This window comes from Diabrotica virgifera, chromosome 2 (genome assembly GCF_917563875.1).
Source record: "Diabrotica virgifera virgifera chromosome 2, PGI_DIABVI_V3a".
NCBI lineage: Eukaryota > Metazoa > Arthropoda > Insecta > Coleoptera > Chrysomelidae > Diabrotica > Diabrotica virgifera.
Genome location: NC_065444.1, coordinates 88836843 through 88977090, shown reverse-complemented (window position 1 = coordinate 88977090; position 140248 = coordinate 88836843). Strand labels below are relative to the sequence as shown.

Genomic DNA, 140248 nt, shown 5'->3' with positions numbered 1-140248 from the left:
TCCAGTGGGACCAAAACCTTCAACTCTAGATCGAATTATTACTTCCAATAAAAAATACTCTCGAATATTATTAGTCCTGTCGCCAGGGGGGGTACAACGGCCTCGTTAATTCAGATGGACTTACTCAAGTTTTTTTTATGTATTTTGACCTGTAGAACACGAATTTTTTGGGTAACAGTTGATCCGGATGTCGATAAGATTGTTATAGACCAAGAACTTGAGGAATCAAATAACAGCGATTTTTGGCAAAACAAAACAATATTTTGTATTTTTTGGGCCATTTTAAGTAAAAAATATTTCTACAAGTTTTTTCGTAGGATGCACAGTTTTCGAGATAAACGCGGTTGAACTTTAAAAAAATCGAAAAATTGCAATTTTTGAACCCGAATAACTTTTGATTAAAAAATAAAATAGCAAGTCTGCTTACCGCATTTGAAAGTTTAAGTCAAATTATATCGGTTTTGATTATTTGCATTGGTAAAAATTTATTTTTTTATTGTTTAACAAAGCTATAAACACGTAGGGTTTCCCGTGCTTTTACATGCGTTTTAACGCATGTAACGTAGAAATAGTCTTGATTGCACTAGTACCTATTCTACCTACTCGTTCGATTTTAAATGAGAAATCATAGAAACATCACTCACGCACTAGTTGTTTGTAGCTTTGTTTAACAATAACACAATAAATTTTTAGCAATGCAAATAATCAAAACCGACATAATTTGACTTGAACTTTCAAAGGCGCTAAGCAGAATTGCTATTTTATTTTTTAATCAAAAGTTATTCGGGTTTAAAAATTGCAGTTTTTCGATTTTTTGAAAGTTCAACCGCGTTTATCTCGAAAACTGTGCATCCTACTAAAAAACTTGTAGAAATATTTTTTGCTTAAAATGACCCAAAAAATACAAAATATTGTTTTGTTTTACCAAAAATCGCTGTTATTTGATTCCTCAAGTTCTTGGTCTATAACAATCTTATCGACATCCGGATCAACTGTTACCCAAAAAATTCGTGTTCTACAGGTCAAAATACATAAAAAAAACTTGGGTAAGTCCATCTGAATTAACGAGGCCGTTGTACCCCCCCTGGCGACAGGTTTATATATAATCATCATCCACAGGAAAATCTTATCATCCGACGTTAAAATTGGGAAAATAATTTTATATATCTATATACAAACAATATGAGACAGGGATGTGTGTTGTCTCCAATCCTTTTTAATGCGTACTCGGAAGAGATCTTGAAAAAATCTCTTGAGAGTGAGACCGCTGGAATAAAGATAAATGGATGTCCCACTAACATGTTGACGGACAGTGCGTCAAATGTATAAGCAAGTGTTTTGACACTATATGTATTTTGCAACGTAGAATAGGGAAAAATGCAACGTCTATAGTAGTCGAGGAAATGAAACTGAAAAAATGGCAAAACCTCGCATTTTTTAGTCCAGCATCGATTTGTACAAAAATTTGGGATTAAGCTCATTTCACCCTTTAGTTCATTTTCTATATTGAGCCGTTCTACGCTTTTGTTTTTTTAAGGGTGAAAACTATCCTTAAAAAACTACTTGCAAAAAGTTATAAAACAACATTTTAAACTTTAATACTGTCAATATTTGGTTCTTATTAGTTACATAATGGTTGTTTTATGCTTTAAGATATATTTTCATAATATTTCAAGCCTTAAAACCACCCTTGTTGGAGCTATATATAAAAAATTACTTATCCGGAAAGAATAATATCGGCTAGCATCGATTTACATAAAAATTTGGGATTATGATCATCTCACCCTGTACTTCATATTCTATATCATGATTAAGGGCGTCGATTATTTTTAGGGGTGTAAACTACCCCTTATAGTCAAAAATTATACAAAAACATTTTAAACTTTAATATGGGTAAAATTTGGTTTTGATTGGCTAAAAATAATGATTGCTTTATACTTTAGGATATACATATTATCATAATATTTCAACGCTTAAAAAGCACCCTTAAGAACATTACAATTTTTATAAGTCGATAATACAATAGATCTATAGAAAAAAAAAGTAGAATTCAAGAATTACAAAAACATTTATTTACACAAAAATACGAATTTACAAAAAATATGAAGAAGTACAAATACAAATAGTTTTTAAGTCATCTTCCAGTTCTGTGGTATTATACATGCATTGAAAATGTTCCATAAGCGGACTATTTGAATATTTCGAAAAAAAAAATCGTTTTATAAACATAGCTCCTTCATTTTTGGCAATAAAAAGTTTTTTTAAAAACGATTTTGTAGGATTTTTGAAGAGCTATAAGACTCTGTAAATTAAATTATTCCGTAAGATCCCTTAGTTTTTAATTGGGGTGGGTTTAAAGGGCTTGAATAAGGGGTCTTAGCTCGTAAATAGAAGTTTTAAACAGCTATATCTCGCTAACTGTTTACTATAGTGAAAATCTTTAAACAACATAATTTTACTTATTAAAAAAGCTACATTTTAGTAATGTATAATTTTTTTTTGTATCTCCAGTATTTTCGGAGATATTTTGAAGTAAAAGGTGAAAAATACGAAATTGCAAAAAATCAGTTTTTCTTTAAACTCCAATTATTCTAAATTTAGGCTTTTAAATAAGTCAAACTTCTTGAGTTTATGGACAATATAAATATAAAAGGAATTACAGAAAGGTGAAGACCAATTTTTAGTTAGGAGGTTATTTTCACTGATTTTTCGTAGAGAAAAGCAGGTACCGACATTTTTTTGATCACAAGCCTCTCTATTTTCATGCTAGAAATTTTTTATTATTATTCTTTGAAATTTTGTATACTTGAAAAAAGATAATTTAAGTTTTCCTCGAAAAATGCAAAGTTTTCCCGTTATTTGGCTTTGAGAATTTCAAATTATGTATTTGACGAGAAAAGCTAACCTTTAACATGCCGTATCTCGGTTTGTATTGGTCTTAAAGATATTATAGAAAAATAATTTGGTTTGTGTTACTAAAAGATACAATTTTTTTTATTTACATAAAATACCTCGACAACTATGGCCATTGGTACAAGAACACTAACATTAAATACATAATTAAATAACGAAAATATATAATAACTATATAACTTTAACTAATGACTATGGTATTAAATCTTCTTGTATAGCTGAGTAGTTTTTAAAAACGATATAGTTTTTATGATCTCTGTAGGGCTGTTGAGCATTTCTTTAACAGTAGGTTTCATATCAAGTGATGTATACAGGTTGGTGAAAGAGTTACATTCGGTGAGGACGTGTTTCACAGTCAGGAAAACATTGCAATGGAGGCAAGTTGGACGAGTTTCTGAGGACATCAAGAAACCATGGGTTAGTTTGGTGTGGTTAATTCGGACTCTTCTAATAATCGATGCTTCTTTTCTAGTTAGAAAGTCCAAGGAAAAATGACCAATATATGGTTGGAGTTCTTGTAGGGTTGTTTTAATCTGTTGCCATAAGTTTTGCCAGGCATCATTTACTGACCTTTTGAAAACGAGTTTGAGATCGCTAGCTAGTTGAATTGTAGTTATTCCGGTATTGAGGTTGGTAGCTTCTTTGGCAAAATGATCTGCTGTTTCATTACCAGTAATTCCAGTATGAGAAGGTAGCCATATGAGAGAGACTGTTACATCTTGAGCAGAGAGATTTTGGAAGATGTCATGAATGTTTTGAACCAATGGATGGTCAGTAAAAATTGTATTGATTGAATGGATAGATGAAAGGGAATCCGTACAAATGGCAACGTGTCTGTTTTGATGGGAGATGCATTGAAATGCCAACAGAATACTATATAGTTCAGCTGTGTAAACGCTACATATTGAAGGTAGCTGAGAAGATCTTACAAGTTCATGTTTAGTGGTGACAGCACAGCCAACACCAGTGGTAGTTTTAGAAGCATCGGTAAACAGAATTAAATCATATGATTTTTTTTGTATGATTTCTAACGATGCTTTCCTTACAAGACTGTTGGGTGATTCATGTTTCTTAAAGATGGTGAGGGAGATGTCTATTGAAGGAAGATGTTTAGTCCAGGGGGGAAGAGAAGGAATAGGAAATGAACTAGTCAACCGGAGGTCAATACTTTTAAGTAGTGGAGTAATTAATTGAGGTATAGGTTTTATGGTAACATGTTGAACATTGTTAGTAGAAGAAGAGGTATTGGATGTGGTAATTAGAGAATAGACGGGATTAAAGGGATTTGCAGATGTTGATGCAGTATATGAAAGAAGAAGAGATTGCCGCCTTAGGGTGAGAGGAGGTTCATTGGATTCACGGTATATACTGTCGATAGGACTGGAGCGAAGATACAATTTTGATAGGTGCAGTTTTTTGATTTAATGCACATCTTTCGAGGTATTTTCAAAAAACCCTCTAAAAAAGTCGATTTTTTCGTCGAAAACTGTTACTTTCAAGCGCGAATAACTCGAAAAATATTATTTTTACGAAGAAAATGTAAAAAATATTTTTTTCTTAGAATTACTTTTTACATCGATTTACATGGATAAAATGTAATAAAAAATTCCCACCCCCGAGATGGGGTGGCAACCACCCCCAAGGATTTAGCGTACAGCGGCATGATATCGAAAATGATCCTTGGACTATTCCCTACCTTCTGTGGAAATTTCAAGTAAATCCATGCTGGACGAAAAAATTGCGAGCCAAAATGCTTCATTTCCTCGACTATAGACGTTGTGTCACATTACATTAATAAAAATTAGACGTTCTGTCCGTCAACGTGTTAACAACATTAGATATACGGATGAAATTGTCATCTTAGCCGAAACTATTGGGGATCTTCAAAGGTCTGGCGAAGTTTGGACAAGAATATGATCTAACAATGAACGCCAAGAATACAAAGTTTATGTATGAGAATTTCGAAAACTTCGAAAAAGAAATAACGAGAATCTCTTCATAAACCGTATAAACGGATCCAATGTGGAACGAGTCGACCAATATTCATACCTGGGAACAATGATCAACTCCACAGGTGATTACTTACAGAAAATCAAAATCAGAATAAAAAAGGCTAGAGAAAATGTTAACAAAATGAGAAAAGTGCTCTACACAAGAGATTCTAAATTTCGAGCTAAGAGTTAGGTTGGCTAAGTGCTAAGTTTTCTAGACTTTGTTTGATGAAAGCTTGGACGTTGAATGCTGTATCAATAAAAAAAAACTAGAATGATTCGAGCTGTGTGCATACAGAACAAGTTGAAAATGCGAGCATTATCATAACGAAAACTTTGTATATTTACGTATTTTAATTCATAATATGGAAAATTGCTATTATGAAAAGTAGGTTAGAATTAATAATTATGTTTTAATGTGCAATTATATCATTATAATTTAAATGTTATGAACTATAAAGGTAGTTTACCCTTGATCGAATTTCATATTTTTTATATACCTCGTATAAAATTAATAAAATTTTATATATGATGGTTGCATCATAAATCTTAGAACATGAAGAGCTTTTTATGAAGAATAACTTTTCTTCGTCAAATTAAAAATAAAAGAGTTATAAATGAAAATGTTGTTAGTATCCGTAATTTGAGAAAAATCTTCAAATATTTTTTTCCATTAGAAGGATGTAATTGCAAATATCAGACCATATTTTTTTATACCAAACAATATTATTTCATATACTGTCGGCTCGCTAAACTCAGACACAATTGGCTAGTGATTTTAGTCAATAATTTTGCCAATTCGACAAAAAAATAATTTCTAAATAGTTAATAATTACTAAATATTTAGTAATTTTGCCACTTTCGGCAAAATTCTCAAAAAAACAAAAAAATTACCTACTAAAATCACTAACCAGTTGTGTCGAGTTTAGCGAACCGACTAGGTATATTTTAATTTCATATTTCGTAGCAAATGGAACAGTCCATTTATCATAAAGGGGAGGGCGTACGGGTATAAACCTTTTTAGAGCTGTTAATAACTTATTGCTTTTAAAATATTATACTCAAATTGTATTTTTGAACATCTTATTTATTTTATATAATAATTAAATTCACTATCAAATGTCATTGATGTTTTATTAATACTTAATTTAAAATTTAGTTTGACATTCACGAAGTGTCAAACTCAAATGTAAATAACAAATAACCTATGTTATGTTTAACAAATCGAGATTTAAAAAAGTAGCCTACTTCCTAATCAACCATTTGAGCTGACGTTTAGTGCGTCGGTAGGAGATAACCGGATTGTGACGTCACATTTTAGAGTTTGAGGTCGATTGTCTCGAAGACGGTTAGAGGTATCGAAATGCCGTTTTCAGATTTGGATTCAGAAGGCAAAACTACATAAGAATCCATCGATACACTTGCTCTAAGTATTGCAGGAGCGGCGACGCAATAACACACAGACTTTTGCAAATTTATAAACGAAAAGTTTTCGTTGAAAATTCTGAAAATATCGTGGACAGAACACGTCACACACAAATACGTTCTGAGAAAGATGAATTAAAAAAATTGGAAATCTTAAATACCATCACCGGAAGGAAATTTAAATATCTCGGACATATTACACGTGCAGAGAGATACAACTTGCTCCAATTGATTATGCAGGGAAAGATTGAAGGAAAAAGAAGCATAGGAAGACTCAGAATATCGTGGCTGCGCAACCTGAGAGAATGGTAGGGATGTACATCAAATGAACTTTTCAGAACAGCCTTCTCTAAAATCCGAATAGTTATGATGATTGACGACCTCCGTCGCAGAGATGGAATTTAAAGAAGAAGAAGAAGATACAAACAACGGAAAAACAGATGCAGAAGATTAATAAATAACATAATAGAGATGACGAGGAAGACGCATCTAACTATCTATATAGAACTGATAGATAATAGTAAAGCAACCAAAATAAACAAATCTTCATAGCCAGATTCAATATAATATCGAATGCAGTAGGTGTCTCCTAGTGGCGAGCTACAAACAACAATACATTGGCTTATAAGGAAGTCCTAACAGTAGGGATCCTGGCATATCCAGGAAAATACAGTGGGATGTGGGGCAATACTGCACTTTGGTTTGATTGTTCGTGGATTGACTAAATCGTATAGGATATGATGCTGATAGAAATGAAATTCAGGTATTAAAGGTCCTAAAATCTATTCATCCATAATAGTGAAAAGACCTGTTACAATTCAATAAAAATTGTACTGAAATTATGGCATTTCCAGAGATGAAATATTGAGGAAAAAAACAGGAGCTAAGAAATTGCGGAATAAACCTCGAAATTGGAAATATTGCTGGTGTTGTAAATGTATTGCAGTAATTTGTGCTGGACATAGAAGTAAAAAAGCTAAACCAGCGTATCGGAGAATACTGTGAAAGATCATGTGGTGGCTGCTAAAAGATGAGAAATAAGGTATATTCAGAGCAAAAATAGTACAAACAATATGATACAATGTGAAAGTAAGTTCTACTACAATTTAGAGGAATATGGCCAGTGTCATTAGAGATACTACTATTGAAATACATTTAAAAACGTTAAGAAAAACTTTAAAAATGAAGAGACCAGGAGGTGACCGAACGAAGTACAAGAAATGATAAAATACAAGAGAAAATGATGTGGATAGTGGCAGGACAATAGGTCAGGTACAGATTTTTAAAACTATTGGGTAGCCAGATATGGATAGTGGCAGGAAAATAGGTCAGGTACAGATTTTTAAAACTATTGGGTAGCCAAAAAAGCGAAAGTAGCAACAGAAATAGATATTTTCCTAAGCAAGGGCAGAAAGTCATTCTTTTCTGCACGCGACTGTAGTTTGCCGAACGACGCGAAGAGGGAGTTCGGCAAGCAGTCGAGTGCGGAAAAGAGACTTTCTGCAAGACTTAGGAACAATATTTTTCCTAAGTGTCTTTAAAAAATTACCAAATCATAATCAATTAATTTAATTAATATGAAAATACATACACAAATTAATTCTTTGACAAGGTTGTCAAAACCAAACTTTCAATATAATTAGTTAGCATGACGACGATCTTGGTTTCCATGACCATGATTCAAAACGACTGTTATTGTCTACCGATTTGACTTTCGAATATTATGTCAAAATAATTTTATTTCATCGAATGTCGCGTTAATTTCATTAAAACAGGAACACAATAAGATATATTTGAAATAAATTAGTAAATAATATTTAAATATTAGTTTATTGCATGTATTATAATTACTTTAAGGCCATATTAACATAAATATCTAAATTAACACGCGTGCGGAAAAGTAAAAACCGCGTGCGGAAAAGTAACACGCGTGCGGAAAAGTGAAACTTTCTAAACTAAAATGCTTGCGCGAATATAAGAGTTTATACTAGTCGTTTAGTAGTATACTTGATAGAAGGGAAGGCGACCCAAAGATATACAGAGAGCACATAAAGTTTGGAATAAATTCATTTTTTCGTGAATAGGCGATTTTAGACAGAAATCCCGAAATAGGTGGATTTTTATTTTTAACGTATGACTTTTTGGCATAATAATATATCAAATTAGTGACGTGATCCATCTGAGCCTTATGACGTAATCGACGATTTTTTTTTAATGAGAATAGGGGTCGTGTGATAGCTCATTTGAAAGGTTATTTAAATCTCTATTTAGTAATGTAAACAATGACATACTTATTTATACAGAGTGTCAAAAAATATTTTTTTATTAAATTAATTGACATAAAAAGAAGAATGTATGCAATTTATTTAATTCAAAATACATTTTATTGCTATCAGAAAACAGGCATAAATGCTTATTTTGACAAATAAATATTATTTTTCGCTTAAATTCAATATTAAAACTACCATCCAACTGCCTCTTGGCAGTTTGATTATTTAATTTAAGCCAAAAGCAATATTTATTTTTAAAATCATTTTTTCTATTTTCTGAGAGCAGTACAATGTATTTTAAACTAAATCAATTACATACATTCTTCTTTTTGTGTCAATTAATTTCCTTAAAAATTTATTTTTGTACACGCTCTATAAATAATTATGTTAATGTTTATATGACTGAATCGATAATTAAGTAACCTTTCAAATGAGCTATCACATGACCCTTATTTATACTCATTTAAACAAAAATCATCGATTACGTCATCACGCTCAGATGGATGACGTCACTAGTATGATATATATGCCAAAAAGTCATAATTTAAAAATATAAATCGACCTATTTTGGAATTTGTTTTCAAAATCACCCATTCAAGAGAAAATCAATTTATTCCAACCTTTACGTGCTCAGTGTATATTATAAACTACCCGAATATAGAGCAAAGAAAGCAAAAGATTCTAATCAGGTTAGAATAAACGAATCCGAGACGAAAATGATAAAATTATACTAGATCACGAAAAGAATGTCAAAAAGAGATGGGAAATGTATTGGAACAGTTTCATTGGAACATGAAGATTTTAACAGAATAGTTATTGAAGACAGAAGGGCAATAATTGTCTTAAAAAATACAGAAAGGAAAGGCAGTTGGATCAGATGATATTTCTTGGGAAGTGGAAGTGTGTGTATAGAGGATTTGGAGAGACTGGAACAAGTTGTCTAACAAGTTTATTCAATTGAATGATGAAAGTTGGAGAAATGCGAAACTAATGGACAATCAGTATATTAGTAACTGTTTGCAGAAACAAGGGAGATACTTATACAACAATGTACAAACTACGGGGTTATAAAACCATTCAGTCAGATCATGAAAAGACGGGAAAGAGTAATTGATAGACGGTTACGTGAAATCTGAAATAGTCGATAATCAATCTGGCTTTATGCAAGGCAGATCAACAATAAGTGCAATTTTTATTATAAGACAGTTGATGGTAAATGCAAAAATATAGACATAAACGCCCATGCGGTATCCATTGATATTGACAAAGCATTGCAATGATAGAGTTCCTCGAGAGATTCTGTATTGAGTACTCAATAATAAAGCAGTCCCTAATAAATATGTAAAGATTATGAGAGGCATGTCGTGTGAATGAGTAAAACTAGTGTTAGAACAGTGGGGGTGATAAATTTTATTTAAAGTAGTATTCAATTCGATGTTCAAGAAGGATTGCACCAAGGGTAGGTGTTTAGTCCTTATTTATTCTAATTAGTTTTGTGCAACTAATAACAGAGTAACATTCTTTGGTGCTTAATATATGCTGATCATGTGCTCATCATATTATGCTGATCATGCTTAATATACGCTGTGCTAGTGAACGCCACGTAGCACAAAATCGGGAAAAGTGGATACAAATTCTTCAGAAAATAGTTTTAAAATTTAGTAGTAAGAAAACAGACTATTTGAAAGATCCTTTAAAATTTGGATTTACTACAAATAAAACAATATCGCTGGTAGGGATGGGAAAAACCTACCGGTTTTAACCTAAAACCGGTTTATTTACTCCGCAATAACCGGTTTTACCGGTTGTTTTTTTGTCCCGGTTATAACCGGTTTTTTCCTTTTAAAGTAAAAACCGATTATTAGGTTTTTACGGTGATTAGGATTAGGTTAGGTATTATTTTGGATCCCAATCATAATTATTATTCTCAAGTAATTATTCCAAACAAAACCATATTGCAAATTTTATTTTATTAATACAGAAGCAAACTGAAAGTGCAAACTCACATCAGCCAGAAACAATTTCAATTAAAATTTCATACTTCAAGTTTAATTATAATATTTCGTTGAGAAGGTATTTGTAATCATAATACTTATATAAGAAGTGATCTGCTTGAAGTAGACGCAAACATCATCTATTTTTCACACTTGACTCTTGACATTGAAAGTGGGTGAATTACTTTTTCTGATTACCAAAAATAATGTTCTGACCATGAATATCTAATTACCGATTACGAATACGAATCTCCAAGGATTTCCCTACGTTTTCAAAACGATACACCCATACAGAAAGTATTAAATGAGTTAAAATGTACCTATTATAAAAATATACAAACGTATTAAAAGAAATACATGATAATTTTTTTTGATGGTAGTAAAAATAAAAGATAAATTGCATTATCCAATTCATTTTTAAGTAAAATATTTATGTTGATATTATTTTTTTAAATCCCATTTGAAAGAGTCTGGGAAATTTTTTATAAGCTGAAATGGTTGGGTTAAATTGTATATTATTGCAATATGTATATATTAATCTATATATATATATATATATATATATATATATATATATATATATATATTATATTTAATAATAATTAGTAAATATATAATAATAATAATAATTAATAGAATAAAATGGTTTTATTAAAAATTTTGTTTTATTTATATTGATATTGATGTTCTTTCCATAGTACTAATTTTGGTCATATTGATATCGAGTGTCGAGTCGAGTGGAGTATCTCAAACTAAAGTGCATTGTAAATGTAACGTTGTAACCTATTTGATTAAAAAAACCTAAAACCGGTTTTTGGAAAAACCGGTTTTTTGGCCGGTTATAACCGCCTGGTTAAACCATAAGCAAAAAAACCGGTATAACCGAAAACCGGTGTTTTGTCAAAAACCGCAATCTCTACTCGTTGGATGTTAAAGTGATTGTGAAAAGTAGTAGATTTAAGTACCTAAGGTTATATTACAGAGCAATGGAAAAATAGATGGAGATGAATGCAGTAGAATTGTAGTTCGATAGATGAAGTGGAAGGAAAAGAGTGCGGTAGTGTGTGATAAAAAAATTCCAATGAAACTGAAGGGAATATTCTGTAAATAAATCAGCAATTATATACGGAACTGATTATTTAGTAGTTAACACAACGAAAGAGTAACAACAATTGCATGTGGCGTAAATGAGAATGCTTAGATGGATGAGTGTAGTAACAATAAAGGATAAAATCAAAAATAAATATATTAGAGGAAGTCTAGAGGAGGCAACAATTAATTCCAAACTGAGAGAACATAGATTAAGAGAGTTTGGTAATATTCAACGTCTAGACGTTAATCGCCTAATACGAAGAATTTCTGTTTTGTAGGTTCTTGGAAAAAGTATGAAAGGAAAAGCATAGACAGGACGTGGCTTGCCAGGTAAAGGTATTTGGTTATATTAAAATGACCAAAGATAGAAATAGAGTGTCTTTCGTCGTTGTACAATACCCGATTTCTATTCTAGTATGTTTCTCCATTAGTCTTCTCTAAATTCTCTTGAGCTCATTGTTTATGTAGGTACGTTTTCTGTCTATAATTTCTTGTCTACCTCTCTTCTATCTTACTGTACGAGTACTTTTTTTGGGAAGTCTACTGTTCTCAATTCGCTGTACATATCCATCACGTCTGAGCTACTCTTGTAATATGTCATCCATATTTGTACATTGTTATCTTCTTCTTCATGTACCATGTCCTTTCAGAATGTTGGTTACCATCATAGCTATCTTAATTTTATTCACTACCACCCTAAATAGCATGCTTGTATCAACAGCATACCAATCTCGCAAGTTCTTCAACCATGAGGTTCTTCTTCGTCCTGGACTGCGTTTGCCTGCTATTTTTCCTTGCATGATATTTTGTAGCAACCTATATTTGGGACCTCTCATTACATGTCCGAAATACTCCAGCTTTCTCTGCTTGATGCTTTTTATGATCTCAGTAGTCTTGCTGAGACGTTCTAGTATTGTGGAGTTTCGAATATTCTCCATCCAGGAAACTTTTAAAATTTTTCTATAGCACCACATCTCGAAAACGTCAAGGCAATTAAGATAGATTTTATTTACAGTCCAGGACTCGACACCATAAAGTAAGACCGAGAACACGTAGGAGCGAAGTAGGCGGATCCTCAATGCCAATTTTAGGTCTCTGTTACATAACACCTTGGACATCCTTCTAAAAGCGGCTCTAGCCTGCTCTATTCTAGATCTAATTTCGCCGTGACTTTCTGCGTTACAATTTAATTGCTGTCCAATGTAAACGATTTTATCAACTTGCTCAAGTTTGGTATTATTTATTTATATAGACGGTTTTATATGCTGTTGTTTACTAATTACGAGTATTTTGATTTTCCGTATGTTCAGATCCAGACCTGCCTCCCTACAACTCTCAACGACACTATCAAGTAGTGTTTGCAGATCTTCTTGACTAGAAGCTAGGAGTACTGTATCGTCCGTATATCGCAAATTATTGATGACTTCACCGTTCACAAGTATTCCTTCTTGCTTTTTAGAACACGCTTTTCTGAAAATTCTTTCGGAGTAAACGTTGAAAAGCAGGGGTGACAAGAGGCATCCCTGCCGTACTCCTCTTTTAATATTAAGATCCTGTGATTCCACATCATCCACTAAAACTGATGTTGTTTGATTCCAATATAAATTTGCAATTATTCCAACATCTCTGTCGTCTAAGCCAATGTATTTTAGAGCTTCGATCAATTAGAGTGCTTAACACGATCAAATACCTTTCGGAAGTCAATAAAACAATGTATGTCTACAGATATATCTCGACATCTTTGAGCAAGTATGTACGTTCATTCCAAACGGTGCCTCTCTCGTTCCAAACCTGTTACAGAAACCAAACTGTGTGTCATCCAGATATTCCTCGCATTTATTGTAGGTATGACCATGTATTACCTTCAGAAAAATTTTCAATAAGTAGTTTAACAAACTGATGGTTCTATAATCAGTACAGGTGTTTGCTGTTGTCTTCTTAGGTAGAGCTATAAACAGTGAATTAGACCAACCATCAGGTAGTTGTCCGCTGGTATAAATGGTATTGAAATATTGTAGGGCTTTTATAACCTCAGAGCGTGTTATTAGGGGTTCGTCGCAGATAGTAATATCGGGAGGTGAACTACTCCTATCGTCATCGAATAGGTTCGTGAGGTAATTTTCCCATTCTTCAAGCTTGTCCTCTACTTCAAATATTACTTTACCATATTCATCCTTTATCAATGCAGTTTGTTTCTTATTGAAGATACCAGCCGCCTCTTTCACTTTTTTATACATGTTAAAACTGTCGTATCTGTTTTCAAGTTCTTCAATGTCATGACACTGTTTGGCTAGATGTTGACTCTTTGCTTCTCGTATTTTACGTCGAATTTCTTTTTGTATGCTGCTATAAAGTGTTTCGTTGTTTTTCGCTAGTCTCTGTTGTTCATTCAAATCCAATATGTCATCTGTCATCCAAGCCGGCTTTTTAGCTTTGACCTGCCTTGTAAATTTCTCACACAGATTTCTTTTACTGTTGTTTCGATTTTATTTAAGCCCTCATCGACATTTTCACCAATATTTTCCCAAATTAAATTTTCGTTCAGTTGTCTTTGGACTGATTCCTTAACTTTCTTGTCTTGTAATTGGGCTGTATCAATATTTTTGCGAGACTTTTTTGTGATCACCTCTTTTAATTTTAATTGGGTTACAGCTACTATGGGATTATGATCAAACCCAATGTCAGCAACTGAATAAGTTTTAACTGATTTGATGTATTTTCTAAATCGATTTTTTTTTAGAATGAAGTCGATTTGGTTCGTAACACTGTTATATTTACTCCAGGCTGTGGGTGAGAAATAGGTCGATTTCAGGATATAATTCAGGAATTTTTGAAACCTATCAGGTGTTGTAAAGGACGATGCCAGGAATAACTTATACTAAAATGTGACCAAGAATATTGTGAGCTTTTTTTTATTGCGATTTTCATTTGTTAAATTTGCAATTTTTAAAGATTTTTAATTTTGCAGCTTAGGATATTGATTCTAGAGAATAACTTTTTAATAGAAAGTTGTAGTAAATTAAAAGGCCTACAATTTGAGCTATGGTGAATTTAATTTTGTTTATTGGTTATTGCAAAACAGCCTGCGAAAAGTCCAAAATGGCCGTTTTTTACAATTGCGTTATTTATTGTACAAATAATTTTTTTTATTTTTTAAAGCTTTAAAATGAAGATCTTTCAATTCCAAACACAAAAAAAAATTGTAAGGACGGATTAACGAATTTGATGCTTAGATATTATAAATTGTTTATCCCAAGAGGTCAAATGTCGAAGATTATAACTTTTAGAAAAAAAATCGTAGAGAGTTGGTGAGACATCCAATCTCCTTCTAAAGAGTTATATTTTCATATTCTGATATAAATAAATGCGTAAAACATTTTTAAACCTCTAATTTTTGGGTTTGAAAATAAGGGGGCCAATTTCGTTAAAATCATTTAGAGCTGAAGCGGCCCTGTACATCCTATGAGTTTTTAACTTACAGATTATTGTTGCTGAAGACGAAACGAAGATTTATAAAAAAATAAAAAAATTTTACGACCAACTGAAGCCGAGCTAAATGTCGGGTTTGAAAATAAGGGGGCAAATTTCGTTAAAATCATTTAGAGCTTAAGCGGCCCTGTACATCCTATGAGTTTCTTACTTACAGATTATTGTTGCTGAAGACGAAACAAGGATTTATAAAAAAATAAAAATTTTCTACAACCAACTAAAGCCGAGATAATTGTTTCTTCTTTCTTAAATCGTAGTGCCTTTATTTATAACAATTAAGAAATTATTTTACAATCATTGACTAAAGAAAGACTTATTTTATCTTAAAATAAAAATTATTATAAAATATATTTACATTTAATTATTAAAAATTATTTTTCAAATCGGTGCTTTTGCGAGCGCCTGAATTTTGCAAATCGCCCGGCTCGCTTCAAATCCGCGCGCTCGGAAAATTTTTACTTAACTTGTATTAAATTTTAACTGAAAACAATTTATTAATATTTCTATTATAATATACAGTCTATTTACCACTGTATTTGATTTTCTTGATAAACTTTTATATGTGAAATCTCATTTCTGAAGAAATAATATTACAAAAATGATACATACATATATATGAAATATATAACTATATTTTTAATTTTTTCATTGTTATATAAATATAATAATAATAATGTTACTTCTTATTATACAATATAAAACTTTTTTTTCTAGGAGTGACTATCCGTTTTGGATGTTGGCGACCATCATGGCAATCTGTACTTGCACACTAAATCGGTACTGCTGCTCTAAAAATATTTGTAGTTGTTGTGTTGAACGACGTACGTAAATTTTCTAGCAAGGTAATCCTTCGCCTTCCTGGTTCTCAATTTCCAAATGGGGTTTGCCAAATTGCCATGATCCAACGCCAACATCCAAAACGGATAGACACTACAAGAAGAAAAAGTTTTATATTGTATAATAAGAAGTAACATTATTATTATTATATTTATATAAAAATGAAAAAATTAAAAATATAGTTATATATTTCATATAATATATGTATCATTTTTGTAATATTATTTCTTCAGAAATGAGATTTTACATATAAAAGTTTATCAAGAAAAACAAATACAGTGGTAAATAGATTGTATATTATAATGGTAATAATATTAAATGGTTTTCGGACAAAATTTATTACAAGTTACGTAAAAATTTTCCGAGCGCGCGGATTTGAACCGAGCCGGGCGATTTGCAAAATTCGGCTGCTCGCAAAAGCACCGATTTTAAAAATAATTTTTAATAATTAAATGTAACTATATTTTATAGTAATTTTTATTTTAAGATAATATAAGTCTTTCTTTAGTTAATGACTGTAAAATAATTTCTTAATTATTATAAATAAAGGCACTACGATTTAAGAAAAAAGAAACAATTATCTCGGCTTCGGTTCGTTGTAGAAAATTTTAATTTTTTTATAAATCTTCGCTTCATCTTTAGTAACAATAATCTGTAAGTTAGAAACTCATAGGATGTACAAGGCCGCTTCAGCTCTAAATGTTTATAACGAAATTTGCCCCCTTATTTTCAAACCCAACATTTAGCTCGGCTTCAGTTGGTCGTAAAATTTTTTAATTTTTTTCGTTTTGTCTTCAGCAACAATAATCTGTAAGATAAAAAAGGGTTCAAGGCAGGTTTTGTTTATATTCGATTCAGAGTTGGACTACCATCTCCATATAGCAACTATTTCAGCATCCTTATGCATCATTAGTGAAGTTTATGCAGTCACAACTCTGAAGGGAATATAAACATTCTGCCTCTTTTAAGGCAAACCATCGCGATGCAATGAACCCACCTTTTGAGACGCAATCTAGCGACATCTCTCGTATTACGAGGAAAACAACGAAAAGCCCCATATACAAAGTTTACTACTTTTTAAACAATTAGAATAATTGAAATAAAAATATAATAAACAATATTTTAAATCTAAGACTTTTCGTTAATAAACTGCTTTCTGGCTGCATCCCATATCTCCGGATTTTACAATATATAATCACGTAGAGACGACGAAAATAGGAGAAAGCAAATAGAGGACACTTAGGCCATGCATTTACCTTCTCTTCGTCTAGGAAAAGGACCGAAAGACAGTTTCTAAATATTCAAAAACTGAGTAAAATGAAAAAGATAAAAAAGGGTTCAAGGCAGGTTTTGTTTATATTCGATTCAGAGTTGGACTATCATCTCCACATAGCAACTATTTCAGCATCCTTATGCATCATCAGTAAAGTTTATGCAGTCACAACTCTGAAGGGAATATAAACATTCTGCCTCTTTTAAGGCAAACCATCGCGATGCAATGAACCCACCTTTTGAGACGCAATCTAGCGACATCTCTCGTATTACGAGGAAAACAACGAAAAGCCCCAGATACAAAGTTTACTACTTTTTAAACAATTAGAATAATTGAAATAAAAATATAATAAACAATATTTTAAATCTAATACAATAATCTGTAAGTTAAAAACTCATAGGATGTGCAGGGCCGCTTCAGCTCTAAATGTTTTTAACGAAAATTTCCCCCTTATTTTCAAACCCAAAAATTATCTCGGCTTCAGTTCGTTGTAGAAAATTTTAGTTTTTTTATAAATCTTCGTTTCGTCTTTAGTAACAATAATCTGTAAGTTAGAAACTCATAGGATGTACAAGGCCGCTTCAGCTCTAAATGTTTATAACGAAATTTGTCCCCTTATTTTCAAACCCAACATTTAGCTCGGCTTCAGTTGGTCGTAAAATTTTTTAATTTTTTTATGAATCTTCGTTTTGTCTTCAGCAACAATAATCTGTAAGATAAAAAAGGGTTCAAGTGCAGTCACAACTCTGAAGGGAATATAAAAATTCTGCCTCTTTTAAGGCAAACCATCGCGATGCAATGAACATCTCTCGTATTACGAGGAAAACAACGAAAAGCCCCAGATACAAAGTTTACTACTTTTTAAACAATTAGAATAATTGAAATAAAAATATAATAAACAATATTTTAAATCTAATACAATAATTTGTTAAAAGTTAAAAACTCATAGGATGTGCAGGGCCGCTTCAGCTCTAAATATTTTTAACGAAAATTTCCCCCTTATTTTCAAACCCAAAAATTAGAGGTTTAAAAATGTTTTACGCATTTATTTACATCAGAATATGAAAATATAACTCTTTAGAAGAAGATTTGATGTATCACCAACTTTTTACGATTTTTTTTTTCAAAAAGTTATAGCCTTCGACATTTGACCTCTTGGGATAAACAATTTATAATATCTAAGCAACAAATTCGTTAATCCGGCCTTACAATTTTTTTTATGTTTGGAATTGCAAGATCTTCATTTTAAAGCTTTAAAAAATAAAAAAAATTATTTGTACAATAAATACTGCAATTGTAAAAAAGGCCATTTTGGACGTTTCGCAGGCTGTTTTGCAATAACTACTAAACGAAATTAAACTTACCGTAGCTCAAATTGTAGGTTTTTTAATTTACTACAACTTTCTATTAAAAAGTTTTTCTCTACAATCAATATCCTAAGCTGCAAAATTAAAAATCTTTAAAAATTGCAAATTTAACAAATGAAAATCGCAATAAAAAAAAAGCTCACAATATTTTTGGTCAAATTTTAGTAGAAGCTATTCCTGGCATCCTCCTTTACAACACTTAATAGGTTTCAAAAATTCCTGAATTATATCACGTTTTTTCACCCACAGCCTGGGGTAATTCTACAAAATTAAATACCAAGATGGTCAGATAATGGAACAAGTGATGGAGTTTAAATATCTAGACATCATAGGTAGTATCTAGCTACGGAGAGCTCTAAACTGACGAAGTAGAAGATTAAGCGAATAGAACAAAAGCAGGTTGCCTGAATGAAACAATATGGATAAATAAAAATATCGGAAAAGAGATGAAAAGCTGAATTTACAAAACAGTCATTAGACCAATAATGACATACACGCAGAAACACGACCTAATACAGTCAGAACAGAAAGAATGCCAGAAAAAGCGGAGATGAAATCCTTTCGAATATCTGTGGTAAGACACTATGGGACAGAGCTAGAAATACGGATATAGGGCAAAAGTGCATGGTGAATATTGCGAACAACATTAATAACTGGGTAAGAAATAGAGCACTAAAATACAACGATTACATAAGCCGGATGAGAAGAAATAAACTAGTAAGAACTGCGGGAGGCGTTTCCCCAATAGGAAGAAGATCAGTGGGAAAACCACGAAAACGATGGAACTAAAACTTACGGGACGTACCGGGTGGTCCAATAAACCGATCTCTCGGCTATATATCAGAAACTATTCATGTTATAACTTTAGGAGAAAAAATTCCTTAGTAAAAGTGGCCAAGAGAAATCGCTGGAAATAACTTTCAAGTTTCTGGGTTAACCGCTAGGGGGCGTAACCTGTGAAGAAAAATTTGAAAACCAGTTTTTTGTGAAATATGCCCAATTATACAAAGTGTTAAATAAGTAAACTAGAAAGAGGCCTAAATTCTGCACAAAGTTGTTCAAGTACTTTTTTTTATTTTTTCAAATATAGGGTGGGGGAGAGTGGGAAAGTATTTATGGATAAATAACTATAACTTTGGTTTGGATCAACCGATTTTAACGAAATTAGTGTCATTGGAAAGAGTGTGGATAATTTAATTTACATCTACTATAAATCAATTGCATTTAGTTTTAATTGTCATGGGTAGAGGGTACTTTCGAATAGAAAAAATTAAAATTTGTTTTTCTTCAAAATGTTTAATGGAAACATCTATTTATTGTAAATTATAATGGAACTGGATTAAATTAGTAACAAAATGACGCAAACCGCATGTTGATAGCTTTTGTCGAACTCGAGATATGAATCAAAACGCATAAACATAAGTAAGTATAGTATTGACTCACCCTTTATTATAACTTAAAATTAAATATGTGAAAGAAAGATCATACAAATATCTCGATCATTAAAATCTAATGTCAAATTAAATGTTCAAATTGTTTTCCATCGTTATCCACACAAAGATGTAATCTTTCGCGCGTAGACATAACAGCTGCTTCAATCTCAGCTGTTGATATACTATTTATTGCGTTTATAATGCGCTGTTTCATATCGTCTCGCGTGGTTGGTCGAGTTTGGTACACTAAGTCCTTCAATCTTCCCCACAGATAAAAGTCCAGACATGTTAAGTCTGGAGATCTAGCTGGCCATGAAAATATACTTCCCCTTCCAATCCATTTATTTGGATAATTTGCATACAAATAATCTCGAACTCGCCTGGAAAAGTGCGCAGGACACCCGTCATGTTGTAATATCATATCTCTTCTTGTTTGTAAGGAAATATCTTCCAATAAAACAGGCAACTGATTTTCCAGAAAATCCAAATATGTTTCTCCATTTAAAGTTCTATCAAAGAAATATGGACGTACGATCTTTCCATCAACTATACCACACCAAACATTAAGACTCCATCTACCTTGAAGCTGCACCTCCTGTATCGAGTGCGGATTTTCTTCAGCCCAATAATGCATATTATGCAGATTAACACCACCCGCGCTATTAAACGTAGCCTCGTATGTCCACAAAATCTTTGACATGATATGCGGTTCTTCTTCTAGCAGACCTAACATCCAATTGCAGTAGTCCAGCCTTGCATCAAAATCTCTCTCATGTAAAGCTTGGTGGAGAACTACATGAAAAGGATGCAGTCTAAAAAACAGAACAATAAATATTGGTGAAAAAGAAACCACTATATTTACTAAAACTCAAAAAATCTTGAAAAATCCACAATTGTTTCACAAGATAAATCGTACATAAATATTTTTAAGAAACGGATAATAAAAGAATAAAAGCGCCGTGTTGCCGTTTTTATCGGAATATTAAAATAACAGTTAAATCTAAAGTTTAAAAGCAATTCCAAGTTTTTGACCTAAACGTTCACTTTATAATATAAAAAACCAACCTGTGATGTTTTAAAATCCTTAAAATAGTAGTTTTGGGTATGTTTAATTCTATAGAGATTTGCCGACTGCTTATATGTGGATTCTGTTGAATTAAAGCAAGAACATTGATTGAATTATCTTCGGTCATACCTCTACTATGTCGTTTAAAACAAGGACGATGAAAACTACCAGTTTATCTTAATCTTCTTGCCTTTCTTTCAAATACTTGTTTGCCATAATGCCTCCTGTCAGGATATCTTACAGAATATATACGTGAGGCAATAGCGGCATTTTGGTGACATTCGAAATAAACTGCAATCATATCATACAATTCTGCATTTGATATACTCATCACGAATTATTAGTACTGATAATTAATTACTAATATTACCAATGTTAATATCTATTGAAAAAGTGCAATCTTCAATTCGAGTTATAATATAACACTTCTTAACAATGTTTTGACTGCTGTCAATAAATAAACAATATGAACTTCCCGTCAAATTCATTGTCATAGCCTACTTAGTTTCGAAAAAACTATTTTTAATCGTATGAAATAACAATGGTCAAAATAGGTATCAACATTGAGATTCTTCTGCTATAAAAAAATTTGAAAGTACCTACTGACTTATTTTTTAATTTAATTTATAAAACAGGGTGAGTCAATACTATACTTACTTATGTTTATGCGTTTTTATTCATATCTCTAGTTTGACAAAAGCTATCAACATGCGGTTTGCGCCATTTTGTTACGAATTTAAACCAGTTCCATTATAATTTACAATAAATAGGTGTTTCCGTTAAACATTTTGAACAAAAACAAATTTTAATTTTTTCTATACGAAAGTACCCTCTACCTATGACAATTAAAACTAAATGCAATTATTTTATAATAAATGTAAACTAATTTATCCACGCTATTTCTAATGACACTAATTTCGTTAAAATCGGTTGATCCAAACCAAAGTTATAGGTATTTATCCACAAATACTTTCCCACTCTCCCCCACCCTATATTTGAAAAAAATAAAAAAAAGTACTTGAACAACTCTGTGCAGAATTTAGGCCTCTTTCTAGTTTACTTATTTAACACTTTGTATAATTGGGCATATTTCACAAAAAACTGGTTTTCAAATTTTTCTTCACAGGTTACGCCCCCTAGCGGTTAACCCAGAAACTTGAAAGTTATTTCCAGCGATTTCTCTTGGCCACTTTTACTAAGGAATTTTTTCTCCTAAAGTTATAACATGAATAGTTTCTGATATATAGCCGAGAGATCGGCTTATTGGACCACCCGGTACATTGAAAAACAGACAAATATACAGGGTGTAACGAAAATACAGGTCATAAATTTAATCACATATTCTGGGACCAAAAATAGTTTGATTGAACCTAACTTACCTTAGTACAAATGTGCATATAAAAAAGGTTACAACCCTTTGAAGTTACAAAATGAAAATCGATTTTTTCCAGTATATCGAAAACTAATAAAGAATTTTTATTGAAAATGGACATATGGCATTCTTATGACAGTAGCATCTTAAGAAAAAATTATAGTGAAATTTGGACACCCTATAAAAATTTTATGGGGGTTTAGTTGCTTTAGACCCCCCCAAACTTTTGTGTACGTTCCAATTAAATTATTATTGTAGTACCATTACTTAAACACAATATTTTTAAAACTTTTTTGGCTCTTAGTTCTTTTTCCAAAAGTCAGTTTTTATCGAGATATTTTGAATATTTGTCAAATACACCACATATTTGTATATTATGGTTAACTACGATTGTGGAGATTTGGTAATAATATGAAAATTTATGTATGATTTACATTTTTAGGTATATTTTGAACCGTATTAAAAAAGAAGCCATATCTCGATAAAAGTTGCCTTCTCGAAAAAATACAAGAGGCAAAAAAGTTTTAAAAACATTTTGTTTAACTAATGGTATCGCAGTAATAGTTTAATTGGAGCGTACACAAACATTTGGGGGGTTTAAAGGAACAAAGCCCCGATAAAATTTTTATATAAACATCTTAAAAAAGAAGCCGCAACTCGATAAAAACTGCTTTATCGAAAAAATACTAAGAACCAAAAAAGTTTTAAAAATATTGAATTTAACTAATGGTATCACAATAATAATTTAATTGGAACGTACAGAAAAGTTTGGGCGGGTTTAAGGGAACAAAACCCCCATAAAATTTTTATTGGGAGCTCAAATTTCACTATAATTTTTCTTTAAGATGCTCCTGCCATAAGAATGCCACATATTTATTTTCAATGAAAAATCTGTAATAGTTTTCGATATATTCGAAAAACTCGATTTTCATTTTGTAACTTCAAAGGGCTATAACTTTTTTTATGTGCATATTTGTACTAAGGTAAGTTAGGTTCATTCGAACTATTTTTGGTCCCAGAATATGTGATTTAATTTATGACCTGTATTTTTGTTACACCCTGTATATAGGTACACAAAAAAAGAACAAGATTATCATCTTCCTTCTCGATAGCCTACGCCTACGCCTTATTAAACATATTTATATTTCTGTAGCTTCTGTCATTCTCCACATTTTATTGAATTTTTTATTCTGTGAAAAGTGTACGTAAAATTTAATTTGGATCTAGTATCCTTATATCTATTTCTACGCCAGTCAATGGGAGCAAGAATAGGATATTACCTCCGAATTCTATCCTACTGCATGGATTTTAATGAAATTTTGGGAATAGCTTCTACTTATCTCCTAGTTTAAAGTCTACCCTATGCCGATGTGTGCTTTTATCTTGGGGGTGGTTCCCTTCCCACCCCTTCTTAGGGGTGGAAAATTTTTTGGTAAGATAAACACGGAATTCGTTAGAGAACCTAATTCTAAGCAAAAACTCTTCTATAATTTTTTTTTGAAAACTCAATATTTTTGAGTTATTCGTGGTTGAAAATTGGCCATTTTCATAGAAACATAACACCTTTTAGAACGGTTTTTTATCAATACCTTAAAAAATATGCATCTAACCCAAAAAACTGTATAAAACATTTTTGTAGGTTATAAAAAAATAAAGACACACTTGCCTTCATAAATCTTCTAGTTATAATACAAAAAGAGATATGGTAGGTGAAATAGTTTGTTTTTTTTTTGCTACATGCTCAAATTGGTGTAATCAACTTGAAATAACAATGAGACGGTCCATTTTATGTGTGTAATGCTAACAATATTTTTTGTAGTGCTTGAAAATACGTTTAAAATGAGTAATATTAAAGGTAAATTACATTCAAACTAAGCGAGATATCTTGTAAACAAAATTGATGACTAATATATTTTAAGAAAAAATGAGAAGTAATTTTAACCCCCATCCACCAGAATGTAAATGCATCATTTTTCGTCTACAATACCTTTTATTATAGTATTATTTCTACGTTCAAAAAGTTAGACGAATTTAAAATGAATGGTTTTTGAAAAAAAATAAGATCAAATTATAGAGCGCATTTTTAAATTTTCTTAAAAATCTTCTTTTTCTCCATGTAACTTGAAAATGATAAGAGATACGGTAATGAAAAATAAAAAGAAAATTTTTACCTAAAAAAGCCCTACATTTTTGTGTGGTATCTTTTTCGTATCTCTTATCTTTTTTGAGTTACATTAAGGAAAAAGAAGATTTTTAAGAAAATTTAAAAATGCGCTCTATAATTTGATTTTACTTTTTTCAAAAATCCTTCATTTGAAATCACTCCAACTTTTTGAACATAGAAATAATACTATAATAAAAAGTATTTTAGAAGGAAAACGATGTATTTAAATTCTGATGGATGTGGGGTTAAATCATATACTACTTCTCATTTCTTCTTGAAATATATTAGTCATCAATTTTTTGCAGAATATCTCGCTTAGTTTAAATGTGATCGACATTTTATAGTGCTCATTTTAAAGGCATTTTTAAGCACTACCAAAGTTATTGGTACCACTATACACCTAAACAATTTTTCTGTTATTTCAAGTTGAATACACCGATTTGAGCATACACCAAAAAACAAATTTTTCTCACCTACCGTACCCCTTTGTGTATTATAACTAGAAGATTCATGAAGGAATTAATCTCTTTGTTTTTTTATAAGCTATAAAAATATTTGATACAGTTTTTTTGTTAGATGCATAGTTTTTAAGTTATTCGCAAAAATCCGGCCGAAAGGGTATCGTTTTTCAATGAAAATGGCCAATTTTCAACAACGAATAACTCAAAAAGTATTGAGTTTTCAAAAAATAATTATGGAACAGTTTTTGCTTAGAATTAAATTCTTTAGCCCCTTCCGTGGCTATTTTATCCAAAAATATTTTCACCCCCGAAAAGGGAGGAGAACCACCCCCAAGAAAAAAGGGCACATCGGCTTAGGGTAGACTTTGTTTCTTGATCTATTCCCTACTTACTGTGAAAATATCAAGTAAATCGATGTAGTAGGATGGTATTCGGAGCCAAATACCCTCACTGACTGCCCTATTCTCTATAGTCTAAAAATCATTATATTTTTTTAGGTTTATGAAGCTCTGATACGTTATGTATAATAATTGACTATGCTCATTATAATATGTATCAGTATATCATTAATGCATTATTACTTTTAATAATAATAAGCTTAATTATTATACGTCTGCGTATTTCTATAAATGGGAATGTTTTAAATAATTTTCTAGTTTATAATTTATAGAAGTCAGCAATTTTGTATCAAACTTTATTAAAATTATATAACTTTTGGAAAAATAATTGTTTCAGATATTCAAATTTTTCTAGGTATACTTTGATTTTTAGATATGAAGCATGTTATAGCTACAATTTTGCTTTGTTTGCCTTGGTTAAGTTACGGAATGATAAACCGAAAGGTAGGTCGAGACAAATTTATTTATTTTTTTTATTTAAATAAAAATGACCCTGCATCAACTACTATAAGAATTATTAGTTAAAGTTATTCAATTTCTTGCAATGAAATTTCTCTTTACATAGATCAAAACACTGTTTTTAGGATTTTAGTGAAAATCAATTGGAGAGAATTGACTCAATACATCAGATATGCAAACACACAACCGGTGTCTCTGAGACGTTAATAAATCAAATGATTAAGGGTGGATTTCCAGAGGATCTAAAAGCAAAGGTAATCATATTGAATTATAAGAAACTAAATAAATTAAATAAACACTATTCAAAATAAAATTGAAACAAAGTAAGTATCTTTTTCGTCCTTTTTCGGTACATATCAGTCACAAAGGCAAAGGCCTTACAGCCTTCTACCTTATAACAGGTTGTTCCGTGTTTTGTATTTTGGTCCAATCTATAAGGTTTTTCAGCCAAAAAGGTTGCTGTCTCTTTCAATCCTTTTTTTACAAATAGATAAATAACCAATAAAAAATTATCCAATTTTAAATATCTAGGTTGTTATATTAACGAAAAATTAGATCCAGATGAGAAGATAAAATGGAGAATTAATATAGCTCGTGCAACTTTTTTAAAACGAGGTCACTCTTTTGTAACGATTACAAAACTTCAAAACTCATGATTAAGTATTACATACTTAGTGTCTGTCTATCTACCATTAACCTTCTAGGATTTTTGAGATGTAATTGTATGTTCTTTTCCTCATGATCATTTTTCAGTGCGTCACAGTTTTTCGATTTCTTTCTAATAAAAATAATAGTCTCCCGTTTTATACCGCACGCGGCTTTGGGAGTATAGCAGGGTAGTCTGCTGTATCTAGGGCCTACGGTATACAAGGAAGGTAACAGGGCCAGTGCTACGCTTCAACCGCCTATTATTACCCCTGGTTTTACCCAAGGTACTCATTTTATTCAGGCTGAGTCGACCTGGGGCCTATAGACATTTAAGAATATCTGGTTGTTCTTGCCGGCGGTAGGATTTGAACTCCGGACCACCGCACATACATAGATTTTAGATATTTAGGCGGCCAAAAGTCATTTTTAAAAAGTCGAAATAACGGTAAGCTATTAACCGTTCCGGTGAGCCAACAGTTCCAGCTACGATATATCATCCCCTCCACCCACGACCGAAGCGCAGGAGTTGGCCTGCGGTCATTCGAATTCGACAGTGAACGAGTGTGTATGTGTTAGTTTTCGACGCTCTCCTAAACTTATAACTTTCTTAAGTGCATTATTCATTTCAAGCTAATTGTTTCGTTTTAATTGTGATGGATTGCGATAATACAGGTAAGAACTATTGTTTTTGAAAGCACAATAACTCAGTTCACATTATCTGTCATTAATTTTGAACACGACAAACATCACCCTGTTCATAATGTATTTTTTTACATCAATTTATATTCAATAACTGTTTTAAAGTACTTCTTAGTCCGTCCCTGTCATAATTTTTATTATAATATATACTTGACATATGTAACTGTAATTCTATAAAAAACAGCCGCGCAAATTTGCGCTTTTTTGAGTTAAGCCCTTTTGAAATGCTCTATGTCGAATATTTCAAAATATTGAATTTGCGTTATTTTGTATCAAACTAGTTTTTCATTTGTTTCAGGTCTACCTACTGCATCGGGTACTAAAGTAGTGACTCGTCAATATATATTTGACCAACTACAAAGTCAAAATTTACCAACATTAAATGAAAAATTTGAGTATTATGATAATTTTCTCCTAATACGTTATGGGCACAACCAGGAGGCTAAAGATGTCTTCAAACAAAGATATTCTAATATAAAATCACAAATTAAGCAACGATGGGCAAAATCAAATAAACACCTAGATGTTTTCCTGAAAAAAACCAATCGTGGTTAGAGGGAACATTCGAGATTCCCATTGAAACAGCCTTCACTCAAGGTCGACCACCCAAGTCTTTTGGGGAATTAAGTGAGCGTAGTAAACGAAGGAAAACTGAAGAAATAAGAGCCTCTGTAGGTAATGAAGTTATTGTCCACGCTGCTAAATCTGTGTTGCAGACAACAGGACGTAGGGCCGCCTCACAATTGCTTAAAAATATTACGAACTCACCAACACGGGCCAGTAAATATAGAAAAGCCTACAGTAAAGTTTACGACAAGGATGAGCTACCTCCATTGACGCCTTTGCAAGCACTCAAGATGTTAGTTGAAGCTCATCTATTAAGACGGCAGTATGAGATAGTAAGAGCAACAAATCCAAAACATATCCCTTGCTATGACCTTGTTTTGAAATCTAAACAATAGTGCTATCCACCGAAAGAATCCCTAAAAATTACGTCTACCTGCGCAGAGAGTAACCTACAGTGTCTAATGGATCTAACCGTAACACGATTATCAAAATACCTAGAAGATGTGCTAATTCGACTTAACGAGCAAGAGAGGAAGTCTTTAATGATAATTTGCAAATGGGGTTGTGACGGTGCCCAACAATCCAAATTTAAACAAAGTTTCAATAATGATACTGATTCAGATGCAAACATTTTTATGAGTTCCTTTGTACCTTTGCGCATTGTTTGTGGAAAAAACGGTAGTAAAATTATATGGCAAAATCCAACCCCTTCTTCGTCAAAGTTTTGCCGGAAAATTCGATTTAGATTTGTGAAAGAAACAACGGATGTAACTAAAGAAGAAATAAAGTATGTGCAGGAGTCTATTAAACAACTGAACTATACAGTTGTTACGTTAAACGAAGAAGAGTTTTCGTTCGTGCACCAACTCAAAATGAGTATGATTGACGGTAAAGTGTGCAACGCAGCCACAGACACAAAGTCAACATCCAAGTGCTACATTTGTGGAGCTACATCGAAGAACTTTAATGATTTGTCAATGAAAAATACTGTAAACCCTGAAGCTTTGGAATTCGGTTTGTCAATATTACACGCGTGGATCCGTATTTTTGAAAGTATTATACACCTTGCATATAAACTACCTGTAAAAAAATACAGGGAAAGAAAAAGTGAAGAAGAAAAGGCATTAGAAGCCCAAAAGAAGTCGGAAATTCAGGAGAGGTTTCGGAATGAAACCGGACTACTCGTTGACATGCCAAAGGCCAACTTTGGCAACACCATTGATGGCAACACAAGCCGCAGATTTTTTGAAAACCCTGAATTGGCTTCAGACATTACAGGTATTAGCTTTGATCTGATTTACAGAGTCAAGATTATTTTAGAAACTATTTCAAGTGGCCACAAAATAGATGCTGAAAAATATGATACGTATGCGTACGAACCAGCAAAATTGTACGTGGAACTGTATGGTTGTCACCCAATGACGCCAACCATGCACAAGATATTGATACATGGAAGTCAAATCATAAAAAGTTCGCTACTTCCAATAGGACAGCTATCAGAAGAAGCTGCAGAAGCCCGGAACAAGCATTTCCGATCATACCGGTTAAATTTTGCAAGAAAGTTTTCTAGGGAAGAGTGTAACTTAGATGTATATTATAGACTTTTGTTAAGTTCAGATCCCTTCATTAGTTGCTCGAGACAAATAAAAAAACCTTCACGCAAGGCATTTCTATCTGAAACGATTGAAATTTCATTACCTGCTGACCCAAACACAGAGTCAGTGGAGTCGTCTGAACTGGAAGATAATGATTATTAATATATTTTTTTTTATTGGTAATTCGAGTTTTCATTCATTTGTGTTTTGTAACTATACTGTTTTTATACCATGATAAAATATGTTTGTTGTAAAAAATATATACTTTTCCTTTAATTTAATTGAACGTAGAACCAAAATTACCCCAAAAATAATTTTGGCCGCCTAAATCTTTGAAATCTATGTATGTGCACCGGCATGCGAGGCAAGCACACTACCACCTGCGCTTCACCGGCCCTCTCGATTTCTTTCTAACGCATTAAATTGTATGTGACAGAATAAAAGGCACGTCGGTGATTACATTTCTTCGGTGACATTTATAATATTTATTCTAGTTATTCTAGTTGTCGATAGATGGCGCCATAATAAAAAAATAATTTTTTTTAATTAGATAATAATATTAAAAATATAATCTGTATAATTTATAAGACTATACAAATCAAAGAAAATACCATTTTATAAATGCAAGAAACCCATTTGATTTGTTTTTATTCCAAATTGAAAATAAAATGTGACAACTGTCAGATTTAACTAAAATGTCATGTTAGAATAAATGTCATAAATGTGTATTATCACGGACTTACCCTCTTTTCTATCATTTGTTACGCACTGAAAAATGATCATGAAAAGGACAATAGATGCTAAACATTTTAATAGAACAATTAGAATACTAAAGATACTGTCAAAGGCTAAGATGGCAAATGATGCATTTCTCAACAAAGCAGAAGGTACTAGTCAGCTGATTGATGGCGGGAAAGTAGCATATCTTGGACGGGTTTACCCCAAAAACCCCGACAGCCTAAATCCCAGCAGCCAAAATCCCGATAGCCAAAATACCGACGGCCAAAATGCCGACACACCAGAATCCCGACACGCCAAAATCCCGACCGTCAGAATCCCGACACGTCAAAATCCAGACAGCCAGAATATCGACGGCCAAAATCAGATTTTCAAAACTATAATACATAGCATCTATCTATTTTTGTTACGTGGCAGTATTATTTCAAACATGAAATTTATTTATATTTATATTTGTATTTAACTATACAGGGTGTTTCATTAATAATTGTCCATATAGTAACTGGAAAACCTTTAGCACAGAATACGAAGATTTAACCTAAAACACTTAAATAAAATGTGGTTCCTTACTGACTTACAGGGTGTTTTGTCTAAAAATTTAAAAAATATTTTTGCTCAGCATTTTAAAACTGTTCGACGTATCCTTTTCATATTTGGCAGGAAGTATAGATACTGTACAAACTACCAAATTATGTTAAATAAAAGTTTCTGGCTATTACCAGAGGCGTACGACGGGGGAAAGTGAATGGTTGACCCTTTCCAAATTCTACACCACTGGCGGAATTGCTATTTTAGTTCAATTTTTGGATTCTCCAATACTTTCTATTAAAATAATATACTCTCCATTTGTAACGATAAAGTCATTAGTTTTCGAAATCTTTGAAGTTAAAAATGAAACGACACGGTTATTTTGATTAATGTATTGTGTCGCTTCATTTTTAATTTCAAATATCTCGAAAACTAATCATTTTATCGTTACGAATCAACAGTAAATTATTTATATAAAAAGTATTGGAAAATCAAAAAATTACACCAAAATGTCAATTTCGTCAGTGGCGTAGAATTTGGGAAGGGTCAACCAGTCACTATCCCCTATTGTACGCCTCTGGTAGTAGCTAGAAACGTTTATTTATCTTAACTTAGTAGGGTGTACAGTACCTACACTTTCTGTCAAGTATGATAAGGATACGCCAATTAGTTTTAAAGTACTGGGTACAAATAATTTTTAAAGTTTAATCATATGAATCATATCATAAATTAATCAAAATAACTGTGCCGTTTCATATTTAACTTCAATTATCTCGAAAACTAATGACTTTATCGTTACCAATGAAGAGTATATTATTTACGTAGAAAGTATTAGAGAATCTAAAAATGGCACTAATATAGTAATTTCTCCAGTGGCGTAGAATTTGAGAAGGGTCAACCATTCACTATCCTCTGTCGTACGCCTCTGGTAGTAGCTAGAAACGTTTGTTTATCATAATATAGTAGGGTGTATAGCGGACGCACTTTCTGCTAAGTATGAAAACGATACATCGAATAGTTTTAAAATGCTGAGCAAAAATAATTTTTAAATTTTCAGATAAAACACCCTGTAACTCAGTAAGGAACCACATTTTATTTAAGTGTTTTAGGTTAAATCCTCGTATTTTGTGCTAAGGTTTCTCCAGTTACTATATGGACAATTATTAATGAAACACCCTGTATAATATTCATCACTACTTGGAAGAAAATTTAAACCGATTTCCAAAAAAATATTTACCTTTTAATATGAATTAATTTTCTAAATAAAATTTCTAACATAGGTACATAAATGAAATTTTTTTTGCCAATATGTAGTTAAATATAATAATCAAATCGTCAATTCAACTTTACATTCATATTATAGATATTATTATCAAGTCACTTAAAAACGTCCATTTGAATAAGTATAGCTTTTACATTATAAAATGAAGTGTTTAATAATTTCTCTTTTAAAATACAAAATAATTAGTACCCGTACTTATTAGTAAGTAAGTAATTAATCATACAGAACAAGTAAAAACTTCGTTTGTATAATGGTATAAAAAGTTTATTGAAAAACTATTAAAAAGTCATCCAAAAGGTTTCGCAAAACGTTTTCAATCTAGATCAGATTATCTTCAGTGCCTAGAACGAAATATTTCCACGTTAGAATGAATACAAAAGGTTAAAATTATTATTATAGTTAAAGAAAAAATGTGGAATATACTTACGTTCTGCTTAGTACATGAAACTAGCAATCTTGTAGAATAGGTGACATCGAGAAATATGATTTACATTTTTAAAAGATGATGTTGGTGGCGACTCTAAGTCGATGTTAAGCGACAAAATTTTAGGTGTGCTCAAAGGGCAACATGATTCACTGCTCGATGGTAACGTGTGGTACCTGCCAGTTAGATGGACACAGACCAACAAGAATATAGGAGATGACAATCTATGTACTCTATTAAATTTAGTTCAATTATAAGAATCTAACTTGTCATGCAGATCTGTCAAAAAATTATTAATGTTAATGAGGCCAAAGATTTCGAGCAAAGAATCATACATTACCTTAAGCTTACAGTTGATGTATTTCCGCTTGCTATAATGCAAGCGAGCAATTTCGAGCAATTCTTTGCTCGAAATCTTTGGCTTCATTAACATTAATAATTTTTTGACAGATCGGCATGACAAGGTAGATTCTTATAATTGAACTAAATTTAATAGAGTACATAGATTGTCATCTCCTATATTCTTGTTGGTCTGTGTCCATCTAACTGGCGAGTACCACACGTTACCATCGAGCAATGAATCATGTTGCCCTTTGAGCAATCCTAAAATTTTATCGCTTAACATCGACTTAGAGTCGCCACTAACATCATCTTTTAAAAATGTAAATCATATTTCTCGATGTCACCTATTCTACAAGATTGCTAGTTTCATGTAGTAAGCAGAACGTAAGTATATTCAACATTTTTTCTTTAACTAGTCATAATTTTAACCTTTTGTATTCATTCTAACGTGGAAATATTTCGTTCTAGGCACTGAAAATAATCTGATCTAAATTGAAAACGTTTTTCGAATCCTTTTGGATGACTTTTTAATAGTTTTTCAATAAACATTTTATACCATTATACAAAAGAAGTTTTACTTGTTCTGTATGATTTTTAATTATGGTATACAGCCAGCTACTGGGACTTTCCCATTGATTTTAAGTAATTAATATTTCAATTTTAATACTCTATGTAAGATCTGGTACTGCAATTGAAAAGGAAACAATGAGCATTCAAAATGTAGTGGTCGGGATTTTTCCTTATGCGAGGATTGTGGCATGTCGGGATTTTGGAATGTCGAGATTCTGGTGTGTCGGGATTTTGGCCGTCTAGATTTTGGCTATCGGGATTTTGGGTGCTGCCTATCTTGGATATATAATGCGTGGGAAATAGTGTAATATCCTTCAACAAATTGTGATGCACAAAATCAAGAGACGCAGAGGAAATCTAGAACACAAGCGTCGTGTTTTAAGAATGTGAAATAATGGACCGGGATACAGAGAACCGAACAACAGTTCAGACTAGCTTAAGACAAAATAGTCTCGAAGTGTTAATCACCAACGCCAAGGGGACTTAATAAGGCAGTTAAGAAGAAGACTTCTTGTAATATATGAGGCGATTTCTTTCGATACATTACTTCGTAATATGTATTACTTAGTAATAGATACAGTCGAACCCGCTTATTAGAATACCTGTTAAACGAATATCCCGCTTTAAGGAATAGAAATTTGAGGTCCCGAAACTTTTCTACTAGCCACCAATGATCGGTTATTAGAATATCCCGGTTATAGGAATACTTTTGCATGGCACGAGGGCTATTCCAATAAGCGGGTTCGACTGTATATCGAAGATATTTTGTCTAAAATCCAATAGTTTCATTTCTTTAAATCTGCCGTGCTAAGCCCAAAGGCGGTAACTGATTTTTTATCGAAAATGAGATTGTTGTATTTCTACGTAGATTATAGGTATTTAGAATATTTTTACCAAGTCCTTGGAGTTGTAGAACTATTATAATGGGTATCTAGAATATATTTACAAAGTCTTTGGGGTTGTAGAAGCATTATAATATAATGAAACCTACCTAGAAATACAAAAATGTCATTTTCGATAAAAAATCAGTTAAGGCCTTTGGGCTTAGCACGGCAGAAATGGTCTCTTCCATCGACCCATACTATTTATTTTTGTATACTTATATTTATTAAAATTAATTTTTTTCTTTTCTTCGTGTATTAATCAACTATATTATATTTCAGATGTCATGAACCTTTCTGATTTTTCTATATTTTCAATAGAATAATATGAAAGAATTATTTCTTTGTGGCATTTATGTAATTTACTATTCTAACGGGGAGATAAGTCACAATTTAACTTGATATATGATATTATTGGTATTATTGACGTTTCGACTTCCACCTCGGACGTCGTTATCAAAATACAAAATATTACTAAACTAAACAAAAATGTTGTTGCTTAGTTAAAAGATTCTTTCAATACTTTAATTTAATCTGACTCATTCATATCGGCAATTCAGACGTATATTATACATTTTAAAGTAGAAGACTTTAAAATGATATTGACAATATTTATGAGTTGCGTTCCTGGGACGACTTTACTAAAAGATAGTTTATTCGAATACATGTTTGTGAGAGAAAAAATGGCTTGGATGCGGGTCCGTTAGCCACTATTTGATTACATGAAATCAACTTTAACTCGATAAATTCAATAAAATCATTTTTTAAGTTAAATATTTCGCAGTTAGAATAGTACATTAGAATAATAGGGCTTTTCATCGATTGTCATTTGTTTCGAGCTTCTGTCATATGTTGTATAATATGTGTATAATATTAATATACACGGATTATACGACATATGATGGAAGCTTGAAACAAATGACTGTGAATGAAAAGCCCTATACTAATAATTTCCTCCATTAATTTGACAGTTCACATGGACAATTTGAAGTTTGACGTTGACATTTGACATTGAAATTGACGTTGATCGAATTATTTTTTACTTGTGATATTCAATTTTAACTGTTTGTTTTAGAGATATTCGTATTGTCTTTGGATGGTCTATATGGAAGTGAGTATAAACTAAAAATTTGAACATGTGTTTATTATAATTTTATTTTTGACAACTAAGTAGTTATTGTGGTTAAGTAAAATGGCTTTGTTGTGATTATTGTTTTGTCTTCTAAAATGGCACTGAATTAAGACAGACAAGAAGAAATAAAGGATAAATAATCTTTTTCTCAACTTGCATTTTTTAGACTTTCTTCTTTCCAGTAAGCCTAACGAACATTACCAAAAACCGATAAGATCGACAAATTGATTGTATAAAATATAAATATACTACTTACTTAAAAGACTAAGTTTTCAATCTAATGGCATATAAAACAACATCCCACCAGACTGAAAACAATGGGAACCTTCTCTGGTTACAACTCCGAATCGTCTACAATTTGCAAGCCATAACGGATGCTGAGACTTAAGAAGATAAGGGAATTTTACAATTTATAATTCACGTCCCATCTGCTGAGCGCGGTAAAGTTCCAATGAGAATGGTTCCCTTTTCCACTTTCAATTTCGTTGCAAAACGAAAATACAGCCGCACCATATTCTAGTCCAATCAGAGAGTGCAGCAAGCACGTCTACCGGTTTTGAAACTTATTAGTCTCTCATCAGGAGGCACATATGTTGCTCTCTCTGATCCAACCAAAACAAACCCCGGCGTGCAGTCACGGATTTTCTAGGTAACGGCAAAAGACTAAGTTTTCATTCTAATGGCATATAAAACAACATAATGTTACTCCACATCCCACTAGACTGAAAACAATGGGAACCTTCTGTTCCGTCTCCTTATGGTTTAGTTAATTTTTGTTTCGATTTTATTTTACATGTAGATGCATATCAGAACATTCCTAAAGCTTGGGTAAATTATTTTCCAGAAATATCTTAATAGATTAAAATACATTTATTCTTACCCATAGTTCTGGGTAATATTTGTCAATTGTATTCCTGATTCTCTTTATAAAGTTAGGTATTTGGAAAGTTTGTGCGAGACCAGCTATGTTGCTGCTTCTTAGAAGGACAGTGATGACGATTTGTTAATTACGTTTTTTTTCCAAAGTGAAATTTTGTAGAAGAGATAAAGACATTTTTGCTTTCCCCACCACATGGGATTTCTGGTAGAGCGCTTTTTGTAATTTCAGTAAGTAGTAGCGAACAAAACTTTGATCTGTAAACACCTCTAGCAATCAATAAAGAGTTCTATCGAAAAGTGTCGCCGAATATTATTTAATTGCTAAAGTAATATTTAATAGCATCGTATATTCACGGTAAACTAATCGTGAAACAAACACCTTCTCTGGTTACACCTCCGAGGCTTCTACAATTTGCAAGCCATAACCGATGCTGAGACTAAGGAAGATGAGGGAGTTTTACAATTTATAATTAACGTCCCTTCTGCTCAGCGCGGCAAAGTTCCAACGAGAATGCTTCCCTTCGTACTCCAATCAGAGTAAACATGTAAATCAAAAATGTATAACCATTTTCAATTTCGTTGCAAAACGAAAATACAGCCGCACCATATTCTAGTCCAATCAGAGAGTTTAGCAAACACCTCTACCGGTTTCGAAATTATTAGTCTCTCATCAGGAGGCACATATGCTGCTCTCTCTGATCCAACCAAAACAAACCCCGGCGTGCAGTCACGGATTGCAACGAGCGAAATGGCATAGATGCCCTAACGGCAACCAGACCAGACCAGGCTTTTCAGTCTGGTGGGATGTAGAGTAACATTATATTGTTTTATATGCCATTAGATTGAAAACTTAGTCTTTTCATAGCAGTTGGGAACCATTCTCGTTGGAACTTTACCGCGCTGAGCAGATGGGACGTGAATTATAAATTGTAAAATTCCCTTATCTTCCTTAGTCTCAGCAACCGTTATGGCTTGAAAATTGTAGAAGCCTCGGAGGTGTAACCAGAGAAGGTTTCCATTGTTTTCAGTCTGGTGGGATGTAGAATAACATTATGTTGTTTTATATGCCATTAGATTGAATACTTAGTCTTTTGATAGCAGTTGCCGCTAGGGCATATATGCCATTTCGTTCGTTGCAATTTGTGACTGAACGCCGGGTTTTGTTTTGGTTGGATCAGAGAGAGCAGCATATGTGCCTCCTGATGAGAGACTAATAAGTTTCGAAACCGGTAGAGGTGCTTGCTGCACTCTCTGATTGGACTAGAATATGGTGCGGCTGTATTTTAGTTTTGCAACGAAATTGAAAATGGTTATTCATTTTTGACTCCTTACTTACTCCGTAGAGTTACAACCCTTCGTGTGTTTTAGTCGACTCGACAACATGTCTCCACTCTTCTCGGTCTTGTTTGAGCAATCTCTATCCAGTTCTCCATGCGCGCGCCCATAGCTTTCAGGTCTCCTGCTATATTATCACGCCACCGGACTCGAGGGTTGATTTATGTTAGGACGAGGACGTGGACGACACGGCTGTCTTATGGGACACGTTGAAGAATCATCTGGTGTGAAAAGCTTTGGTTAGTTTATCATTCACCGGAACGGGGCTACATCGGGGACGTCCATGGACGTACGATTTCTATTGTTCTACGCACGTATCGCGCACGCCCCATCCTAACATAAATCCGGCTTTATCTGTTTTTTCCGTACCAGCCTTACTGTTATTTGGACAAAAATATATAGGGTTACTAAAAAATATTGATATAAAGATCAAAAACAAACGGTGATATAAAATACAATATGATAATCTAAAAATGGTTGCATTTTAGGGTTGCATTTCTTAGAGGAGTCAATTTTATTTTTTAAATATTGAAAGGGTTGCATGTGAGTCCATATTAAATGTAGTAATTAAACACAGACTTACTCACAATCATTTAATTATACTTTGACGACCGGTTTTGATCTCTACACTATTCAGATCATCATCAGGTCGGCGTTACAAGTAGTTAAATGCTACAATTAAAGAAAACCAGAATTAGAACATTATCTGGTTGCACAAATATTAACAGAAAGCCAAATTCGAAAAAGTTTTTGAAATAAATGTTTGCAACTGTTGACATTTCAGAATATTGATACATACAAATGCACACCTATGAGTTAAAATGCTCATAAGCATATATGAGCAAATGGGTGCATGCAGTTTGTGAATATTTGTTGAAATTTAAATTTTTTAACTATTAAAAAACAAATTAAAACATTAAGCTACCTTAAATATGCATCCCAATTCAAAATAATAATAATAAATAGATAGTAATATTGTTCAAACCTACTCACATGCCGTTACAAGGGATGCGTTGCCACTTAGTTGTTATCATATTAATTCGTCCAACTTATGCCAATTAGTTTGCTGGGAAGTAAAATTTTTTTTCAAAAAAAAAAAAATTACTTTGTTTTGACCTGCGTAACATGTCTGTTTACCGTATAACTCTCCCAGCAAACTAATTGGCATAAGTTGGACGAATTAATATGATAACAACTAAGTGGCAACGCATCCCTTGTAACGGCATGTGAGTAGGTTTGAATAATATTACTATCTATTTATTATTATTATTTTGAGTTGGGATGCATATTTAAGGTTGCTTAATGTTTTAATTTGTTTTTTAATAGTTAAAAAATTTAAATTTCAACAAATATTCACAAACTGCATGCACCCATTTGCTCATATATGCTTATGAGCATTTTAACTCATAGGTGTGCATTTGTATGTATCAATATTCTGAAATGTCAACAGTTGCAAACCTTTATTTCAAAATTTTTTTCGAATTTGGCTTTCTATTAATATTTGTGCAACCAGATAATGTTCTAATTCTGGTTTTCTTTAATTGTAGCATTTAACTACTTGTAACGCCGACCTGAAGATGATCTGTATAATGTAGAGATCGAAACCGGTCGTCAAAGTATAATTAAATTATTGTGAGTAAGTCTGTGTTTCATTACTACATTTATTTTTTAAATGTGTAGAGGGGTTTAGTAGAAGCTTAAGTTCAAGTTCTTGGAGTCGCCACACTTGTCCCCCGGCCGTCTTCTTGGAAAAAGTGGTGCAAAGGGCTTTCGTGCTGTATCTCCTAAACTAGCAACCTTATAGAAAGTTCAATTACACATAAAATGTAGCACATTAAATTTTGTACAATTTTATATTATGTATTAATTTTTATCGTCAAGAGACCAACAAAAAAGTTATAAAAAAAATAAGAGTAAATTTTGTAAGAAGTTTCCTTTTGGAGGTAATAACTTTTTTCCGTTCATTTCGCAATAAAATAATATCATAGCGGAAGAAGAATGACGTAACTGAAAATGTTGCCAATTCCTGTTTAATGCGCAATTAACTTCTAAAATACTATGTTACAGATGATACAAAAACAACCGAACTGTAAAAATGGGCTGAGCCACTATAGGGTAGTTGTGTCGTTACTGAAATAGGCGCTATGTAAGATCTTTGTTTCAGATGCATAACGACGCAACTATAGATAGGGTTGAAAAGGGCGATTAAATTAAGATAATGAAATTCGAACCAATATCGATGAAAATAAAAAGCCATCGTTGTTAAAACAAACGCCATATCGATGCTCCTGGACGATTACTCTTCATTGAATCCGTATTTTAAATATCTAAATATCGTTCTTTTGCTCTTCTGAAGAATTTTGGATTTTGCGGTTGCGTCATTATTCTTCTGGACCGGCGAATTTGTCCTCAAACAACTTCTTGGGTCTATTCTATACGAGTATATGCTTAGCGCTCTAAGTTTTATAGTGGAAAGAAAGGTCAAAAATAAATTAATTATAGCATAGGAAAGTTATAATCATAATAAATAGTATGAATAAAAGAATATATAGGTAGAAAAGTAAGCCTAACGTTTTGTTTTTATTGTATCCTTATGAGCATTCGAGAATCTGATCAAGTTTGAAGCGCCGTTAAACCTAGATAAATAAATAGAATGAAACAACTTTATAGTGGAAATTGTTCGCTGGAAAATCCTCCACAATATTTCTATAATGTTATTTTATTATAAAATGAACTGAAAAAATGTTTACTTATTTTTGTTTATATCTTCTTTGTTGGTCACTTGACGATAAAAAGTAATACAAACAAAATTATAGAAAATTATTTAATTTGCTACATTTTTTGGTTTACTATATTATTTTCTGTACGGTTGGTAGTTTACTACATATAGCGCGAAGCCACTTTGCGCCCATTTTCCGAGATCGCGGCTGGGGGACAAGGTGACGACCCCAAAAACTTGAACTTAAGCTTCTACTGATCCCACCTACACATTAAAAAAAATGACTCCTCTAACAAATGAAAGCTATGGCCTAAAAATGTAACATTTCAATGGAATAGCGGCAAATATTGAATTTGTGTTTTGAATTACTCGATCTTTAAAGAGTATTAGAAAATTCAGCCATTTTTATGAATTTGAACAATTATTTTTAAAACTATGGCTAAAACAAATTCTGGCTTTGGTACCCCCATTTAATGATACAGGACGTTAAAACAGAACTGGAAAGTAAAAATAAAAGTAAAACAGGTATTATACAGAATTTGTTAAAATTTTCACTGTTCTTGAATTATAATTGTTTAAATACCCTGTACAACACAAAACAACTAGATGTTTTTGTACACAGGAAGAAAAGCGAATTTAAAATTTAAATAAAATACAGAGAGTTTCATTCAAAAAAAAAAATGATGGGGTAGTGTTAAAAAATATCTTTGATGAGTTAGTGTTAAAAAATGCTCTAGATATTCGTAATAATTTTTTATGATATAAGTGTTAAAAGTACACGTTTAAGGCACGCATGTGAAAGTTTTAAGAATGAGCCAAAGCGAGTTATGCAATTCACATGAGTGCCTTAAAAATGTACTTTTTAACACGCATATCATACAATATTTTTTCTACAAACGTAATTACAGGACAATATCTACAAAAACTTTTACTTGAACTTGACTGACATTCCAATTTTATATTTTTTGACATTACATCAAAATTGCGTATACGGTCAATACGAACTGCAGTGCCTTAAAATTTTTTTATAGCACTAGTGCCTTAAAGTAGCATTTTTAACGCTGCTATGGAGTGCTAAAAATTGCATTTTTAACACGGTTGTAGAAAAATAATTTTAAAGTTGATTGGTCTGTATATTATTATATTTAAATTTGTCTATCTCTGTTTTTAGATGGACGACAATTTAGATTTGGACGTCAAACATATGTGGAACTTTTTACCTCACATTCACAAGCGTGACGTGCACATCTATATGCAATGTAATGATGAAATAAAAAAACTACGTACGTACAATTATAATAACTGATATTATATTTGTCCACACTCCAGTAAATTATAGAATTCACTATATCCTTTTAGACCAGCCTGTATCGTCGCCTCCGCTAGAGAAATTATTCCGATTCGATTTTTTTGCGCAAACTTACTCAAAAAGAGGTCCTTATAACATATCCACAGGGTGCCGGGCGGTGCCGTGGTCGAAAAATTGTTCAAAAATTTTTTTTAGACAAATTCACAAAAACAATTTTTCATTTCGAACAATATTTTTTAAATAACTTGGGTCATTCTGAGCAAAAAAGGTCTCTTGTCATTTTTCTCTAAAATTGATTGTTATCGAGTTATATGCGATTAAAAATTTGAAAAATGCGAAAATGGCCATTTTTAAGTCTTAATAACTCGATTAAAAAATATTATCATGAAATTCAACAAGTGACCAAATCAAGTTTTAAACCCCTTCTTCTTCTGAAGAGATTTTATTTTTTAGTCATTATTTTATTACAAAGCTGCTATTTTTAATTATTAACAATTAGCGCTTTGGTCCAACTGTATCGTCACAGTCAACAGTATCGTCACTCTTATTTGCTTCGTCACATCTACCAGAAGCCTCGTTCTCAGTAGTCTTAATTTTTAGATTTCCAAGGTTTTTGACTTTCTGCATTAAGTACTACGATAAGAAATATCCAAAATAATAGGTAAATATTTAATGGAAGTTAACGAGAATTTTATTTAAAATTACTTTTATTTTGTAGTTTTGCTCTCATATTTGCGTTCTTCCTTCCAATGTAGCAGCTCCTAAGGCCTGTTTATCTTTTGACATTAGTCTCCTGCACTGTATCATTAGCATTCTCAGGTCATGTATTCCTTGCTCGTTCAACAGGTGTTCAAACATTTAGTGATTTGTCTCATATTATTTTTACTATCTTCTGCCATTCTGCTGATGTAATTGTTCCATTCCTGTTCCGTTTTGTTACTCATGAATTTATGTTTTCTATCTTACCCACTCTTCTTACGTTCTCGTTTCACTCTATCCAGTAGGCTTTTCTTCAATATTCTTCGAAGTGTTCTCATCTTTGTCGTTTGTGTACCAGACGGTTCGTGTTGGATATGCCGGGTCTCATTAACGCCTTGTATGTCAATATATAAATATATGGTTTCTTCTTTTTTAGGTGCCGTTCTAATAAAGGTTGTCGATGACCTTACAAATTCGTCTCTGACCTTATAAAAGGATACGCGTCGTAATGGGGTAGTTACTCCGAGAAGAGGGTTGGTTGTTAGGAATACACTATTTGTTCATACTTTATTTATTGAACACTACTACTTATTATCAGTAACAAGTTGGTGGACGAAAGTCTATATTATAACTACCTTGATGGTTGAATAATGAATGCTGAATAATGAATGATCTCTTTCTTTACTTGTTACGTATCTATAATCAATCCCAATTGTTTATTATGATTGTTGACACGATTCGACCTAATGAAATAATTATATCAAAATAGCTGACTAAGGTGATCTTGAAACAAGTGCATTATATTGGGAAATTTGTGTCACCTAGTTATTTACAACAACAGGCAATGTTTGTTTTAAGATATTTAAAAATTAAATGAATATGAGTTGCTTTTATTTTGGAATGATAATATAAGTCCTGTACATCCCCTACCCTTACAAGAAAAATTTTCTCAGAGATGTATCTTATTTTCTCTGCCTTTCCGACAAAGAAGAAAATTTTTCTAAACAACGTCACCAGCTCATTACTGTGTTAAAGATTTATCCAAATATATACAAATATAAAATACAAATATGATATATATAAATATACAACTTATTACCCTATAAAAAAATTAGTCCTCAAACATCGTCTATTCTTACTTATTACTTCCTTATATCTCGCGACATTCTACACTCAGAAATTGTAATGTATATTTTACCTTTTCCCTACTTAAAATAAAATTATAACTTTAAGGGCCGGTTGTTCGAACGCTAATCAAAACTGATCATTATCAAATATTTAATTACAATTATATTTGATTAAGCGTACTTCTGACAGATGTCGCATTTTGAGGTTATGTTGACTGATTTATTTTATTATTTTGGTTTTAATTTAAAATAAAACATAATTAAACTCTTTTTGATGTTAATTTCTTGTTTTTACTTACAAATCAATAATAATAATAAGCAATTTTTAATAATTTAAGAGCTGCGGCTATATTTTAATTACTGTTTTACATACAATCAATAACTGATTAGTGTTTTACATGTATTTTTCATGTCGCGATTTGATTCCCATCAAGAAAATTGATTACAATAAATGATTGATTATAATCAACTTCTTGATTAGCGTTCGAACAACCGGCCCTTATTCTTACATTTGAACTTACTTCTTAATTATACTTCTTTCACTTTTAAAATAATTATTTGATTTTCTGACCTTCTACATATTCTTCAATTAAAAAAATTTCTCCGATTTCTTCCTCTTCTTCTTGACTGGTACTTTACTAATACATATTTTCATTTTCTTTATACTTAGTACTTTCTTCGTCGTGTAATAATAAACAAAAATCTTCTTCTTCATATTTCTTCATGATTTCTTTATCACTTACTTTATATTTCATGTGTCTTCCTTCCTATATTCGTATTATTTCATAATTCTTCATTTTCTAACCCCTACCTACTTGATGGGTAGTTTTTCGCAACTTTATACCCTTGAATTTGCTTCCGGTCCTTTCTCCACGTCCTTAGTCGTGGGAAGGTTTGTTCCAAAAAGACAAAATGGATAGTTGTGCGCTTAAAAAAAATCTTCTACATTTTGCATCCCTAAATTCCTGTCTGATCTGATATACTCAGTCTAGGTGAGATCCAGTTAGTTTCAAAACACGAAATGGGTATGCTAATATCTTCTAATTTTCATTTTGTACCTTTTTCTTGACAAGAGTCGATTTTCTCCCTGAATTGTCTTTACTTAATTTTGGTTCTAATATATTAAAAAATCAATGGTCTACTTAATTCATCACAAAACATTAAAAAAAATCATATTTATACTAAAATTCAACCGATATTGAAAACTTGAAATGAAAAAATCTTATTGTCGTTGTCAAAATTTCCACATTCAATAAAAATTCGAAAAAAAGTGGTAATAAAAATAGACTATATTTTATTAAAAAAGTCACGAAAAATCTATTTACCTATCATTATTCTATCTAGCTAGGACTATTCTTTTCAATCCTATTTATCTATATAACATCTATCTATCTAGGGTTATTTTTCCTATCTAGGGTTATTTTTCCTATCTAGGGCCCTATACTATGTGCACGTCTACTACCTATAAAATTAACCTAAAAATAAACGCTAAATAAATAATGTGAGATTTTGCTATTTACTAAATAATAGTTTTTTCTCACTTAGTTCAGCTTAGTTCGGTTCGGTTCGCGAATGGTCACTAATTACGTCACAAAAAAGTCTCTATTTCTTTAATTGAGATACAGTCTTACATGACTTCATTTGGCTTAAATAAGTATATTTATATTATAGAATTTAAAGTTAGTTTACCTTAAAAAAAAATTAAAGTAAGTTAATATTATACTAAATATCTACATGTACCGGGTGTCCCAATAAGAATGGCTCTCGGCCATATCTCAGGAACGGTTTATAGTAGAGCTTTGAAATAAAAAATTTTATAACATAAGTTGCCTCAGGAAAAGCCTGGAAATTATTTTCATAATTGTGGGTCCACCGCTAGAGGGCGTAATTGAATATCAAAAATAAAAAAATCTAAATTTTACAAAATTTTCCTAATGAAGGGGCACTGGAAATCCGATTATTGTATTCTTCATCAAATTCTGCGCATATTTGATTTAACGAGTTTAACTCTACCTTTGCAAATAAGAGGTGGGGGTGAGTGGGAACCTTGTTATGAAAAAATGGCTGTACGTCCGGTTCTGCTAAATCAAATTTTGAAAACTGGTTCTTGTTAAAGACAGATCTTTTTCTTCAATGTAAGCGTGATAATTTTGAACCATCTTAATAAGTAGTAAGCCAGCTGGGAGGCGTTATTTAATTTTTTTCAGAAATCTAGTTTTCTTTGGAAAATATTAAATACAAGTATGCATTTTTAATCATACTTTATAAAATTAGATTAAATTAGCAATAGAATAGCGAAAACCGCATGTCGATACCTTTTTTCTATATCAAGATATCTCGAGAAACGTGTAAATTTTATACATAACTGTTACTATCACCGGTAAACTAAGTTAATGAAAAGTAGTGTGCTGTGGAAAAAAACAAAATAACATTTTCCAGATGTCAACGTATAAAAATATAATTAATTAAAACAACAATATAAAGAGAAACAATACTATTAAAATTAAATATAACACAGAACAAAAAGAACTACTTAGTGACGACCTAAATATTCAAATTGTTGCCCATCATACACTACTCTAGAATACATTATCCAGAGAATACTAAACGTCATTCAAAGCATATCGAGAGCATAAATTGAGACTGCTGTTCAATCTACTCTTGAAAGAGTAAATTTTTGCAACGAAAATGATGGGCAAAAATTTGAACGTTTATGTCATCACTAAATAGTTGTTTTTATTTCTTTGTAATAGGGCTTTTCAACGCTTCTCATTTGTTTCGAGCCTCTGTCATATGCCGTATAATTCGTGTATAATATTAATATACGAGATATGAACGAGGCTCGAAACAAATGAGAAGCGTTGAAAAGACCTAATATACGTTGACAGCTGGAAAATGTTTCTTTGTTGTTTCCATAGCACATTACTTTTAATGAATTATTTCGTTTACCGGTGACAGTAACAGTTATGTTTTTAAATTTACACGTTTTGTAAGATATCTCGAGATAGAAAAAAGGTATTAACATGCGGTTTTCGCTATTCTGTTGCTAATTTTGTCTAATTGTGTAATATGGTATTAAAAATGCATGTTTGTATTTAATATTTTCCAAGGAACACTAGATTTCTGAAAAAAATTAAATAACGCCTTCTAGCTGGCATATTACTCAGTAAGTTGGTTCGAAATCATAACTTTTACATTGACGAAAAAGATCTGTCTTCAACAAGACCAAGTTTGCAAAATTTGATTAAGCAGAACCGGACTCACAGCCAGTTTTTCATAACAAGGTTCCCACTCACCCCCACCTCTTATTTCCAAAGGTAGACCTAAACTTGTCAAATCAAATATGCGTAGAATTTTATGAAAAATACGACGATCGGATTTCCAGTGCCCCTTCATTAGGAAAATTTTGTAAAATTTAGATTTTTTAATTTTTGATATTCAATTACGCCCTCTAGCGGTGGTCCCACAATTATGAAAATAATTTCCAGGCTTTTCCTGAGGCAACTTTTGTTATAAAATTTTTTATTTCAAAGCTCTACTATAAACGGTTCCTGAGATATGGCCGAGAGCCATTCTTATTGGGACACCCGGTACTTGAAGCAATAAAACGTATTCTTAAAATAGTACTTTTTACTGTATAAAATTCTTTTTAATTATTCGGTTTTCTAATCTTTTGTCGTCAAATCTTCTTTAAATTATCCTTAAAAACTTGTCCTTCATTATGATAATTTTTAAGGCTTAATTGTCCATATTCTTTTGTCTTTTTCCTCCAATGGGGTTTCCTTGTCATATATTCCTTGCGTCATTATGACTTGTATGCCTTTATTTTCTTCTTACATCATAACTTTCTTTTCTTCTTAAAATCATTGTATAAAAATTCTTGTATATCCTTGTATATAAATAATTTAATTTCTTTTCCATAGTCATATATTTAATTTTTTTCGTCTTTAATGTTTCTTTGTCTTGTCCTTGGTAAAAAATTCTCTAAATCTTGATTCACCGGTCCCATAATATCGGAACTCATATTTTCCGTGAAACTTATTCTTGTCCATCATGTTTGTATTTTCCTTTCTTCTTCTTTAAAACGTTTATTTCTTTGCCGTTTCTTATATATTTTCAATAATATTATTTCAATATATTCTCAAAATTCTTCATTATCGTAATTCCATTAAATTCTAATTCACCTTTCCTAGTGTCACAGTCATTTTTTATGTCTTACGTAATGCGTAAAACTCTATTCAGCAAATTCCTGATGTATGTATTTCTGACTCGTAATTTCAGGGTCAGGTAACCACAATGTAATATACTTTATGCCAAATAAAAGCCTGATATAGCATTTTGATCCGTTCAAGTTAAAAATAGATTTATGTATATATGTACTCGTATTGAGTTAAAAATAGCTATTATGTAAATAAAAAAATCGTAAACACTTTTAAAAGTTCTATCTATAATAGGTATTTAAATCAAAGTTCATCTATTTTCAAAAAATAAAATATAACATCACTTATGTAGTTAAAATATCAAGTAACTTGTCAAGTAAATGCTTCTTGAAATGAATATTACGAAAAACTAGACCTAATTTACTAATTGTATTAAAAATAATTAATCCTAATTTATCCCAAAATAACTATATATTATGCATTTCACTATATTATTAATAAAAAAGAAAATTTTACGTGTATGTGAGACTGTATGCAATGAAAAAAAATAGATTAAAAGTTACTCACGCGTACACTATTTTCATTGTCCACAATTAATTGTCCATGAAGTCTGGTCTTCTTGACGTTGGGCGTGGCTCCCATGTCTCCAAACCTTGTTCCTGCCGACGTCTGCGACTGCGACCCTGGCTAGGTCTCTCCAACTCCTATTTCCCTCGCATACCTTATAATATGTACCATTTAATGTGAGGATGGATACGTTACCCCAAATTTTCTGCGCCTCCATTTCCAGTTTCTTTCCATCTTCGTCCCTGTATCAGAAGTCCAAAGGTTCTCTCCAAAGGATCGCCATATAAAAGGATACGCGTCGTAATGGGGTAGTTACTCTGAGAAGAGGGTTGGTTGTTAGGAATACACTATTTGTTCATACTTTATTTATTGAACACTACTACTTATTATCAGTAACAAGTTGGTGGACGAAAGTCTATATTATAACTACCTTGATGGTTGAATAATGAATGCTGAATAATGAATGATCTCTTTCTTTACTTGTTACGTATCTATAATCAATCCCAATTGTTTATTATGATTGTTGACACGATTCGACCTAATGAAATAATTATATCAAAATAGCTGACTAAGGTGATCTTGAAACAAGTGCATTATATTGGGAAATTTGTGTCACCTAGTTATTTACAACAACAGGCAATGTTTGTTTTAAGATATTTAAAAATTAAATGAATATGAGTTGCTTTTATTTTGGAATGATAATATAAGTCCTGTACAACCTCGTTGACACCAGAATCCGTCTTCTTTGTATTTTTTCCCACTATTCGTTGAAGAAAATAACATCTCTTGATTTTTGTTTAATTATTGTTTTTACCTCATAACACAACTTGTCATAATCGTCTCTCCATCCAATTTCTGCATTTGTATTGTTAAGTTTTGGGCATGTCTTATAAATGTAAAGTTTAATATGTTGTTTCGTTTCTTCTTTCTTCAATAAGTTCATATTACAGAACGCTATTTCGGGATCTTTGATCAATCAATATTTTATGTGCACAACAAATGGATAACAAATTTAATATTACCTCACAAATTGGAAATTTAATTCAGGTCATCTCTATTGCCTCTTTTGCCAGTTCATCCAGTCCATCCAGTTTTGACTTCGTATTACTGTTTGACGAAAAAATAAGAATAAGGTTGGCAAATATAAAATATTTTGTTTGTTTCTTTTATTAATTAATTTTTCAATACTGGATTTAAAATGTACTTCAATGTATTTAAAAACTTAACAAGTAAACAACTACATATATTATTTTATTTTAGCTGGCAATGATCTTGTTGAGAAGATGTGGCAAATGCAAAAATGTGCTCAAGGTAGAGTGGACCCTGAGGTAAGCTATTCCAGTAAGAAAGCGTTGTTAAAATCTTGTTATTTAGTTATTTTATTGCATTTTCAACTTTTGTTAAAAAATGATGTTAGTTATATCGTCATGGCTGTATCATATTTAAGCAGTTTATCACCTACCACATTTGTACCTTCAGCTTTTCCATTAATGAACATTTAAGTGTCTTTTAGACTTTCATTTCTAGTTTTATATTTTGATAACGATTTCCGAAGTGGAAGTCCAAACGTCAAATAAATATAATATCAAAAATGTAAATTGTGTAGACTTTCCAAATAAAATAGTAAATTACATAAGATGCTATAAGGAAATACCTTCAGAACAATATTAATGTATAGTGTTTCCTCTGTAGAAATTTCTTTAGATAGTGTCAATCCCTGTATATTTTTGTATGTTTTCTGGCATATTAGTACCTAGAAGTCCGTCTTCAGCTCTTATGAATTACTATATTTCACCTCCATAAAGTACCATCAAACTCATGTTCCATTTCTTTTGGATGAAGTTCCCATCAGTCATTTTGTATTCTTCTTTCAAATGTTTTTTTTTTTTAATTTCGCGCCAATTAGTCCTGTCGCCAGGGGGGGTACAACGGCCTCGTTAATTCAGATGGACTTACCCAAGTTTTTTTTATGTATTTTGACCCGTAGAACACGAATTTTTTGGGTAACAGTTGATCCGGATGTCGATAAGATTGTTATAGACCAAGAACTTGAGGAATCAAATAACAGCGATTTTTGGCAAAACAAAACAATATTTTATATTTTTTGGGTCATTTTAAGCAAAAAATATTTCTACAAGTTTTTTAGTAGGATGCACAGTTTTCGAGATAAACGCGGTTGAACTTTCAAAAAATCGAAAAACTGCAATTTTTAAACCCGAATAACTTTTGATTAAAAAATAAAATAGCCATTCTGCTTAGCGCCTTTGAAAGTTCAAGTCAAATTATGTCGGTTTTGATTATTTGCATTGCTAAAAATTTATTGTGTTATTGTTAAACAAAGCTACAAACAACTAGTGCGTGAGTGATGTTTCTATGATTTCTCATTTAAAATCGAACGAGTAGGTAGAATAGGTACTAGTGCAATCAAGACTATTTCTACGTTACATGCGTTAAAACGCATGTAAAAGCACGGGAAACCCTACGTGTTTATAGCTTTGTTAAACAATAAAAAAATAAATTTTTACCAATGCAAATAATCAAAACCGATATAATTTGACTTAAGCTTTCAAATGCGGTAAGCAGACTTGCTATTTTATTTTTTAATCAAAAGTTATTCGGGTTCAAAAATTGCAATTTTTCGATTTTTTTAAAGTTCAACCGCGTTTATCTCGAAAACTGTGCATCCTACGAAAAAACTTGTAGAAATATTTTTTACTTAAAATGGCCCAAAAAATACAAAATATTGTTTTGTTTTGCCAAAAATCGCTGTTATTTGATTCCTCAAGTTCTTGGTCTATAGCAATCTTATCGACATCCGGATCAACTGTTACCCAAAAAATTCGTGTTCTACGGTTCAAAATACATAAAAAAAACTTGAGTAAGTCCATCTGAATTAACGAGGCCGTTGTACCCCCCCTGGCGACAGGACTAAATGTGTTTTTAAATGCATTCACTTTTTTCGAATCTTTGGAAAACTAATAAGTATTTTCTAAAAATTTAACGCAGAATAAAAGACTGCATTACTACCGAGGGCAGAAAGTTCCTGAAAACTTCTATGTTTATTTTAATAAGTTACAGGGATGAAAAAATATGACAAAATTTAGTGTGATTTTTAATTTCAAATATTTTATTCAAAAGAAATCTTTTGGCTAGGTATTCTAAGGGACTTTCGACCCTCAGTAATAAGGCAACCTTTCATTCTGCGATTAAAATTTTCAAATATAACTATTAGTTGGAGCGAAATTTTGCGCCTACGCCCTTAAATAGAACATTTTATAAATATTGGGTTAATTTTTATGATACAGGGCTGCCACCAACGTCCTGCAGTCGGGTACCCCTGATTGGGGGGGGGGGGCAACGCACTTAAATATTGAATTTATGGGAGATTCGGCCACAACTTGCTGCAATAAAAATTACATTGTAGATATTTGTTCTTGATGTTTCGATTTCTGTTGCTGTATATTAGTTGGAGCTGTTTCACTAAATTTGGCAAGCGACTCCTTACCCGGCCTCTATCTTGGCAGATAACTAGGTTTTAACTTAAAAGTTCTGAGGTTGATGTTTTACCTTCCAGTCGACATCAAATTCTGTTTTGTTGTGTGCTTGTTTACTGTGCGTTTATGTATTGCGTAATATGTATGTGCAGATGATGTTTGTCTCTGACCTTCCATCAATGCATTAATATTGGTAGAGGTCCCGTCTAATTGGGAAGGCACTAATGTGCATATTATGGCGTATCTAAAACTGGTCTAAGAACCGTCTTTACAGTTGGTGATTGGTTACTGACATTAAAATTTTATTAATGAGTAATAACATCATTTAATGTTAAGGTGTGGCCTAGGAAAAAATTTCAAATTTGACTTATACAGGGTGATTAATTAGTAGGGTAAAGCTTTATAGCTCCGCTATAATAATAGATAGCAATAAAAGGTAATAACAAAAATTTTAGCCACCTTTGAGCTTCACATTACAAAATTAGTTAGAATGTTACAGGTTGTTCGATAACACAGTGGCAGACCTAACTTATGTTTTTTTTTTAAATCGAACACCCTATATTTTACTTTATATTCGAAATCCTGTTAACTTCACCATCACAAAAATATAAAGGTTTGTAATGTTATACAGGGTATTTACAAAGTTATAATCAATTTTGTATGAAAATCGTAACAAGTTCAACTCCCTGTATAAATAAAAATAAGCACAACAGCAATGGTTTATTAATGCCTTATTTTTTGTTTATTATCAAAATTTTTAAGAATTATTGATATTGCTAATTTTCTTTATATCAAATACAGGGTGAGTCAAAACGCAAGTATATTATTTTCTCAGTAATGTTAAATAGAACACCCTGTATTTTATATCATTACTGAAAAGTAACATTAACGTACTTTAATTTTTATATAACATTCTCTATGCCCAAATTTATTAGTTTTAGAGATATTTTCATTTTTCAGAGCAAATTATTTTAGGTGTTTAAATTTATCTAAATTTTAAGTAAGCCTTGACTAAAGTGACAATTGAAGATTACCGATTATATCAATCCGGTAATCAATGTAACACTGTAGCAAATAAAGAAATAAAAATAATTTATTAGTACTTAATACATTTTACAAACAAAAACACAACCACTATATGCAACATTTTTGAAACAATTAAAAACTATCTTTTTATGTAAATGCAACAAATAAGCAAAGAAAATTAGTAATAAATTTTCCAAAAAAAACACACAAACACAAAATACAATATTTTGTGAAGACAATTAAACACTACTTTTTTATGTAAATGTAACAATGTAACAAATAAAGAACGAAATATAATTTATTAGTAATATTTTATATTTTGCAAAAAAACATGTTTGAAAAAATTAGAAGCTACTTTTAATAAAATATTTTTAATATTTAATTACATAAGGTGTTCACAATTATCTCCTAACACATTTATGTACGCCTAAAAACGATCATTGATTGAGCTACTTACTCTACGGAGCATTTGTAAATTAACACATCCAAATACACTTTGTATTCTATTTTTCATCTCATCTCTTGTTGTTGGAGGTATTTTATAAACTTCATTATTAACGTAAACCCAAAAAAATCAGTACAGTTTATTAAATTCTGGTGATTTGGGTGGCCACGCTACTGGTCCATTGAAAAATAAAAATATCTCGAAAACTAATAAATTTAGACATAGGGAATGTTATCTAAAAATTAAAGTACGGTAATGGTGCTTTTCAATAGTGATATTAAATACAGGGTGTTCCATTTAAAATTACTGAGAGAATAATGTACTTGCGTTTTGACTCACCCTGTATTTGATATAAGGAAAATTAGCAATATCGACCATTCCTGAAAATTTTGACAATACATTAAAAAATATGGCATTAATAAACCATTGTTGTTTTGCTTATTTTTATTTATACAGGGAGTTGAACTTGTTACGATTTTCATATAAAATGGGTTATAACTTTGCAAATACCCTGTATAACATAAGAAAACTTTATATTTTTCTGATGGAGAAGTTAACAGGATTTCGAATTTAAAATAAAGTATAGGTTGTTCCATTTAAAAAAACATAAGTTTGGTGTGCAATTGTGTTATCGAACACCCTGTAACATTCTAAATAATTTTATAATGTGAAGCTCATTTTTGTTATTAACTTTTTTTGCTATCTATTACTATAGCGGAGCTATTGAGCTTTACCCTACTAATCAATCACCCTGTATACAAGTGCAATACTATGCATATTAGTGCTTTCTCAAATGACGGGACCTTTTTTATATATATATTCATGTCGCTAACTTCATTTTTTAGGGTGTATGTCCCGCTAATAAATACTATGTTAGACATAAAACAATTTTTTCACAATAGTTATTTATGAAACAGTTCGTGAAATATGTTTTTTGCGAACGCACGCGATGTTTAGAGCACGAACGACAACGGAGCGAGTGCTATACATCGCGTAAGTTCGCAAAAAGTATTTCAAGCACAGTTTCATACAATATTTTATCTACGAAAAACAAGTAAAAAAACTGTAACTTTTCGTCACTGGAACTCATTTCTATTCTACAATTTTTAAAACTTTGACATTTAAAAATCCTAACTATTTTCAAACCAAAAAACTGTCAAAATTTTTGTTGTAATTCATTGCTCATTATGTCATCATCAAGACAACGCGAAAGTTAAGGATATTTGATTATATGAAAGTGTGCCAAAAAGAGTGCGAAAAATAAATCCCATTTAAAATACATTGTTACTTCACGCACACTTTAAACCCTTCACGCACTGCTATCTATAATGTAATGACAGTTTTCACAAACTAAAAACTTATACATAATATGACATAGAGTAGATAAAATACTTTTTTAATAAGTACTGGGATAAAACTTATTATCTATCTGGTTAAACCTAACTTCACGAATCTAACGTATAAGCTAACATCAATTAATTAACAAAGTACAAAAGAAAAGCAACAAAGGAAGGACTATCAACTTATCACTTATTGAGAAAAATCTATGAAAAATCTTTTATTTTTAAAACTAATATTTTTTGAAAATATTATGAATAGTTGACATTTATCTATAAGGCTTTTTTATGTATATATTTTTTTCATTTTTTAGCACTACTTATTCTTCTAGTTAGACGGAGATATTATTAAGTAAAGTTATATTAGTAAATTAGATGTCACCAGCAGTATAATAAAATATTTATGAAAATCCAATCAATTGCATTATTTATCCTATATATATCCCTAACACACAAAAAGGACGAAAGTGAACTCAAACGGCCAAAGTTATTGTAGGTCAATACCCTATGCCCTATAAGAATACAACTATGAAATAATCACTAATAACTGACGATCAACAACCATAATATTTGAGGAGCATATGAGTTACCCAAGTACTCAATAAAAACACGACCTGGCACAGAGAGGACAAACAGAATGCTACAAACAGCAGAAATGAAAACACTGGAGGAAATGACGGAGATGCAAGGTGAAGAACATTAATATAATAACTGGGTAAGAGACAGAAGAGTAGAATGGAGCAGTCTGAAAGATATTCCTTAAAATTGACTCTAAAACCTCTCAATCTAACACGCTTGAAAAGAATCTAGAATCATTCAAATTTTTTTTTTGTTTGTGCAAAATAATATCCTTGAAATCCTTAACATAGTCTCGAAAGCACTGCAATCAAAATCTTTGGACCTTTTAAAAGCTCACAATTTATTTGAAGAGACCCTCTTAAAACTAACTAAAATGAGAGAACAATTTGAAACCTTCTTCAAGTGGCTTCAAATATGTGTCAACGTTGGGGAATAGCAGTAGGGTTTGCTCCAAAAATAATGCAGAAGACGAAAAAACATTTCGATGAACTGTAAGAAGATGAAAGACTTCAATATCCCAAGTTATGCATTATCTTTAGAGTAACCGTGTTTTACTAAATGATCGACACATTATGCCAACAGCTAGACGTAGTGTTAGATACTTACAGAATCCGGCTGCCTCAAGTAAAAACACTGTATATCCAATTTTTTCAAAATCGCTTTTATTGCATTTTTGGATTTAGGGTGTTGTTATCTACCATTTACTAAGGAAGAAAAAAATAAAATAAGAGTAGAACCACAATTTAACATTGCTATGAAACACATTATATCACATTCCATCTTCACTTCACCAATTTAAAACACATTATATCCATATCCCCAAGTATAAACACTGTAATTACGGGATATACAGTGTTTTTATTCGGTTTTTGTGACTTACAGTGATTTACCATAGAAATCACAGGATTTACATTTTGAATTCGCCAAGACCATTGATATCCCTAAAGCAATTTTTAATTGTTTTTTAGTTATTGATGGTTATTGGTTATTGTGATTAGGGGTCGACAAGACAAGAATTCTTGTCTTGACAACAACTTCGTGTCTTGTCTTTAGAAAAAATCAAGAAATCTTAAGAAATCTTGTCTAGACATTTTCTTGATATCTTATGTCTTGTCTTGACTCAAGAAATTTCAAGATCTTGAAATTTCTTGATTACCCGGTTCGGTGATTCACCGGCGACCTTTTTATTGCGTTGAGTGCTAACACGGCCTCCACTGCCAGTTGGGGGAGTACCCTATCTGAACTTGTTTCCTGACGAACGCAAAATTGATGTGTAGTTGCATGCTTAAAATAATAATTTTGTATGTTTCGTAAGGGGAAAAATATTGCACACTCCCATTGGTGGTAATTGGAGTAAGCTTACTTTTAGACAAACCGGAAATATTGGGCTCATAAATTTGATAATAAAATTGATAGAGGCGCAACCGATGAAACATAAAAAACTAATTGGATATACTGTATAGTTCTTATTTTGGATCCTCGTCATAAAGTAGTGCCATTTTCCTCTTCATCTTGGGGAAAGCTTCTACAATCAGAAGCAGTGCAAAAATTTGAAGAAATATGTAAAGATAACTACTTTAATAAATCCCAGAATGATCTACAGAATCCAATACCTGACCAATACAGAATCCAGTACAGAAGTCCAATAAAAGAAGATAACGAATTTGATTTAGATGTTACTTACCTTTTTAAGAAAGCTGATAATAATAAAATGATAACTTACAATGTGGGAAGTATGAAACTGAAAAATAGATAAATGAGCCTAGGTCAGAAGATTCTGAGAATATACTTAATTGCTGGAGAAGACACTAAAATATCTACCCGTTATTATCGAACATGGCCAAGGATTTTCTCGGAACGCCAGCAACATCTGTATCTGCGGAAAGCCTATTTTCAAGCGCAGCTTTAACAATAACAAAGCCAAGAAATCGGCTAGACGTTGACCCCATGAGAAGTGTTATCTACCTTAATTCATGGCTTATCAATTCCGATTTAAAAATGTGCTAAATTTGTTATTTAAAATATAATCTAGTTTGCAATTTTATTTTCAACAGGATGAGGTAGGTACCTAAGTATTAGTAATTATTATTTTTAATTTACATTTTTTAAATCGTTTTAGCAAAAAAATGTTCAACGAATTAAAATATGTTATGTTATATTAAAATAATGTTATATTCTTCACAAATAAATACGTCTTGGAGTTTTCATTATTAGTGAAGATATTTCAAGATTTCTTGTTTTCTTGACAAGAAATATTGGCATTGACATACAATTTCTTGTCTTGTCTTGAAATCGAAAATTACTTCTTGTCTTGATCTTGTCTTGATCTTGTCTTGATTTCAAGATAAGATATTGAAATTTTCAAGAACTTGGAGACCCTTAATTAGTAGAAATTTGTCGTGTATAAAAAAATTATTTAAGTTTACTGCAATAATTATTTAAAATATATTTTTAAAATTCAACGGGGTGTTACCTATTAATTATCAAATATGAATTAAAATTGAATAATTCAGTTAATAAAAAACATGTGAAATCAGAACAAAAATGACTCGTGAGGATCATCCATACTCAAAGGTAAGATATTGTTTACAGATAATAAAGAACTTTATTATGACCGTGACTGTTTCATGGCCGATCAAACTACACGTTTATATTAATATGTTTTATTTATACATGTAAGTCTATATATTATTTTGACCTGCTGAATTCGAATTTAAAACTTGCATTTGCGTCGGAAATGAGGAAAATTTATTATAAACAGTTTAATTGTTTAAGTTGTTATAATTCGTAAACTAAAAAATATAGACCATATTTACAAAATGCATTTTAATCTTAAAAAAAACCTACAAAATGATGTTTGGTAAACCTTGACCAATAATAATCAGACCACAGATGCTGCAAAATGAATGCCAAAACATAGCAAAATTACATAATTTAGTCGATTTTTCACTTGTAACTCTGCCGAATTTTGAGTGAGATAACTTTATAATAGTCTAAATAAATAAAAAAACTACAAGCTGTAAAACTAAACCTTAATCTAATATATATTATAAATATTATATATAACAAAGTTATAATAATAAGCGGAAATTTTTTATTAAAAAATGCATAATATAATTTGTTTATATAGAGAATTAATATAATTTTTATATGTATACAGAAATAATAGACAAACGTATTTCCTTGATCTCTGAAAACGGTGTCAAAGGTCGTTTTGGTGTACTTGGTCAGTCTCTGAGACACTAGTGGACAAGCTTTTTCATAACCATGGATGGCAGCAATTACGTGACTCAGACATTGACCATTAAATTGTTGCAATTTGTTATATATCATTTGTAAAAGTGGGATATTTATGCTATATTTTCATGTTTCCCAAGTAGAAACACTGTATGTGTTCAAAACCTAGTCAGGAAATAAAATGCTGACATAAAAATATTTACTAAAAAACAAGAGTATTTTTTGCTAAATTAATGTGTGTTCACTTTTATTTCAAACAAAACAGAAATTTGAAAAGTTAAGTCCTTTAAGTTCTGTACTCTGATGAACATTCTACGAATTGACGCTTACAGTGTTTCTACTTGGGACAGCTGTATTGTTCAACCTGATTTTATTTTGAAAGCAAACGAACAAGACCTTCAAAACGAAGCAATCAACTTGACAATCAATGATTAACAATTAAGCACAAACTAAAGCAGTTAGGTATAGGGAATCCTCAAGAAATAAAAAAGTACCATAAAATATCATCTCACTACAATACTAAAATACAGGGTGTTCCATTTAAGAAAACTCAGAAAAAGCGCATTCGGAGTTTCGACCAACCCTGTATATTAAAATTTTTTATTTAGCTATACTAATAATCTTTAACAATAATAAACTGTATTAAAAACCATTTGAACATAAATAGAGTTTTTTATCTCCAACTACTACAATTCTACACGGTGTGAAAGTTGCTACGAAATTAATAAAAAAACGTAATTACCTTTTAAACTAGCCTGTATAACATTACAAAACCGCATATTTTAAGAAAGAAGGCATCGAGGAGAATTCAAAAATGTAAAAATATACAGGGTGTCCCATTTAAAAAAACGGTGTTTTAAGCAACTTCCGGTATAACCGGGAGTGGCAATTGATGAAAATATTTTCATTTAATAGACCACTCTTCAAAACCCCCTCATTTAAATTTCCATGATTGTGTTGCCTTTAGCTTTCGAGATATTTCTAATAGACCATTTATCTGCTTCACCCTATATACATTGTAAATCCGAAATCATGATTTCCAAAGTTCGTACATTGTAAGTTATGATTCGGGAGTGCTCCTATTAGGATTCAACGTGTCTTGGTGTGTTTATTTCTACTACATCTTGATTGTAAATTTGGTATAGTTACAATTCGTTAAAGTAAAATATTCTTAGTTATATGCATATCCAAAGAAAATTATATGTTTATAAAAGAAGTACTGCAGAATTGCTAAGAGCAAGACAAACTGCAACACAAAACAATTGTGCTGGCGGATGGACTTGTATGCAAAAGAAGACAAAGTGGAAGTGGAAGTACGAGTTGTTACAGCTAATTATGAAGGGCAAAATCGAAGGGAAAAGTGGTCCTAATAGACCATAAAAACATTCGCAACTAGACCGGATTAAACACGCAGACGCTTTGAAAAGAAGAAGATAGCGACCAATTTGCAATGGTTGTAGCCAACCTTCATTAGTGGATTTGGTACTAGAAGAATAAGAAGATCGGTCTAAAATACCTACGTGATAGGCTTAGCGTTAAGAAAATTGTAAGTCAAATTTAATTAACCTAGCAATTAAAATTTAAAAGTTTTGAAACTCATTTCAATTGTGTCAAGTATTATATAGAAAAAAGTATATCACCATAACACATTTTTATCAAATATTTGGTATTTTAAGTTTGGTAACCGAGCTGTGCGTCATAGTAGCTTTCTATAATATTATATAGCATAGATGTGTTACTGTTTGAAGTGGTTATTTAGTGTCATTCTGAACTTATAGCTCTAAAATCGAATTGGCACTTTAAGTTTTAATTTTTTTTTAATTCTTGATAAACAGGTCAAATTTACATTTTCTATTGAAATAACTGATTTAATTTATTAATATAGACTCTATACTCACTAAATCTTAATTTTTTTAGATATTTTACTTGCCTTCATTTATTATGGCTTGGTACTTGCTAATTTGCTTATAACACCTTTTTCATTTTATTTTTTAACTTTTATAACATATTAGTGGCCAATAAGTTAAAAAACATGTTTTTTATATTCTTGTGTTACTCAACACATTATTTTGTTTTTTAAACAGGTAGATCACAGCAAACTTTTAAGGGGTGCTGTGAGCACCCCACGTGGCAGTTGGCGCCTTGCAAAGCCACGTGGCAGGTGCCGGGATAAAAATGAGCTCGCGACCGATCCCGGGTTAAAATCGAGGTCGAGTGGGTCCTCCGTCAATTTGGTTAACCGCTAACAATATAATATAACAAACAACTATATATTTCCCTTATTTTATTTTTATTTATTTTTAATTTTTTGAAAACGATTCACGGAGAGGAAGTCGAAAAGTCAAAAACAAAAAATATATTATGATGTAACTTTAATTACAACCAATTGTTGCTTAATCCCGGATAAACTTAATATTTAACTTTAATGTTATTGTTTCAAAATAGTAGTGGGTTTATCAGAATACAGTGTAACTGTTTCCTTAACCGTAACTCTTACCTTATTGTCCATCTTTCTATTCTTTGCTATTCTACCTTAGTGTACATCTTGAGGGGATTTTCATGTTAATAGACGTATTTGCCAAGACAAGGTGGGTTTATTGATAAAGTTAGATCAGATTTTTATCCCTTTTATAAATTTCTTTTTCCCAAACCAAAGCATTGGATATAAAAACCCTGAGAAAGTAGTGGAATACAATAAACCCCTAGTTCTAGTTTTTATCGATTTTCATAAAGCCTTTGACACAGTTGAACTTAGCAAAATATTACAGGCGCTTAAAGAATGCAGGCTAGATTATAGGTATACAAAATTATTACACAAATTATACTTACAGGCAACAACCACTGTCAAATTACATACTAACAGTAATCGCATAAAAATAGAACGGGGGGTTAGACAAGGAGACCCAATGTCACCTAAACTTTTTAATACGGTCTTAGAACATGCTTTCAAGAGTTTGGATTGGATGACAAAGGGAATAAAAATAGATGGAGAATACCTAAACAACTTACGTTTCGCCGATGATATAGTCATAGTAGCTGAGGATCTAGGTATGGCAAGAGAGATGGTACAAGAACTCGTTGTAGCTACAGAAAATGTAGGTTTAAATATAAACATCTCAAAAACAAAAATAATGACAAATTTGGTACCCAACCAGAACATCAGTATTGGTGGGAAGGAAATAGAACTCGTAGATAGATATAAATACCTGGGACATGAAATTACGATTGGCAGGGATAACCAGACTCATGAGCTGAAGAGAAGAATCGGTCTTGGGTGGGCAGCATTTGGAAAACTGAGAGAAACTTTTAAAAGTGAGTTACCCACATGTCTAAAGAGAAAGGTATTCGATCAGTGCGTCCTCCCAGTCTTGACGTACGGATCAGAAACACTTACCTTAACTAAAGCCTCGGCTACCAAACTAAGAGTCACGCAGAGAAGAATGGAGCGGTCAATGTTAGGAATAACTCTGCGAGACAAAATCAGAAACGAAGAAATCAGGAGAAGAACAAAGGTGACTGACGTCATCGAGAGGATAGCCAGGTTGAAGTGGAGATGGGCAGGACACGTAGCCAGAATGAAAGATGGGCGATGGACGAAGAGGTTATTGGAATGGAGGCCAAGAGAAGACAAGAGAAGCGTCGGTCGACCACCTACAAGATGGACTGACGACTTAAGAAAGGTAAATAAAAACTGGATGAGGGCGGCGCAGGATAGATGGGGTTGGAAACGAGGGGAGGAGGCCTATGTTCAGCAGTGGACTTTTGAGGCTGGATGATGAAAGCATTGGAAAAATGCAATTATTTCGTTTCGGTCTTATATTTTCTTATCTGTAGGCTAAAACGTTATTTTAATTATTGATAATGCATAAATGAAAATTTAATATGACACAATATGTCCATCAATGTCTTCATTTAAAGATATCTCTAAACAACAATATAAAATGTAGGGTAACTCATTATACGTCTATAAAACATTAATTATCCCTGACTATAAAAAGAGCAGGATCGCATATTTTGCAGTCCCTATATTTGTAAGCAGTTAGTAAGAATATAAGATTGCATTTGAGTTTATTGTAAGTATTATCAATTTTTGTAATGTAGTACTGCACTAAAACTGCAGTGTTGTTCATATAAAATAATCTTTTTTGTTTTTAAACAAAATTTTAAGCATAATTACACTGATAAAAATATTATACATAGTAGGTACCAATGAACGCCAATCATTGACTTTTCAACGAAAACTTTTCGTTTATAAATTCGCAATAGTCTGCGTATTATTGCGTTGCTACTCCTGAAATATCTAGAGGCAACCTAGCGATGGATTCCTATGTAGTTTTGTCTTTTGAATCCAGATCTGAAAACGGCATTTCGCTATCTCTAATCATCTTCGAGATATCCGACCTCAAAATCGTCATTGTGACGTCACAAGCCTCCTTTAAATTGTCATTTTCTTCCGACATAGAAACGTCAACTCTACTTTGTTTTCTTTTGACGCAACTAAATGTCAACACAAAATTGAACTGTCAGATAAACAAATTTTGTTTATTTATGTTAATGTAATGTTAAATTACAGTTCACTATTTTCAAGGAAAACTGTTTATTTTGTATTTATTTATTTTTATTAGATATCAAATCTATTTTATACGAAATATATCAAAAAATATGAAGTTCGATCAAGATTAAAGTATCTGTATTTTTCTGTATCTGTATTTAATATTGAAAAGTGTTATTATAAAAAGTTGTTTGGAGTTAAAAACTATGTTCTAATATGCAATTACTTGTATATCCTTCTAAAGATAAAAAAAAATATTTGAAAATGTTTCTCAAATTAAGGATACCAATAAAATTTTCATTCATAACTCTTTTATTATTAATTTTACAAAGAAAAGTTATCCTTCATAAAAAGATCTGCATGGTCTAAAATCTAAGATGCAATCGTCATATATCAAATTTTATCAATTTTATTGGAGGTATGTCAAAAAATATGAATTCCGCTCGAGAGTAGAATACCTTTATAGTTCACAATATTTAAATTAGGATATAATTGCATATTAAAACATAGCATTTAATACTAAACAACTTTTCATAATAGAAATTTTCCATATTATGAATTTAAATACGTAAATAAACAAAGTTTTCGTTATGATAATGCTCACATTTTCAGCTTGTTTTACATTAATTCAATGAAAATTTTGTTAATACCTATAATAAACACGTAGTCCTTCACTAATGACCATAATCATTATTATAATGTAATTCTTTTCATTAAAAATAATGAATAGAATCATTCATGCAATGAATCATTTTATCGATCCAATTGCTTTTTCATAACACTAATAATTTGTTCATTGCATTTATGAAACTATACTACATCAGGATTATGCGGTTAAATTAATGAATATAAAATGTTGCACTAATGTACAGTGTTCTTCAAATTATAACGTCATTTATTGAATCAATGAACGCATTTCTTTATTTAATGTTTTAGATAAAATATAATTCTGTTAAAGTAAACCGAACTGATGCAAAAATACATCAATTTAATGAAGCGAGATCATTGTTTTAAACTAAAATACCTGAATGAGTGATCCATACATTGTAGCAATAATGTTGTCCATAAACCTGTACATTTCTTGAAATGTTGTAAGTGTTTCTATTGGTGCAAAAAAGTTACGTGACAACAGCGAATCAACCCTGCAGACTCCTAAGACTGGTTTCTTTAACGAATGTGTTATATTTTTTCAATTTTTTAACTACTGTGTAAGATTTTTGTATATTTATTAATCTGTCTAACAGTTTTTTCGAATAATCCTTCGAGTTTGAATTTTTTTATTTTCTGATTTTTAGTTGATTTTTTTATATTTTTATTTTAGTCACTCGTAACTAAAGAAAAGCGTTCCTTAAAAAAAATTTTCATATTTTTTTATCTATAAATTCTATAACACCATTGATATAGCTTAGATACTAATGATTATTTTGTTTTCCACCTACCTCTACCGAAAGTATACTTTTCCGGACCTGATTGTAGGGAGCAAAGTTGTACTTTTCCTCCCTAGGGAGGAAAAGTAAAAGTGACGTCATAGTATTTCATTCATGAAATATAACTTATTGACGCCCTGTACAATATCTATTTTCTATTACGTAAGTATCTATACATTTTAACGTTTATTTAAAAACACTCTGTATTTTTCAGAATGGTAAAAAACAGTAAATTCTAATTCTGATTTAACAATGTTTACATTAATAATTTGACTTATATTTGACAGTTGACAGTTATATTGTACCTACTTGTTAGTTTTAGTTCTAATAAATTTTGTTGGTTAGTTACATAAATAAATTAAGTAAAAATGAAAAAATGACTTGTTATTTGAGGAAGGTGGAAAAACCATATGTATAACATGGGAGTAAAGTGCTTTTTCCTCCCTTGAATGATTACTGCCCTCCGCTACGCGTCGGGCAGTAAACTTCATTCTCGTGAGGAAAAGTAACACTTTCCTCCCTTGTTATACAAATAGCTATTACTTTCAGATAAAATACCACAATGAAGTTTGTAGTCTCAGTAATATGTTTGGTGTACTTCAGTGTAATGGTGAACTCTAAATTAGACAAAAAAGTAAGTAATCCGAATAATAAATCAGCTTAATGTAAAGTAATAAATAACTTCTTCTTCTTCTTGACTGGCTTTACAACTCGGGGTGAGTCTTCGCCGCATCCACTATGGCCCTCCATCGTCTGCGATCTTGCGTTTCGATTTGCCATTGTTGTACCCCAATCCTAGATAGATCGGTTTCAACATCATCCTTCCATCTTTCTCTGGGACGGCCCACTGATCTTCTACCGTCTGGTCTCTCGAAGAACACTGTCTTTAGGACTCTGTCTTCCTCTGATCTTACTACATGACCTGCCCATCTTATCCGATTAGCTTTTATATGTCTGACGATGTTTTCAGTACCATATAGAGTCACCAATTCAGCATTGCGGCGCCTTCTCCACTCTCCTGTCAATTCATCTCTTTGAGGACCAAATATCATTCTGAGGACTTTCCTTTCAAATATCAGCAATTTATTTATTTCTCGCTGATGTAGAGTCCATGTTTCACTCCCATATGTAACAACTGGGCGAATAATTGACATGTACAATCTTAATTTAGATTGTGTTTTCAGCAGCTTAGATCTTAATAATGATGATAGGGAGTATAATGCTCTATTTCCCGCAGCTATTCTTGATGAGACCTCTTTTTCTATGTGATTGTCCTCTGTGATTACTGCTCCCAGATATTTAAACTCTTTTACTACTTCAAAGTTGTGGTCATTAATAGTTAGGTTCTGCCTAACTCTTGGTCTTGGATTTTTGGTCACCAGCATATATTTCGTCTTCTCTTCATTTATTCGAAGGCCCAGGTTACCTGTTTCCTCCTCGAGCAGTGAAAACAACTCTCTTACGTCTCTTGTAGAATGATCGACTGCATCTAGATCATCGGCAAAGGCCAACAATAGTTTTGATCCTCGATTTGCGAATACCCCTGTTAGTTCAGACGATATTTTACTTATTGCGTATTCTAAAGCCAAATTGAATAGCAATGGTGATAAAGGGTCTCCTTGTCTAAGCCCTGATGTTATACTAAATGGCATCGATGTTCTGTTTCCTATCTTTACCTGTGCATATGAGTCTGCCACGCACATTTGAGTGAGCTGCACTAATTTTCTTGGTATTCCCATTTCTAGTATTGCTAGCCATAATCTGCTTCTTTTTATCGAGTCATATGCTTGCTGGAAATCTACGAAAATTTGGTGTACATCTCGGTTGAATTCCCAGTTTTTTTCTAATATTTTTCGGATGGTAAATATTTGATCTATTGTTGACCTTCCACTTCGAAAGCCGCATTGGTAGTCGCCTAGAATATCTTCCGAATACGGAGTGAGTCTCTTTAGTAAGATAATTGATAGAATCTTATACGCTGTACTAATAAGCGATATGCCTCTGTAGTTTCGGAATTGCTCTTTATTTCCCTTCTTATGTATGGGTATTATAACGCTTCCATTCCATTCTCTAGGCATTTTCTGCTGTTGCCATACTCTGAGAATAATGTCATACAATTTTTGATGTAAAACGTTTCCTCCTCAAACAAAAACTCACAATAGAATGAAAATGCTACAAAACCCTACAGGAGAACAAAGCAGATTTTCGCAGAACGAGGGCACAGACAAGGCAACTACTCAGAACTAAAAAGGGAAGCTACATAGAACAGCAAATACGAGTAATGGAAATAAGTGGCGAGAGGAATCAAATAAGAAAATTCTTTAGGGAAGTGAAGACAGTCAGACAAGGTGGAAATGTTGGGGTAACACAAGCTATGAGAAATGAAGCAGGTGAACTGATAATGATGGAAACAGAAATCGTAAAGCGATGGAAGGAATACTTTCGGAATTTACTAAATATTGAAAGTGAGATGGAGAAATCAGATACTACATTTCATTCTGCAGATGTGGAAATACCACCACCAACACTCCAAGAAGTAAAGAATGCAATAGCATCTCTTAAAGATCACAAAGCACCAGGAAATGATGGTATAAATGGAGAATTGATAAAAAATAAATAACTTGAAGAATATAAATATAATATTTTTTGGTTCATATAGGTTTTTTCCTTGGTCAAGTTTCTACGCCTACGGAATTCTCTATTAACAATAAATCATCATCATCCTTTTTGTTACTCTGATACATCTTCCATACAATCTCCATATACTCAATGGAAATTTGTTTCTTATCAAGCACATACCACAGAACTAGTCCAGGAGCTCATATGCTTTCTTAAGATCATCGTCAGTTGTTAATCTACTTTCCATATTATAACCAAACAATATTTCTGTTTATTCACGTATCCGTCTATACGTTACCCTTCCTATAATATATCCATGGTGTGTTACGTAGACTTGTGGCCCTGTATTTTGTGCATTGTTTTTTATTTTGTTTTGGTTTTATAATTAATTACTAATATACTGTTATGTTGGTCTGACATTTGTCCCACTCCCTTGGTTATATTTCTGTTGGACAACATCATGTTCTTCTAAACTTGATCTAAAATTATGTATACTTCCCTAGGAATATCATCTGGTCTAGAATTTATTATGAATAACTTTATTTTAAGGATTTTTGACCACATTTGTTTGATGTGATGGATGAATCTCATAACAGGTGCCAAAGAATTACTGCAGCAAGTGACGCTCATATCGACGAAATGAAAAATGGTCGCTTTCCTGAAGATATCTCTATATAGGTTGGTATATCTAATTACTTGTAAGAAAATCAGAAAAATTGAAGAAATATTAACAAATACAGTTTTACGTTAAATATTGTACTTTAATATGAAACGACCTTTTTTAAAACAAACCACATGTTTTTTAAGAGCTTAAGCGCAAAATTTTGGGCCAATTTTGGGCCAATGCTTTTTTAAATGCATTAATTTTTCGAATTCTGAACAAACTAATAAACATTTTTAAAAACTATAAACGCAGAATGATATATTGCAGTATAACCGAGGGCCAAAAGTCCCTTAGAATAAAAACTTTTTTATTTCTTTCTTTTTATTTTTAATGAGATTGTTTCTTTTGAATGAGATATTTGAGATTAAAAATCATACTCAATTTTCTGTTTTTTTTTTCACCCCTGTAACTTTTGGCTCTCGGTAATAATGTAATATTTTATTTTGGATTTAAAATTTTCAAAAATACTTATCAGTTTTCTCAGAATTCAAAAAAAATAATAAATTTAAAATGTATTGACCCGAAATTTTGTCTCTATACTCTTCCAAAATATTTTTTTAAACTCTTAACACATTTATTTAAAGTTTATCTTAACAAACAAAAATAAAAGAGAAATAGAAACATCAAAATAACCGCATCTTGATTTAAAATTGTGTTAATTCCCAATAAAAATAGAAAAAAATTATAAAATGTTACAAAAAAATAGCTTCGGAACAAGATGCATATGCATAATATCTATCATTTATTATGTTCTAATTTGTAAGTGCTTGCTTACGCAGTCGTGAAGAGAGCTGATGATAATAATTGTTTATGTCTTTAAATCGCAAAAAGATTCGCAAAAAGGTCGCCAGACTCAATACTCGTATTTAAACTGACATTATATTATGCATTTATCACTATACAGGGTGAGTTTTTAGTGCGGGATCGGTCGATAACTCCATTATGGTATAAAATATCCAGAAAAGTTATTTAAAAAAAGTGTAGGCAATGATACTCTCCACGCTTGGAAAATATGTCCATTTATACAGGGTGATCAGTAACTGCGTGGTATATCAAACATACAATTTTTTAAATGGGACACCCTATATATTTTTTCATATTTATATTCCCCTCATAATTCTTGTTCATATAATATATGGTTTTGCATTACTATACAGAGTATTTAACAAGTTATGACCATTTTTATTTCGAAATCACTATGAGATTAACACCCTGTATATAAAGAAGTAATTCGTAGACAATAATTTGTTTTATGTAATAAGATAAACAATATACTGTAGTTTTTAAATTAAGTCCAATTCACATCATTGACGAATATTTGTATACAGGGTGAACTACAAAACCAAATTACGATTTTCTCTATTTTTTTAAATGGATCACCCTATATTTTACTCTTCAACATTATTGTATTTAATATACTCTTTCATTTTTATATAGCATTCCCTATATCTAAACTGATTGCTTTCCGAGATATTTTTAGTTTTCTTCAAATTTCGGGAATACATTCAATTTTTCTAGTAGAAATAAGTTAGTATTGAGTGATAATTAAACAACATTATTTTTATTAGATAAATAACTAACACAAAATATAAACCATAGCAATATGCAGTGAATATACCAATAAATGTGATATTAAGAAATTATCATATTTCCCTAATATACAAGAATCGTAAAATTCCTACAAAAAAAACTTTGTATTGTATATAAAAATATAACAAGATTACTTTTATTCAATAAATAACTTACATGAAATATAAATCAAAACAATATACAACTGATGTAACAGTTTTTAGATTGGTATATCAACAGCATTCTAAGCCAAGAATTTTTTAGTAGAACATTCATTTTTATAATCACTTTTAAACTACAAAACAAAATTACGATTTTCTCAATTTTTTTTTAATAGATCACCCTATATTTTATTTTTTTGAAATATTGTATTTATGATACTCTTTCATTTTTATATAGCATCTCCTATACCTAAACTTATTAGTTTCTGAGATATTTTTAGTTTTCTTCATTTGCCGGGAATACATTCAATTATTCTTATAAATATAAATAACTTAACAAATAACTATTATTTAATAATATAACAAATATTTTCATTCAATAAGTAACTAACAAAAAAATAATAAACCATAACAAAATTTAATGAATGTACCAATTAATGTGATGCTAAGGATATAAGTCTAAAGTAAATGTTGAAAATGACTACTTTCAACGTCTATGCCATTTTGTAACCGATATTCAAATGACCGAGCCACATTTCTAACATTTTGGTAAGTCAGTATTATTAAAAGCTTCTTTTATTCTATTTTTCATATCATCAAGCGTTGTTGGATGCTTCTGGTATACAAGGTTTTTTATATAGCCCCACTTAAAAAAAATCAATTTTGGAAGAACTGGAGCACCCTCGTATAAAAACCTCAACCGTCAAAAAATGTGGACCAATCACATAATCTCTAACAATATCACCTTAAACATTTATAGATCACCTAGTTTGAGTTTTAACAAAGTAGGGATTTCTTATTGATGCATATTAATGAAATTTAATATGAAAATTATATTATTAATAACTGCGGGTCACAATCTGCTATTAGGAATGTGTTACTAAAAACTTCTTGGCTTAGAATGCTGTTGATATAATAATCTAAAAAATATTAAATTAGTTGTATATTGTTTTGATTTATGTTTTGTGTGAGTTGTTTATTAAATAAAAATGATCTTGTAATTTTATTATACACAACATACCTATATTTTTTTTGTAGGAATTGTATGATTCTTGTATATTAGAGAAATATGATAATTTCTTAATATCACATTTATTGATACATTCATTGCATATTGCTATGGTTTATATTTTGTGCTAATGATTTATTGAATAAAAATAATTGTGTTTAATTATCATTCAATACCAACTTATTTCTACTAGAAAAATTGAATGTATTCCCGAAAGTTGAAGAAAACTAAAAATATCTCCGAAAGTAATAAGTTTAGATATAGGGAATGCTATATAAAAATGAAAGAGTATAATAAATACAATATTTTTGAAAAATAAAATATAGGGTGATCCATTTAAAAAAATAGAGAAAATCGTAATTTGGTTTTGTAGTTCACCCTGTATACAAACATTCGTCAATGATTTTAATTGGACTTAATTTAAAAACTACAGTATATTGTTTATCTTACTACATAAAACAAATTATTGTCTATGAATTACTTCTTTATATACAGGGTGTTAATCTCATAGGGATTTAGAAATAAAAATGGTCATAACTTATTAAATACCCTGTATAGTAATGCAAAACCCTATATTATATGAATAAGAATTATGAGGGGAATATAAATATGAAAAAATATATAGGGTGTTCCATTTAAAAAATTATATGTTTGGTATACCACGCTGTTATTGATCACCCTGTAGAAAGGGACATATTTTCCAAGCGTGGAGAATATCATTGCCTACATTTTTTCTAAATAACTTTTTTCGATATTCTATACCGTAATGGAATTATCGACCGATCCCGCACTAAAAACTCACCCTGTATATCACACAATATCAGAAGGTTGGTGCGATTGAGCTTGCGGACTAGATCTTGATTATCTAAAAGCTTTAAAACTTCCCTGTTTGTATCATTGTGGAATCGGTTTTCATGCCCCTTAGTTTCATGTTTCTTAGTATTCCGTTTAAACACAGTGAAAGCTAGAGACACATCATACCTAGGCCACATAAAGAGAAATAATAAGTATCAATATGCTCAACTAATAGTGAAAGGAAAGATCGAAGGAAAGCGTGGACTAGGAAAGAAAAAACTATAGTGGCTAAAATAATCCGACAATGCACAGAGCTAAATTTTGAAGAGCTAATAAGACCAGCTAAAGACAGACAAAAATTTGCAGTTGTAGTAGCCAACCTCCATTGAGGAGAGTGCACTTTAAGCAGAAGCAGAATTTTTCCGTTTTGGAGTTTTTAAAGGCAAGCATAGCTACTCTCATTAGTACAGCTCCATAACTGTAAACCATAGGACCATGCTGGTTGGAACGTTTGTTTGTAAACTACTACTTTGTTCTTGATTCTAAGTTGGGAGCCTCTACCTAATAACCAATATAACTTCGATTATTTTAGTTTAAGTTCTTCGGTTTTCTTTCTGATATGTTCCTGCCAATGTGGTTTGCTATTCAAACATAGCCCTAGGTATTTAACTATTGTCTTGTAAGGAACTATATGGGCAGATTTTTGTTCATTAGTTTTTATGTGCCATTTATTATTTTGTGGTGCCTACTGGCTCCTTCTGCTAGTATTGCAGTGTTCGTCTGTAAATGTAAGAACTTCAAGCCAATGTATTGGTGTCCTACATCCCCACTAGGTGGCATTTATGTGAAATAATAATCTATCTGTAAAATAATTTGTATTAAGCTACGTAGAAAACATAATACATACTAAGTTACTAATTTAATTTTTTTTTGTATATTTTTAGCATTACATATGGTTCTAAAATGATTTTGAAGGAAAGCGGTTAACAGTTTAATAGCAATGGGCAATTTAAAATTACTAATAAAGAAATTATGAAAACTTTATTTGTATAATTTAAAATATTACCTCTCTCCCTCCTTTCTCTCCTTATTCTGTTTATACTACATACAACGAGGTTGTTTATGTAATAATTTATACAAGTACTCTACAACAAAATGGCATCACTCTTTGTCACAGTTTTAACTCTAAAATAAATGATATTTAAGTAGTTTTTGGTGTCAATCCATTAATAAAAATATGATTGATCTATAAAAGTAACGAGGCCACGCGATCGGCAAATTATTTAAAACTGTTATTGAACAAAGATGACATTCTACACAAATGAAGTGAAAGCCGAAAACATTAAAAAGATTTGTTATAAAAAAATATTCCGAAGAATATGCGAAACAAATAAGAAATCCAGGAGCAGCCATTGGAAAAACAAATTATTGAAAAATCCTTTGTAAAGCTGAGTCCTAGCTGAGCCACCAAGGAAGTACCAGGGTGAGAACCCTTTAAATTGTTTACCAGAGAACGGCAGTTCTCGTCAGTGGCGCACAACTCCAACAACAATACCACTACAAGCTACACTATATTATACACGAAATTTTCGATTTTCTAAACCTGACTGAATTGAAAACTGGACCAAACCCCATCTTAAATTTTAGGGAAAGACTCACCCAACCATATGTCAACTCTCCATTTTGGTCCAAGGGTGTGGATTTTACGGCATTTAGGGCCTGTTTTTCGTTCTCGTCCCCAAAACTCCCAAAAATTCCAAAAATTTAAGTCCATCCTTTACGGTTTCTGATAATACTGTTCATTACCTTTCCAACGGATGTCTAATTTTGAAAATCGGCTAAACCGTTCAAAAGTTACCGAGCTCAGAATTATGACTCAATTTTTATTTAAAAAGGGGAAAATGTTTGTGGATATGTTTGTATGTATGTGTGTGGAAACGTTACACCGATCTGAAATTTTTTCTTTGTTTCAAGAGAGTGTAAGGGCCGATTCAGAACCTGTGTAATTTTTGACTTCTGACTACCCGTAAGCCAGCTAGAGGGCTAGGGAGATACAAAATAGCATATTTTTTGGGCGTATATTTCTTAGGTTCAAGGAGAGACAGGAAAACCACAAATACAACAAATCAATATAGTTGAGTTAAGCTTTCAAATGGTGCCTAAGATATCAAGCTGAGATATATACACTGCTCACCATAGCCAAAAAACTGAAAAATTAAACTTTGAAAATTTTGGTTTTTCGACAATTACTCAAAATTTCAACCTACGAATTACGCCGACAACTGAGCGTTTGTAGGAAGTCTCCAGTCGCGTCTAACGGTGTATACCTTATATCTGGGAAAATTCTAGTTTTTAAGTTATAGGCTTCATAAATATGATCAAATCTATTTCTTATGGGAAAAACGGTTTTTCAAGCTCAATAATTCATGTAATATTATGTTCAGTTATCATACTACTTGATCTTGAATGCATCAGATAGTATTTGTCAATACGTCTCCAACTCATGTTTACTGATCAAAATCAGTTAAGCCGTTCAGAAGTTATAGATCTCCAAATGTATAATTAGTTCAGGAACTGAAACTTTTCACTTCGCAATTTTTACAGAATGGATCGATTTGCTTGAAAATTTAACAATAAGTAGTGGATAGTCCAAGAATTAAAATCTATATGATGCCGAAAGACGCTTTTACCATGGGGTGGTTGCCACGCCATCTCGGGAGTGGAAATTTTTTATTATATTTTGACCGCAAATCTTGGTAAAAACATTAATTGTAAGCAAAAAATGTTTTATACATTTTTTTGATAAAATTAATAGTGTTCGATTTATTGGTTATCGAAAGTATTAGTTTAATATGGAAAAAATCAATGTTATTATTCAGTTTGCTGCTAATAGCTCAAAAAGTTTTTGTTTTATCAAAACAACTTTACTTAACGAATATATACCTTTTAAAAAAGAAAAAAAGTGTTTTTTTAATTTTATTTAAGACCAATAGTAATCGAGCTGTACGTTATTATATGTTAGCTTTCCTTCGTCAAATACTAAATATTATAGTTTTAAACTCAAAAGACGGAAAAACTATACATTTTTCGAGGATAACTTATAGAAACTAATTTTAAATGTTTAAAAAGATTTATCTTCAAAAATAAAAGATAAAGTGTGTAGCTTAAAAAATAAGCGACTTATAATGAAAAGAATGTCAGTCCCTATTTTTAAGTCAAAAAGTTATCGGACAACCCCCTAATTACCACTCTTACATAAAATTAGTCATCGACCTTATTCCGTATTTTCCATTTATGTATTTTTAAGAGATTACAGAAGTTTGACCGGCTTAAACAATTAGTTTTTAAAAAACTGAAGTTACAAGCGAATAACGATTTTTTCTAGTTTGGTAAAACAAGACCTTTTCTTCTGAATAGAAAGATTAGCATCAGAGATGCGAAAAAATGTTTACATATGAAAATGTAGCTTGTTTAATTCTTAAGAAATTGGTTTACGAAAATTTTTTACGACAAAAATTGAGTGAGCTACAGACAGTTGGAACTTTTAATAAGATGCAAAAACCACCTTTACCAACCCTTTCAAAGTCACTTCTTTTTGCGACTTAAGATTTTGAAAGGATTTAATATTAACAGATATTATATTATTAACAGCTATTATAGATCTTATAAAAACCTACAAAAATTTTTTCAACAAACTTTGTAATATAAAAAATAAAAAAGTTAACGTTAAAAACCAATAATTTAAAAAAAATAGAAAAATTCAATTGCAAGCATAATAATGTACGTTAGCGGTGTATTTTTGTATGGTGCATGTTAAAAACTTATTACCAGAGAACGGCAGTTCTCGCCAGTGGCGCATAATATTCCTACATGCGACACTATTTATAAAGCTTAACGTGTATTCGATAAACATTGCATTTAACTTCATACATTTAATTTATAAATAACTTTGGAAAACTCCTGATACAAGAGTAAAAAACCGCTATACGCCGTAAAAATGAGTGGCGCACACAATATTCCAGCTACAAAAGAGCTGATATGAATATTACGTGGCGCGATAATGTATTTTCATTTTGATGGAAAATAAAATTATAGTTTTATTTTAAAAGATTTTTTCATAATATTTGCTAAATTTGAAGTAAACGCGCCACAAAAGAGCTTCAAATGCAAATTGTGTCAAAGTTATCCTTGTGTGGCGCGTTTTACTTCAAATTGAGCAAATATTATGGAAAATCATTTAAAATAAAACTAGAATTTTATTTTCTATCAAAATGAAAATACATTATCGCGCCACGTAATATTTATATCAGCTCTTTTGTAGCTGGAATATTGTGTGCGCCATTCATTTTTACGGCGTATAGCGGTTTTTTACTCTCGTATAGTTTACAAGGAATTATACTCTTAGGAAAAGTATAAAGCTTCCCATCATGTGGGATGTAAAATAAGTTGTTTTGTCTCTACATTACGACAGTTAAATGGCATCTGAATGAAGGTGCCACCTTTCAGAAACAGCACTTAACTTTCATTCAGTTGCCTTCTAACTGTCGTAATGTAGAGACAATACTACATTTCAAAAAAATTTACCTTACTTCCCACGTGATGGGAAGGTTCATACATTAGGTACCTAAGGGAATAATTTCTTATAAATTATATCCATCCTACGGAATTTCAAGCAAATATGAATTCATAAAAGTATAATCATTTAAATGGTTCTCAACTGGTATTTCTTTGGCGGCTCGTCTAGAATTCAACACTGATGATAATTTTGTAAGAAAATCGAAAATGTTCTGTTGTGATGTAGCCCTTAAAGGGATTTTAATAAAAGTTTTCGTACCTTTTACAAAGGATTTTTCAACAAAATTTTTGAGATTGATGGTATAAAGCCACCTACAGGAAAAATTCTTTCTTTTCCTTGTGGATTTTTAAAAACAAAAAAAAATAACATCAAACAACGGGACTAAAAAAACAAAACCAAAAAAATATCTAAATCTTCTTTTGTGAATGTCGCCAGCATATAAAAAAGTTACACAAAATAAAAGAGAGAACGATAGTTGGTTTATAAACAAAGAAACTGCCAACAAATAGGCAAATAATATAGAGGAAACCATACAAAAAATAGATTAATAAAAAATTTGAAACTTCAGTTGTAGAAAAGAACAATAAAATAAGTAGTAAGGAATTACCTACACAGTAATTGCAAGGTCACACCAGTAATCATGCCCAGAAACTTACAGAAACTCTCAGAAGACCAAAGGCTCCTCAGATAATTTTAAGACAATTTAATCCAATTCACCTATTCCGAAAATGCATCCTAAATGAGCTCTTTGAAGATGGCGCCTTGTCATAGTTTTTTTTATATCTCCAGAATGCTTCTATTTAGACAAATGAAAACTGGTACTGTTATTCAACTTCCTAAGATAAATCTGCAACGGTCGACCCGTTATAATATCATTTTTTAGCTCTTAAATTATCTTTATAATTATTTTCTTTTGACCTCCCAATTAATCACTTTAATTTTCTTGTAAAGGACTCCTTACGTGACGTCACACTTAGGCGTACGGAACATAGTTGTTGAACCGTTCCTTGTCGTTTAATTCGTGTTCCGTGAGAGTTTGACGTTTTCCTCGCTGAATGAGAGAGGAATGTTCGTTAGTTGACTGTTGGCTGTGGGGTCGAATAGGTACCATAAAATGGCGGATGATTTCCATTCAACTTATTTTATAACATCCAGTTTAATTAAAGTGAAAAAGTTACCACCAAGGGTTTTCTGCAGTAGGGAGACATGTGGTTAACACAACTCCTTCTGGAATTGGAATAAAAATCACCGCTATTTTGGAGAAACCACAACGTGAAGTCGTAGCCCCTTTGACCACCTAGGGAAACCATTACAGCCACAGTCAAGTCACTCTGGGAGTATGTCATTTGGGAAACACTTGGGGCGTTCCTGCTCCTGATTTTCATTCTACACCTGGACATATAGGAGGTACCGTTTCATACCACCCAGGTGTTCATTTTGGGATGCAGTAGCGGACTTTTTAGGAGTCATTTGGATTTGTTTGGGAACATTTAATTTTGTGTGGATTTGAGTAACTATAGTGTTTTATATTTCAGACTCTCGGTTTAATGCACTATGTTAATTAATTTTTTTTCCAGATTTAGTTTACCTCTGTTTTTTTTTATATGAACTATTTGTATATTAATTTGGTTTCCAAACTATTGTAGATATGGTAAGTTACTTGTGTGCACAAGGTAATAAGCCTAGAAAATTGGGTTTTATATTTTATTATTGGTTTGATATTTATTTTGTAATATTACTCGCTTGTTTTCCAAATATTTTATTGTTATTCGCTTTATTTCGGTTGTTCCGTTAAGTCGTCGTTATTTTATTTCATTGCATTTGCTCGGTTAATTTAGATCATCGTTTCGGTATTTATTTTAGCTTCATTTTTATAACTTTTATTAATTCATTTGCTTAATTCATTATCGTATTTTCTCTTAGTGAGGCTTGGGCCTATTTATTTGTATTATTTTCATCTTTGTCGGTTTCAATTTAGTGGTACGTAGCAAGCGTACTATAACCATTTGGTAGAAGACTCATGTGAGTTGTACCCTATATGTAAGTAAGAGGTACTTATGTAATTTTGTAACAGGTAACATTATTGTTGGTATCTTAGATAGATATAATGTTTTGTACAACTTATGTCATTTTAGAGTCACATGATATGCACTTTGTGTAACTCAGAGATTGTCAAAGATCTTGTAGTTATTTTTTAATAAATATTAACTTATTTTTTATATCATTTATTTTTATTATCCCTTTATGTTCATTATTACAGGTTTAATATATTTAATATTCGACAGCAGTGTAAGATACCTGGGAGAATGATCGAAGATCATTTTCATGGCGCCCATGATTTGTTAGTTTTATTTATTTTGTTCGTCTTTAGAAATTATTAATCTTCATTTATTTTCAGTACATTATTCTTATTTTATTATTTCACCTCTTAGTTATCATTACTATCTACTTAGAGCTACTGTTCTTCGACAGGCATGCAAACGAGCCGTATCCATCCTTGAGTGTCAAGTTGTTCTCTTGCATTTCTTGCTAGCCAATTCTATTCAGTTTGCCTCTGTCTCTTCATACTTCTACTCCTATCCCTTTTTTAATCCCCTTTCTTAAGTCTTACTGCAAAGTAGTATCTTTTTTCTTACTTCGGCTTCGACGCTGAAGTCCCTTCATTTTTATTTTCATAATAGCCACAACTAGTTATCGAGTTCTTTTTTCCTTACTTCTGTTGGAGTATATCCCTCTCTTTACTTTCACTCCAACAAAAGTTCGTCTTCTATATTTGTTACAAATTGATTCCATCAATTGCAAATTTCTAGTACCTGTCATAGGCGTACGTTTTGATTAGCGCAACGGTTATTTTATTGCATAACTTTTTTGTCTTTAGTTTTTAAGCATTATTGACACTGAATTTTTAAATTGTGAGGTATTCTAATAATAAAAGGTACAGTGGAACCCCGATAAGTCGGCCCCCGATAACCCGGACCGATTTTTATCAGACAAACATTTCAACAATAAAAATGTATGTAATATAATATTTGAGAGATAATGGGTATTTGTGTAATTTGAAGTACATATACCATAGTAAAAATGACTCATGGCACACCACAGTCATTGTCGTGTTATCGAAAACAACAGGCATCTGTAGTATCCTTTATTTATTTGAAACTGCCTTTGTATTGTTTAGAAAAAGTAAAAGACTATTAAAATTCTTTTTTAACAATGGTCTTAGTCATCACTGTTATTAAATAACATAACATCAGAGACGGTACTGTGTGTAGTAAAGTCGTATTGTTCGCTTCCGTTCTGTAATCGTTCGTAAATCTATTCAGATTTTGTGTTTTCGTGTTTTTTGTCTAGGTAAGGGCAACAAAACGTAAAATGTTGTAGTGACAGTGGAAAAGAAACTAGAAGCATTAAGTAGAATTGATAAAGGCGAATATTGCAGCAACGTATGGTGTCAGTACATCTACAGTATCGGATTGGAAGAAAAATAGAACTAAAATCGAAGAATTTTGTTTCAAAATGATAACAAAAGACAGTTTGGACAATCGGTGCAAAGCTAATAATAAAGCTAAAAATGAGACTCTCGACGACGCTTTGTATGTGTGATTTTGTGCGTAACGCGAACGTGGTTTACCAGTGTCTGTGTGACAATTATAACGGAGTTTATTTGTAAGCATACCATATTATATTAATTTTTACCATTTTCTCCGGCTAACCCGGAGTTTCGATAACCCGGATCGGCCGCGGTCCCGATTAATTTGAGTTAACGGGGTTCCACTGTACTTTAGTTCAAGTCGGTTTTTTCTACAAAAATCAATTTGAAAAATTTTTGGTTTTTTGAATTAAAAAAAAAATTAAAAAAATAAAAAACGGTGTAATATGCCCACTTAAAGCAAGAGTAACTTCAAAAATTAGAATATTATATCATAATTTAATAATCTTGTGTCGAAAATGCTTAAAAATTAAACACACAAAATAAAATGCGATAAAATAACCGTTGACCCACCCAAAATGGACGCATATGACCGGTACTAGAGATTCACAATTGATGAAATCGATTGATCTCTGGAAGATAAATAAACGTACCTACCAGTTTTAGTTTTTCTAAAGATTTTTTTTTGAAAATTTTTTTCAAATTCTGAAAACAAATTTTTGAAATCTATTTTCCTAGAAAACGGTGTATCCTACTGACTTAAAGCAAGAGGGACACATAATGAGAAATGAAAAGTACCACCATGCGCAACTGATCATACAGGGAATGATTGAACGAAAACAGGGTCCCGGTAGGCGCCAGATCTCATAGCTTAGAAATATCAGAAAATCAATGGGCCGGCCTTGATTCAACATCTTTTTTAGAGCCGCATTGGACAGAGAAAAATTTGCTGTGGAGTCGCTAATCTTCACTAAAAGAAACAGCACTACAACAAGAAGAAAACATCTCATTGTCACATGTATATTGTGGCAATAAAAAGGAAAGAAGAAAAGTGGTCAACACATATGGGATTAACGAAGGCTCCGTTGCTCAGAATCGGTTAGAGATGTGCGTGTGGTTCTTTACATTTTCTTATTAGCTGAGAAATAGATGATAAATGATAGAGAAAAACAACAGAAAGGGGAAACTGCTACTAGAGCAAGGGGAAATAGCTACTGAAGTAAAGGAAATAGTGACTAAAGGAAATAGTAGCTAAGGGGAAATAGCTACTAAACAAGGACAGAATGGACAAAAAAATAAATAATGAATCAATATAAAGCCGAAAGGGCGCCACTTTGTTTTTTAGATTTGAAAGGGAAGACAAAGAAAAACTCTTTAATTAAACCAAACAAATTAAAATTCCCTAAATAAAAATAATTATTTCAAGATAAATTTAAATTCATATAAAGATATACAGGGTGTCCCAAAAAGATTGGTCATAAATTATATTACAAATTCTGGGGTAAAAAGTAGGTTGATTGAACCTCACTTACCTATATACAATAGTGCACACAAAAAAAGTTACAGCCCTTTGAAGTTACAAAATGAAAATCGATTTTTTTTTCACATATCGAAAACTCTCAGAGATTTTTTTATTAAAAATGGACATGTGGCATTTTTATGGCAGCAACATCTTATAAAAAAATTAAAGTGAAATTTGTGCACCCCATAAAAATTTTATGGGGGTTTTGTTCCCTTAAACCGCCCAAACTTTTGTGTACGTTCCAATTAAATTATTATTGTGGCAACACTAAATAAACACAATGTTTTTAAAACTTTTTAGCCTCTTAGTACTTTTTCGATAAGCCAGTGTTTATCGAGATATTTTGAATATTTTTCGAATCCACCACATATTTGTATATGGTTAAGTATGATTATAAAGACCTATTAATAATCTGAAAATTTATTTATAATTTAAATTTTTTATGTATATTTTGAAAAAGAAGCTACATCTCGATAAAAAGTGATTTATGAAAAAAAGACTGAGAGGCAAAAGTTTTAAAAACACCGTGTTTAATTAATGGTACACCAATAATAGTTTAATTTAAACGTACACAAACATTTGGGGGGTTTAAAGGAACAAAGCCCCATAAAATTTTTATGTAAATATATATTGAAAAATAAGCCGCATCTCGATAAAAACTGGCTTATCGAAAAAATACTAGGAGGCAAAAAGTTTTAAAAACGTTATGTTTAACTAATGGTATCACAATAATGAATTAATTGGAACGTACACAAAATTTTGGGGGGTTTAAGGGAACAAAATCCCCATAAATCCATCTTTGACATGTTCCTGTCATAAGAATGATACATGTCCATTTTCAATAAAAAATTTCTAATAGTTTTCGATATATTGAAAAAATCGATTTTTATTTTGTAACTTCAACAAGGGCTGTAACTTTTTTTACGAGCACAATTATACTAAGGTAAGTTAGGTTCAATCGAACTATTTTTGACCCCAGAATATGTGGTATAATTTATGACCAATCTTTTCGGGACACCCAGTATAATAAATATAAATAAAACCTACCTTATCATTTCTTACTCAGTTGACCAGAGATAAGGGAGATGGATAATTAGTAACAAGCAAACATTATTAAAAATGAATACTATTTATTAAACAAAAAAAAATATTAAAAAAAGACATTAATGTGGACCTCTTTCTGGTTTTACATTATTTTGTAAGAGGTATTATCCACAAATACTGACAAATTACAATATTAAGTTGGTACCTTTGTGTCTCTGCAAAAATGTCCTGCAGCTTCCAACGCTAAGTCCAGATATTACGGTCACTTTTCACTTCACTGGGTATCACAAAAATACACTACTGATGGTACAATTTTTCGAGTATACAGACTACACAGTAGTACATAATATGTAGTTTGGAAAGTTCAGCGATGTTGTAGTAACTTAACTTGTAACAAAAAAAACGACTTCATATTACTACGGTTATTAATAAGAACTGCTTGAGATGAGATATTTAATTAACCATGAACTGCGTTCCAAAAGAACAAAAGGTGTTTTCTACACCGAAATAAAAGCCATTGACTATCGACCATCAAACGCTGTAGCCAGATCGATGATCTTCATAATTGCATCTCAATGCAAACTATTCCCGGTGTTTTAAGATGACATCCACCGGACATTACACAGTTAGAAGTTCGACCTCTTTACATCGTTGGCTGATCCACAATCTATTGCACCTAAATGCAACATATTATGCGGGCTGAAAAGGATGACATCACACCAGACACTGCACAGTTAACTAAGAATCGACCTATTCACTTGGTCGTCTGATCGATAGTGATTTTTTTAAGCTCCTATCCATCGCTTCCGACCCAAAAAAGCACGTTCCTCCCCCAGTTCTCATCTCATGATCCTTTAACCAATCAAAGAAAAGTTATAGAACGCTGCTTCCTTTTCGTGGCAAAATATTTGACAAATCAAAAACCAATACACTACTCTGTGATAAGATGCCAATAAATTATAATCATTAGTTAGAAAAATAAACGATAAGATCTTTAAGGTTTTTGGTGTTTATACGTCGCAATTAGATGAATCAATTCCATTTCGGCTTAACACAAGGTAAAGAAGTTCCATAACAACCATATCTCGGATGAAATTTGGACATGCTTGCTATCCGGCACATTTATACAAAATAAAAATAACTGTTAACAATCTTTGTGATATTTGCAATGAAACAGCGGACTTGGATCTTATATTTTTTAATTGTAAGAAGAACACACATCAGTCGGACATTCTTACAAAAAATTTAAGAAGTTTAAACGTTTACGGTCCCTATAATGTTACGTATCTTTTGGCACTGAGTGATAAACGTATTTTTGATTTTATTTTATTTTTCCTATATGACTGTAAAATTAAGTTATAGAATGACTAGATTAGGCTTGTAACCTTAAATGTCTTTCCTTTTGATTGCCTACATGCCTGCCTTACCGTGTGGGGTGGGTATATAGGTAATCAATAATTATTAAGAAAAAAGAAAAACCCTCGACTGAGAAAAGTGTGACCCTTGTCCTTATCCCAAAATTTTTATTAAGATTAATTTAGCAAAAATTCACTTTGAAAATAAAATGTTTGTTATATATATATTCTTAACAAAAAGGTCGGTCAGACTTAGATAACCTTAACTTAGATTAGTAATTAGATAGTTTAGATAAGATATATTATGTTTATGTATGTACTATTTACTTTGTTTCTGGCCGCATGGTCTAATCCTAAAGCCAATAAAACAAACACAAGGTAGCTAATTATTCATTCCAAATGCGACACATTTAATTAAAAGAAACACAAACACATACCCATAAGTCCTTTATACTTTACATAGTCCCTTATACTTTATATACCCATAAGTCCTTTTCAATATTATAAACAGACTTGACTTCCTAAACAACTTCAAATAAACAGATAGATTCGCCTCTTCTTAAATCATCAGAAAATAAATTAAGCCTTAATCAGGTGTTCTTCAGGATGAGTAAAAAAACAAACGCATTAATTCACTATAACGAAAACTCGAGGCGTAGAATACATTATGTCACAATACTAAAAGACGCATATCTATAATGGCTATATGAATCGTAACATATACAGGGTAAAATGGAAAATATTGTTTTTTTGCAAAAGATAAAAATAAAAAATATGAGGTGTTTTCGTATCGTTACAATATATGATTCTGAGAGGTTATTCTTCTCTAGAGTTGAAATTAGTAGTGGCACAGATTTTGCACTATAGGTACCATGTTGTCAGTTTATCCGCAGTTGCTTATTTGGAGAATTTTATCGGCGCATGCCCACTTATTAGCTCAGTCTGTCTTTTGTGGAGTGCTGAAAAACTCCTACTTTGTGCAGACTTAAGTTGAGACCGGCTCTATATAAAATATACTGAAAAAAAGATAAAAGAGTAAAGAAAGAAAAAAGAAAAGTGTAACGCGGAAAAATCTTAAAACTACTCATCTAATGAATTTGAAATGGGTAAAATTACTTCAAAAAAATTCAGTTGTTTGAAAAGATATCTCGGATACCTCGTATACAAAAATATTACTATCAAGATATTATGTAGAATATTTCGATTTATAAAATAGATTTTTGTACCTTAAAAGTAGATTACATTTTGCCGTCGGTAAGGGATAGTGTCTTGACTTCTCTATTAGTCCAAGCTGTATGCTCGCTCCCGTTAAGTAAATTGTTCCGATTGTTTTTTGTTGCACAAATTTACTCAAAAAGAGGTCCTTATAACATATCCATAAGGGGCCAGACGGTACCGCGGTCGGAAAATTGTCTGGCTTGGATAATATTAAAAAAATTGAAGGCACTCGTGGGACTGCCGACAGAAGTGAAAACTTCTTATAGTAAATAAATTACGAGCTCAATGCTTTTTCCCCATCCAAAAAGAAGTGCTATAACTCTATAACTATATCATATACGCGATGCGTAAGCCCTATGCTATTTATGTATACATGCAAATAATTTATAGGTATACGCACAAAATGTATTTAAGCGAAGTGATGACGGCCGCAAATTCAATACTTTTTCCCAATCCAAGAAGTGCACAACGTCCCTAAAGAAATTTTCAATTCAAAAATTTATTTCGTCGAAGCGATGACGTTCCCTAATTTAATACTTTTTCCCCATTCAAAAAGTGCACAACGTCCCTCAAGAAGTTTTCACTTCAAATATTTATTTCGTCGATGCGATGATGGTCAGTTTGTTAGTTTAATACTTTTCCCATCCAAAAAGTGCACAACGTTCCTAAAGAAATTTTCACTTCAAATATTTATTTCGTCGAAGCCATGATGGTCGCGATGACGGTCGCTATTTTAATACTTTTTCCCATCCAAAAAGTGCACAACCCCCTAAAGAAATTTTAATTCAAAGAATTATTTCGTCGAAGTGGCTAATTAAATACTTCTTCCCCATCCAAAAAGTGCACAACGTCCCTCAAGAAGTTTTCCCTTCAAATATTTATTTCGTCGAAGCGATGATGGTCGCCGTCACGGTCGTTAATTTATTATTTTTCCCATCCAAAAAGTGCACAACGTCCCTAATGAAGTCTTTACTTCAAAGATCTATTTCGTTGAAGCGATGACGGTCGCTAATTTAATACTTTTCCCCCATCCAAAAAGTGCACAACGTCCCTAAAGAACTTTTCACTTCAAAAATTTATTTCGTCAAAGCGATGACGGTCGCTAGTTTAATAATTTTTTCCCATCCAAAAAGTGCACAACGTCCCTCAAGAAGTTTTTACTTCAAAAATGTATTTCAGTGAAGCGATGACTATCACTAATTTAATAATTTTTTCTCATCCAAAAAGCGCACAATGTCCCTCAAGAAGTTTTCACTTCAAAAATCGATTCCATCGCAGCGATGACGGTCGCTAATTTAATACTTTTTTCCATCCAAAAAGTGCACAACGTTCCTAAAGAAGTTTTTACCTACTTCAAAGATTTATTTCGTCGAAGAGATGACCGTCGCTAATTTAATAATTTTTCCCCAACCAAAAAGTGCACAACGTCCCTTCAGAAGTTTTTACTTAAAAAGTTTATTTCGCCGAAGCGATGACGGTCGCTAATTTAATACTTCTTCTCCATCCAAAAAGTGCACAACATCCCTCAAGAATTTTCACTTCAAAAATTTATTTCTTCGAAGCGATGACGGTCGCGATGACGGTCGCTAACTCTCATCTAAAAAGTGCAAAACGTCCCTAAAGAAATTTTCACTTCAAAAATTTATTTCGTCGAAACGATGACGGTCGCTAATTTAATATTTTTCCCCATCCAAAAGTGCACAACGTCCCTCAAGAAGTTTTCACTTCAAAAATATATTTCTTCGAAGCGATGAATGTCGCGTTGACGGTCTCCAATTTAATACATTTTCCCATTCAAAAAGAGCACAACGTCCCTAAAGAAGTTTTCAATTCAATAAATATACGTACAAAATTTATTTCGTCGAGGAGATAACGGTCACGATGACGGTCGTGAAAAAATCTTTTTTCCCCATCCAAAAATATGATTTTCATTTATTTTAAATTTAAATACTTCTATAAAATTTATGTACACATACACATAATATATAGGGTGAGGCAGATAACTGGCCTATTAGAAATATCTCGAGAACTAAAGGCAGCAGAATCATGAAAATTGGAATAAAGGGGTTTTGAAGGATGATCTATTAAATGAAAATATTTTCATCTCTTTGCAACTTCCGGTTATACCGGAAGTTGCTTATAACTTCATTTTTTTAAATGGGACACCCTGTATATTTTTACATTTTTGGATTCTCTTCGATGTCTTCTTTCTTAAAATATGAGGTTTTGTAATATTATACAGGGTATTTTAAAAGATAATTACGTTTTTGAAGTTATACTTCTTTACCGGCGATAGAGGGTGATTTTTTTATATGTTAAAACCTATCAGCCCGGCGCATGCGCATTATAACTTTGTTCTGATTGGATGTTCAAATGACATGTCAAAAATTATCCGATATGGCAGCTGTGGTTTGGAGGTAAAGGTAAAGGTAAACAAATGTATAATATATTAGTTTTATTGTTGTGAGGACAGAAACAAAAAAGTTTATAATATTGTAGTGACTTTTAAATAGTTTTTAAAAGCAACAGGTACGTAATAATTGTTAATGTATCATGGGTATAAACCTGCCTATTTGATCTGCCAAAATACATAGTATGTAATACTTTTATTTATATAATTTGATTACCATCAAAATTTCTATCAATATATTGTTTTTTTACTCTATGTTTTGTTGTATTTTTTCAATTCTAAATCATTTCAATTCAAAATTAAAATAATTTGATCAATTTTCAAAATATCAAAATATCACAAGTTTAATCCGTTTAGTTAGTCGATCTTCCTAAATAATGACACATAGTGTCCGTGGCTAAGCGGAGAAGGCGAATGAATTCCAATACCAACCGCTCTTATCAGCGCTGGTTCGAGTCCCAATAGAAACTTTCTTTTTTGTTTTTTTTAATACATTTTATGATTGTAAGTATATTTATTATATAATTGTATTTTCAGAAAATACGTATTTAGTTAAAAAAATTTTCGACAATTAATGTTCAGACATCATTTGTGGCTTGTTTAATGTGTTTGTGTGTGTTTTATTCTTTTATTATTTTAATTTTTGGCACTGTTCTAATAAAAATGTTTGAGAAGTAGTAAGTATAAATTAGTTTAATATTTAAACAAAATATAAATAAAAAGTATATTAATTTCGTTTAAATCATATAATAGAAGTATAACTTCTTACGTGCGTACAAAGTACACACACATTCTTTTTTTTATTAATTTCGTAGCAATATTCACACCCTGTAGAATTGTAGTAGTTTGACATCTAAAACTCTACTTACGTTCAAATGATTTTTAATATACTCTACTATTGTTAAGAATCATTAGTATAGCTAAATTTCTAATTTTAGTATACAGGGTTGGTCGAAACACGGAATGAGTATTTTCTGAGTTTTCTTAAATGGAACACCCTGTATTTTAGTATTGTAATGAATTGATATTGTATGGTACTTTTTTATTTCTTAAGCATTCCCTATACCTAACTGCTTTAATTTGTGAGTTATTGGTGATTGAATCTAAACATTAATTGCAACAAAAAATACGTAAAATTTTATTAGTTTGGCCGTAAAAATACTCAATCCCAAATAATTTTTAAGAAATAAATACATATTAATCCAGACTGGTCCTTAAAATTACCAATAATGGTTTAGCTATCAAAATACCTACGTAGTTAAGATTGTTGGTACGATTAACAATTAAGCACAAATTAAAGCAGTTAGGTATAGGGAATGCTTAAGAAATAAAAAAGTACCATAAAATATCATTTCATTACAATACTAGAATACAGGGTGTTCCATTTAAGAAAACTCAGAAAATACTCATTCCGGGTTTCGACCAACCCTGTATACTAAAATTAAAAATTTAGCTATATTAATGATAATTAACAATAGTAGAGTATATTAAAAATCACTTGAAGGTAAGTAGAGTTTTAGATGTCACACTATTACAATTCTACAGGGTGTGAATATTGCTACGAAATTAATAAAAAACGTAATTATCTTTTAAAATACCCTGTATAATATTACAAAACCACATATTTTAAGAAAGAAGACATCGAAGAGAATCCAAAAATGTAAAAATATACAGGGTGTCCCATTTAAAAAAACGAAGGTGTAAGCAACTTCCGGTATAACCGGAAGTTGCAAAGAGATGAAAATATTTTCATTTAATATATCATCCTTCAAAACCCCTTTATTCCAATTTTCATAATTTTGTTGCCTTTAGTTCTCGAGATATTTCTAATAGGCCCTTTATTTGCCTCACCCTGTAGATACATACAAATTTATTTCGCCGAAGAGATGACGGTCACGATGACGGTAGCGAAATAAATCTTTTTTCCCCATCCCAAAATAGGTTTGACATTTATTTTAAATTTAAATACTTCTATACAAGTTATATATACATACAAATAATATATAAGGTATGTGCAGGTAATAACGCCAGGTTGGTAATATCGCCAACTCGTGATTTCTCAGAAAGTACGTTTGCTAAATAATAAATGGCAACATGGATATGTTCCTCATAGTATTCTAAATCACGTGATCATGTTTGCGATGACCTTAGATTTGTCAGCTGTGTTTATGACAGTTGAATATCAGTAGTCGGTGTAGAACGAGTACCGTTTATAATTTTACATCTTTTGTGTTCATTAGATTGGAGCGGCGTTATCGATGAGTAATATTATTTGATTTCAGTAATTTGTACTTTGTTTCCTAAGCAATAAAATGATGCATTCAGATTTTTTAGATAGTTTTGCTTATCTTCGAAAACCAAATTACAAACAATTTATGTGCATGTCGGTAATATCGCCAAGTCCAATGGATGGTAATAACGCCCTGGCGTTACCATCCCTTCTTGGAGTTTTGGTTGCCTTGGCAGCTTTCTCCAGATACGTCGAAGGTTGGAAAAATTAAAAAGCGCTCTGCCGTAGAGTCATAGACAAGCAACAGTGATTCTGATGATATAGAGTTAAGTGAGATGGAAACATCAGATGAAGAAAAGCATGACACTTCATTTTCAGATATGCTAACCACTCCAGATTATGGTACAAAAATGTTATTGTTCTTAAATACTTACTTATTGTTATTATTCAGCAAATATATCATTTTGAAGTATAATGTTCAATTGTTAGACCGTATTGCATTCGAAATAATAGGTTGGCGATATTGCCAACAGGGGTTGGAAATATCGCCAAAGATGACTTTTTTTTTAAATTGTCCAGTAAATGTGTAGAAATACCCAAATTATTTTTTTAGTAGATTCTACTTAATTTCAAGTAGTTCATTGAACAGCTCAAGTTGTGACATATTTTTTAATATGACCCACTATCCAACAAAAAAATTCTAAACCTTAGCTTGGCGATATTACCTTCAGATACGTTACAATAAGCGATGACGGTCGCAATGACGGTCGCGATGACGGTCGCGAATTCAATGTTTTTTCCCCTATTCAAAAATCGCACAACGTCCCTAAAGAAGTTTTCACTTCAAAAAAAAAATCAAACAATCAATTTTTTCACTTCGAACAAAATATTTTTTAGAAGATACTTTGTAGACTATGAGTCGGTATAGGTGACATTTTCTAATCGTTTTAAGCAAGATTAGAGCCTATAACTTAAATAGTAGATCGCGAAAGAAAACGTATGAACACTGTCCCGTCACTTTTTAGTGGGACATGCGTCGACAGTGGCGCATCAAACTTTCCACTTATAGACGGTATAAATAAATTAAAAGCTTCCCTCCCTCACTTCCAGAATTTTTTTTCATCTTCTTAAGTTATATGTGATTAAAAAATAAGGCTCAGCGTAATTTTAACCCACCACCCCTTCCCTCTTCCCCCATGATCAAAAACTTCCTTTTTCGTTTTTATTTTTTTTTAGGTGGGATGCAATCAGTTTTTAAATTTCAGAAAATTTACAGGCGTAGTTGAGGTTTTTTTCAAAACATGTATATTTTTTATAGATCCGTAGGTTGAGTATACATAACCTCAAAAAAAATTATTTTTTTTTTGGAAAAAGCATAATATAACTCTTTTTTGGAGATGGCTGTAGGTCTAATTTTTTCTATTTGATGTATTTTGTCAAAAACAATATTTTAATTTTTTTCAGATTTTTCCGTAACGTTCACCAACTTTAAAAATGCAGTTTATTTAAGGCATTAAGGGGATTTTCCCTAGTTTAAAGTCTTGAAAGTAGGTCAATTTAATCGACGGCTGAAAGGCAAAAATGACCAAGCGACATTTGGCTAACTTTACACTAGAGCGGTTTATTAGGTTCATTTTCGTGAAATTCCAAATAGAATATTTCAACATGAAATATCCAAAAAATCAAGTAGTTTTTGGGGAAAACTCATAACAATTTTTTAAAGTGTTTAAAAAAAGCTTTATTTCTCTCACAATAAAACACTGAAAAACGTTTGTTTTTTATACTTCCACAAAATTTATTACAACTATGTTATTACTACAGCTGTTTCGGCAAAGTGCCTTTCTCAAGTGATATATTTTACAATGGGTTTGCCTTTTTAAGTCTTTAACTGAAGAGGTTGAGGAGTGGGGAGCTGTTTGTCTCGAGGTGGTCATTCAGAATTATATCTGTATTTTTCAATTTATTAATTTCCATTGATTCTAAAAGTGATAGCTTAAGGCCTTTATTTTGAATATGTAGAATTTGAAACTCTCCATTGAAAGAATGATTATGATCTAGAAGGTGAAGTGCGTATGTAGAAGTGTCTGTTTTTCTATTGTTGAAAGCCCTTTTGTGTTCTGCTATCCGTTTGTCAAAAGTTCTGCCAGTTTGACCGATGTAAAAAGCTTTAGTTCCGTTTTCATAAAAAAGTTTCTAGCATCAAATGTAAGCAAGTTACGCGCAAAGTATAGTTGGTCCCTTTTGTTTTGGCAAAAAAATCGGGAAATCTACTTCTTAATTAGTAGAGAGCGGAATATATGCAAAGTGCATATAGATGCATATACACGATTTATTTTGCATATTTTAAAAATAAATTATATAAAAGTTTAAAATTTTCCTCTCTTAGTTGGAATTTTATAACTTCGATATGAACGAGCTTGTTATTTATCTATCTATCGCTCATTATTATCTATCTGGACTTTCCCATTACTACCTGAATTTAACAATTATGGGTGTTCCCAGAAAAATATTATTTTATTAGCGTAGCAAGTCGTAGGTACCTACCTGCTTTTAAGGGTCTAAGATTTATTTTGTCAGTTTCCGGCCAACATTTGTTTAAAGTAAACGTTGTATCGTATTTAGTGTTTTTGAAGTGATTGGTATATATTAAATTTAAATATATCTACCATCAAAAAAAAGTTTGGATAAAGTGTTTTCCCGAGTTAAAGCTAAGTGGAGACAAAGTATTTTGCAAGGCCTGTTCCAAAATCGTAAGTTACATTCACTTTCACATATTTTTTAAATGAGGAACTGAGAAACAAAAGCATCATGTCCCACAAAAGAAATTTTTCTGGAAAGAGTGTTTTTATTCTTATATTTCTTCTTATATTTATATTATATAAGAACTTTTAAGTAACGTACAAATTGCTAAAGTACTTATGTTCATAAAAGTTAATTTTAGTTTTTTACCAGATCTAATAAAGTCATTAGAACAAAGGAATTTACAATTAAGTGATTCGGTTGATCTTGTTAACACATTTTCTGCTCATTGTCAAAAAATTCCCGGAAATACAGGGATTACAATTAGAAATAAATTAAAAAATGTTTTAGAAAAAAATGAGGGCTTCGATTGTTTGAGGAAAGTTGTACGTATTTTTAAAGGCAACTTTTCTGAAGATCTGACGACTTGGCAAATTAGTTTACTGCCTAAATTAAAATATTGTCTATATCATTGTCATTGCCTATAACATCAGTAGATGTAGAACGAACTTTTTTTGTGTCCAAACACGTTTTTAGTGATAGAAGGCAAAAGTTGCTAGTTGAAGATTTTGAAAAATATTTGATTATAAATTCATACTATAATTTAGATTCTTAATTTAATTATAATATCAGCTTTTGTGTGTCATTTCATTTGTTTTTATGTGAAAAATAAATATATATTAAACATAAATGTAGGTTGAATTTTTTAAACATAAATGTAGGTTGAATTTTTTAAACATAAATGTTTATATTTAATATATTGTTTTATTTTTGAGTATTTTTAACCCGCGAGTAGTCGCGCGGTGAGATAGAATCTCAATTTTTATCCTTTTTCGCGATAACTTGATGAAAAATTTTTCAATTTTGAAAAAATTTCGTAAGTGCCTCGAGGAAGGGTGTAGTAATGCGTAGGAATTTTTTTTCTTCTTCTTTTTGTGTAATTTATGACTTTGGGGAGAGCCAATTAGCTTTAACCCGCGAGTAGTCGCGCCGTTAGATAGAATCTCACATTTTATCCTTTTTCGTAATACAGTAAAACCTGTCAGTAACGGCCACTAAAAATGAAAGAACTATTGGCCGATTTAGAAAGGTGGCCGCTATTGCCAGTTTTTGTAGTCTACATACAATTGGTTTGGGAAAATTTTAAACTGGCGGGTAGGACAGGTGGCCGATGTTGGCAGGTGGCCGTTAACACAGGTTTTACTGTACAGTAAAATTTGTCAGTAACGGCCACTAAAAATGAAAGAACTATTGGCCGATATAGAAAGGTGGACGGTATTGCCAGTTTTTGTAGTCTACATATAATTGGTTTGGGAAATTTTTAAACTGACCGTTTGGACAGGTGGCCGATATTGTCAGGTGGCCGTTAACACAGGTTTTTTTAATAAAATTGTTAGAAATATATATTTTCAATATAAAAAGTAGATAAAAATAGTACAAAGTAAAAATTTGTTTTAAATTCGTATTTTGAGATAGAATCTCACACGCGACTATCGACGTTACAGAATTGAGCGCGACTACTCCCGGGTTAATATGCATTTGCATATTTAGACAAATTTAGAAAAAATACATGCATATTTGTAGTAAAAGTAATGCATATATATGCGCATATTTTGGTAATGTTGTGTTGCATATATTCCGCTCTCTATTAATTAGCAATAATGAAATTAATCGTTACAGCTTCACAAGTTGCTTTACTTATGTTGTGTTTATATGATCTGTAAGTTTCATCGATTTAAAGTGCTTAGTTTTGAAAAAAGTGGCTTTTAAAGTAAAATTTTTAATTTATTTTCAAAATAACTTAAAAATTATTATGGTAGAGGAGCCCAAGCGTGGATTTTTGCAGTTACTCTAGCGCGTCAGATTATTACGTGGGGAGAAACCTGAAAATGCACCTCTGCCATATATTGGCTCTTAATGCAAGGGGGTTAAGAGGGGGCCGAAAAAAAATCTATCCTTAGACAAACTCGAAATCGTCAGATTGAGATAAGGTAAGTTAGGTACATGCAAAACAGTGTATATTTCAAAAATCTGACGATTTGGGCGTAGCGTAAGGAAATGGGTGAGTCCCAAAGTTTCACAAGATAAAAGCGAATATTTCGAGATATGAATATCAGATCGAAAAATTAAAAAATACGTACTCAATATTTTTCAAAAATCTATCGAATGATACCAAACACGACCTACCACGGAGAGGGGTGGGGGGTAAATTTAATGTTTAAAATACGAATCCCGCGATATTTCGCAAAATGAACATTAGATCGAAAAACTGAAAAATACACTTATTCAATATTTTCGAAAAATTTATCGAATGGCACCAAACACGACCCCCACGGAGGTGGGGTGGGGGAGTACTTTAAAATCTTAAATGGGAGCCCCTATTTTTTATTGGATTCCTTACGTAAAAATAAGTAACTTTTATTTAAAACATTTTTTCGGATTATGGATAGATGTCGCTATAATCTAAAAAAACGATTGTTGAAAATGAAAAAATAAATTAAAAATGGACAAGTCCCCAATGAAATGGAAAACTTTCTCTTCTCTTCATAAGCCAATAGGTCCCCAAAGTGCTCGAGTGACTGCACATTTAGCATACTTTGCTGCCCTACCATTAAAGATACCAAAAATCTCATGCAGTAAAAAAAGTCGGCGTTGCTCTTCTCAATATTTTTTATTTTTTTTTTGTTTTTCTGCCAGATAAAAATTAAAATTAGGGCGTTAAGATTTGGTGTTTCTAATTTGCATACACTCATGATTAGTGACTCGTTCCAGCTCTTTCAGCTACAGCCCTTTTAAAAATAAAGTCTTTGAACAAATAAAACTTAGAGATCGTATAAACAATACATACATGAGTAAAGCAACTTGTTTGTGAAGTGGTAACTAATAAGTTCATTTGACATGCTATTAAGGGGTGATTTTTCCGATTATTTTCCAAAAAATAAGGGACCATTTTTATTTTGAGCGTAATTTTGGATACTAGAAATTTTTTTTATAACACAAAAATAAAGCTTTTTTTTAAACACGTTCAAAAGTTGTAATGAGTTTTCCCAAAAAAGTGCTTTATATTTCACCTCCGAGAAGGGGTGAAATTCACATCCAGAGGAAAAGCACGCATCGGCACAATATCACTTTTTCTTTTGACTTGATAGCTATGTGTATGGCAAATTTCATATCAATCCAAGCAGTTCTTTAAAATTTAGAGGTTTTGCAATATTTTACCGTTAGCGAACCTACTATTAAGAAGCTAGAAATATTTGAAAGAGTTTATAGGTCTGGATCCCGCGTATGAAAACAAAGTTGATTAATAGCAAGCTGAAAATTTGTTAATAGCTTAAGGGTGTCTAGTCGGATAAACTTTGATAAATGGGAACACTGGAACAGGGGCATTTTTAATTGTGGAACATGTTAAAAATTTGGAACGGTCACACTACGAAAACGGCACATGTATTTTGTCCGACAGAACAGACTTAAACTCTCCGAACCGAGATTAAACTCTCATGCAAAAATCAGACTGCTATCTATCAACAAATGGGCGTTTTAATGAGTGGAACATGTAGAATATGTCAAATGACAGGAATTATGACAGGTGATAAATAGCGGTCTGATTTTTGCATGAGAGTTTAATCTCTGCTCGGAGAGTTTAAGTCTATTCTGTCGGACAAAATAAATGTGCCGTTTTCGTGGTCTGACCGTTCCAAATTTTTAACCTGTTCCATAATTAAAACTACCCCTGTTACAGTTTTCCCATATATCAAAGTTTATCCGACTAGACACCCTTAAGCTGCTAACAAATTTTCAGCTTGCTATTAATCAACTTTTTTCATACGCGGGATCCAGACCTATTATGAATATAGTGATATAATAATGTCATTGTATGTCCATAAACACCTATTAAAAACGAAGATAAAATATCAAATACTAAGTCTCACTAACGACTGAAATACGTCCATCAATGTCCGAATTAATTAACCATTGAACATTACTACCTATTAAAAATATGTATATAGGTAACAATAATTACGATATCATTTTTAATATGTTTTATTTGACTATAAAAGAACGAAAATTTGCAATTCTTGTACCGTTGTTCAACGTGTTCTACATTTAGAAAACGAAGTAATTTGCAGAGGTTAAAAAAATATTATTTACTTACTATTTTGAAATTTAGTGTTGGCCGCTTAAAGGTAGGGTATCGTTAGTTTTATTAGTCGTTCTAAATTTTAAGAATTTCGGTTATTTAAAGCCGAGGAAAAGTCATTAGAATATTGATTTTTTAAGTTTATTGTAAATTTTTTTGAAGTTATATTTCTTTAGGCGCGATTGAGAGTAAAATTTCATAAAACTGCGCGCATGCGCACATAGACAGTATGGCGTTTAGTTGCTGAATCTTTCAAGTTATGTATTAATATATCAGTGCAAGAAAAGGTGTGAAAAGAATATATTAGTGTTTTTAGTAAATATATTTATTATAATTTTTGTGTCTTTGGATTTGTCTTCCTCAGGAGTAAGATGAGTATTATTAAAACATTTTATTGTATATTTATTATAATTCACCTTCCAGTGTGTTTGTTACCGTGAATTGTCATTAGGTACGTCCGAACCGGTACAGACACAGTAGTCCTCGTAGCGCATTTGGTATACCATTCGGCCAGAGATCGAGAGGTCTTGAGTTCGACTCCGGAACAATCCTATACTTTTTTTTTATTTTTTTGAAAGCGGTAAGCACAAAATTAGTTTGGTGTTTAAAAAAATTAAAACAAACTGTTTAAAGTATATTTATTTTTGAGAAATCATAATAGAATTATAACTTCTTACGTGCGTACACAGTACACACACATTCTTTTTTTCCTTGATATTAACAGGTGGCGCAGAACTCTGTTTAATTTAATTGTCTCAGCAATAAAATTTTTTCGAATATATCGGAATGGAGCCCGTTACCAGTAGTATAAAAATATTGTTTGGAGTACTCTCTTAATTTCGGAAAAAAAATGAAATGTATTTTGTTTTACATGTTTCTTTCTCTCGTAGTATGGTAGAGAACAAGACTAGTTTAATATTATCGAATGTTTTCTTGTTCCAGTTATAACTTATAATATCGAAAATGAAAGCTGTTTTGGTACCAGTCATTTTGGGTTGTTTAATAGCTGCATCATATGGAGCATTGGACAGAGGTGTAAGTATAAAATTATATAAATAATAATTTTGCTGTAAAACTAAAACTACAGACGTCTTATATTTCAAATCATTCAGAGTGTCATAAATACCCTAAACAATTTAAGAAATCATCATAGATTATAATATACAGGGTGTCCAGAAATTCTACCGACAAAGGAAGACAGGAGATTCCTCAGATAATTCTAAGTTATTTTAACCCAATTCACCTAGTCCGAAAATCTAGCTCTAGCTAAGAGAGCTAGAGCTCTTTAAAAATAACGTCTTGTAATTAGTTTTTCTTAAATAACTCCAAAACGCTTCTACTGAGAAAACAAAAATTTGTACACATATTTATCTTCCACAGATACATCGATTCCATGCATTGCTAATTTCTAGTACCGGTCATAGGCGTCCGTTTTGGGTAGGGCAACAATTATTTTATCACGTAACTTTTTTATCTTTACTTTTTAAACATTTTTGATTCTGGATTATTAAATTGTGAGGTATGTTAAAACTAAAAGGTACTCTTCTTTTCAGTCGATAGGATACACCTTTTTCTAGAAAAATCGATTTATAATTTTTCTTTTTTTGAATTTCCAAAAAAAATTCAAAAAAAACTATTTAGAAATCTGAAAACTGGTACGTTTATTTATATTTCAGACATGAATCAATTTCATGAATTGCGAATTTCTAGTAGGGGTTAGATGCGTCCGTTTTGGTTAGGTCAACGGTTATTTTGTCGCATAACATTTTTGTCTCAATTTTTAAGCATTTTTGACTCTAGAATATTTAGTTATGAAGTATTTTAGTACTAAAAGTTACTCTTGCTTTAATTTGGTAAAATACACCGTTTTTTTTTTGAAAAAATTTTCCAACTTTTTTTTCAAATTCAAAAAACAAAACATTTTCAAATAGATTTTTGTAGAAAACCGTGTCTCCTACCGACTTAAAGCAAGAGTACCTTTAAGTACTAGAATACCTCACAATTTAATAATCCAGTGTCAAAAATGCTTAAAAATTAAAGACAAAAAAGTTGTGTGATAAAATAACCGTTGCCCTACCCAAAATGGACGCCTATAATTGGTACTAGAAAGTCGCAATGGATGGAACCGATTTATCACTGGAAGATAAATATATGCACCGATTTTAGTTTTTCTAAATTGAAGCGCTCAGAAGGTATTTAAGAAAAACTAATTACAAGACAGAATTACATTACAGAATGAGGAGGTTCTTAGAAGAATGGGGAAGAACCGAGAAGTACTAACCACCATCAAATCTCGAAAGTTGGAATACTTTGGACACATTATGCGAAATGAATCCAGATATGCCCTCCTACAAGCCATCCTGCAAGGAAAAATATTTGGAAAGCGAGGTACAGGAAGAAGAAGAACATCCTGGTTAAAGAACCTCGGAACCTGGTTCAACATAACATCTGTGCAGCTTTTCGCGTTGCTGCAGATAAAGTGAAGATTGCCATGATGATTAGGTGAATTCAGCTAAATTGTCTTAAAATTATCTGAATTATCTCCTGTCTTCGTTTGTCGGTAGAGTTTCTGGACACCCTGTATATTATTACTTTCTCTGAATGAAGTAAAACAAATTCGATTTCTAGTATCGATTTACAGCAAAATAACGCGATATGTGTGACATGGCGGCATGTGCTTAAAACAAGCAAAAGTTTTACTTCAATAAAATTAAAAATAATATTAAAATAAATTTTTGTTTAGACTAATTTTCTGGTAACGCCTTCCCGGTCGCAATAATTTGTAAACCATACGAATTCCGAGACAAAAAAGGCTAGGGAGATCTAAGAAGTGCATTTTCTTCATCATCTAAGAAGACAGACATTCTTTTATTTCAATTCATTCAAAGAGTGCCATAAACACCCTAACCGGTTTCAAGTTCCTACGCTATCATCAGAGAGCGTATACTCACTTTCTGTGAATGAATTAAAACAAATCCGACTGCTATTACCGATTTTTCTAATTTTTCACTGGAATTTTTGCCATACTGAGCAGGCAGGAAGTTAGATGCAATTCTTAGATCTCCCCTAGCCTTTTTGCTTCAGCATTCTTATGGTTTGCAAATTACAGAAACCGCGAAGGAGTTACCAGAACATTTTTTTATTTATTTACACTGTAACCACAGGGATTATTAGCGATTTAAAAAATATAACAAAAGTAAAGTTTAAGAGTCTTTAAGATAAATTATTGTGTTTTTAACGTTCATATTTACTCCTTCCTTGATATTCTTTGGGATGGTATACTTCTTTCTTGTTGTTTGATATGTTTTGCACTCAGTTAATATGTGTTTCACGGAGAGTGTTGTTCCACAGTTTTCACACATACGCGGCACAGTTCGCGTAAAGAGGTGTTTATGTGTTAGGTTTCTGTGTCCCAGCCGTAAACGTGTTATTCTCACTCGGTCGAGTCTGTTCGCTGTTGGTTGGAGCGACGCACTAAACACTTTATATTTTATTTCTGACTTCAAGTCATCGGGAGAAACCTCGTTAATAAGAATGGAGTCCTGGCTGAAGGATGCTAAGCGGGCTAGTAGATCTACTTCTTCATTTCCTTCTACATATACCAGAATGCGATGGGACAAACATAAAGTCGACAGTGATTTTATTTTTATTAGTCCAGGAACTGAAGCTTTTCACCTCGCAATTTATACAGAATGGATCGATTTGCTTGAAGATTTAAGAATAAGTAGTGGATAGTCCAAGGATCAAAATCTATATGATGTCGAAAGGCGCTTTTACCATAGGGGTGGTTGCCACCCCATCTCCGGAGTGGAAATTTTTTATTATATTTTGACCGCAAAAGTTGATAAAAACATTCATTCTAAGCAAAAAATGTTCTATACACTTTTTTGATAAAATTAATAGTTTTCGATTTATTCGCTATCGAAAGTGTTAGTTTTATATCTAAGAAATCAATGTTTTTGGTATAGATACTCATTTACAATTCACTCAATTTGTGCCGCAGAAAAAATTTTTTCAAACGTTCTTGGAAATTGAATAATCTACAATTTCATATTGAATAATTTTTTCGTATCTCTGATGCTAATCTTTCTATTCTGAAGAAAATGGCATTTTTTACCAAACTACAAAAATTCGTTATTCACTTTTAACTCCATTTTTTTTGAAAACTAATCATTATAAGCCAGTCAAACGTCTAGAACCTATTAATAAGAATCTAATAAAGGAGAATGAATAAGACCATTGACTAAAAACACCGCTACCTTACATTATTATGCTTCCAATTGGATTTCTCGTTTCTTTTTTTCAAAAAATATATTGATTTTTTTAACCGTAACCTTTTAATTTTTTATCTTATAAAGTTTGGTGATAAAGAATTTTATAGGTTTTTACAAGATCAATAAGGCTGTTAACATTAAATCTTTTTAAAGTCCTCAGTCTCAAAAAGAGGTGACTTTGAAAGGGTTGGTAAAGGTGGTTTTTGCATGTTATTACAAGTTTTAATTGTCAATAGCCCACTCAATTTTTGCCGCAGGAAAATTTTTTGCAAACCATGTTCTTGGAAATTAAATAAACTACAATTTCATATTAAAACATTTTTTCGTATCCCTGATGTTACTCTTTATATTCCGAAGAAAAGGCATTTTTTACCAAACTACAAAAATTAATTATTCGCTTTTAACTCCATTTTATTAAAAACTAATAATTTTAAGCCAGTCAAACTTTTAGAACCTATTAATAATACATAAATAAAGAAGAAAAAATAGGGGCAGTGACTAATGTTAATTAGGCTGGTGATAAGGGGGTTGTTTCCGATAAATTTTTTGCCGAAAAAAATAGGGACTTACATTCTTTTCATTATAAGTTATTTAATTTTTGAGCTAGAGACTTTTTTTATTTCTAGAGATAGATATTTTTAAACACTTTAAATTAGTTTCAATGAGTTATCCTCGAAAAATGCATAGATTTCCCGTCGTTTGACTTTGAATATACAATATTTAGCATTTGGCGAAGAAGAGCTAACATATAAAAAAGTATAGCTCGATTACTATTGGTTTAAGAAAAAAATTAAAAAACCAAATTTGTTTATTTTTTCAAAAGGTACATTTTTATTAAGCAAAGTTGTTTTAAAACTTTTTGAGTTATTAGCAGAAAACTGATTAAAAACATTGATTTTTTCGATATAAAACTAACACTTTCGATAGCGAATAAATGAAAAAGTATTGATTTTATCAAAAAAATGTATAGAACGTTTTTTGCTTAGAATAAATGTTTTTACCAACTTTAGCGGTCTAAATATAATAAAAAATTTCCACACCGAGATGGGGTGGCAACCAACCCCATGGTAAAAGCGCCTTTCGACATCATATAGATTTTGGTTCTTGGACTATCCACTACTTATTCTCAAATGTTCAAGCAAATCCATCCATTCTGTAAAAATTGCGAGGTTTTGTTCTATTCTAAGCTTCATTACTTGGACTATATTTAGGATCGCTATTTCTGATTGGATATGTAAGGCAATTGGATTCTTGGTGTAAAGACATTTTTGATAGTATAAAGTGAGCTGAGTGAGTCGGTTATTATGAGAGACGGGGATTGTTTCGACTCTTTTATATGGATAAGTGCTTGTAATATTGCATACAACTCTGCAGTGAATCAAGAAGTAATAGGCTTGAATTTAAATTTTAATGATGTATTGGGTGTGAGGATGGCTGCACCAACACCGTCTGATGATTTGGATAAGTCAGTGTATATCTTATAGTGATTTTTATAAGTTTCCATTTCTATTAAGAATTATTGTTTGATTAGGTCTGTTATAGTCTCACTTTTTTTGTATATACTAATACTTAAATATACTTACTAAGGTTAGTATTAATTTTGGGATTTGGTATTAACCAAGGTGGAGAAGTTGGGAAATTTGTTGGGATAATTTCAGGAAATTGAAGATGTAAGTCATGAAGGTTTCTCCGAATTCTTTCGTAAAATGGTGGATATATTCTTGTTGCAGAGAAAGTGCCTTGAAATCGATCTGTGAACGTATTGGTATAGGTAGAGTGTTCTTTATTACTGGCTATTTTAGAAGCATATGAGAGAGAAAGCTATTTGCATCGTAAACTTAGAGGTGGTTCTCCTGTTAAGCATTGCAAACTTTCAACTGGTGTCGTTCGAAACGCACCTGTAGCTATTCGTAGAGCTGTGTTTTGAACAGTTTCTAAGGTTTTCAATACTGATATGGACTTTGCTTAATGAATAAACTATCGCACTGTAGTCGAGTTTGGATCTGATTAAAGATTTATATATATGTAATAGTGTATTTTGATCTGCTCCCCAGTTTTTGCTGGAAATAGTTTTCATAATATTTAATCCTGCTTGGCATGATTTTTTAACTTCTGCTGTATGTTTTTTCTATGATAACTTTTTGTCGAAAACCATACCTAAAAATCGGACATTATTTGTCAAACTGAGGGTTTGGTTATATAGCTTCAGATGTGGAGTTCGAATGTTATGTTTTCGTGTGAATAGAATACATTTAGTTTTTGTCGGTGAGAATTGTAATCCGATAGACCTAGACCATGATTATAACTGATTAATTGTTTGTTGTAAATGTTTTTGTATAGATGTAGAGTTTTTTCCTTTGGCAAATAAAGCTAAGTCATCAGCGTATAGTCTTCCTTTGACAATCGGTTAGCATTGTTGAAGTATATCATTTATGGCTATTAGAAAAAGGGTTGAGCTTATAACTGATCCTTGTGGTACTCCGTTCTCTTGAACTTTTTTATCTGAGTTAACGTTGTCTGATCGAACTATGAAGCTGCTAGATTGAAGAAAATTTGATATGAATTTTAACATATTTCCTTTGATATTCCAATTATGCAATTTCGTTATGATATTGAATCGCCACACAGTATCGCAAGCTTTATTAATATCAAAGAAGACTGCGATACAATCTTGTTTATTTGCAAATGCTTCATGTATGCCTGACTCTAAGTCTATTAAGTTGTCTAGTGTAGATCGATTTTGCCTAAATCCGCTTTGTTGTGGAATAAGAAGTTTTTGTTGTACTAAATAACATCTCAGTCTTTTATTTACCATTTTCTCTAACACTTTTCATATAGTATTGGTTAAAGATATTGGTCGATATGATTCTGGTGATGTCCGGGATTTATCAGGTTTGAGAAGAGGTTAACCTGGTTACTCTGGATTAAATTATAAAGGTCTAATAATAAATTTTTTCCGTTGTCTGGAAGATGTAGTAGAAATGCTAGGGGGATACCGTCTGGCCCCGAGCTTGAATCTTTACCAGAACATTGGTCTCACTAAAAGTTATATTTTAATATTTTTTTAAATTTCAATAAAGTAAAATTTTCGCTTGTTGTTAATAGGTACCTACAGGGACATTTTTCTTTCTTTTATTTTAAAGCCTCCCTAATGTTAAATTTTTCTTCATCTTAATTTGTGATCTCTAACTTTGACACCAAAATTTTACTAAAACTTCCACATCCCCCAAAATTTCCACTAATATACACATTCTTAAATTTTTTTTATATCTGTTTACATCGTTCATTATTCAAATCATTTCCATCACAAGCATTCGTTGTCACTTTTTCTTTTATTTTTAATTATCCAAAATTCTGTTAATAAAGATAATATATACATAAGAAAAATAATAGCTTGTTTTATGAAAGGTACCTTCTTGAACCTTAAAATTTTTGTTTTGTTGGAATTTTGATACCATTCAATTCACCACCCTTCCATTATCTCCATCCCTCTCTAGCATTCTAGCATCTTCTAATTCTCGTTCCCTATCCTCGTTCTACCAATTTTTAAATCTTGTTCTTCAAGAGCAGGTCTGTACTCTTCTAGACTTTGCTATAAATAGTCTCGCTAAGCAGTAAGCCCGAAGGAATTTTCGGTAGTCTGCCGTCTGGCATCCCCTGTATGTGTCCTAGCGATCGTAGTCATTGGGTTCTTATTACCCATATCGCTGGGCTCTCCATGGAACTCTGTTAAATCCTTATTTTGTCCTTCTGATGCAAAAGCCGTTCTCCATTATACCCATATTACTAAGGATGAAAGAAGGCATATCTTCTGCTCTACACTTAACAAACAATAGAATATTTTTTAATTAACATCATCAAAAATCCACCATCGTCTTTGGTTGATCATCCACTTTTAACTAAGTTCCAAGAAATCGTTGGAGGTAGAATATAATTATTGTTTCTGTTATACAGGGTGTAACAAAAATACAGGTCATAAATGAAATCACATATTCTGGGACCAAAAATAGTCCGATTGAACCTAACTTACCTTAGTACAAATATGCTCATAAAAAAAGTTACAGCCCTTTGAAGTTACAAAATGAAAATTGATTTTTTCGAATATATCGAAAACTATTGGAGATTTTTTATTGAAAATGGACATGTGGCATTCTTGTGGCAGAAATATTTTAAAGAAAAATTATAGTGAAATTTGTGCACCCCATAAAAATTTTATGGGGGTTTTGTTCCCTTAAACCCCCCCTAACTTTTGTGTACATTTCAATTAAATTATTTTTGTGGTACCATTAGTTAAATTCAATATTTTTAAAACTTTTTTGGCTCTTAGTATTTTTTCGATAAGGCAGTTTTTATTGAGTTGCGGCTTCTTTTTTAATATGTTTACATAAAGATTTTATGGGGGTTTTGTTCCTTTAAACCCCCCAAATGGTTGTGTACGTTCCAATTAAAGTATTACTGCGATACCATTAGTTAAATACGGTGTTTTTAAAACTTTTTTGATTCTTTGTATTTTTTCGAGAAGACACCTTTTATCGAGATGTGGCTTCTTTTTTAATATGGTTCAAAATATACCTAAAAATGTAAATCATAAATAAATTTTCATATTATTACCAAGTCTCCATAATCGTACTTAACCATATACAAATAATGTGGTGGATTTGAAAAATATTCAAAATATCTTGATAAAAACTGACTTTTCGAAAAAGTACTAAGAGGCAAAAAAGTTTTTAAAACATTGTGTTTAACTAATGGTACTACAATAAAAATTAAATTGGAACGTAGACAAAAGTTTGGGGGGGGGGGGGTTTAAAGGAACAAAACCCCCATAAATTTTTTATGGGGTGTGTAAATTTCACTATAATTTTTTCTTAAGATACTGCTGCCATAAGAATGCCACATGTCTATTTTCAATAAAAAATATCTGATAGTTTTCGATATATTGGAAAAAATCGATTTTCATTTTGTAACTTCAAAGGGCTGTAACTTTTTTTTGTGCACATTTGTACTAAGGTAAGTTAGGTTCAATCGAACTATTTTTGGTCCCAGAATATTTGAATAAATTTATGACCTGTATTTTCGTTACACCCTGTATATTATAAACAATTCTAACAAAGTTATTTACCGGAAATACCGCCGACATTCGGATACAATTAGCGTCTCTTTGTAAAGACAATAAAGTCGACGTTACAAAGTGATAAGACATTTGCTCATCACACACACTACACATTAAAATATGATTGCGAAATCAATCGTATTATTCCAACGACCTTAGTTGTTGAGGTATTTAAGCTAAATAAAAAAATCTAACAAAATGATTATAGACACGATAATAGATTTTTTATTTTAGAAATTTCCACCAAAAATTTTGGAAAACCTAAATGAATGGCATAACAAATGTAAGAGAATGACTGGAACTACCGAGGCAGACATTACGGAAATGATTAATGGACGTTTTCCAGAAAACATTGCCATTAAGGTAGTCAGTCATTTATTATTTATAAAATTTTCCATTTTAATTAATACTTGTTTTTGCTTTTAGCGATACCTTTACTGCTTATGGGAAATTATAGTTGGCGTAAGTATTTTCATATTTTTATATGTATAGTAGACACAAGAATAAAAAAACCGCTAAACGCCGTAAAAATGAGTGACGCACTCAATATTCCAGCTACAAATGAGCTGATATGAATATTACTTGGCGCAAAAATTTATTTTCATTTTGATGGAAAATAAAATTCTAGTTTTATTTCGAAAGATTTTTTCGTAATATTTGCTAAATTTGAAGGAAAATGCGCTACAAAGAGTGAGTATCTTTGATAAAGTTTTGAGGTTCCTTTCTATTCTATATTGTTTAATGTAGATTTCGCTTTTAAACGAAAACAGTTCGTTTATAAGTTCGCAAAGTATGTGTGTTATTGCGTTGCCGCTCCTGCAATACTCAGATCAGATTTATCGATGGATTCTTATGAAGTTTTTTTTTCTAAATCCAAATCTGACAACGGCATTTCGATATTTCTAACCGTCTTCGAGGTAATCGACCTCAAAATCTAAAATGTGACGTCACAATATTTTTATTTTCTGCCGACACACTACACGTCCAGCTGAAATCGTTGCTAGTAATTAGGCTAGTTTTTTTTAATCTAGATTTGTTAAGCAAAGCATAGGTTATTTATATTTTCGAGTTTGACACTTCGTGAATGTCAAACTAAATTTTAAATTTAGTATTAGTAAAACATCAATGATATTTGATAGTGAATTTAATTATTATATAAAATAAATAAGGTGTTCAAAAAAAATTTGAGTATATTTTAAAAGCAATAATTTATTAACAGCTTTATACGAGTATACGGCTTCCCCTTTATGATAAATGGACTGCTCCATTTGGTATGAAATTAAAATATAGTCGGTTCGCTAAACTCGACACAACTGGCTAGTGATTTTATTAGGTAATTTTTCTGTTTTTTGCGAATTTTGCCAAAATTGGCCAAATTACTAATTATTTAGTAATTATTAACTAATTAGTAATTATTTTTTTTTGATAAATTGGCAAAATTATTGACTGAAATCACTAGCCAGTTGTGTCTGAGTTTAGCGAACCGATAGTATATGAAATAATAGCGTATGAAAAAATTATGGTCTGATATGTGCAATTACATCCTTCTAATGGAAAAAAATATTTGAAGATTTTTCTCAAATTAAGGATACCAACAACATTTTCATTTATAACTCTTTTATTTTTAATTTGACGAAGAATAGCTCTTCATGTTCTAAGATTTATGATGCAACAATCATATATAAAATTTTATTAATTTTATACGAGGTATATAAAAAATATGAATTTCGATCAAGTGTAAACTACCCTTATAGTTCATAACATTTAAATTATAATGATATAATTGCACAATAAAACATAATTATTAATTCTAAACTACTTTTCATAATAGCAATTTTCCATATTATGAATTAAAATACGTAAATAAACAAAGTTTTCGTTATGATAATGCTCGAATTTTCAGCTTGTTTTTCATAACTTCTAAACCACGACTCATTTTTTAGATCAAAAAAGGATTTGATATCGATGTTGAACAGATATGGCATTATTTACCAAACATGCATAAAGCTGACTACGTAAATTACGCTCTATGCCACAAAAAAGCAAAGGAAACGCGTAAGTACTAGTATATTCTAAATTTGGTTTGTTAGGTAACGTTTTCTTAAAATATTAGCCCTGCCATTGAGGTGAGCAATCATTAAAGCCACTATTAAAACCATTTTAACTTGCTACTTTGCTAAAAAATCTAACATTTTACCCTTTTTCCTGATAGCTCGATGAAAAATTTTGCAACATAATTTTTCACTCATAAGTGCCTTGAGGAAGGGTGTAGTAATGCGAAGGTTTATTTTTTTAAAATTTTTCTTCTTCTTTTTCTTTTTCTTCTTCTATTTGTGGAATTTATGGCTTTGATAAGAACCAATTAACATTAATAATTGTTAGAAATAATATTTCTAACTTAACAAGTAAATAAAAATAAAATAAAATAAAAATTTGTTGTAAATTCGAATTTATATTCGTATTGTTAGATAAAATCTAACGCGCGACTGCTGCCGTGAGAGAAGTGAGCGCGATTGTTCCCGGGTTAAGCATATCGTTTTAAGCTACAATTACATACTACATAGCTACATACCATTATCCCGGATTCGTCAGCCAAGACATTCGCCTCTTTTTATCTTTATGCCCTATATTTTGTCTCTTATTTGTGTATCAAGTTATTTATTGCAAGATTCCTTATTTTTCTGTACGTATTATATTTATGTTCGACATACTTTAGTTTTCTTTCTTTCATTCTGCGTTCACCTTCTCGTTCTTTCTTCGCACTTCTTAAAACTTCAAGGTCGTAACAAGTTTAACTGATGAAGTTTTTACAATAACTGTTTTATATGTCTAGATCTCAAAAGGATTAAGTCTTCTTATAGCCTCCGTATTAAGTATGCATGATTCGACTTCATAGAACAGTACACGTATAAGTATACGTAACATTTTTTAGACAATCATGTTCGCATGTTCGGCTACTCTAAATAGTTTTCGTTACGTTGCATTCCTTATCTCAGATATTATCTCAGACATTATCTCAGAATACAACTAGTCTAAGAGCTAGTGAACCCTCCGACTAACGGTCTTCCTGTAAGACTAGAAATTTGTATAGTGATAATTGACTTTTTGGCATATTTATAATACTAGTGAAGTCATCCATCTGGGCGTGATGACGTAGTCGATGATTTTTTTGAATGGGGGGAGGGGTCGTGTGATAGCTCATTTGAAGTGTTATTTGTAATATACCTACTTTTACTTTACTCCTCTTGATTCCATTTGGAACATAGGGCCTCTACAGTCCCCCTCCATTTATCTCTGTTTCTGGCCAGGGCTTTCACTTCTTTCCATGTTAACCCATTGTCTTCTAGCTCTCTGGTAATATTTCTTTTTCAGGATGTCATTGGTCTGCCTTGTTTTCTTTTTCCAGTTGGTTGGTAATCCAGGGCTTGTTTGGTTATATCATCTTCATTTATTTTTCCTTAATGTGTGTCCAGTAAACTTCCATTTGCGTCTATTTATCGTTTTGGCTATCGGCTCTTGATTAGTTTCTCTTTAAAGTTCCTTGTTACTTATCCGATTTGGCCAATATGTTTGCAATATTGGTCTAAGGTATCTATTCACAAATGTTTGAACCTTTTGTATAATCTTTTTCTCTATTTTCTAAGTTTCTGCTGCATATAGCAAAATGCTCTTTACATTTGTATTAAATATCCTGATTTTGGTTTTGGTTGTTAACTTATTGGACTCCCATGTTTTCTTCAGCATATAGAAAGCATTTTGGGCTTTATTTAGCCTTCCATTAATTTCCTCTTCTATTCCATCGCTAGCGTCAATTATGCTTCCCAAATAGCAAAACTTCTGTACATATTCTTCTTCTTCTCCTTCAATGAATATACCCATTACTCTTTCCGTATTTACTTCATAAGTTTGGTTTTTCTTGTGTTAATCTCTAGTCCTATTTTTCTTGCTTCTTTTGTCACCTTTTCTGTTTTTTTCTGCATATGTTGTCTTTTTTCGGACCCAAGACATATATCGTCTGCAAAGTCTAGATTTTCAAGCTGACCGAAAGCATTCCATTTGATTCCTGTTTTATTTTTCGTTGCCTTCTTCATGACCCAGTCGATTAAGATCAATAATATGGTTGGAGATAGAATACACTCTGACTCCACTGTATATGTTGATTGGTTCTGTGAGTTTCCCATTGTGCATGATTTGTGCGGTATAGTTTTCATAGAACATTTTGATAATTCTTATGTATTTTAATTGAATTCCATATCTCTTTAATATTTCCCACATATTTTTTCTCTGTTAATCCGGTCAAAGGCTTGTCTAAAGTCAATGAAATTTATATAGATTTTGCTCTGCTATTATATTTTTTGTTCTACAATGTTTCTTAATGTGATAATATAATCTGTGCATGTGTCCATGCTTTATTACTTCTGAAGCCCGCTTGGTTTGGTCTTAACTGGTCTATAGTTTCTTTCATTCTTTCTAGTATCATCCTTGTCATGACTTTACTCACTGTAGAAAGTAGTGTTATTGCTCTCCAATTGTTGCAATTCGTTTGATCTCCTTTCTTGGGTATCTTTACAATTATACCTTTTTTCCAATCATCAGGTAGGTATTCTCTCCTCCTGCCATATTCTGTTTATTAGTACATACAGGATTTCTTCCGATGTTTCTCTATCTGCTTTCAGTAGTTCTGTGGTAATGTTATCTATTCCAGCTGCTTTCCCTCTTTTCAGCTGTTGTATTGCTTTACTTACTTCTTTTTTGTGAATTCCGATCCGGTGAAGCTTAATTCTTTCTTTATTTCTTCATTTTCCATATCGTGTTCTATTATTCTGTTGGCATATACTTCTCTAAAATGTTCGATCCATCTCTCAACTATTTCCTTTTCATTCTTCAATATTTTCCCGTTTTTGTCTTTTACATGCTCAACGTTCATTTTTCCGCGCGAGCTTAGTTTTTTCGTCGTTTTATATAGAGTTCCCATGTCGTTGTTTTTTGCTGCTGTTTCTGCTTCTATTAACAGTTCTTCTTTATATTGTCTTTGTCGTTTCTCGCACTTTTTTTAACTTCTTTATCTTTCTCCCTATATTCTCTCTTCATTTGTTCCCTATCTCTTAGATCATTTTTTAGCATTTTACATTTAAGTAGTTTCCTTCCTTATATTTTTTCCCACGTACTTCTCGATAGCCATGGTTTATTACTTCTTTTTTGTATTCCTATCGTTTCTTTTGCTGCTTGTGTATATACATACTTGCATTTATCCCACAGCTCTTCTATCGTGGCATTTTCTGTGTTGTAACTTTTATTCTATAATTCTCTTAACTTGGTCTTATATCCTTCAGTACTTTCATTTCCGTCTTTGAGCCACTGAACGTTATATCTTTCTCGTTATTCCATTGGCGTTTTCTTACTTCTGGCTAGTTTGAGTTTCATTTTGGCTCTAGTCAACATGTGGTCAGACCCTATGTCTGCCCCTCTTATTGCTCTAACATCTAAGAGTGAGTGCCTCCATGTCTTATCTATGGTTATGTGGTCAATATGATTGTGTGTTTGTCCATCGGGGGATGTCCATGTTACCTTATGTATGCGTTTGTGTTGAAATATACTTCCACCTATGACTATACTGTTTGGGGTGCAGAAATCTGTAAACATGTTACCATTCTCATTAATTTGTCCCAATCTTTCTATCCCCATTACAGTTTCTCTTCCACTATTATTCGTTCCTATTTTGGCATTCATATGTCCGATTATCATCACAATATCTTTTTTATATTTATTTTGTATTTTATCGTATGCCGTCTGTAGCTGTTGATAAAACTCATCTTTTATGTCCTGTTTTTTTCATTAGTTGGTGCATATACATTAACAATTATTAGATTTTTATATCTCGCTTTGAATCTAGCCATTATTATTCTATCCGAGATGGCTTCCCATTCTATTAGGTCATTTGTTGCTTCTTTTGAAATCATGAATGCAACACCATTCTCGTGTCGGTCTTTTTCGCCACATTTTCCCGAGTATATAACCGATTTGTCGTGTTCAATTCTTGTTTTTTCCACATCCTTTCCATTTAATTTCAGATAATCCTAATATACTAATGTTATTTTTATCCAGTAATATAAACGTTAACATAATTGATAAAAAAGGGCTTAAGGCAGGTTTTGTTTATATTCGATTCAGAGTTGGACCACCATCTCCATATAGTAACTATTTCAGCATCCTTATGCATCATCAGTGAAGATTATGCAGTCACAAGAATACAAATCTGAAGGGAATACAAACATTCTGCCTCTTTTAAAGCAAACCATCGCGATGCGATGAACCCGCCTTTTGAGACGCAAAACAGCGACATCTCTCGTATTACGAGGAAAACGAAAAGCCCTAGATACAAAGTTTACTACTTTTTAAACAATTAGAATAATTGAAATAAAAATATAATAAACAATATTTTAAATCCAAGACTTTTCGTTAATAAACTGCTTTCTGGCTGAAAGCAGTTTATGGCTAGCAGTACTAGCCAGAAAGCAGTTTATTAACGAAAAGTCTTGGATTTAAAATATTGTTTATTATATTTTTATTTCAATTATTCTAATTGTTTAAAAAGTAGTAAACTTTGTATCTAGGGCTTTTCGTTTTCCTCGTTAACATAATTATTTATACAGGGTGTGCAAAAAACTTTTCTTTTTTTGTGTAAATTAATTTAATATTTTTTTTGTACACACTGTATAAATAATTATTTTATTAAAAAAGATAAAGGCAGTTTTTGTTTTTATTTGATTCAGAGTTGGACCACCATCTCCATATAGCTATTTCAGCATCTCATGCATCTTCAGTGAAGCTATGCAGTCACAACTCTGAAACAAATATCAACAACCCTGCCTATTTAAGGGAAACCATCGCAATACAATGATTCCACCTTTTGAGACGCAATCCAACGACATCTCTCGAAAACGAGGAAAACAACGAAAAGCCCTAGATACAAAGTTTACTACTTTTAAACAGTTAGAATAATTGAAATAAAAATATAATAAACAATATTTTAAATATAAGACTTTTCGTTAATAAACTGCTTTCTGGCTGCATCCTGTATCTCCGGCTTTTACAATATAAGCACAAGAGACGACGAAAATAGGAAAAAGCAAATAGAGGACACTTTGGCCACGCATTTACCTTGTCTCCGTCTAGGAAAAGGACCGAAAGACAGTTTCTAAATACTCAAATCTGAGTAAATATGAAAAATATAAAGACACTTTCTGTTTTTAGTTGATTCAGAATTATTTTACTGTTTACATTACTGAATATAGAATTAAATAACCTTTCTAATGAGATATCACACAACCCCTACTCTAATTTAAAAAAAATCATCGATTACGTCATCACGCACAGATGGATGACGTCACTAGTATTACATATTATATGCCAAAACATTATAATTTAAAAATAAAAATCGACATGTCTGAGTATTTCTCTTCGAATTCGCCCATTCTCGAAAAAATTAATTTACGCAAACTCAAACGTCCTCATTTATACTAAAGTGCCGCGCCCGCTTGAGTAGCAATTAAAAAACAAAGGGGTTTTCGATATTGTAGTGCAAAAAACTCTTCGGGATTTCATCAATCGATGTTTAAGGAATATCTACCTACCTTGGCAACATTGAAATTTTCAGTTAAATGTCCGATTCAGGGTTAAAAATGGCCGTTTTCGTAATTTTTAAACTTTTTAATCGCTTATATGTCAAAAATGATTCAAAATTGAATGATTCAAAAAACCTAAAAAACTTCATTCGATGCAAAAATAATGATTTTAGGAAAAACCCTAATCTTTCTCCCCGCCTGGCAAGGTGTTATGCTGTTCAGGATCGCCGGTCATTGTACACATTTCTTCTAAATGACTTACTCAACACACATACCTACTTAAATATGAGCCTTACAGGAGAAAGTTTATTTTACCCCTAAACTGTGCACTTTTCGATTCACCTGGTAGATACACGTGCAGGGCTGATGCCTGCCTGGTCATGGTTTTTAGCCTTGGTGTGCTATGAATTATCACCATAAAAATTTCTAGCCTTACAGGAGGACCGTTAGTCGGTTCACTAGCTCTTAGACTAAATGAACTACGTACAATTTGCAACATCTAAGTAAAAAAGAGAAGTTCTGAGTACTTTTCCCATGCGATAAGAAATCTGAAATAAGAAATACTACAGTATGTGACAAAATAAACAGTACTGAAATGAATATTGAAATAAAAAATGAATAACCATTTTCAATTTCGTTGCAACACACAACTACAGCCGCATCATTATTCCAGTTCAATCAGAGAGTGCAGCAAGAACCTCTACCGGTTTCGAAACTTATTAGTCTCTCATCAGGAGACACATATGCTGCTCTCTCTGACTCAACTAGGCCAAACTCCGGTGTAAAGTCACGGATTCCAACGAACGAAATGGCAGGGATGCCCTAGCGGCAACTGCTAGCAAAAAACTAAGTTTTCAATCTAATAGCACATAAAACACCATCCAAAAATGTTACTCTACATCCTACCAGTTTGAAAACAATGGGAATCTTCACTGGTAACACCTCCGAGGCTTCTACAATTTGCAAGCCATAACGGATGCTGAGACTAAGGAAGATATGGGGATTTTACAATTTATAATTCACGTCTCATCTGAATACGTCCCAACACGAATATTGAAATGTTTATGATTATTTATATATCTAGTATACATGATATAGCCTTGCAAACATTATTCACGGCGACGCACGTTCCCGATAAAACAGATGTTAAAGAAGCCCTTTGGCCAATGGTGAATCTACGGGGAGGGTAAATGAGGAAATTTCTTACCCTAATAAGGTCAAAAATTAAAGTTCAAAGTTCAAAGTAAAAAATGGTTCAACCATAAAAATATATGAACTGACATAAAACTGAAACCATAAAAAGACAAATTCAACCTAATAATCATGCTAATTAGGAAAATTCAGGGGAACTTAAAGCCTATAAGTTATTATTTATATCTTGTATGTAATCTGAGTTGTTTATCTTTTTTATGTCTTGTGGTTGGTTTTTCATTGGAAGTTCCCCTAAGGTGAATTTTCTCTCCCAAGGTAAACTTCTAGATCTTCCACTGCCTCTGGCACGAAAATTTTTTAAATCTAGTCCACAATTCCGAAATATCAGACGGTGGATCTGTCTGAGTCCTTCAACATTCCCCATATGTACGTATCTGGTGGCGATAAATCTGGTGAGTGGCAACTCACAAAACAATCGCGCAGTGTTCAAAGAGACTCCCTGGCAGTGTAACAGGTTGTCCCGTCCTTCTGAAACCATTGTAGATTTTAAGCTTGGACCGTTTTCGTGATCTTTTTCGTATGACCGAAAATAGTACTCTAAAATAAAAAAAATTTCTGCAAAACTGAGAACCATTCTGAAGCATCTAACATTATCACGACATTCACGTGCGTTATAACGACGTTCGGAAGCCACACAGTAAGTTTCGACGTCTCCAAAATTTGAAGCATACGAATTTCAGTACTGTTTATTTTGCCGCATACCGTACAAGTAATCAGACAAGGGAAAATATAAGGAAATGTGATTCATTAATAATAATCCCTTATTTAATTGTCCCAATTAATTCGATTGCACGAAAGAATCGTGTGTTCCCAGGTTATTTGTAGGTTTTGACCATAAGTATATAACTATTAATTATGTCTTTTCAATATTTAGCTTCAGACCAATTTCAACAAAACAACGTCATCAGCATATTTATTAGAGGAAAATGCCTCTAATATCCAGTTTTCGGCAAATAGTCCAGAGAAATAAGGTTTTTGTCGGCCCACTTGAGCAGCCAGGTTGCAAACGGATTTTTTGGGTACTATATACCTAATACATTATAAATACAAAAATGCCCGTCACAGTTCGGACGAGAAACTTAGTTATTAACAAATAAGGGTCAAAAATTGCAGTTTTTTCGTTTAAATCGCTACGGGTAAAAATAGAGTAATTAAATATCCTATTTATAATATTCTTCTTTTTTTAGATGAGCCAAGGTTTAAAATGGCACTTTTTGAATTTTGGTCTAATCCTTTTTTGTTTCGGAAAGTGCAAAATAAAAACTAAAGTTTCAAAAATGAAAAATGTGCTATAACTTTTGCGAAAATAGCCTTAAAAATTTCATATTGCAAGAAAAGTTGTGTCAAACATTCCGTATAATGCACAAAAAATTTTAAAATGATTCGTTAATTAGTTTAAATTTTATTCATTTGTTTATCACAAAGAGCTTTTTTTTCGCAATGGTATTGTTCAGAAAATAATAATCACATAGCAATTCTGTGGAAACCACGTGCAAAAATAATAGTTATATTTTTAAAAGATTGAAAAAAATCTTTAAAAAGTCGTTTTTATCACTCCGAAAAAAGTTTAGTAAAATAGAGTCATTTTTGGCTTCTAAACAATTTGAATAACTTTGTTAATATTGACTATAGAGTAAATCTACTTTACGATTTCAAAAGCTGGTATTTTTATACGAATTTTCAGAAAAAACTTTTTGCCTAGGTTAATTATGTTCAAAGTTAGCCACATTTATTATTTAATTCACAGTTACTTCTATATACATCAAATTCTCCTGTAACAGTGTTAGTTACCATACTACTCCGAAACGGCTTGGCCGATTTTTATAAGATTTTACACGTTTATCCTGTAGGACTTTGAAGTGGTTTTAATCTATTTTTTATACCCATAAGTTATAAGGGGGGTTGCCCACCTGACATTTTTTTTTATTTTTTTGGACAAAATTATCTACCTTAATTTAAAATGATGTAGAATTAAAAATTACATACAATACAACCCTTAATTTTCACTCTTCTATCACCAACCTCTATTTGTTAATAACCATCTATATTATATTATTGTAAATATTATTTACATCTATTAAATTCTTCTGTCACAGTGTTAGTTTCCATACTCCTCCGAGACAGCTTAACCGATTTTTATGAAATTATATATGCATATTCGGTAGGTCTTAGAATCGGTCGTAATATATTTTTCATATCCCTGAGTGATAAGGGGAGTCCCCCTAACACTTTGTAATGTTAGGTGGGGTTGTGTGTACATAAAATACTCTATAAGACTACGACTACATAGAAATTTAAAAAATTATGATCAAAAATCCATCAACAAGTTCCAGCGATATTATCGCAGCATATGTTTGCAGAATCAGTTTAATTTTTTGAGTGCACGTATTTTAGTAAATATTCCCCTCCACCGACCACGAATTAATTCCGTTCGAACGCCATTTTTAAAGCTTATTAACCACTCTGTTGAGGTTCAAAATTTACTGAAATTTTTACACACAACCTATATATATTCACTTTAAAATGGCTCTAGTTAGGTTGCTTAATTGTTATAAACAAAGTAGCCGTCAATTTAACAAAAAAAGTGGCTAACTTTGACAGTAGTTAACCTAGGCGAAAAGGTTTTCTTTAAAAATTCGTATAAAAGTACCAGCTTTTCAAATTCTCTTGTAGTTTTATCCTACAGTAAATATAAACAAAGTTATTCAAATTGTTTATAAGCCAAAAATGACTCTATTTTATTAAAATGTTTTCTGAGTGATAAAAATAACTTTTTAATGATTTTTTTAAATGGTTTGAAAATATGACTATTCTTCTGTCACGTTGTTTTCACGGAATTGCTGCATCATTATTATTTTTTGAACATTAACATTGCGAATAAAAAGCTCTTTGGGGTAAACAAATTGAATAAAATTTAAACTAATTGACGCATCGTCTTAAATTTTTTGTGAATTTTACGGACTGTTTGATTCAACTTTCCATGCAAAATGAAAGTCCTAAATTTAATTTCGCAAAATTTATAGCAAATTTTTTATTTTCGAAATTTTAGTTTTATTTTGCAATATTCGAAGCAACAAATAATCGGACCAAAATTCAATTAACGCTATTTTAGACCTTGGCTCATCTACTAAAAAAAAATATTATAAATAAGATATTTAATTACCCTATTTTTACCTGTAGCGATTTAAACGAAAAAACTCTCATTTTTGACGCTTATTTGTTAATGACTAAATTTCTCGTCCAAACTGTGATGGGCATTTTTGTATTTATAATGTATTAGGTATATAGTACCCAAAAAACCCATTTGCAACCTGGCTGCTCAAGTGTCCCGAACATGGTATATTTTTGCCTTATTTCCCTGGTGTAAAATATGATTTTGTTAAACTTCTGTTAAAATTACGCAATAAATATCAAAGTCTAAATTGTCCAAAGGAACATTTTTGTTTCACGTCCCTAAAAATACTTTCCACTGTTATATTGCCAACAAATGTAATTATTTTTATTAAGAGCCTACAGTAGCGCGTCATCAATATAACTTCGGAAGATAGTATGATACCCTTTTTGGAAATTTCTGCGAAACTTTGGCAACAGTGGCAATATTTGACATTATATAAGATCCATATTTTGACCATCTACTCATAGCCGCGCTAAATGGAAGTAAAAGGAAACAATTTTATTTATAGTAAATATATATTTATAAAAATAAACCAAAATGGGTGAAATTTTTATGTTAGAATAGGTATTTGCATAAAATAATAATAAAACAATAAAAAATAATCATTTCGTTGTGAAGCGAAACAAGTGCCACCTTATTTTATTTAGTTTATAGAGCGCTGAAAGCACTGATACTATTTTTGGAATAAGAAATCGCGTTAGCATTCGAAATATTTTTACGTAAATATACTTACCTATAAGTAAAACTCACAATTAACAATAATCTATTTTTTAATAGTCCAAAATAAACATTACTTTCCTAATGCACTACTGCACTGAACAGATATCGATACAGATAACAGAAGATAAGAGAATCGTGCCATTGCACTTTGAAATCTGACGCAGGTTTGTCAAAATGACAGTGAATATTTCTCTATGTTGCCTAATCAGTATTTAGTTATAATGTGTAAGATTTATTAAAAAGTGACAAGAAACCAGATCCAACACAGATCTTCAAAACTATATGGTGGCGAAAAAGGAAGCGAAAGTAGCAGTAGCAAAAGCCAAAGCAGAAGCGTATTCAAACTTATACAATCACCTTGATACCAGGACAGGCGAAACTAAGATATATAAAATAGTCAAATAGAGAGCAGAGAAAGCAAAAGATTTTAATCAGATTAGATGTATCCGAGATGAAAATAATAAAATACTAGTTCACGAAAGTGATGTCAAAAAGAGATCGAGAAAGTACTTTGACAGCTTATTAAATGAAGAATTTGACAGGCAGCCTGTAGAGTCAACGAAGACAGTAGCAGCAATGGTTACCAACATAACAAACGAGGAAGTGGCTTAATCGCTTCAAAAAATAAAGAAAGGAAAAGCGGTAGAATCAGATGATATTCCTGGGGAAGTATGGAGAGCATTGGGAGAGACAGGGACAAGGTGGCTAGCAGGTCTATTTAATAGAATTATAGACAAATGCCAGACGAATGGAGAAGCAGTATACTGGTACCTATTTACAAAAACAAGGGAGATATACAACAATGTACAAACTACAGGGATATAAAACCGCTTAGCCACACCATGAAACTATGGGAAAGAGTAATTGATAGACGGATACGTGAAGAGACTGAAATATCCGTTAATTAAGTTGGACAAATGCCAGACGAATGGAGAAGCAGTATACTGGTACCTGTTTACAAAAACAAGGGAGATATACAACAATGTACAAACTACAGTGATATAAAACCGCTTAGCCACACCATGAAAATATGGGAAAGAGTAATTGATAGACGGATACGTGAAGAGACCGAAATATCCGAGAATCAATTTGGATTTACGCAGGGCAGATCAGCAACAGATGCAATTTTCATTATAAGGCAGTTGGAAAATGGAAAAATACAGGAGTAAAGACACAAACGCTCATATGGTATTCATTGATCTTGAGAAAGCATATGGTAGAGTTCCTCGAGAGATTCTGTGGTGGGCACTCAATTGGAAAGGAGTCCCTGGTGAATATGTAAAGATTGTGAGGGATATGTATGAGGGAGTAACGACTAGTGTTAGGACAGGTGTGGGAGAGACTGATAAATTTCATGTGAAAGTAGGATTGCACCAAGGCTCTGTGCTTAGTCCGTATTTATTCTCATTAGTTTTGACTAAATAACAGCGAAACTACAGGGGAACATTTCATGGTGCTTAATGTATGCTGATGATGTCGTGTTAGTAAGAAATATTGAAAGAGACTTAGAATAAAAACTGGAAGAGTGGAGGCAAGCAGGCAACCTCTGGAGGAAAAAGGTTTAAAACTTAGTAGGAAAAAACAGAGTATTTGGAATGTTCATTTAAAGATGGAGTTACTACAAATAAAATGGTATCTTTGGATGGTGAACTGATTGTATAAAGCAATAATTTTTAGTGTGTACCTGGGAGCGGTATTACAGAGTAACTGAGAAATGATAGAGATGCATGCAGTAGAATTATAGAATTAGGGCTGGATGGATGAAGTGGAAAGAACCGAGTGGTGTGTTGTGTGATAGAAAAATTCCAATGAAGCTGAATGGAAAATTCTATAACACAGCCATAAGACCGGCCATGTACGGAACTGAATGTTGGGCAGTGAAGGAGAAAGAGGAACAAATAATGCATGTGGCGAAAATGAGCATGCTTAGATGGATGAGTGGAGTGACAAAGAAGGATAAAATTAGGAATGAGTATATTAGGGGAAGTCTAGGTGTGGCACCAATTGATGCCAAAATGAGAGAGCATAGGTTAAGATGGTTTGGTCATGTTCAACGTCGAGACGTTAATCACCCAATACGAAAAATAGCTTAAGTGCAGATTCCTGGAAGGAGTAGGACAAGAAGACCAAAAAAGACGTGGGGGGAGACGATAAGGCAGGATATGTTGTTAAAGGGGATTGACATCGATATGACCCAAGATAGAATTGTGTGGAGAAATGCAATTAGGGAAGCTGACCCCGCATAAGGATAAGGCAAAGAGAGTGATGATGAATGTGTCCGATTTCGTGTTTGAGATAAAAAATTGTAGTAGTTCCAATAATATGACATTCTAGGCATGGGATAAAAAGTTTAAAAGAAGGAGGTGTATTTTTTTGTTCTTTTCTTTTTAATAGCGATACAGGCTCGTTTTTTTTAAATGTACCTAGTTATATAGTAACTTCCACAAATAACTAACTCATTTCTCAAATTGGGCTCTGTACCGCCATTCTTTACTATATTACGGATATGTGTGAGAAATTCATCGACAAAATTAAAGCTGCAATCTTGGAGCGCGCTTTCCGTATTGATGACGCTCTACTGTAGCCTTTTAACACTATACAGACCATCGTAGGCAATCAATGTATAATGTTTAAATTAATTTTACAAATTAATTTTAGCTGGAGATGACTGGGTCGAGAAAATCTGGCAGATGCAAAAATGTAACCAAAAGAGAATCGATGCTGAAGTAAGTACGATTCAGAGTAAATCATTCGATAAGTAAATAAGGTAACTTCATTCACGAACATACAAATAATATAAATTAAAATAGATACTAATGTAGAATAGTAATTAAATTAGGTATATCAAACGAAAGTATACAGTCTGTTCCAACGAAAATTTGACCCCCCAGAAACTCAGAAACCAAGAGCTTCTTCAAAATTTAAAAAAACACGTCAATTTTTAATGGGACGGGGACGAATTTTCATGCAAATTTCATGCCCTCACATGTAACCCCCTACTGCCCCGCATCGACCCCCACTTTTTTTTTAAATAGCAAGTGTGGTCGAGTGGCACATCATTTGAAAGGTATTTTTTTTCTCTAAACGACGCTCTATTTTTTTATTTACGTAACAAATTTAAAGATAATTTTGGACTTTATTAATTTGAGACAAAATTATAAATTTGTTAAATCCAAAATTATCTTTAAAGTTATTCCGCAAATAAAAAAAATTAAAGGATCCTGTGGAAAAAAATACCTTACAAATGATGTACCACTCGACTACATTTGATATTTAAATAAATACTGGGGGTTGATGCGGGGTAGGGAATAGGGGAAAATTCGTCCCCCTTTCAATACAAATTGACATGTTATTTTTTTACCTCTGAAGAAACTCTTGGTTTCTGAGTTTCTGGGGAAGGGGTCAAATTTTCGTTGGAATAATCTGTATAACAATAATACTGTGTGAGGCAGTTACATTCTTATTTTCTTCATTTTCATATAACGTTGAAGGTTTGACTAAACAAGTGACCATTACAATATCTTGTTCTTCTTCTTCTACCTCATTTTTAGGCAATTATATCTCTTTCTATTTCCATGCGTTGTGCCTTCAACTTGTACTCATACATTCAAACGCAAATGACAGTTCAGTGTTGCTGGTTGCGGTCAATTATGCTGTGAGCTCTGAAATAATCTATTTTAATGATTATACCTACACTATGATAATATTGTTGCTAATTAATATATTTTGGCAAGTAATGAAAACGAATTGACATCATTAATTAGAATAAATAATTATAGATATTACTTTTATAGTAAACAAAAACAAAGAAAAATATATCTGACAAGTAATGACATAAACGTGGCCATGATGAAAAGTCACATTCTAATGTTTTGACAGTAATCTTGCTTTTGTAGTAAAAATACTATAGTAGACTTCTTGTTTAAGTTCTTTTTCTCGCTTTTTCGTTGTGAAATATTTAAGTTGAAAAAAAATAACTCCTAGTGTTTATTAAAATACAATTTATTATGTTTCAGCATTACATCTTCTTCTAAAGATAAGGTACTCAAATTCCACTGATATAGTCCCGCTGAAATTCCATTGGTATTTGGTAGTATATTATAATGTAAAGAAAATTAATGAAATAAATGAAAATAAAACCTACACTTTTGTTTTCTTATATTATTATTAAGTTACTTCTCATAACAAATAAATATGTAATAAAAATAAATAAGTAAATAAATAAATAAATAAATAAATAAAAAAATAAATAAAAAAATAAATAAATAGACAAATAAATAGACAAATAAATAAATAAATAAATAAATAAATAAATAAATAAATAAATAAATAAATAAATAAATAAATAAATAAATAAATAAATAAATAAATAAATAAATAAATAAATAAATAAATAAATAAATAAATAAATAAATAAATAAATAAATAAATAAATAAATAAATAAATAAATAAATAAATAAATAAATAAATAAATAAATAAATAAGTAAATAAATATATAAATAAATAAATACCTATATATAAATGAGGCACCATTAGAACATTAAGCATACCATTAAGTCTACAAGAACAGTAGCATGGAACATTATAATAAAATATGTCAGTGCTAAATTCTAATTACCTAACGTTATCACAGAAATGGAATTAAAACATGCTTCATAGAGTTTGCATAAGGTTCCAATATACAGGGTGTAACAAAAATACAGGTGATAAATTGTACCACATATTCTGGGACCAAAAATAGTTCAATTGAACCTATCTTACTTTAATAGTACAAATGTGCACATAAGAAATGTTACAGCTCTTTGAAGTTACAAAATGAAAATCGATGTTTTCCAATATATCGAAAACTATTCGAGATTTTGTATTGAAAATGGACATGTGGTATTCTTATGGCAGGAAAATCTTTAAAAGAATTATAGTGAAATTTGTGCACCACATAAAAATGTTGTGGAAGTTTTGTTCCCTCAAACCCCCCCCCCAAACTTTTGCGTACTTTCCAATTAAAACCCTCTAACAGGCCAAATCGTAAAAATTATCTTTTGAAGTTGATATTTTTTTTGGTAAATATAGGCAAAAATAGCTTCTTTTTAAATTTTCTGCTAAATATCTTGTCTAGAATAAGTGCTAGGTGAGAAATAGTGAAGACCGTCTACAGACAATCTTGTCGGGTTATGAGTAAAAATAAATTTGGTAGAAGTTTATTATAAAACAAGATTTATTAAGAAAAATGAGTATATAACATGTTATTTTTGATGGTGGTAATCCGAAAAACAATTTTAACTGACTATGCCGCATAAATGGAGGCCACATTTGAAACAAATAAGCTGCGTATCAGATTTTTTACACAGCTTACACCTCTTCTTGCCTTTTCGATCAACCCAAACTGGAAAATGATTTTCACCATCAAAACGTACATAAGCAACTTGATGAAATGTTTTTTGACACCAGATGAACTAGTTTTACTAGAAGAACCAGGTTCACCATTTCGAGCTGGTGATGTTCGACCTATATTTCGCTTTTTCTTGAAAGAAACAAGGCCAGATGCTATCTTTTCACGGATTTGTGGAAGAGATAGAGGCCTCTCCTCTTCGCAACACTCACTGGAATTATTTGCCTTTTCGGCACGTATACGTTTATATAGTATGAATGCGTTTGTGGCGGCCAGTCGACAAAATGATGAATGACAGAATATCCGAATCATAATATTTCTGCTTTTAGCTCGAATGTGATATCGACCAATAAGGCCATCAATCAAATCCATCCATGTAAGCATTATGTTCACGTTTGAGTTGTGGACAATCAACTTCGATATGTTTTCCTTGCTTCCTGTCATACCGAGGTACTTTTGTAATATGTTGATTTGGAGTGGTTGTAATGCATTTCCTGAATGCATTCGTCAATAACTTGTAATTTAGCTGATAGGCCTCGGATAGGCTGTAAGACTTTTCAGGCTCAATACTATCATTAACATAGTCGGGATCTACAATACTATCGTCACTACTATAAATGCTATCCTCGATTTCAACGGAATCAATAAAGTCGAATAATTGTTTATCAGACAATTCTTCCAAATTGATTTTGTTCTTATGGTCAGTACCGGTGCTAGAATATGAGATACCCACCTGCAAAAGTAGCATAGGCGCCCTTCGATTTTTTAAAATTAGTATTTTGTGTAACACCAGCAGAAAAAAGCTCATTATGAAGCTCCTTAAACAACGGCGCCCGACTGCAGTGCATCCCTTGAAGGCCCGTTATCGCCGGCCCTGCTTATGGTTACGATTTAGACGATGCATCTATCACAGAAAAGAAAAATAATAGAACAACAGGAAAATAACCATGTTCCTACGCACAAAATGATAACAAAATTTCATACTGAAGGGGATATTTTTTATACGTAAACCGGCAAGACCGTCTTGAGAATGTCTTGGTATTTTTGTTAATAAAGCCTATTTAAACAATAGTTTTTACTAAAAGCTTATTATATTACTCAAACATGAAATATAATCTACTTAGGTACCATAAAATTATCAAGTTGATCACTTTGATCTAAACGTGTTTTTTGACGAATTAAAAATAACGTTTACGAAGAAATAATTTTCACTGCCACTTTATGAGATGTTAGCATTTGACTAACGATAATACCGTAATCGCGATGTAGGTAATGCCAGAATGTGTTGTATCGAATAACGTCAAGTAAGGTTTTTTGAAAGATGCATGTCGTTATTGTGGCTGCAAAAACCATTCGGTATAAGTTTTATAAGCTAAAATGCAAAGACCGTCTTAAGACGGTCTTGCCTACTTTCTGTATATATGGTTACGTATGACTATAGAGACCTGGTAAAAACATGAAAATAGTAAGAGGCAGAAAAGTTTTAAAAATATTGTTTTTAACTAGTGGTACCACAATAATAGTTTAATTGGAATGTATACAAATATTTGGGGGCTTTAAAGGAACAAAACTTCCATAAAAATTTTATGTAAACATATTAAAAAAGAAGCCGCATCTCGATAAAAGCTAGGTTATCGAAAAAATACTAAGAGGAAAAAAATTTTAAAAATATTGTTTTTAACTAATGGTACTATAATAATAATTTAATTGGAACGTACGCAAAAGTATGGGTGGGTTTAAGGGAACACAACCCCCCATTTGTGCACCCCCATCAAATTTTTATGGGGTGCACAAATTTCACTATATTTTTTAAAGATTTTCCTGTCATAAGAATGCCACTTGTCGATTTTCAATAAAAAACCTCTAAGAGTTTTCTAAATATGGAAAAATAGTATATTACATACCTAGCGGGAAAGTACTCTATTTCAGCCGAGCGGCAAGGTAGTTTACCGAGGTACGAAGCACCGAGGTAAACTACAGGCGCGAGGCTAGGATGAGTTCCCGCGAGGTTTGTATACTATTTTACTCAAAATCGGTTAGTAGTTTATGGATTTCTAATACTCACAATATACCAATAATAATTTCGTTTCAAACATCTGTATCCATTTTCATTATGTGACAAGATGATTTATTTTAAGTAACCTGTCAGATCGTTGCTAGGTAACAAAACAAGTTTGTTGAATCTGACATTTAGGCGATACACGACGCCATTAATTGTACATATAATTAAATTGTGTTTATTTTACAAAAATGTCTGATAGTGAATTTGAATTTACGCCACCAGACCTGCGGGTAGCTGCAGAGAGAGCTACTGAAGGAATAATTCCTGAAAAAAGCAGGGAGAGGTATGAAAACACCTATGAACTATACAGTAAATGGTGCGTGGCTAAAGTGTGCAGCATACCTCTGAGACGGGACTTCTTGCTTATTTTTGTGAAATGAGCAAACAAAGTAAAGCCTCCACATTATGGTCAAGATAATCGATGTTGCGAGCAGTATTAAACTTTAGGCATAATGTTGATATTAGTAAATACGTAAAATTGCGGGCATTTTTGAAAAGGCAGAATGTGGGATATCAAGCTAAAAAGTCAAGTGTTTTTTCTGAAGCAGATATCGATACATTTTTAAACAATGCCCCGATAGAATATCTTCCTCAAAAGGTAATTTTAATTTATGTAGTGCATATTAAATACATGTTATATTAAATTTTTTTAGGTTGCTTTAATTATTGGCATTTCCGGAGCCTGTAGGTGCGATGAACTTTTAAAAATGAAAATAAGTGACCTGGATATTTTAGAAAATCGAATTATAATAGTGATTCCTGTCACAAAAACCTACTCTTCCCGTACATTTGTAATTACAAAATCGGAATGAATAAAAATAATAAAGCAATACTGTGACCTTCGTGATAACATTGACTCTGATAGATTTTTTTACAAATAAGATTTGGTAAAATTACACGACAGCCTTTTGGGCATAATGCTATAGGAAGCTTTCCCAAAAAAATAGCAACTTATTTAAAGTTGGAAAATGTTACCAGGTTTACAGGACATTGTTTTAGACTTACTTCAGTAACATTATTAGCAAATACAGGTGGAGACATCCTACAGTTGAAAAAGTTGGGAGGTTGGAAATCCAACACCGTAGCAGAGGGATATGTGGAGAATTCATTACATGGACAAATAAAAATTGCTAATATGTTGTCTCATGTAGAAAATCCAGAAACGTCGGCGTCATCATCTATTTCTGAAACTCATAATTTTGAGCAACACGGTTTTACTTTAACCGTTAATACTAATCATAATTCCAATGTAACTATTAATATTTATAATTCCAAATAATTTTATTTTTGTTATTGTTGTTGTTGTTTCTTAATTAAATAAATGTTGAGTGGATTCTATTCTTTCTAAACCATCTTTTAATCAAAAATGACATTGACATTTGCAGGTAGAAAAGTGACAGATGCTAGCCGGGACTTTCCCGGCTAGCTGGGAAAGTAAAGTAAGTAATAAGTCGCTTCCTGATTACTTCAAAGGTTAGAAATCCATAAATTGCTAACCGATTGTGAGTAAAATTGATTTTCATTTTGTAACTTTTTTATGTGCACATTTGTACTAAGATAATTTAGGTTCAATCGAACTAGATTTGGCCCCAGAATATGTGATTTCATTATTTATCACCTGCATTTTTGTTACACCCTGCATACCTTGTTATACTTACATACTATAATAAAACATGTTGAGTGTAATTAGTTCAGGAGAGAGTCAGAAGACGAGGAGTTTTTAATGCACAACAGATTAATTCAAGAGATGATACTAAGAAATATGGAAGATTAGTTTTCTAGTCTAAAACTAAAGAGTGATTCATTTAGAAGTCCTTTTTTTGATGGGGACTTGATGGGAGATTGTGCATTAATATTATCACCTGATATTGCGTTTTTATTGAGTATTATTTGACATTTCATCCTGGACAAACTTAGTCCGACACAGCGTCTAGAAATTATTCAGCTATTTTACGAAAATAGGCGTTCTATGAGGAATATATTTCGAGCACTTAGAGCAACTTGTGGTCCACATAATTGGCCTACCTAACGCACAATTCGCTACAACATCAATAATTTTAAAACCCAGTTTTCATTATTAGATAACACGCGACAAAATAGACCACATGCAACACGTCCTAAAGAAAATATAGCGGCGGTAGCGGATGGTGTACGCGAAAATGATGAAGAATCGATTTTTCGCTATTCCCAACATCTTGGCTTGTCGTATGCAACAACTTGGCGTATTTTAGATAAAGATCTTGGTTTACAAAAGCCTACAAAATTCAATTAGTGCAAGATCTGAAGCCGCTCGATCTTCAGGGTCGTCACCGTTTCCGTCGATGTACTCTTGACAAGCTTGCAGGAGATCCACTGTTTTCAAAAAAAGTTTGTTTTTCGATGAGGCCAATTTTTGGCTTAACCAGGAAGTAAATAAGGAAAATGCCCGTATTTGGGCTGATGAGCAATCCGAAGAGGTCCAAGAGTTGTAATTACATCCAGAAAAAACAACTGTTTGGTGTGGTTTATGAGCTGGTGGAATCGTCGATCCATATTTCTTTAAAACAGAGGCCAACCAGAATGTTACTGTGAATGGAGATCGTTATCGCGCCAGGATAACGGACTATTTGTTACCTGAAATTGAAGCCCGTGGTCTCGACGACATTTGGTTCCAACAAGATGGCGCCACTTGCCATACATCACTTGAAAGCATGGCTTTACTACGAGAATGATTCGGTGAGCAAATTATTTTACGCTTCGGACCAGTGAATTGGCCGCCTATATCCTGTGACACCACACTTCTAGATATATTCCTTTGGGGCTGCCTAAAGTTTAAAGTCTACACGAAGAAACCTGCTTTGGTATTGAACGCCAATATTAGGTACTCGAGTCATTGGTCAAATAACAATCGAAATGCTCGAACGCGTCATCGAGAATTGGAACTTCAGAATTGACCATCTTAACCTCAATCAGGGTCAATATTTCAAAGAAATTATGTTTAAGAATTAATTGTAAACAATGGTTCTTTTGTATGATAATAAAAATTTTCATAAAAAATTCATTTTTTTTATTGTTTTTTCTTTTTGAAGAAAGTACCTCTAAATGAATCACCCTTTATGAATAATACCAGATAGGTATGTTCTAATTAGCAACAGTACTAGCTATAACGATTTTTAACACATTGTGCCTAAAGCGAGAAAGTGAAGAGACGATATACAAAAGTAGACAAACTCATTCTCAAAAATAGGTTAATTTGGACAAAAACCGGAGAAATTCGTGAATGTCCAGACTACAAAATAATAGCCAGTGAGACTGTAAGCATTCTGTAAGGCAACAAAATAAATTTCTGGCGCTAGACATTGAAGTAAGTAGCGAAACAAAAATATGGCTATGGGAGGCCTATGTCCAAAGATGGACCGAAGAAGGCTAATAAGATAAATAGATAGACATATTATTATATCTAAAATATATACACAGTTACGGTGAGTTAGAATATTCATTTATAAATCAGGTACAGTGGATTTTTACGTTTTATCCTTTGAGTTTGTTGACTGTTATCAAGCAAGTTTATTGCCTCGGCATTTGGATGGTTTTCTAGGCGTTTTATGTGCCGAGCACTGCACTATTACTGAACTATCACTTCAGTGATCGTAGGGATTTCTAGATCACAATAAATATCTTTTTCTACAGTCGTGCTAAAAGAGCCACTTTCCCGCAAGCATTTCTTTTCCGAAAGTTGCACTTTCCCGCACGGCGTGCGTGAAAGTAAATGTTCCCGAATGGCGCGCGGGAAGGTAAAAAACCTTGTAATATGGTATTATAATATATTATAATTATAATACATCCAATAAACTCATATTTAGATATTATTTACTAATTTATTTCAAATTTATCTTATCGTGTTCATGTTTTAATAAAATTAGCGCGATTATTTCATTCATAGGAGATTCTGACCAATAGAAAGCTACAGAAATAAAAATTAAACTGATAATTTTTGATAATATCCCGTCGTCAAGTATATTACGTCAGATGCCCTTCATTGCTACGAAAAAATACATTCAGTGACATTAATGACAATTAATGTTTTAAAAATTATAAAAGTGATGACTTTCAACCGTCAAATATTTATAACAACTGTGTGTTTAATTGTATTAATGTGTTCTTACATAAATTAATTACAATAAAATTTTGATTTTGAACAGTTTTATTCATGAAATAATCGCAACAAATTGCACTCGATCTCTACAATTATTATCGAATTTTTGCCGTCGTGACATTTTGACATAATTTCAGTCCCCTTCGGGTCATGAAATTAAAACTGTGAAAGTGTCACTCGAGAAAAATTCGGTAGTTTTAGAGTTCTTGTGCAATTACTACTGATAATTCGATGAAATAAAATTATTTTGACATCATATTTAAAAGTCAGATCAGTAGACATTACAATGGTTTTGAATCGTCGTCATGGAAACCAATATCGTCGTCGTGGTAACCCATTATATTCAAAGTTTGGTCTTGAGAACCTTGTCAAAGAATTAATTTGTGTATTTTCAATCCTAAATAAAAATTGATATAACTTTATTTTTTGTTACTGTTTTCCAAACATACGGCCCTAGAAAAAATAGTGTTCCTGACTCATGCGGAAAGTGTCTTCTCCGCACTCGACTGCTTGCCCGAAATGCACTATCGCGTCGTTCGGGTCAACGGCAGTCTCGTGCGTGAAAGTATCACTTTCCGCACTAGTTAGGAAAATAACTATTGTTTGACTCAAACGATGGGGCGTAAACGCTTTCGATTGTAATCTTTCCACTATAGATAGGTTGGATTTTGCTGCTGTACCCCATAGCTGGTTCACATAGGTCCAAACCGGTTTGAGTATTGTATTATATACCAACAGTTTGTTACAAATAGACAACTTCTGGACAACTTCGATGTTCGTTTTTAGTAAGTTGAGTTCGGTGTCAGACACCGAAGGAGCTACACGTACGAGCGGAGCGGAGCAGTAGCAGCGAAAACAACCGAAGAGGTGGGGGTAGCCTGGCTGTGAACTTTTCGGTTCAGTCGTGAATCTAAGCACGACAACTGCTCACTCTCCGAGGTTGAAGCCAACGAGGAGTCGACGGAGAAGGGAGTCAGTTCGATTAGCTGGAATTTTCATTCCGACCACGTATGTAAGCGTGCTAGCGAGCCGGACACTTCTAACTCCTTAGGGTAGAAGGAGAGAGAGGCAAAAACCACTCTTCTGGGATGTAGTGAACTTAGGGAGTTTGATTTTATTGGACTCTCTGAGACGCTGCAGCTAGAGTTTGGTTAGCAGAAGAATGAAAACGGGCTCGACGAGAGCCCGTTATGGGATTTCTACTGTGCGTCCGTAAGGGTATCGACACTGCAAGGTGTAGTTCTTTGGAATCTACATCGGTCAGCCCCGGCCCCTAGGTCAGTAGAACGAGAACGTCAAGAGGATCCCTAACCCAGTTCTGTCTGAGTTAGTGAACAACCGCGATAGGTCAAAGGGAATCACCCCCGAAGTCGAGCTGGTGTCAGGCCAGTCGGCGGAAAAAAAGGTTCGTCAGTATTAAGGATTCTATCCCCCGGACGATTGACCGAGCTAAGTCTCGATCACCCCCCCTATGGCCCCTCCGCCAAAATATGAGGATCCACGCAAAGTGGATTGTACCCTTTTACAGGAACAGAAAAGAGAGGAAAGCGACGAGGAAAGCGAAGAGGAAATCGTGGAGACATCATCCGACGAAACTGACGAAGACATGGATACAGAAGCCCCGGCAGGGAGAGGAAAAGCGAAAAGGGCTAGGAGGACAGAAGACGTGAGCGACGACGAGGACAAAGCAAAAGACGAAAAAGTAGCCATAAAAGAGATGCTAAAACAGATGCAGGAAGAGGCAGAAAAGATAGGCCAACGAAGGCCAAAAAAGGAAGAAGAGATGGCAAAAAAGGAAGAAGAGATGGCCCTAAAATTGGCAAAAGGACGAAGAGATAGCTCGACAAAGAGAAATGATGGCGAAGATGACTAAACAGATGGATGAACTAATCAACGAGCTGAGAGAAGTTCGGAAAGCCCTGGAGGCAGAGAAACAGAAAAGGCACAGCCGAGAATCGAAAAAAAATCCAACGGCCGAAAAGCCACCGCAGGATAAAGAACCGAAAACAAAAAAGAAGAAAGAGGACTTCCCACCACTGGCAATCAACACCAGCCAGCCCAGAGATAGACCAAAGCCCCCCCCCCCCCAGAGCAAAACACAGACGATGAGACGTTTGCCTTGCGGCGACCTGGCGATTCAGAGACAGCGGACATGGAGACAAACGAAGAAACCACCGTGTTGCCCGAACAACAGGCAACACCTCACAGAAAGCCGCCTTTAATTAAGTTACAGAGCGTGAACGAGACAGGGGCCATCCTCACCATAGCCCAAAAACTAAAAGTTTACACGACGAACAAAATCTCCAAGAGTGGTAGAGAAACACTCATCCAGGCGAAAAGCCTGGACGACTACAGAAAAATGGTGAGGATTATAGAAGAATATGCAGAGGCGCATAAAAACAAGAGGTTACAATGATAGCCTTTCCAATAGATGAGGATATAAAACCCAAAGTGGTTTTACGTGGATTGCCCTCAAACACCACTAAAGAGGAAATCCAAGAAGAGATGGAAAGACAACACCAAATAGTATGCCAAGCAGCTAAAAACACGACCACTAGAGCCGGTCCCAAGAGGAAATTCCCGATGTTCGTACTGACTCTGAATCGTGAGGACGTAGACAGGGCTAAGCTGATCACCAATCTGTGCCACATGAAGGTAGTGGTAGAAGACCTACGAAAAGCGACAGGGCCAACGCAGTGCTTTAACTGTCAGGGCTTCCACCATGCACAGAACGCGTTCCACAAAGAACCCAGATGTGTGAAATGCGGAGAAGATCACCTCTCGAAGCAATGTAAAAGACCCAGAGAAACAAAGGCAACCTGCGCCAATTGCCACGGAAGCCATCGCGCAAGCTACAGAGGATGCCCAAGATGTCCAATCTAGAACAGACCACCACAACAGAGGCCAAAACAACAGACCAACAGAAGACAACAGGCAACCGGTTTCTCCTATGCCACAGCCACACAAGCCAATAACCAAGAAGCCACACAGCGATCCTCCCACACGAAGACTACCTGGTCAGACTAGTCACCAACATAGTGACCAAGGTAGTCCAACAAATCATCCAAGATACCAGACAGACGATCAGGTAAAATCAGCATACAAAAAAAAAAACATAAAAAAGGCGTAAGCCACCAAAAAAATCACAAAAAACAAAAAATCATAAAATTCTAGAACGCCAAGCCATTGGACGGAGCCCAGTGGGGTTTGGTACAATGGCTTGGGGCCCAAGCAAGCAATTTTAGTTTCCGCGGATAAGTAATTAGAGGATAAAAGGCTTAGAGCGCTTAACGCTGGCCTAGTTTTTGCATTCGATTAGGGTACCACATTGGAATCTTATTACCCAGGGTTCCATTGTGAAGAGCATTTGGCTGATAGTTGTGCCCCTATCGCGCATCAGCGTGCTATAGGGGGAAAAGGGATAGCCCGGGGCATTGGAGCTAGGTGGGTCGATCCCTGTTTTTTACTCGGGCCAAAACACCTCACCCCAATGAATTGTTACACCCGAATGTTCCTTTTTCGAAAGGGTGAACATCTCCCACAGGTCGGGTTGAATCAAATTGCTTGCTTGCTTGCACTTCGATGTTCGGTTCTGCCCAGTATCCAATATAATATTTACGAAATTTTAAGTCCAACTGTTGGCGCTTCTTCTATAATAATGCTTAGTTAATTGATTGGTTGACTTACCTGTTAAGGAGGGACAATCATAATTGTCCTATCTTACATTTCGAACATTTGTACTTATGGTAGTGGTATTTTCGGGCCGCTGATCACAGTTTAAAGAAGCAGAAGAAGGAAAAGAAGATTATCAAGCTTCTTGACAAGTTACGTCCGCGTATCACTGTTTTTTTTATTTTATTTTTATCGCACAAGACATGGGTGGGTTCAAAAGAATCAAAGGGTGGGAGCGTACAAATCTTCGAAATGTAAGATAGGACAATTATGATTGTCCCTCCTTAACAGGTAAGTCAACCAATCAATTAATTGTCCTTCACGTTACATTTCGAACATTTGTACTTATGGTAGGCTGTTGAAAGATTAAACAATATTGTGCGATAAATAAAAAAAAAGTATATTGCAATCCAAAAATGAATACTTAGCAATTTTTTTTTAGGAACTTTACACAAAATATATATTATTAATAATTAATATTAATGTTTATATTTTAATTATATGAGATCTGTACCTTTACCCAGGTACAAATAAAAATAATAAGAAAATTAATGTTCTTACTAATATTAGTAACCTAAATTAGTAACCTAAACATGTAATATAATTACAAAATGCATAACAAAAATAAACCAACCAAGAAGCATACAATTACATGGACTCACCAGACAATACTGTTTTGCAAAGAGTCCGTAATCTTTTGCTAGAGGTTTATTATAAAAAATATTGAATACTTGAGAATTTTCTGTCCATCTCGCCGTCTCTCTAATAACTAATATCTTCTATAATCCAGTTCTAACTCCCACTGAGGTAGATGCATGTGTGACACTATACACTTTAAAAATATTAGTGTCTATATACAGGGTGGGGCATTAGTGTGACAAAGTCTAATTACTCGTTTGTCGTAAGAGATACGAAAAAAAGTTATTTAGCTAAAGGTTGGGGCACACATAGTACCATATTTTAAAAATATTTTCAAATATACAGGGGCATCCGTATTGACAGGATGACACAAACCTATGTTTTTTTAAATGGAACACCCTGTATATTTTTACATTTTTGAATTCTCCTCGATGTTTCCTTTCTTAAAATATATGGTTTTGTAATATTATACGAGGTAGTTTAAAAGTTAATTACGTTTCTTTGTTAATTTCGTAGCAAAATCTACACCCTGTAGAATTGTAGTGATTTGACATCATATTTTTTATCTACATTCAAACGATTTTTAGTATAGTCTGCTACTGTTATTCATTAATAGTATATCGAAATGTTTAATTTTAGTATACAGGGTGGGTCGAAACTCGGAATGACTATTTTCTGAGTTTTCTTAAATGGGACACCCTGTATTTTAGTATTGTAATGAAATTATATTTTATGGTACTTTTTTATTTCTTAAGACTTCCCTATACCTAAGTGTTTTAATTTGTAAGTTATTCGTCATTCTTTAAGAAAACATTAATTGCAACAAAAATTACGTAAAATTTCATTAAGTAGCCGTGAAAATATCCAATCAAAAGTAATTTTTCGAAAAAAAATACATAGCAATCTAGCCTGATCCTTCATTTATTAATATTGGATGAGATATCCAAATACATTCGTAGTTAAGTTTGTTGGTGCTTAAAATATGAATCAAACATACAAAATTCTGCCTAGTTGGCTATGTCACAAAATTTGCTTAAACATTTGACATTATACTATTTATATAGTTCCAGTTGATTTGATACCATTACTAATATTAATTCTTCTAATGAGGAATGGATTAAAATGGCTTTGTGCTAGGGGAGTATAACAAAAATGAGCTACTTGCAATAAAAATTTATCATCAGCAATTTCCTGATAGACGACAACCAAAAAGAGAAACTTTTGAAAGTATACTAAAACGGTTTCAACAGACTAGATACTTAGATTGTAAGAACGATTGTACTAATATGCAGATCCTCAGTGACACTAAGGATTACATTTAATTGTTGTTTTCTTCACTTACAATAGTTTTTATTCGAGCAGATTTATCATAATCTAAGTGATCAGTCCGTTGAAACCGTTCTAGTATATTTTTAAACGTTTCTCTTCTTAGTTGTCGTCTATCAGGGAATTTCTGATGAAAAATTCTTATTGCTAGTAGCACATTTTTGTTATGTTCCACTAGCACCAAAATCTTATTATTCAGTTTCTCATAAGAAAAATGCATATTAGTAATGGTAACAAAGCAACTAGATCTATAAAAATAGTATAATGTCAAATTTTTAAGGAAATTTAATGTCATAGCCGACTAGGTAGAATATTGTATTTCTTTATTAATATTTTGCGCACCAACAAATTTAACTACGAATTTATTTGGATATTTCATCCAATAGTAATAAATTAAGGATCAGACTAGATTATGATGTATTTTATTTTCCAAAAATTATTTTTTATTAAATATTTTCACAGCCACTTAATAAAATTTCACGTAATTTTTCTTACAATTAATATTTGGCTTAAAGAATCACGAATAACTTACAAATTAAAGCGCTTAGGTATAGGGAATGCTTAAGAAATAAAAAAGTACCATAAAATATCATTTCATCACAATACTTAAATACAGGGTGTTCCATTTAAGAAAACTCAGAAAATACTCATTCCGAGTTTCGACCCACCCTGTATACTAAAATTACACATTTCGCTATACTGTTAATGTTTAACAATAGTAGACTATATTAGAAATCGTTTGAACATAAAATAAAAATTTGATGTCAAATCACTAAAATTCTACAGGGTGTAGATTTTGCTACGAAATTAACAAAAAAACGTAATTAACTTTTAAACTACCTAGTATAATATTACAAAACCATATATTTTAAGAAATGAAACATCGAGGAGAATCCAAAAATGTAAAAATATACAGGGTGTTCTATTAAAAAAAACATAATTTTGTGTCACCCTGTCAATACGGACGACCCTGTATATTTGAAAATATTTTTAAATTATGGTACTATGTGTGCCCCACCTTTTACCTAAATAACTTTTTTTCGTATCTCTTACGACAAACGAGTAATTGGACTTTGTCACGCTAATGCCCCACCCTGTATTTAATTTAAAAAAATCTTATATCCATCTACTCAACGCCTGGGTAGATGCTGATTTATACGTTTCTTTTTTTTTAGTTATAAACAAATTTTCTTCTGATTGAGGACGAATGTTTTAGAAATCTCTAAACACTCTCAATTGTTTTTTTTTTATTTTAAATAGGTTGATATTTGTTTATTTATAATCCAGATTTAGCCATACGGCTCACACTCCCTCTAAGGGGAAAATTGACTCATCCCAGATACCTACGGTATCAAAAGGATTGAGCTCTGGTGGGACTCTTTCGGTGTTATCGAGCCTTAGGTGACTTGGTATGCAGGTGTATCTCCCAAAAATGTTCGTACACATCTGGCCGTTGCGAGTAGTACTGCTTTCTGCATGGTCTTATAAAGATGTTCATTAAGGCCCAGCTTTTTTATGCTTTCGAGGAGGGTCTTCGGAATGACTCCAGTAGTAGACATAATAATCGGTATCGTCTGGGTACTTTGCATTCTCCATTGTCTCCGTATTTGAATTTCCAGATCTCTGTACTTGGCGATCTTTTCAGTAAATTTAGTACGTAGATTATTGTTGTTAGGAATCGCCACATCAATGAGGGATGTTTGTCTCGTTAATTCATTGACTAATACGAGATCTGGTCTATTATGCGCCACTGTTTGGTCTGTGAGAACAGTGCGGTCCCAGTATAGCTTGTAGTTGCCATCCTCAAGCATACTCTCAGGGACGTATTGATAATATGGGAGACGGTCGGTTTGAAGAAGTCCCAGCTTGATAGCTATCTCCTGATGAAGGATTTTCCCACTGCGTCATGCCGTTCCTTGTACTCAGTTGCAGCAAATGCCTGGCAGCCCCCTATAAGATGTTGGATGGTTTCTTGGGCTTGACATCCATATCGGCATCTGTCGTTTTGAATATGAGGGTCTTTGATGATATATTTCAGGTAATTTCTGGTTGGTATAACCTGATCCTGAATGGCCAGTAATGAACCCTCCGTTTCAGGGAACATCTTTCCTGATGTCAACCAGTAGTTCGACGCTATATTGTCGACATAATCTTGGCTAACCTCATTGGGATGTCGCCCGTGCAGAGGTTTACCCATCCAGGCGCGCACTTTTTCGTCCTTAGTAAGGTGGTTTATGCGCAGTTCTGCTTCCCTCAGTTTTATCGGTGTTATGTCATCTACTGCGCAGATAGCGCGATGTAGAGTAGATGTTTCAGACTGCATCTGAAAATAAGATCTTAAATTAGCAAATTTTTTTGTCTAATTGCTCACCTATATCCATAAGTCCTCTTCCTCCTAAATTCCGCGGTAATGTCGTTCTTTCTACTGCACTTTTTGGATGGTGTTTTTGTGCCTTTGTAAGGTGCGTTCTTACTTTTCGCTGAAGATTTTCTATGTCCGTTTTTGTCCACTTAACAATGCAAAATGAATAATTATTTATAATTATTATTATTATTATTATTTTTGGGATGTATTTATCCTATCTTATATCAAAATCTCAATTTTATCTTGATCCATAAAAATATTCTAAATTTTTATTAGGAACAGGGTTTGTAACCTCTGAGCTGAAGTGAGTGCAATCAACATTACAAGTTTGTAAGTAAGTTCTTTCAGGGAAAGGCTTGCGAGACGAAATAATGTTTCTAAATAAAGTAATACTGCTAAAGGGTCCCAAATTAATTGATATTTGGGCAAATAAGTTTTGAGGTTATACACATTTGTAAAAAAAAATTTAAAATGTTTTTATAATTTTCTAGGATATCTTTTATTAACGCCAATGCAGCTCTGTGAATCCTGTTCTACGATAGATTTAATAAAATTAAAATTTGATAATTCATAAGCAAAATGGTCAATATTTTTATACTATACTTCCACCATTTCTTAAAAACTGTATCATACAAATTTAGTGATTTGTTTTAATGGATGGGGTGAAATCCTCAGGAATGCCTTTTCTTAAAAAGCTTGCCTGACAAGAATATGGAAACCCAAAGAATGTCCTGAGAATAAAAGCCCAAAAAGAGTTCTAGATTAAATTTTTATCAGACCCAAAATTATCTTTTTGGTTGTGTAAGGTGTGGTGGTTAAAGGTTGTGTACCAAGGCTGAAAAGCATAAAATTTTAATCCATGCCAATCTAGAGTGAAGGCATTGACTTTCTCTGATCCGGGGTCAGGGTTCCAAATTACATACCTTGCACATTTTTTTAAGATATGTGGCAAACATATCGATTTAAGGAATAAGAAACTGCTCAAAAATTATAGTAACACAATTATCACTTAAAGAATACCTACTCTGTTTCTATTTTAAAAGATCTTGATTCCGAGTCAGCAAAAGCATTTTTTTACTGATATAAGCTGCAAATATTTTTAAATTCGTATTTTTACAGAATTATTAAACTTATCTGCAAATTTTGAGTACTGTACACTCCCCATCTTGTTAATGTAAGACACAGCGGTTGCGTTATTTATTCCTAGCAAAATGTTACAATTACTATATTCTTTGAAAAAGGATTTCAAGCCATTATATGCTGCTAGTAACTCAAGTACATTTATATGTAGTTGTTGTTCATGACTCCAAAAAGCATGAGTTTTGTTATCAATACAGCATTCCAGCCATGCTAGAAGATATGCATCGCAAAATATTTCAAGTACATAATTGGATTATTTTATATTTTGCTCACTAATTGGTATGTTATTTAACAAACAATTGTAATCGTTTTTAAGTATTTAGGTATGGCCATTTTAGTGTTATAACTATTAGTTTAAGAAAGAGAAAGCTACGTTTCCTTTTTTTTATTTATTTTTTTTTTAGTATAATTTTCCATATTTAACTTCCATAAAAGGACGAATTGTTACAAACTGACCGATTAAGGCTGCAAATGATCTTATTTTACATGTACTTTTATTTTTGATGGTCTGAATACTATTAGATATTTTTTGTTTGTCAGCAGGTGCAAAATAATATCAGATTCGAATCGAATCAAACGTAAAACCATGAAAAGTTATATTTTGTGTGGGTGAAAATATATTTTTCTTTCTTTTTTTTATTTATAGTAAATCCGAAGCGGAAAAAACATAGAAAATATTTAAACAATATTTTCTTTACATTTTAAATATAATTTTGAAATTGGTAAAGGGTCATCTAAAAAATTGACATAAGTAAAGCCTCCTGTTATTAGATTATTTAGGGCTGGTTTTAAAGTTTTTGTAAACATAAAAGACGAGAAATTATTCAAACCAAACGGTAAACAGTTTAATTAATATAAAAAAGTTCTGTACTCAAATTTTAAATATTTTTTAGAATTTTCATGAACAGGAATAGCAAAATAGACAACTTTTAAATCTATTTTTGCCATAACCCTTGAAAAGTGAGCTTGAGGACTGACCTATTACAGTCTTCCAGCTTAAAATATATGGCTTCTATAAAGCAATTTAATTGTTTTAAGTTCAAAACAAAATCTATGATTTCCGTCCTTTTTGGGCACAAAAACTACGAAGAATGAAATTGTTCTTTTGTATGTGAAGAAGAAGAAATAGCTCCCTTTTCAAGTATTTTTTTTTGTAAGTCATACGACCGGTTTGGGTCTATGAGAACGTTTGGTGCTCTCTCTTCAGGGGGCGTTGTTTTAAATAAAATATTAAAATCTTAGACCCAACTTAAAGCTTTCTTATCTGAATTAATCTCTTTCCAGATTTTAATACAGTTAGCCATATTACCCTATTAATTTTTTATTTTCCTTTAGTATGACATCCAGGTTTTTCTCATTTGGTTTTGGTACTGCTGTCTGTTCGATTGTTTGTATCTCGATGCTAGTAGAGGGTGATTTGAGTACTGACTTTGTCCAAATCTTGGTCTGCTCAAGGTTGGATTGAAGTTTAAACGCTGCTGATTAAAGTAGCTAGATTCTAAAAGAACTCCTGATGGATGCTGAGTGGAAACAGCAGCTTGGCTTTGTGGTACAGTCTTTGGATAAACAGTGGTTTTTTGTGGCTTCGTGATAGAGATGACTTAATAAAGCTGATTTT

At 32.2% G+C, this 140248-nt stretch overlaps 2 protein-coding genes and 1 long non-coding RNA gene across 3 annotated transcripts; all 3 read left to right on the top strand.

The window, feature by feature from the left end:
- Positions 1–25818: 25818 nt before the first annotated feature.
- On the top strand, positions 25819–54922 carry LOC114332596 (uncharacterized). The gene is made up of 6 exons (XM_028282418.2): positions 25819–25989; positions 26130–26258; positions 35354–35389; positions 41515–41626; positions 49466–49533; positions 54822–54922. The coding sequence occupies exons 1-6, from the start codon at positions 25921–25923 to the stop codon at positions 54837–54839; spliced, it is 432 nt and encodes a 143-aa protein (XP_028138219.1). The 5' UTR covers positions 25819–25920; the 3' UTR covers positions 54840–54922.
- A 7385-nt stretch (positions 54923–62307) lies between these two features.
- Positions 62308–72158, top strand: LOC126880683 (uncharacterized). The gene is made up of 4 exons (XR_007696674.1): positions 62308–62396; positions 64852–64936; positions 67471–67599; positions 72064–72158. It is a non-coding gene; the product is annotated as an uncharacterized LOC126880683 (long non-coding RNA).
- Positions 72159–95682: 23524 nt separating this feature from the next.
- Positions 95683–122043, top strand: LOC114332594 (general odorant-binding protein 83a-like). Its single transcript, XM_028282417.2, has 7 exons — positions 95683–95827; positions 96724–96816; positions 105403–105531; positions 105595–105630; positions 107112–107223; positions 120559–120626; positions 121917–122043. The coding sequence occupies exons 2-7, from the start codon at positions 96745–96747 to the stop codon at positions 121932–121934; spliced, it is 435 nt and encodes a 144-aa protein (XP_028138218.1). The 5' UTR covers positions 95683–95827; positions 96724–96744; the 3' UTR covers positions 121935–122043.
- The last annotated feature ends 18205 nt before the right edge of the window (positions 122044–140248 follow it).

Coding starts and splice junctions, on each gene's coding strand:
- LOC114332596 (XM_028282418.2), top strand. CDS start 25,921: ATGAAGCATGTTATAGCTACAATTTTGCTTTGTTTGCCTTGGTTAAGT. Junction 35,390..41,514: donor TTTGGATGGTCTATATGGAA/GTGAGTATAAAC, acceptor CTCTGTTTTTAG/ATGGACGACAATTTAGATTT. Junction 41,627..49,465: donor TGATGAAATAAAAAAACTAC/GTACGTACAATT, acceptor ATTTTATTTTAG/CTGGCAATGATCTTGTTGAG.
- LOC114332594 (XM_028282417.2), top strand. CDS start 96,745: ATGAAAGCTGTTTTGGTACCAGTCATTTTGGGTTGTTTAATAGCTGCA. Junction 105,532..105,594: donor CAGAAAACATTGCCATTAAG/GTAGTCAGTCAT, acceptor TTTTGCTTTTAG/CGATACCTTTACTGCTTATG. Junction 107,224..120,558: donor CAAAAAAGCAAAGGAAACGC/GTAAGTACTAGT, acceptor AATTAATTTTAG/CTGGAGATGACTGGGTCGAG.